The sequence below is a fragment of the Bos taurus genome, chromosome 23, assembly GCF_002263795.3.
Source record: "Bos taurus isolate L1 Dominette 01449 registration number 42190680 breed Hereford chromosome 23, ARS-UCD2.0, whole genome shotgun sequence".
Taxonomy (NCBI): Eukaryota; Metazoa; Chordata; class Mammalia; order Artiodactyla; family Bovidae; genus Bos; species Bos taurus.
Genome location: NC_037350.1, coordinates 19,909,133 through 20,053,311, shown reverse-complemented (window position 1 = coordinate 20,053,311; position 144,179 = coordinate 19,909,133). Strand labels below are relative to the sequence as shown.

The 144,179-nt window shown below is 42.7% G+C and overlaps 4 protein-coding genes and 1 non-coding gene across 10 annotated transcripts; 1 reads left to right on the top strand and 4 right to left on the bottom strand.

Annotated features, from left to right (window-relative positions):
• Positions 1-2,811: 2,811 nt before the first annotated feature.
• MEP1A (meprin A subunit alpha) lies at positions 2,812-29,940 on the bottom strand. The gene is made up of 14 exons (XM_010818278.4): positions 29,837-29,940; positions 29,726-29,750; positions 29,587-29,637; positions 28,517-28,557; positions 27,391-27,466; positions 24,461-24,578; positions 20,907-21,082; positions 15,292-15,513; positions 14,380-14,529; positions 10,515-10,730; positions 8,242-8,715; positions 6,610-6,783; positions 5,386-5,686; positions 2,812-4,047 (listed from the first exon to the last, which is right to left on the bottom strand). Exons 1-14 carry the CDS (start codon positions 29,903-29,905, stop codon positions 3,891-3,893), a joined length of 2,250 nt encoding a protein of 749 aa, XP_010816580.2. The 5' UTR covers positions 29,906-29,940; the 3' UTR covers positions 2,812-3,890.
• Positions 23,651-23,722, bottom strand: TRNAC-ACA (transfer RNA cysteine (anticodon ACA)). The gene has a single exon. It is a non-coding gene; the product is annotated as a tRNA-Cys (tRNA).
• Positions 29,941-68,430: 38,490 nt separating the features above from the next.
• Positions 68,431-83,062, bottom strand: ANKRD66 (ankyrin repeat domain 66). The gene is made up of 4 exons (XM_002697268.5): positions 82,231-83,062; positions 78,612-78,789; positions 76,646-76,874; positions 68,431-69,578 (listed from the first exon to the last, which is right to left on the bottom strand). The coding sequence occupies exons 2-4, from the start codon at positions 78,772-78,774 to the stop codon at positions 69,377-69,379; spliced, it is 594 nt and encodes a 197-aa protein (XP_002697314.1). The 5' UTR covers positions 78,775-78,789; positions 82,231-83,062; the 3' UTR covers positions 68,431-69,376.
• Positions 83,063-90,023: 6,961 nt separating this feature from the next.
• On the top strand, positions 90,024-128,285 carry PLA2G7 (phospholipase A2 group VII). 6 transcript variants are annotated; one of them, XM_005223377.4, is made up of 13 exons: positions 90,434-90,622; positions 101,458-101,613; positions 106,708-106,850; positions 112,564-112,685; positions 113,136-113,280; positions 115,272-115,365; positions 117,857-117,925; positions 118,612-118,738; positions 119,754-119,867; positions 121,128-121,219; positions 122,560-122,730; positions 127,196-127,344; positions 128,033-128,285. In XM_005223377.4, exons 3-13 carry the CDS (start codon positions 106,742-106,744, stop codon positions 128,173-128,175), a joined length of 1,335 nt encoding a protein of 444 aa, XP_005223434.1. In that variant the 5' UTR covers positions 90,434-90,622; positions 101,458-101,613; positions 106,708-106,741; the 3' UTR covers positions 128,176-128,285. The 6 variants fall into 6 exon arrangements, with proteins under 6 accessions (XP_005223433.1, XP_005223436.1, NP_777003.2 ...); XM_005223376.4 differs by lacking the exons at positions 90,434-90,622; positions 101,458-101,613 and adding an exon at positions 90,024-90,244; NM_174578.4 differs by lacking the exon at positions 101,458-101,613 and having other exon boundaries at positions 90,312-90,622; positions 128,033-128,205.
• Positions 128,286-131,258: 2,973 nt separating this feature from the next.
• TDRD6 (tudor domain containing 6) lies at positions 131,259-142,648 on the bottom strand. Its single transcript, NM_001192330.1, has 4 exons — positions 136,615-142,648; positions 135,436-135,560; positions 134,334-134,423; positions 131,259-131,817 (listed from the first exon to the last, which is right to left on the bottom strand). Exons 1-4 carry the CDS (start codon positions 142,646-142,648, stop codon positions 131,788-131,790), a joined length of 6,279 nt encoding a protein of 2,092 aa, NP_001179259.1. The 3' UTR covers positions 131,259-131,787.
• Between the last annotated feature and the right edge of the window lie 1,531 nt (positions 142,649-144,179).

Here is a 144,179-nt window from a genome sequence, read left to right as displayed (position 1 = left end):
AAGAAACAGGAACTGATCGGGCAAGTCCTGAGCAGATGGCTGCCACTTCCCACTTCCCATGTTCAAAGGTTGACTTAGGACCCCGCCTTTTTGGGAACCACTTTTGATGGGTATCATCCCAGGTCCTCCATCCTGCCAAACAGCCCACCCCGACCCCCTACCTCACCAAATGCAAGAGGCGTTTGATTTTGATTAATCGAGGAAATTCGTACATCCCTTTACTGCTTTTCTGGAACTGTGAGTGTTTCCCATGCCCAGAGGCGCTCAGTTCACAGCAGTCCTGGTCAGGGCAATTCTGATGGACGGCGGGTTGGGCTGATGAGTGACAGTTGTCCTCCACGCTGGGGCTCCTTCCACAACAGCCCGCCGGCTTTCCCTGAGGCTTGATCGCCACCTGCTGGCTATTAGAGGAAGCGCCTCCTCTGAGCCCCTTGGCAGGACCTCGAAGGTGTGCAGCTTACTCTTGGCAGGGGGGTGAGAGCCCGGAGGGCGGCGGGCAGAGGACAAGTAACTTGGGACGTATGAAAAGAATGACAGAAACCAGGCACGAAGAATGACTCTCGATGCCCTCCTCCTAACACGTTCATATTATCATCCTCGCAAGGAGAAAAAGAAATGATGCAGAAAGGGATGTCAGAGTATAGGCACGCAATCGCACTGGGTGTGATGGGTTTGCGGGCAGGTGTGCATTTCTGAGAGATACTAGCCGGGATCACTCCCTCCTTCTGTCTTTTATCCTCCTTCATGGACAGAGTCTTATTTATGGATCTAAAAGCAAAGCTAAAAGCAGCCCCGGAAATCACCTGGTCCCCTCATTTCAGACAGGAGTGTAGAAGGCAACTTGAGGGAGTAAAACCGGTGCCTTCCGCGCTTCTAGGGACCTTCCCACTTTCCCCTCTACGCGCCTTCTAGAGGATGAACCAGGACGGTCTTATTCCCCCCTCCCTTTTATTTTTCATTCACCCACAGAAACCTACTCTAGGGCTGGGCTTTCGTCTTCAGTCTGTTGAATCTGCAGCTGTCCCAGGGCTAGTGACACATCAGCCAGCAGCCACGGCCGGCTGGTAAGGTTTTAGTCTAGTCTCTGGGACACACAATGAAGAGCGGGCCGCTGACTCTGCAGCCAAAGTGTGATCCAAGAAGATTTAGAAGTAAACAGTACAGCTGCCGAAAGGGCCGGCCCTTGGGGCAGGGGGACAAGCTGACCTGGCCTTGCATGAGAGGCAGATGACTTCTGACTGCAGGGGACTGTCATATGCCTGGGGTATTACTCATAGCCCTCAGGATAGCTCTTCTCCCTTGTGCGGGACATCCCTTTAACAAAAAAAATCACAAGGAGAGATGAGGCTTAACACGGACCAACCTCCAGGAGAGGGACACAACAAATCACAGGAAATGTACCCTCCATGGAAACGGCTGGTAACTCTCTATGTTAACCAACATTTATTGAGTTCTTACTATTTATTTGGTGCTGTCCTAGAATCTAATTTAAGCCTGAGAACAACCCCTGACAGGGTGGAGGAAGTATTCTTTTTCTCTTCATTTTACAGATGAATGAACTAAGCACAGAGAGGTTAATCACTTTCCCAGAGTCACACAGCTCAAGAATGATACCGAATGCAGTGTCTGACCTAGAACATGAGCACATCACCACCTCGCTTGTTGCTTTTCTGTGATGCAGGCAGACGCCCATGGCGGGGAGTGTTCTGAACACAGGAAACGAGAGAGGGAGAACTAGGTGACACAAAGGGTGGAGAAGTTAAGACATCTCCAACCTTAATTCCACTTTATAATTTCATCTTGGGGCAGCCCATGCTAGTGTTCTGTGCAAACATGGAACCACTTCCTTTTCCAGTCTCTGATAGAGCCTGAAAGGATGACAGCTTTACTGAAGGAGATCTCTCCAATCTGAAAGTTCGACAGTACTCTGCACATATTCTAACTCTACGTTCTTCTCTATCATCCCATTTTAATACTCTGTAACCCTGTAGATGTTAAAATGGGCTTAGAGACATCACTGGTGGTCCAGTGGCTAAGATTCTATGCTCCCGATGCAGCAGGCTGGGGTTTGATCCCTGGTCAGGGAAGCTGATCTCACATGCCACAGCTAAAGATGCTGCAACAAGGATCCCATATGGTACAGCTAAGACCCAGTACAACCAAATAAATAAATAGTTTTTAAATAAAAAAGTGAGCTGGGAGGAGGTAGACAGCTATTACTTCCATTTGAAAGATTAGTAAAGGAAGACCAAGTGTATGAGTGATTTTATGACAATTGCAGAGCAAGTTATTAATAGATGGCCCATTCAAGCCTGTAGCCAGGGACCCTAAAGTTCAGGCCTCTTTTCTGTCCACTAAAGCAGCAGTTCTCGCATCAGCATCACCTGGGAATCTGCTAGATGTGCAAATTCTTAGACTCTATCCCAGAGCTACTGAATGAGAAATTCTGGGGGCAGTGCCTGTGATCTGTGTTTTAACCAATCGTCCTGGGGATGCTGACTCACCTCTGGCTGGAGAGTCGGTGTTGGGTGCGGAGGTTGCACCTGCTACAGACTCTTCTCACACCTTTGCATGAAAGGGACTCTTCTTAACCCCTTATGTTTATTTCCAGAATGGCCATGAGGTATATACTTAGAAGGCTGATAATGTAATGCCTTCCCAGGTGGCGCAGTATGGTGCACTACTGAAGAATCCACCTGCCAATGTAGGAGATGCAGAAGACTCAGGTTTGATCCCTGGGTCAGGAAGATCCCCTGGAGGAGGAAATGGCAACCCACTCCAGTATTCTTGCCTGGAGAATCCCATGATCAGAGGAGCCTGGCGGGCTACAGTCCATGGGGTCACAAAGAGTTGGACACTACTGAGCAGCTGAGCAAACACACACACAAGAGATAGCCTGGACTACTCAGGCTCCGTTAAGTACTGATATTTTCTTTTAGGAAACTTCTGGAGCCAGCTTTTTCTGGGGCTTGTGTTGACTGAGGACGGGAACCTCCGCTCTCCTTATTTGATCTCTCTTGCAGCTTTCTCCCCCCGGGAAGTTTTGTCTCCTTAGGAACTGTGGAAAGAAAGTATGTCTACAAATACCTTCTTCACCTGATACTTTTAATTTGTTAATAAGATAATTTTATACAGGAATATAGATCAAATATACTTTAAAACTTACAAAGAACTGAGGAATACCTTTTGAATGATTATCCCCCCCACCTCCACATGGACACACACACAAATTCACATACAATTCTGGACGTTTTGAAGGTACTGACAAAATAGCTATTTGAATTTATTAAAGATTTCCCCCTAGAATCGGAGGAGGAAAGCAAATGCTGTTGCTAGGAGAAATCTTTATTTAAAATTCTTTAACACACAAGATCCTCAAAGAATAATAACACTATTGTGTCCAATGGAAAAACGGGTATTTGAGAATTGGATTCTGGTACAAAAAGAAGTGTGCATTTCATTGTCCATGTCTTACCTGCAGTAGAAAGCAGAGAGTTTCTACAGCTTAGTTATTCATTCAGTTATTGGCCCATTCATTTGTTTTGTTAAGTGATCCCCTGAGCTGGGCCGGGCAGGCTCCCAGCATTGGGCTAACATGGTAAAGGAGGGTCTGCTCACATGGAGCTTACTGTCTATGAGAAAGACAGTCTATTAAAGAAAGAATTTACAATCAAGGGATATGAGTGCTGTCACAGGACACCCTGGGTACATTGGGAGCACAGAGCAGGGTAACAGAACCATGTGGGGGCAGGGGTATAGAAGACAGAAGGGTCACACAGGAGGCTGGAGGCAAAGCAAGGCTGAAAGAAAACAGCCCCAAACTACACTGAGCAGCGGAAGCAAAGGGAGGGTCCAAGGGCATTTCTGCTTCTGGCTGACATCCTTGGGCATCACTGCCTTGACCTTTGGTAAAGGATGGAGATGACGGTGAAGGTCAAGAAGACCACGCCGGCCACGCCTCCGATCAGCAGGCCCAGGACGCTGCTGTGCACCTGCAGGGCCTGACATCGCTCCCCCGTGTAGAAGAAGGCGTGACCCGAGGTGCACCTGGGGAGATAGGACGGAGGGCACAGTGGGAACCACACAAGCCCCCAGGGCTTCCTGACCAAGAGACCGGCTCCGCAACTATGGCCTTGTTAAGAGCATTTGCATTCGTTAATGCTCATTTCTTCGCGTTGCTGATCGGAATTTGGTTACCGAAGATGTTGACTCTAGGTACTGGGAATTCTGTAGTATTGTGTCAGTGTATCTGCACATCTGGAATTATCTCAAAATAAAAGTTTAACAAAGAAGAAACAAAGTGGAGATCAAAAAATGCTGAGAAGGGAACTTCCCTGGTAATCCAGTGGTTAGGATTCTGCACTTTCACTGCAGAACGGGTTCTGCATTGGGTTGGATCCCTGGTCAGAGAATTAAGATCCCACATGCCACAGGGCGTGGCCAAGAAAAAAAATTCAATAATTAAAGAAAATTTCCTTTACTATTAAAAAAAAGAAAAAGGATATAAAAATCCATGATGAATAAAAAAGTAAAAGTTTAAAGAAAAAAAAAGAGGTGAGAAGAAATGTTGATATTTTGAACCAATCAGACCAGCTCCCACATCTGCTACTATTCTGTCAAATGAAAGTGATGCTTCTGTCATCCCACACATCCTTTTATGAAATATTTTATACAAGTAGCAAGCATTATAAAAAGAACTATTAAATGTAACAGACAGTCAGACCTGGATGCAGATCCCAGCTCCAACATTCACAGACAAATTACTTATGTCTCTAAGTTTCTTATGCCCTACTTATGTGTCTAAGTTTCAAATTTCTTATGCCATAAAGGAAGGGCCTTTATGTCACAGGAAGGCTGTGAGGAATAATTTAGATCATGCATACATACTGCTTGGGGAAGCAGATGACATACAGTAAGCAGCCCCCAAATATCAGATATTTTTATTACTAGTATTGAAAACATAACTGTGATTATAGGACAATGATCTAATGGACAATAGAAATAATCATAATGAATAACTCATACTAATATCTGTAGTCAGGGAAGATTTAAGCTTGGTCCTCAGTCTCACCATGATGGAGCATGGAAGCTAAAAGCTCTGAGTCACTTTCAAGCCCTGTAGTAGAGTTCAAAATTCCAACAACATTCAAGCTGTTATTGACGATGCCCCGGAGGAGATTCAGGACTCTTCTGCTCTGGCAGGACCCTTGCTCTGCCCGTCGATTCGGGGCACAGCCTCATGGAGTCAAGGACAGCCACAGTTGACCATCTGATGCTACGGATGCCTGACCTGAGACTGTGCTTTCTAGCAGGGTAAGAAGACCTGGGGCTCCTCTCTGCCACCCCTCACCTGTGCCCCACCCCCGCCCCGACCACAGAGCCTACCTGCAGCTCACCATCCCCTTCACGTTCACGCAGATGCCCTCATTTTGACAAGGGTTTGGGTCACACGGGTCTCTGAAGTACTGTGGCCAGTTGTGGTTCTCCAAGGGGCCCGTGTTGTCCACTGACCGCTTCTGTCGGCTGCTCTGCCCCCGGGCCAGGCTGCTCGGGAGGGCTGTCTCTAAGGGGGCCTTTCTCGAATCTTCTTCTGAGGTCTGCTGCTCCTGGCCATGGAGAACAAGGCCTTGGGGGGTCAGCCTGCTGTTTTGAACTTGAACTTCAGTCTGATTAAGATGGGTGATATCTTGAGGAAATAGACAAAGAGACATGAGGGCAACAATGCACTTCCGCTCCCGGAGAAAGTTCCCTGGGCCGCGTCGACCTCTCTTGGACATCACCTTTAGTGGCACAGGAAAGTGGCTTTGAATCCAGTAGATTTTTATAATATCAGCTATTTATTATTTTTTATTTTTATTGATGTATATAGCTGACTTAAATATTATATTAGTTTTAAGCTGTTTAACATGTAATTTGACATTTTTATAGATTACAGTCCCCATAAAGTTATTATAAATATTGACTATATTCCCTGGGTTGCACGTCACGCCCTTGTAATTTATTTCATTCTAGTAGTTTGTACCTCTTAATCCCCTCCCCCTAATTTGTCCCTCACTCTGCTACTCTGGTTCTTTATATCTGTGAGTTTGTTTTATTATATTCATTCATTTGTTTTGTTTATCAGATTTCACATATAGGTGAAAACACAGAATGTTTGGCTTTCTCTGTCTGACTGATTTCACTAAGCATAATACTCTCCACGTCCATCCACGTTATCACACATGGCAAGACTTCAGTCTTATTTTGCTGTGTTTATTTTTAAAAGTAGTCCAATTGTGGTTTTATTTATTCCAACTTAAAAAAAGAAGCATAACGTGAGCATGGATAGGCTGATTGAGACTACACTGAAGTCAGTCTGAAAACTGTCACATTGGATAAATTATGCAAAAAGATGGCACTAAAATTGTAGTTTCTCCCAAGGGCAGTTAAAATCAAGATAGAAGTCTTCGAGAAAGAGAGTAAAACGTTGTTCCCTTAGGGCACATCTATTTTTTAACCTTGTTGCCCCCCAGAATATCCCCACCTTTCATGAGATGCTTAAAAATCCATGTAAAATCAGTAGAACGCCCAGAACATAGGATTACATATTCAGGAAAGCCAGCAAAATACCTTCAAAGTCCACAAAAATTATAAGGTCATCATTTTTAAGGAAGCTTCTCCTCTTCAGCATTTGGTGGGAGATGACAGCACTCCAACCCCAGTCAATGCTTCTGAAACATTCACAACTGTTGTCATAAGATCCCACGACCGAGGGCCTGTCCCAGATGACAGAGCCATTTATAGCTGCAAAGTTACAGATAACAGAAAATCACATTATCGCTTTAGCTTTCACTTTCCATTTGTCTTTGATGAGTATAGAGAGTTTTGTGGGATTTTTTTTTAATTAAAGTATAATTGACTTACAAAGGTGTGTTAATTTCTACTGGACAGCCAAGTGATTCAGTTATACATGTATGCATATATACATTTTTTAAACAATCTTTTCTATCATGGTTTATCATAGGATACTGAATATAGTTCTCTGTACTATACAATAGAACCTTGTTTATCCATAAGGGCTTTGTTAATCAGAAAAAAAAATGTGTTGGAAAAAAATCAGGTTATTTACTTTTTCCAGGAGAATTAAAACTGAGAATTGGGAGAGGGAGAAGCAGAGAACCACTGCTCTGAGGGGTCACGGCCCCTTACTGAGTGACTTCCTCAACGAAGGGGAAGAGACAGCTATAGAATCTTCCTTTCAAGGCTTACGTCTCTTCTTTGAAAAAAAAAAAAAACAATAATAATAACTTGTCCATTCCTTTGTTATGCAAATTTGCTTCCTAGACATACTGACAATCAGTAATATTTTAAGAGTCAGTGCATCAGTTCAGCACAGAGCCTCACAAATTCTGAGTATTTAATAAATGACTAGCAGGATGCGTCTTCTCGGACTGAGCTCAGTGAAGCAGAATCTGCATGATTTGCTTGTATTCTAAGAAACTGGCACAGAATTTGGCACATTGCAAATCGTGACTAGATGCGCGATGGATGAATTTATGAACACGAGAGAAGATGACATTGAAAATTTTAATTTACATAGAAAAACAAAGTTGTTACTAAAGGGGAAAGGGAGTGGGGGGATAAATTGGGAGTTTGGGATCCGCAGCTACAAACTACTGTATATAAAATAGATAAACAGCAAAGTCCTACTGGATGGCACATGGAACTAAATTCAACAGCCTGTAATAAACCATCAGAGAAAAGAATATGAAAAAGAATATATATGTATGAGTGAATCACTCTGCTGTACACCGGAAACTAGCACAACATTGTAAATAAGCTATGCATCAATTAAAGAAAAAAGAAAAATTTAACTTAATGCTCCAACATGATGGTATTTTTAAAATTTATTTTAAATTGGAGGATAATTGCTTTACAATGTAAATTGCTTTACAATGTTGTGTTGGTTTCCGCTGTACAACATGAATCAGCTGTAAGTATACATATATCCCCTCTCTCCCAATCCCCAAACCCACCCCTCCAGGCCATCACAGAGCTCCTGGCTGAGCTCCCTGGGCTATACAGCAGCTTCCCACTAGCTATCTATTTTAGGCATGGTAGTCTTAGCAGCAGCAGCATCAGTGGATATACCAATATGTGCCCAAGGAGGAAGTGTGAGAAGAAAGTTAATTTCTCCTCCACAGATGGGAACTGTATCTGTTGGCCCTTCCAGGTGGAGGGGCAGTTCTTCCAACCACCTACCTGTAGATGTCTGGGTCTTGGAGGTAGTAAACACCATGCTGGAGGACATTCTCTCCCTGACATCAGCTTCTTGGTCGAGTATTGTCATGATCACCTGTCTGTTCTCCACTGGCCACTCGAGGACAGCATCGTTCTCTCCACTGCACAGGTGAAAGGTAAGTCCCAAGTACCCAGAACTCCCGGAGCTCGTTCTGCCCTGAGGGTACAAGGTCAACCCCAGACCATAGCCCTCTGAATTATAGAATCGAGGGCTATGGAGTTTGTCCCCTTTCACCGTGTTCTGCAGGACCTGGGAGAAATTCCGGACTGTCCAAACCCCTGCGGGGCATGGGGTTTCCGTCAGAGTGATGTCATCTAAGTAAATTCCCCCACTCGAGTTCTGGGGGTCACCTTTTGTGCCCTGGAAAAGGTAGCGAAACTTCTTTTCCTCTCTGAGTGTCACATGGGCAATTTTCCAATTGTGGTCAAAATCTCCTGAGGATAGAGAATAAAATTGGTGACAACTGTGGCCAACATTTTTGGAGCAGTCTTTTGAGCCTGGTACAGTGGCAAGTGCTTTACATGAATGATCTCATGTAATCTTCACAAACGAACACAGGAGAGATCTGCTATAAACTTCTTAAGGAATGTTTCCAAAGTCACATATCGGATATGGGAAAACAGCTAAACAAGAAAACAAGCAAAAAAAACACCCACTCTGTTTATCATAAAAATTTTAATTATGAATTTTTTTCTATTATTATTTCATTCTGCAGGTTCTGGGTTTTCCCTTGGTATAAACGCACCACATCCCTTAATATTAGCACTGCATGGTCCAAACAGACATTTGATAAGACAAAAGTCAAAAGATGGCAATTTCCGTATTTACAATTTATGTCCGTATTTACAATACTTGTAACACAGCAAATTCTCGCCTCTTAAAGGGCACCTAGCTGTCATCCCTCCATTTAATAAAGATGCTCTGTAAATTTCAGCCAGAAAAGTGAACTCCTCAAAACCATTATTTGTAGCATTTTCTACTCACAGAGTGGCCTGGGTAGAGACGATTTGGGCCCCTGTTCTTCTGAGTAGTCTTTTACAAAGGAAGCCTCCTCCCTTCAAGAGCAGCAGCTTATGGGGACTTTTATTGTGGTCCAGTGGTTAAAACTCCATGCTTCCACTACAGAGGACATGGGTTCAATCCCTGGTCGGGGAAGTAAGATCCCACATACTTGGAGGCATGGCCAAAATATTAAAAAATATATAAATAAAACCAACATTGACTGGCTTTTGGGACTTCCCTGGCAGTCCAACAGTTAAGATTCCACTCTTCTAATAAAGGAGGCATGAGTTTGATCTCTTTTCAGAGAAATAAGATCCCATAAGTCCCATGGCACAGCCAGAAAAAATTTTTTTAAAAAAAAGACCAGCCACTTCTTCTGGAAGTACAGAGAATGCTTCCTTTACCTGGAATCCTCATTTTAATTGAGAAATTCTTTGCTGAATGAAAAAATAGAAAAACACATTTTTCCCTCTCTATTTATGAATGAACCACCACCACAATAAAAAAAAAATGTAAGTACTTAGCTTTTATAACCCTGGATCCTGATTTTCGGTCAGATTGCTCTCACATGCCCCTAACTACCTTGGCATTTTATTAATGTGATTTTCATGATCTTCTCACAGAAATACACAAAATATCACTTAGGAATATATAAATGATTTTTAATGAAGTTAATGTATATGAATGGCTTACTTTCCACCAAATTCATAAGTAGGTTTCAAGGTACTTCAGTGTATTAAATAATGGTATCCTTCACTTTGCTGAAACAGATGCAGAAATGGTTGTGGTCCACTATCTCACCACATTCTTTCCCTCAGCATCAATTCCTGCTTCCTTTAACCTTCCAGTCTCCACCCTTGAATCACCAGTTCTCTCTGTCCTGGCTTTCTCCAAAGTTCCAGGAAAACTGGATTTTTATATTCCAATTATTTCCTTTATTCTTTCCCTGATTGGCCTCTTACAATCGTATATTTCAGCCTCACCTGAAACCGCAGCTTTTGAATGGTTAAAGCATCCATTGAGTGGTTAAAGCATGCCAGGCATTATGCATTTGGAAGACAAGAAGGGAGGCCAAGGAAAAGGAGGAGGAGGCAGAGGAGGGGAAGGTTGGGAGGATGTGGAGGAATGGAGACGGGCAGGAGGGTGAAAAGGGCGGGGGAGGGGGAGGAGGGCAAAGAGCACAGTCCTGGGTGTGAAGCCCAATCAGTCCCCGCAGGACGCCTCCACGTACCTTGAAAGGTCTTCAGCTTGACCAGCTTGCGCACGTTGCCAGTACTGTCGTCCCTCCTGATCCAGACGACCAGTCTATCTGAAGGGCTGCCTGACATTTTATAGAAAAACTGCAGGCATTGCTGCTTCCTCTTCGGGTAAAGAATCCGAGACTCCAACATGGCCGCGTCCTCCGCTGCCCCGAAGCTGGTGTTCAAGTACATGAAGTAGCCGGCGCCTACGGAGAGAGGACCCCGAAGTCCCATCTCTGCCCATCCACACCCCAGGCTTCCCTCAGCCCAAGTAAGGTGACAACAGTGAGCACCGGCCCTTATCCAGGCAGCAAAGGCTAGAGCTCTTCCGGGAAAATTGAAAGGTTGTTTGTCAGTAAACACTCTGTCTCCATAGACAGAGTTGCTGGTGGAAGCCATAGCACTCCACTGTCTCTTTTTGAGTACCTTTGTTCCCAAAGTTGGGAAATGTACACCTTTGACTTAAGGAAATACAGGGTTTAAGCAAAGTTTGATGGAATTTAGTGTCTATGAGATGAATTCCATCTTCTTCATTAACTTTGTTATTAAAGATTCATTCCAAGGAAAAGAGCTGGCCTCCTAGTTACGTCAGAAACTATGGGATTCAAAGTTTTAAGGGTTGGATTTTACATATTCACAATGATAAGGATTCAGTTTCAACCTTTTGTAGCCTAATAACTGGGTGTAGATCAGTAGTAAAGAATCACCTTTTCTATGTCCAAAGAAGAGGCATTCAAGGCATGTTAGGGACCAATTGAAGGTTTCTCCTGAATGAAAAGAAAGCCTTGGAAGGACACTTAAAATAGGAGGTAAAGGGTCTATATTTGTGCCAGAGGTTGGGTTCACCCAACTCAGGTATCTCAAAATTCTCTCCCTTCAAACAGGCAAGTGGCTAAACATATACATCACTTGGAAAACCAGCTCCCTTCTTCAAAGTCAAGGGCAATGAACAAGTCTCACATATAAAGAAGTCATTTAAACTTACTCCAGTAGTCATGTATGAATGTGAGAGTTGGACTATAAAGAAACGTGAGTGCCAAAGAATTGATGCTTTTGAACTGTGGCCTTGGAGAAGACTGTTGAGAGTCCATTGGACTGCAAGGAGATCCAACCAGTCCATCCTAAAGGAAATCAGTCCTGAATATTCATTGAAAGGACTGATGCTGAAGCTGAAACTCCAATACTTTGGCCACCTGATGCAAAGAACTGACTCACTGGAAAAGACCCTGATGCTGTGGGAAAGATTGAAGGCAGGAGAAGGGGACAACAGAGGATGAGATGATTGGATGGCATCAGCGACTTGATGGACATGAGTTTAAGTAAGCTCCGGGAATTGGTGATGGACAGGAAAGCCTGGAGTGCTGCAGTCCATGGGGTCACAAAGAGCTGGACATGACTGAGTGACTGAACTGAACTGAACTGAACTGAATACTCAACCTCTTACCAAATGCTCCACTCAAAACATTTCACCAGGTAAAAAGGAAGTGAACATCTGGTACAGTTCTGCGTTCTGTGACACTACAAATCCCTGCTTCATCCTGCCTCATACATGGGGCACATGCCTTCCTCATTGACTGCAAGCAATGATGTTTAAATAAGCTTTCCACAAAGCTGAAAAATACAGTAATGGCTTTACTATTTCATCAGGGAAAATTATATTTTCCTGTATGTTCTTCTCAATACTTGATCTTACAAGCCCGAGACTTAGGTGTTGTGAATTGCCAAGGGCTTGGGTTAAGGTAAATAAGAGCTCACAGGTCTAAGGAGGTCTCTAGGTGGTCCTTGATCAGGAATTCCACCAGATATCGTCAGAAGTGTGAAGTGCAAATTCAATAACTCAGATCGGGGAGTTAGCAGACCTGAATTCTTGCCCTCATGCTGCCACTGACTGGATGTGCACTCATCTCTCTGGGGTTCAAGTGGGAAGTGGCTTCTATCCTTCAAGCTCTTTGAGTCTATGCATCTACCCAAATAATGCAGTGCTCTCAGCAGAGGAAACCCGGTCTCATTAAGTGCCTCCTGTGGAAGAAGCATAGTGGCTGGTCAGGTTAACCTGATAAAGCTTTTCAAGATCCTTCCTCTGGGTCGTGGTCCATTCCTTTCCTACTAAAGTGCTAGAATTGTCAGTCAGCAGATTCTTCTCACACAGAGATCACATTTCTGTTTAGCTGGAACTTGCACGTTAACCTAGTAGCAAGCCTACAGGAGAGATTAGATTAGAGGCTACAATGGGGATTAAGAGAGAACCTCGGGTATAAACCACCCTTTGGACACTGGAGATTATACGTTTAATAATCTGATATGTGACAGAGACTTTCACCCTCTATCAAGGCGGAAGGAAGAGGAGCCATGGTTTACGACCTCTGACAATCCCCCTGGTGGCCTGGTATCTTGGTGATAAGCTAGGTCCCTTCTGTGAAGGAACTCTAACCAACAGTCACACGGGTATGGACTAAGGGACTTGATAACAGCCCAGAATTTAAAGGGCAATTATAATCTATGACCCCACCTGCTTGCAAATAGGGTTGACATGATTTCGATACCAAGCACATAATAAAAGGGTCTTAAGATAGAAATTTAAAAATAAATAGAACCTCCAGAGAAACGGGAAAGATGGGAGGAAAAAGTAATAGGGAGTGAAGTGGTTGGTCTGCCCTTTAAGGCTCTGTATGCTTTATCTCCTTCCATGCTCATGATGAAGTATCAATAGCTTGATGGCTTGTTATTGTTATTTAGTCGCTCAGTCGTGTCCAGCTCTTTGTGACCCCATGGACTGTAGCTGCCAGGCTCCTCTGTCCGTGGGATTCTCCAGGCAAGAATACTGGAGTGGGTTGCCACTTCCTTTTCCAAGCTTGATGGCTTACAAAAGCCAAAAGACTTAACAGCAGCAACAAAAACAACTTCTTGTGGTCACAATTAGCCAGATGGAGCCAGACTTTAAACCCAGGTCTCCCCAGACTTTGTGGCTTTTTTTTTCACTGCACAAATCAGGTGTAGGAACTATCTGAAGTTATGCTATTCATTATGGTGGCTACCAAACATGCATGCCGATCGATCATTTGAACTGTGGTCAGTCCAAAGTGAAATGTGCTTTAAGGATAAAACAATACCAGATTTCAAATACTCACTACAAAAAAGGGTGAAGTACCTCATTAATAGCTTCTATGTTGATTACACATTGAAATGCTAAGATTTTGGATATATTGGATTAAATAAAATATATTATTGAAGAGACTCCTTTGTTTCTTTTTTATGTGACTGTTAGAAAATTTTACATTGCATATGTGGTTTGCACTGTAGTTCTATTAGAGGGCACTGCTCTAGAGACATTACCCTAATTTACAAACTTTCATCCTTTTTTTTAATTAAAAATTTTTTATTGAACTATAGTTGATTTACAGTGTCATAATAGTTTTAGGTATGCAGCACAATGATTCAGTTTTATATATATAAGCTGAATTTAGTGATTCAATTTTATGTATATATATATATATATATGTATATTATATATATACTACAACTCTCCCTTATAAGTTATTACAAAATAATGAGTATAGTACCCTGCACTACACACTACTGTATATAAAATAGACAATCTATAAGTACAAAGTTGTATCTTATCAACCATCTGTCGGTATCAGTTTTGTTATTGCTTAAATTTATCTTTCTTTTGCATGTCCAGAACCTGGATGCTTTTTATTGCATTAATAATAAGGATATGAGAAATGTTTTTTGTCCTCATTTAGAGTGTCAGGTTTGATAACAAACATTCCTACTTAAGCAAAACCTGCGGCTGCCATCACCCCTCAAATCTGGTGGCCCACCCCAGTGTAGTTCCTCGCTGCCTTTACTGACCTGTGCATTGTCCCGCCAAGGTGTGATCCGCTTGTCCAGGCTGAGCATTGTTCTCATGGACCCAGTCAGTATCATCTCTGGTACCCTGAATCATCCCACAGATGTTTGCCTTCTCAAAATCACAGTGGTCCAAAAAGGTATGAGTTGTGGCTGCAAATATTTTTGTCAGCTGGTTAAAAACTTGAGGCATGTCATTTCAAATGCCTAAAGTCTTAGACTACTAAGGCCTCACTATTTAGCAGGATCATGAAACTTTTGTTGCCTGGATTTTTCTCAAATACAACTCTTACTGTCGCCCATTAGATCAAGGAACCTGCGAACATAGATGTGGCCCTGCCCACCTCAGAGTCAAAGGATAAAAAGGCTTACCATCGTGCTTTGCTGTAGATGCCAACCGTCAACTCCCTTCAATTAAGAAAGAGGTACAACTATGCTGAGCTTGCCCTTAGTAGATCTTCTCTATGTACATACTGAACAGAATTAAAGAATGTGTCTCAGAAGACTAGTGAAGCCATTTTAGACAACAACCCATCTCTGAGGATTAGATGACTCTAGGAGCCACTAAGCCCGACAAAGAATTTGCAAGATGCAAAATACTTTCAAGCCTGTAACTATCTTGAGCTTTACATGATGATACATCCTTCAGAAGGAAGCCAAAGAAGTAGGACAATTCCAGCTCCTTTCATTGGTCCAATACTCTCAATTTCATAAAATGCAACTACATAATTGATTTTCGTAACCATTCTGTGAGGTAGGTGTTGTATTTTTTTCTAAGGAGAGAGAAACTAAGTTTATGTAGTCTGTCCATTTCCCAATGGACAGGAAATCAGCAAAAATTAACACAAAGGAAAATGTACGGAAAACCTATAAGGTCAATGAGGGTACCCAGTCCTCAGACTCAGAGGTACTCACTGCAGTTGTACATTCGGTTCAGCCTCTCCAGATCAATGGCACTGAAATCCACACGCTGCCCAATGATGGAGTTAAACTCAGGGATCTTGGCCGTGATGGTAGGGATACTATCATTCTTGTTAAACGACAGAGGCCGGTAGTGCATCAGAGACTCGTAATCATAGGGTGTGTTGAGGTCTGTGATGAAGTTGTCATCATAGGTGTTAAAGTTGTGCTGGTAACCTGTCAGGAAGGGAGTCCACAGGTCCTGAGTAGTCATGCTATTTCCCTGTCCTTCCCTCTGACTAGATACTCAGGCAGAGACCAAAAAGGGGAGGGGGCAGAATAAAATTTCTTTAAGTACATATACACATTTAACATATTTTATAATTATATAATATATATAATTATTATGTATTTATTAATATGTACTAATAATATTGCAATGTACTGTTGTTGTTTAGCCGCTAAGTCACATCTGACTCTTTACAGCCTCATGGACTATAGCTCACCAGGCTCCTCTGTCCATGGGATTTCCAGGCAAGACTACTGAGGTAGGTAGCCATTTCCTTCTCCAGGGGATCTTCCTGACCCAGGGATCAAACCCACATCTCCTACATTGGCAGATGGATTCTTTACCAGTGAACCACCAGGGAAGCCCTATTATAATGTATTAGTATGCTATATAATAGTATATAAAATTATTATAATGAATATTAAAGTACATGTTATATTAATAACAAATATACACATAGAATTGATGCTGTTAAACTGTGGTGTTGGAGAAGACTCTTGAAAGTCCCTTGGACTGCAAAGAGATCCAACCAGTCCATCCTAAAGGAGATCAGTCCTGAGTGTTCATTGGAAGGACTGATGTTGAAGCTGAAACTCCAGTACTTTGGCCACCTGATGTGAAGAACTGACTCATTTGAAAAGACCCTGATGCTGGGAAAGATTGAAGGCAGGAGGAGAAGGGGAAGACAGAGGATGAGATGGTTGGATGGCATCACCGACTCAATGGACATGAGTTTGAGTAAACTTCAGGAGCTGGTGATGGACAGGGAGGCCTGGTGTGCTACGGTCCATGGGGTTGAAAAGACTTGGACACGACTGAGTGACTGAACTGACTGATACACATATATAATAGTATATAATACAAAATGCATGTTGTTAAATGTATATTTAAATCAAAGTTTCATTTTTATACATACAAATAAATAATGTGTGTGTATGCATAAGACTTTAAGAAAGAGAAGATAAACTATCAAAGTGGAGGCAGATATTCCTTATGGCAGAAGAAAGGAATTTTTTAATTCAGAAAAATATTCAGGATTGATTCATCTCACTAACAGCCTAGTATCTCATCCACCAAGAGTTATACCTGGACAACTCTCCAACAAGTTAGGGAAAAGAAACCTGAGGGGCAAAGGGAAAGGTTAGCAGCTAACAAGAACATCGCATCCTGTAAATCAAGGCTCACATTCTCCTTTTCCATAAAATTCCCCATGATGAAAAAAATAAAATAGGAAGAAAACGGACTTTCCTTTCAAAATAGAAGAGGAAAATATTTTTGATGAGATTAGGTCATGGAAGAGAACATGCACTGTAAAGTGAAATGCCAAAATGAGATACCACTCAGATGTCCTTTTAATCCAGCAGCCACGAGTAATTTACTGTTGAAGCTGTAGGAATGGCAAGTTTACAGATCTTTCACTGTCTTCGTAGGGAGTGATAGGAAAACTGAATGAGAATGCTCAACTCTCCCAATCATAGCTTTCCACTTCATCTCCTTCTGCCTTTTTAGCTTCCCATCCAACTGTATTTAGTAATTAGAAGAAAATGTGATCACCTTTTAAAGATATTAATGCAGGAACACTCAGGATTGGAGAACTCTGGCAGGTGGTCTCCAAATACTTTTGGAAAAGTCCGTGATCAAAAACTTGTTTTAACTATAAAACGAGAATACTGATGTTTCATCCTTCCAATTCACAAGGGTTTTGTGGGGACTGAACCCAAGAGGGATCAAAGGTAGGACTGATTGCAAGCAATAAATGACCCAAATAGGGAAGGAAGAAAGTCATTCCTTCTAGAGTAGGAAATGGCAACCCACTCCAGTATTCTTGCCTAGAAAATCCAATGGATAGAAAATCATTCCTTCGATGGCAGTTAAGAGGATAACATGATAAAAAGCATCAAAGTGGTGTGAGGACTAGGGTCTGGGATCTCCTGGTGACTCTCAGCAGCATCTTAGGCAAGGCACTTTCAATTCACCGGCTGCTTTCCTTAACTTTCAATAAAATCATTGGATTAGAACAGATGACTTTATTCTTCATTATTCAAGGAGACTTATCAGAATGCTTTACCCAATAAATGTTTTTAATACATTTTAAAATTTAATTCAACACAGTTTTGTCATGCCTACTATTTACTGGGAGCTGTGCTAGGTGGGTGGTGGCCCCTGGAAGTGATTACGACAGGCATGGTCCTGCCTTCAAGGAACTCATAACCGAGGGGTTGAAAAGGAGAGATCTTGTAAAGATCTTGTAAAAGAGACCTTGTAAAGCAGAGATCATGGGCAAGCCTTTTATGTAAAAGGTCAGGTAGAAAATACTTTTGGCTTTGCAAGCTGTATGGTATCTGTCACAACTACTAAACTCTGCTGATATAGCTGAAAACCAACCATAGGTAATACATAAATAAATGGGCGTGGCTGTGTTTCCATAAAGCTTTATTTACAAAAGCAGATATGGCCCATGGGCTGTATGTAGTTCTGTAGTTTGCAGATCCCTGCTAAACCTCAGAAGTGTTCTCCTTAATGGAAAAAAACATTCAGAAAACACACTTCTGACTTCAGAAACAGAGATGGATTTAGGGAGAGAATTGTATTGCCAATAGTCTCTAAGGTAAGGTAAGTTAAGGTGAAGTGGCTCAGTCGTGTCCAACTCTTTGCAACCCCACGGACTATAGCTTACCAGGCTCCTCCGTCCATGGGATTTTCCAGGCAAGAGTACTGGAGTGGGTTGCCATTTCCTTCTCCAGAGGATATTCCTGACCCAGGGATCGAACCCAGGTATCCCACATTGTAGGCAGAGGCTTTACCATCTGAGCCACCAGGGAAGTCTCTTCTTAGGTTAAATAATGAGACTGCTGTCAACTGAAGACAAGATGCAGCAAAAGTCATAAATTCCCCTGAGTGATAATACTGCCATTGCTTATGATCTTAATTGGACTGAATGTCTCGCTTGAGAAAATTTCTCCAGTGATTGTCGGCAATTTAGGTATAAAGAATTACACCTGATGAAAACATAGACCGGAGATGAGCAAACATGGTGAGTCATCCACGCTCAACCCAGAGCTGAGCACATCTGCAAATTCTCCTGGCAATCCCTCAAGAAAGGGGATTTCCTATAGCCTTTGTTGTTGTTGCTTACTCACTAAGTCATGTCTGACTTTTGCGACCCCATGGACTGTAGCCCACCAGGTGCTTCTATCCATTGGATTTTCTAGGCAAGAATACTGGAGTGGGTTACCATTTCCTACTCTAGGGGATCTTCCCAACCCAGGGATGAAACCAGTGTCTCCCACATTGCAGCCAGTTTCTTTACCACTGAGCCACCAGGGAAGATCCTTTATATAGCCTGCATGCATGCTAACTCGCTTCAGCTTTGTCCGACTCTTTGCAACCCTATGGACTGTAGCCTACCAGGCTCCTCTGTCCATGGGATTCTCCAGGCAAGAATACTGGAGTGGGTTGCCATGCCCTCCCCCCGGGGATCTTCCCATCCAGGGATCAAATCCACGACTCCTGCATTGCAGGTGGATTCTTTACCACTGAGCCACCAGGGAAGCCCTCATATAGCCTAAAACCATCTTAAAAGCTCTGAGCATCATGTTCTTGAAGACTTAAAAATGCACATATTTTCTGCTTCCTCATGTACTTTTCGGCAGAGTTAAATATACAGAGGAGAAAGTGAGAAATTCAGGCCTCTAGCAAACACAAAGTCTACAAACCCCCTGAGCCTCATAGTCAGAGATTTGTTTCTTTGACTTTTGACCTGCCCTCTCTGTCCCCTCTACACAGACCCAGATATAAAGCAATTAGGCCTGGGAGACAAGCATATGTTTTTGATCTATTATTTCCTACCTGGTAATGGATTAGGGTTTTTTGGTTAAGTTTTTATTGACATTGTTACAATATTGCTTATTTTTTATGTTTCAGTTTTTTGGCCACAGGCGTGTGGGATCTCAGCTCCCTAACCAGGGGTCAGGCCCACACTCCCTGTATTGGAGGGTGAAGTTCCAACCCCTGGACCGCCAGGGAAGTCCTTGGATTAGGATTTTACAAACCACATACTTTCTTCTCCTCCCACCAGCACTCCACATTCATAAAATATCAGAATAGGAGGTGTCCAGAGGGACACGTACTGTAAACCCCGTAGGTGCTTTTGATAGAATTAGCCAGCGGTACCCCCTCCTCCTGTGAGAACCAGTGATGCGGCTTCCTCCCAAGGAGCTAGTTCTGGCAGAAGTCTTTTGGGGATTCACACTTTATTTTAAAGTATGGCCAGTTCTTCCAAGTCCATAAAATTATTAGAGATGCACTACCATCCATGAACTCATACGTGAAACTGATATCTAAATGAAACAGATAATTACAAGGCCATGATTTGCCTCATGAAAACCATGTGTGGTCATCGCTAAGGCATTTCCAATCCATTAAGGTTTCACTAAGCTATCACTGCCAAAAATAATGCTTTTCCACCTCCTGGACTAATTCCTGTTTAAAAACTAGGTGTTTTCAGAAACACAGCATGGAATTTTCCCCCACCCATTGGGCAACTCTTTGATAATAATATTTTCATGTACTCAAAAGCATTCAGCTTAGTTGTCTCAAACAAAGAAGGTAGGTAGTGTTGAAGGAAACCCAACAAAACTAAAGAACATCAGAATTGTTAGAATAACTGCATAATAATATGTGAAATAAAACTGTGTTATCCTTTACAAAGTATGGGCTGGGGACACACACACAAAAAAGAGGCACTTAGAAAGGAGAAAGAAAAGATTTATATGTTTTGGTTAATCAAAACTCCAAACTATTAGCTACAGTTAACAAAATTGGGAGTATAATTTCAACTAAAAGAACTTTTTTTTTTCCTAATGTAGTTGTTGTTCTGTTTTTAAACATCTATCGTTGATTTGGTAAAGCACGAAAATCCTCAAGTGTCTCAAGGTTATTATACAGTTTCTACTTTCCTAAAGTTACATGAGATTTCACATCCAGAAAAAAAGGACCCTGACATCCTCAAGGATCTAGTTCATTTTACACACTAAGACAGGAAGTAGAATTTTAAATAGAGTTTCAACAATAACACTGAAGCAAAACAAAAGCATCTGATTAACTTTTCAACCCCGCATTGAGATGAGCAAGATTCCTCATTTCCTGAGACCCTTATCTGGGATCAATTATGGTCAGATCAACTCAGCCCAGAGGAGAGGTCATAGTCTGCGTTCCTCCTGGAGAAACTGAAGCTCCTGTTCACACATAGGTTTGGCCTGGTCATCCCAGGGTTGATCCCAGCAAGTGATAAAGGTAATAGCAAATCCCACCCAACCGGTTACCTTGGGTTCATACACACCTGGAAGAATTTCATCCCACCAGATATTCACATAATCATCTCGGTCTGTCCTTGACTGCTCATGGTAAAACCCCAGAGCGTGCAAAATCTCATGTTCCACGATGGCCTTATAGTCACATCCCTGACCAATGGAGAGGTTCTGTCCCACGTGTTGGTCACCAACCTCAGACCAGCACCTTTAGAAAGGAGAGAAATTTTCTTCTAGAGAATTTTCAAGTGGCTGTAATTCCTAAGTTTCCAGAATACAAATTTGAAGGTTAGGTTTGATTTTAAGAAGAAGTTATTATTAGCCTTTTCATAAGCTAATTGTTCAACCTACATGACTGGTTAAAAAAGCAACATTTCCTGGAGGGATTATTATGTAGGCTTTACAAGTGACAGACCATTATAAAAGTGGTATCTACTTAGAAGCAAATCAAACCTAATAATGCATTAGGTAAAAAGAAGGAAAAATTGGCTATTTTCTTCACCTTCACAAACCCATGGGGCATTCCAAAAAATAATGTTATTGCAGTTATACCACAACGGTGTCTCTGAGTGGTGACTGTGGTTGATTTATACTTTCTCCTTTACATTTTAATGACTTTTCAAATTTCCTTTAATGAGAAGGTATGTGTTTATGATTATGAAAAACACCCTTATTAAAACTGCAAGTTCATCAAGTTCATATTTTGGGATTTTTCCCAATCTGCAGCATTATGACAGCACACAGCAGGCTGCCTAACTTATGTCTAAAAGGCTGCAGGCAAAAAGGACCCATAAATTCCCTCAGAAAATAGCGGACTCAGGAACTGCTGGCAGATACTCTAAATTCCTCATACGCAGGCTCTTTCCCTCTTTTTCCCAATTATTTTTGTTTTTGTTCAGAAATCTGATTTTCCATCTCTATTAGCAAACCAGGAGCTGTATACAAATTGTCTCCTTGCCCCCTTTGAGTTGAGGAACAAGGCTCTATACACTGACCAGGGCTCAACAGAATGAGAGATTTACCAATTATTTTAAATGCTATCAATGAAGTGTGAGTTCCTTGGTGACAATCACATTAAATTACCTGCTATTGCTTTCCCCAAATTGCTAACATCATATATGTTCAAATGCTAATAGACTTGAATTCTACTCAAAAACGAATCTTAGTTATTTTCTAACAACTTATTAAGGTGTAATTTACATACCATAAAATTCACCAATTTTAGGGGTACAATTCAACGATCTTTAGTAAATGTATTGAGCTGTGCAAATATCACCATGTTCACCTTGCCTCTTAGATAGTAGCATTTCATTACCAAGTCAGAATTTACTCTGCAAAATATCCACAATCCAGAAGAAGCATATATTATTTATCATTTTTAACATCCCTCCCCCAAAGAAAGGTATACATTGTAAAATACCATAGCATTACCACTCTGAAATTTTGACCTTATCTTTCTGGAAGAGCCCCGTTAACCTCCAGCTTCAGAGCATCAGGATCTCCAAGGGTTTGGGGTGCTTTGGGCCAGTCATTTCTTGGAGTTACTTCCTCCCTTTTCCTCTCCCTCTAACTTAAATGTAAGAGACATCCCAACCACAGAGTCCCTAGATTGATTTTTTTTTTCTATGAATTTTATTTTCAAAAAACTTTAAAATTCACTATTTGCTTATCTTTTATTGAAGTATAATGTCTTTATAATGTTAATGTTCGTTTACATCATAATGTTGTTTCTGTTATAATGTCATAATGTTAGTTTCTGCTGTCCAACACCACAAATCAGCTATATGTATATATTTCCCTTCCCCCTTGGACCTCCCTCTCACCCTCCCCCGATTCCACCCATCTCGGTCACCACAGAGCACGGAGCTGAGCTTCCTGTGTTATACAGGATTTTACCTCTCTTCCCACTATTTGTTCTTCCATCTCCTCTGCCTCTCCAGTGTTCTCCCTCCTGCATCTCTCTTGACACTCTATGCTGCTCCCCTGACCCTTCGATTCTCACTGTGTTAGAGATCCTGCGTCTGCACTCACCCCAGCGTATTAGAGCTTTTCACTTGCTTTTACCCCACGGTCCCTCCTGCCAAGTGTGCACCTTGTGAGGTCTAAGACTCTTTTCTTTAGAAGCTAAAACGAATGCTAACTTCCTTCTTTACCTTTGTTAGTCATCCACGATAAACAAAATCCCCACCTTCACAACTAGACAACCAAGTCCAGGCAACACCTGGAGGCCGTGATGGGAACTGCAATATGAAGAGAAACCTCCAGGTAGGTCTTTTCGGAGAAGGCAATGGCACCCCACTCCACTACTCTTGCCTGGAAAATCCCATGGACGGAGGAGCCTGGTGGGCTGCAGTCCATGGGGTCGCTAGAGTAGGACACGACTGAGCAACTTCACTTTCACTCTTCACTTTTATGCATTGGAGAAGGAAATGGCAACCCACTCCAGTGTTCTTGCCTGGAGAATCCCAGGGACGGAGAAGCCTGGTGGGCTGCCGTCTATGGGGTCGCACAGAGTCGGACACGACTGAAGCGACTTAGCAGCAGTAGCAGCAGCAGGTCTTTTTGTTTTTAGTTTTTATTGGACTATAGTTGTTTTACAATGTTCTGTTAGTTTCTGCTGTACAGCAAAGTGAATCGGCTATAGTGAAAGTGAAGTTGCTCAGTCGTGTCCGACTCTTTGCGACCCCATGGACTGTAGCCTACCAGGTTCCACCATCCATGGGAGTTTCCAGGCAAGAATACTGGAGTGGGTTGCCATTTCCTTCTCCAGAAGATCTTCCCTACCCAGGGATTGAACCCGGGTCTCCTGCATTGTAGGCAGACGCTTTACCGTCTGAGCCACCAGGAAAGTCCATGAATCGGCTATATGTATACATATATCCCCTCCCCTTTTTTGATTTCCTTCCCATTTAGGTCACCATAGAGCACTGAGTAGAGCTTCCTGTGCTCTACAGTAGGTTCTCATTAGTTACGTATTTTATGCATAGTATCAATAGTGTATATATGTCAATCCCAATCTTCCCATTCATCCCATCCCCTTTTCCCCTCCTTGGTATCCCTATGTTTGTTCTCTACGCCTGAGGTACATATATAATGTATGAAATGTAATGAAATATTACTCCGCCATTAAAAAGAATGAAATTGTGCCATTTGCAGAGGTGTAGATGGACCTAGAGACTTTCAAACATAGTGAAGTAAATCAGAGAAAAGCAAATATATAATATCACTTACATTGATAGAACTTTTCAGAAAAGTCTAGCCAATGGAGTACTAATAATCGAAAACAGTACCATCAAGAGAATGCAGCTTTAATAAACTTGATTTTTTTTTTAAAGGCTGTAATTTAAAACATGACCTCAACCCAGAAAAGAACTGAGATGAGTCTCCCTGGTTCCTAGAGGTATCCAAACAATGCATTCTTTATAGAGCACAATAAAAATGTGATGCCACTTTAAAAAATTCACAGTGAAATATTTGATTTTGCTTTTAGTTTCTTTCCAATTTCTTTGTTTAGTCTTTGAAAGGGATGTGTCACTTTTTATAAATCAGAGGACGGATTTCACACTCTGTAACATTTCATGCTCACCCACTAAACTCCTGAAAGATGATGTATGAGCTCTCGCCTTCATAGGGCTTGAAATCCACACAGGACTTGAGGCGGAACATTTCAAAGGCATAGAGAATGGCTCCTTTGGCATTCAGTGCTGTAGAAATCAATAAAACTATCAATGAGCCTTAGCTAGATCTTGGATAATATATATAACCTAGAAACATAGAAACTCATGCTGCTGTATGAAATCCACTGAAGTCCATGATAAATTTTTTGATAGTAAATGTAGCCCTTGGAAACTAAAACTGACAAACCATTTGTGTATATAAACATGCTAAATGTTAAATACATAATGTGTGTATATATATATATATATTTATCTACAAAATAGGAATACACTTATGGTATGTGTGGCTGAACAAAATCATAAAATAATTTCCCCACTTTCTCCCTTTCGTTTTCCCTCATTTAAGCAAAAATTCTGAGTGCATTGCCTCAAGAGACCAATATGGCCGAGCAGAAGACAGAAGTGACGTCACTTCTGTCTTCTGGAAAAACAGATAAATTACCTTGGAGAGAAGCAGTGAGAGTGGGGTTCCTTCCCCCAATCTAAAGAGACTCTCCCTCTTGCAGGAGAAAGACAGCTGAGAGAGGTTTGAGGGTTCTAAAAGCATAAGAAGTTAAGTGTAATATTTATGCGGCTTCCCTATAGGATCCCCATGCAATGACAAGGCTAGACAGGGAGTTCTGCAGACAGCCTTAGAAAAGATTTCTGTAACCCAAGTTTGGAACCAAGGCAGCAAAAACCTATGTACCTGAGTCAGCAAGAATAATAGATGCCTGTTAGTAACTTTTGTGGCTTGACGACCAAAGATCAAATGTCACTCCTCTTGCTTAACCTGCGCGTGTGCCTACCTTGGTATTGCATGAGACAAGGACGAGGTGGAGGAGAAAGAGACACCAGAGGAAAGGCAGGTTTCCCACTTTGTGTGTGTGTGGATTTTAACCCCATCAACTCGTTGGTTGTAGGTCTCTAAGTTAAAAATTAAGCTAAGTTCTATAAAACTAAACTGTATTCTTGCATACTTGATTTTTGGGGATTCTCCCAAAGAGTTTATCATTCTTGGCGCTTTACCGTGTACTTATCTCACATTTTTATGGGCTTTATTTCAGGAACTCCTGAGTTGGAGACTCTACACTCAGATGTCATAAAATCATATTAAGGTCATTAAAGGAAGTCATTGGAATAACCAGTAAATAAATTATGGAAACATCACACACAGCAACAGCAAGAGCATGCATGCATTAAACCTGTTTGAAGGTTTTCATGAACTTTTATGTATTCTCACTGAGTAACATCTTTAAATTGAAGATATGTACCTCAGACAGCTTGGTTGCCACAAAAAATAAGAAAGAAGTTTGATTATAATTAAAGTCATGCTGTCGGTAAGATTGTGTTGCTTTTGTTATCTTCAACTCAAATGGTGGAAACACTGAGAGTGGTGGATTTAAAAATCCCATCTCATCTGTTTTCAGGGTAGGAATAGAGATGCAGATGTAGAGAGTGGACTTATGGACTCAGTGAGGAAAGGGTTGGACACATTGGGAGATTAGGACTGACATACATACACTACCATGTGTAAAATAGATAGCCAGTGAAAACCAACGGTATATAGCACAGGGAGCTCAGCTCGGTGCTCTGTGATGACCTGGAATGGTGGGATCGGGAGGGGAGGAGGAAGGGAAGTTTAAGAGGGAGGAGATATACGTAGTCACACAGCAGATTCACTTTGCTGTACAGCAGAAATTAACACAACATTGTAAAGCAATTATACTCCAATGAAGAACATAACTGAGAACAATAACATTTGTTTCTATGTAACTCTTCTCCAGAAAAGACGCTGGAAGCAACACTGATAAAAGTGATGGAAAATCTTGAAACACAATCTACGTCTCCTGAGAGCGGGAGCAGCCTAGCAGCTCATCAAGATTGAGCAACACTGTCCTAGCTTCCCCTCTGCTCTGGAGTCTTCCCATCCACAGAGGACGGGCCTCCCAGACAGGCATCGTGTCATCGTGGCTGTTGAGCTGTCAGTCAGCTGCTTGAGGTCAGCCAGTGTCCACACGTGGCTTCTAATATTTATTTTACTTCCACCAGCTATTATTTCTGACAATGAGCAAAATCTAACTTATATTGTCCTTTCTCTTGAGACAGAGAAGAATAGAAAATTTTCATACCAAGGAATGAGAATGATGAACATATGAAATATAGCCTTTTCTAGTTCTCAAAAGTGTGACATGTTTGTTTTGCAACAGAAAGGGAAGAAATCACTATGCTGAAATTGGTATCCTGGTACCATATTTGCTGCTGCTGCTGCTGCTAAGTCGCTTCAGTCATGTCTGACTCTGTGTGACCCCATAGACGGCAGCCCACCAGGCTCCCCCATCCCTGGGATTCTCCAGGCAAGAACACTGGAGTGGGTTGCCATTTCCTTCTCCAGTGCATGAAAGTGAAAAGTGAAAGTGAAGTCGCTCAGTCGTGTCCGACTCTGTGTGACCCCATGGACTGTAGCCCACCAGGCTCCTCCATCCATGGGTTTTCCAGGCAAGAGTACTGGAGTTGGGTGCCATTGCCTTCTCCATATTTAGAGTCACTTAAACAAACTCTTATTTCAGGTGTGCATTTTTCATTGCTATGATGTCAAACTGTATTTCATTTTGTCCTTCGTGTTGCTCTCTTGGTCTAATTAACATGTTAGTGTGTTCTGCATTTCAAAAAGTACTATTTGACATTCTGTATCTTAGACTGGTTAAGCAGCATGGGTTTCAACGAGATAAAGAATCCTCAGAGCTTAGAGACTCCCTTAGATGTTGGCAGTTACTCAACTTTGAAGCTGATGACCAGGAAGAGAGGGGAGAGAGAAGAGTTCAACTCAAGGCTTCTAATGAAAAACAATTAATGTTACCCAGATTGTCGGCCAGGATGTAAGGAATGGGGAACTTCCACCGGGAGCTCGGGTCTCTCAGGCCATTTCTGGAATTCTGCAGAAACAAAAGGCAAAGCTGACTGGATGGCTGGTCTCTTTGGCTTCTTTTCCCCTTCTGTAAACTCTCACATCACAAACAATCTGTCACACTATTCAAATAGTCAAGTTGTCTTCCAATTATAAAAACAATAAATGTTCATTATAGACAATATAGAAATTTCCAGAGAAATTTTTAAGACCAAATAAAGGATGCTTGCTCCTTGAAAGAAAAGCTATGACTAACCTAGACAGCATATTAAAAAGCAGAGATATTACTTTGCTGACAAAGATCCATATAGTCAAAGTTATGTTTTTTCCAGTAGTCATGTATGGATGTGAGAGTTGGACCATGAAGAAGACTGAGGGCCAAAGAATTGATGCTTCCTAACTGGTGGTGAAGATTCCTGAGAGTCCCTTGGACTGCAAGTGGGTCAAACCAGTCAATCCTAATGAAAACCAACCCTGAATAGTCATTGGAAGGACTGATGCTGAAGCTGAAGCTCCAATACTTTGGTCACCTGAAGAAGAGCCTACTCATTGGAAAAGACCCTGATACAGGGAAAGATTGAAGGCAAGAGGAGAAGGGGGTGAGAGAGGATGAGATGGTTGGATGGCATCACCGACTCAATGGACATGAGTTTGAGCACACTCTGGGAGTTGGTGAAGGACAGGGAAGCCTGGCGTGCTGCAGTCCATGGGACTGCAAAGAGTCGGACGTGACTCAGCGATTGAACAACAACGAGAAAGACCTACATTTCTTCAAAACTGAAATAGTCACTTTCAGTATGGTGGTGGATTTCCTTCTCTCTCATTCTTCACTTCTTAGGAAAATTGGGTGGACAAGAAATTTAATAATTATAGACTCTTTTTCTGGTCGCTAATGTTTTCGTCTTTTTTTTTTTTTTTTAACCAGCAACCACAGCGGAAGTCTTTGTGCATACAAATTATGGCTGAGATTCTTTCATCTTCATAACGGTCATCTCAGGGCTGGACACAGAGCAGAGGCCCACTGTACTGTCACAGCCAGTCCTGTGGGAATGCTCTGGTGTCACTGGAAGGTACTCACCTGCAGGAGGATGTCCCCTTCAAAGAGGTCCAAGCCTGCAGCTAGATGTGGATTTAAAAAGAGAAATATTTGAACAAGAAGTGCTAAAATGCATCTCTGATAAAATGAGTCTTTTCCATTGTTGTCTTTAGTTGTTCTTCTTTATGTGGTTAAATTCTTTTTAAAATGATACAAAAATTCATTATAATTGAACAAATGTAAATAGCTAATAAATATCATATATTGTCACATCCACTGTTGCCATTTTTTGGAACAAGAAAACTTAGAGGGTATTCTGCTTAGTAAAATAAGTCAGACAGAGAAAGACATCTGAAAGATGTCTTTTAAAAAGACATTTATCACTTACATGTGAAATCTAAAAAATAAAACCAACTAGTGAATAATAAAAGACAAACATAGACACCGAGAACAAACTGTTTACTAGTGAAGATTGAAAAGGAGGTTGGGAAGGGCAAGCGAGGGTAGGGGATAAAGAAGTACAGACTACTGTTTATAAAATAAATGTCACAAAGACACGGTGTACAGCACAGGAAATAGATCCAATATCTCATAGTAACTATGAATGGAGTATTACCTATAAAAATATTTGATCATGATGTTGTACATCTGAAAGGAATATAATAGGGTAAATCAACTACACTTCAATGAAAAAAAAGAAACCTTGTCCAAGAATCTTAAAAAGTGAGAGGTGAATTAGAAGGAAACTTTTTGGTTATTGGAATCAAAACTCTTGCACTCGAGGGATCGAAATGGGACTTCTGAAATAGGAAGTGAGGTACTAGGTGATCATGTCAAACTGCAAACTGGAAAAATGAATTTTTTTATAAACAAAAATCTTGTTATTTATTTCTAGAGCCACTGAATACTCACTAGAAAATTCAATCTAACCATTATTCTCTTCTCATGTTTCCATTTTTCAGAAATGCTGCAAATTCTAATGAGGCACCAATGAATAGTTCTCTCCTAAAGTTACTCAGTATCATACTCTGAAAATTAAGAGATTTACAGCAATTCTATCGCAGGGTTTTAAATTATTTGAAGACATTAATAATGGCAGAAATTATACCCACCTAAGTTGATTTCTGAAATATCCTTCTGTTCGTCAAAGTCTCCATCATATACTGTTAAAAGTGGGGAGAAAATTGTTATCAGTCTTGCTGAGCAAATGAAAGTTCAGAAAACTCTCTGTGTATTTCAATTAGTTCTTACCATTTCCTTTAGAAAGATGGTTAATCTGAAAAGAAATAAATATACAGAAAAAGGATAACATATACTAGAATTAATATTTCTATATACCCTGAAGAGCAGAACTCTACTTACCGATACAGCTGCTATGTGGGCAAAAAACAAGATGAAAGGAATAATGCAAGCCAATCTCGTCCAAATCATTGTGGCAAGTGAACAGATTTTAGCAAAGACACCTTGTAATAAGCAAAGACACCTTGGACCTTGCTCTGGCTGTCAGATTAGAAACTTTGACCCTTACATATGTTCTGTAGCGTTGAAGTCACAAGAGAAAATATCTTTGCTGATTTGAGGACAGATACAAAGTTTCACAGAAAAGCTCAAGTTCCAGAGACTAGAGAAGTTTGAAAAAGTTAATACTGAGATGAGCATATAAAAATAGGTAACATTCCTACATACCAGCAATAACCATTCATATACATAGCATAATATAACAGGTAAAAGGTCCATTTCATAATAGAAATAAAAGCTATCTATAAAATGATAGCAAATTACTTAAATAAAAATGAATTAGAGTTGTATGTAAATATAAAGTAATTATTGAAGAACATAAAGAGCTATCTATACACACTGCTGCTAAGTCACTTCAGTCATGTCTGACTCTGTGCTACCCCATGGATGGCAGCCCACCAGGCTCCTCCATCCATGGGGTTTTCCAGGCAAGAGTACTGGAGTGGGGTGCCATCGCCTTCTCCCATACACACACATATATATTTATTTAATATATAAAATATTCATGGACAGGAGGACTCAGTATAATAAAGATGGCCATTAATTTGATATTAGTCTATAAACTCAATGTTATTTCAATAAAAATCTTTTTTTAATTTTTAATTGAAGTATAGTTGATTTGCAATGTTGTATTAGTTTTGGGTGTACAGAACAGTGATTCAGTTATACATATGTATATATGCATATAGTTTAGATTCTTTTCCTATATAGTGTATTACAAAATATTGAGTCGAGTTTCCTGTGCTATACCGTAGGTCCTTGTTGGTTATCCATTTTATATATTTTATATATAGTAACGTGGATATGTTAGTCTCAACCTCCTAATTTTCCCTCCTTGCCCCTTTCCCCTTTGGTAGCCATAGTTTGTTTCCTATGTCTGTGAGCCTCTTTCTGCTTTGTAAATAAGCTAAATATGTCTTTTTTTTTTAATTCCACACATAAGTGATATCATATGATATTTGTCTTTCTCTGTTTGCTTTATTTCACTTAGTATGGTAATATCTGTGTCCATCCATGTGGCCCTAAACAGTATTATTTCATTCTTTGTTATTGCTGAGTGATATTCCATTGTATATTTGTACCACATCTTCTTTGTCTGTTCCTCTGTTGATGGATATTTACGTTGCTATCAGCCGAATGAGATTTTATCTTTCCCTGTCTTCTTAGACTTATTTGCACAACTTACTCTAGTGGTGAACTTGGAATCAGATGAATAGAAAAATTAAATCCTATATCTGCCACTGGGCAGGTGTGGCATTTTGAGCATTTGCTTTCCATGTGTCAAAAAAAAGAGGGGCACCTATTTCGTGGGTCTAATGTTGAGATTCAGAGACAACCTATGTAAACCCCAAGTACCAGGAACATAGGGCGCACTCAGCAAACTATAACACTTTTATCCATGTACACACCTCCTGGCAAAGGACAGGCGTCCTCTTTGCTCAGCAGAACCTCTGGGTAGGAACTTATGTCTTCAGCAGATACAGCTTCTCCCTGGTGAGTTTCTTTTTATGATCTCGATTGCAGGTGTTAATTAGTTACCAGTTATTTGTAGTCCCAGGCACTTCTGGCCCCAGGGTGTCAAGTGAGCAAGACTAGAGCCTCAAGCCTTAGGTTTGAAGGGGCCTATACCTTTGCAGTTAAAAGGCAGATTATGCAATCCTTGGGGCAAGGTCCGTGTTTTATTTTCTGTACCTGCCCTGATGTTTGGCACACAGTAGGTTGTTGGTGATCATGTTGAATGAAATACAGTAAAAATACCATTTTTTAAAATGTTTTAGATGTAGTGATATGCTCTGGGTTCAGTGAGGGCATTTTACGAATCAACCAGTTGAGAAAGCAGTGGAAGAAGGCCATCGGCAGGTGGAAAGAGGGACAACTCTCCCTTAAGTGTTTCAGACATGCTCTAGCTTCACGAAAGCCCAGGCCAGACCTGCTCAGGACTAAGGTTGGAGGCTGCCAACATCCTCTCACCCTGTCTCCCTCTCAGGAGGTCCTCTACCCACTGCTTCCTCCACTTTCTGCTCTCTTCTGAGACACCTTCTCCTTCACCCGCAGAGTTCTGCCCTTGGCTTAATCTCCAACACAGCTGCCTTTGCTGTACCTCCAGAGAATCAGCCTGTTCCCTGGGGATCAGGGGCTTTTAGAGGAAGAGTTGGCAAATCTTTTTCTGCAAAGGTCAAAGAGTAAATATTTCAGGCTGTGCAGATCATGTAGTCTCTGTGGCAACTATTCAAGTCTGCTTTTGCAGCTGGAAGGCAGCAAAGACCTGAGCATAAAGGCGTGAGTGTGGCCACATCCCTAAAAAACTTTGTTGACAAAAAATATGTAAAGGGGCATAACTTACTGACCGCTGAGTTTTAGAGAATTGACTCCTCAAGATGGTGGTGATCAGTTCAGTTCAGTCGCTCAGTCATGTCCGATTTTTTGCGACCCATGGACTGCAGCATGCCAGGCCCCCCTGTCCATCAGCAACTCCCGAAGTTCACTCAAACTTGAGTCCACTGAGTCGGTGGTACCATCTAACCATCTCATCCTCTGTCATCCCCTTCTCCTGCCTTCAATCTTTCCTAGCATCAGGGTCTTTTCAAATGAGTCAGTTCTTCGCATCAGGTGGCCAAAGTATTGGAGTTTCAGCTTCAACATCAGTCCTTCCAATGAATATCAGGACTGATCTCCTTTAGGATGGACTGGTTGGATCTCCTTGCAGTCCAAGGGACTCTCAAGAGTCTTCTCCAACACTGCAGTTCAAAAGCATCATTTCTTTGGTGTTCAGCTTTCTTTATAGTCCAACTCTCATATCCATACATCACTACTGGAAAAACCATAGCTTTGACTAGATGGACCTTTGTTGGCAAAGTAATGTCTCTGCTTTTTAAGATGCTGTCTAGGTTGGTCGTGATTTTCCTCCCAAGGAGCAAGCATCTTTTAATTTCATGGCTGCAATCACCATCTGCAATGATTTGAAGCCCAAGAAAATAAAGTCTGTCACTGTTTCCACTGTTTCCCCATCTATTTGCCATGAAGTCATGGGACTGGAGGCCATGATCTTAGTTTTCTGAATGTTGAGCTTTAAGCCAACTTTTTCACTCTCCTCTTTCACTTTCATCAAGAGGCTCTTTAGTTCCTCTTCACTTTCTGCCATAAGGGTGGTATCATCTGTATATCTAAGGTTATTGATATTTCTTGCAGCAATCTTGATTCTAGCCTGTGCTTCATCCAGCCCAGCATTTCTCATGATGTACTCTGCATATAAGTTAAATAAGCAGGGTGACAATATACAGCCTTGAGGTACTCCAAGGTGGAGATGGAGATAGTTATAACAGAAGCAACAGCAGCAGCAACTGACAAGTATTGACATGTATCAATACATAGTTTTTACTGTGGCCTGGGCCACTATTCATTTAATCTTGAGAATAATTCTATGAAGTAGACACTATCTATCCCCATTTTATAGACTGAGAAACTGTATACATATACAATGGAATGTTACTCAGCCATAAATAGGATTAAATAATGCCATTTGCAGAAACAAGGATGAACCCAGAAAGAGTCATATTAGGTACAGTAAGACAGACAGAGAAAGACAAATATCACATGAGATTGCTTATATGGGGAAACGAAAACAATAAAGATACATGTGAGCTCATTTACAAGACAGAAATAGACTCCCAGACATAGAAAGCAAACTTGATGGTTACCAAAGGGAAAAGGGAAGGAGGGATAAATTAGCAGTTTGGGATTAACAGATACACACTGCTCTCCACATCCAAGCAGGCTTTCCATAGGCTTTCATCTTGATTTCAGCTTCTCCTCCTCTATAGGATCTAAAGAAGATATTGTCACCCACATTTTATAGTGTGAAGAAGACAGACAAGAAGCTTACTTCATTTTTTCCCAATTCTCTTCCTATTTATTGAATCCTCATACAGTACTTGAAATTGAAGCACACTCAGCTGAGAGCTCTAAGATTGCCTGCTGATTTTAGGAAAAGTCTCTAACTCCTGCTGATTACAAGGGTTATCACTCTCCAAGAGGTCAAGCTGGACCATGACATCTGGGAGGAGAGACTAAATACATGAGAATTGTTGATTAAAGGGAAGATACAAAGAGGGGGAGAAATAAACTGGGAGATTGGGATTGACAGTTACACGCTATTATATATAAAATAAATAGCTATTAAGGACCCACTGAACAGCACAGGGAACTCTATTCAGTACTCTGGAATGACCTACAGGCGAAAGGAACCTAAAAAAGAATGAATATATGTTTAACTGATTCACTTTGCTATGCAGCTGAAAGTAATAAAACATTGTAAATCAACTATACTCCAATAAATAATTTTTAAAAAATAAAGGGAGGGTACAATTGGGATGGGCTTTTCTCTGAAAGGAAATATGACTCTAAAGAGGAAGAGGTCTACCTATTTCCTACTGTCAAAGGACAAAGCTAAAACAATGTAATGAACTTGATGTTCTTTTAGGGGAAACAATTCATGGGCCGGGGGAGTAGAGGGTCTCACAGGCCTCCCGTGGGATTTGGGGCAAGCATTTCATAGAGCATTTGAAGAAGTGATCAGAAAACAAGGCATAAGTGGCTGGGGTTGCAGATCTGACCTGATTTAGAAAGGTCAAGAAGCAAGGAAACAAGTATTGACCCCAGAGTCGGCTTGGCATTTGGGGACTGACCTGAATAGATTTTCTGTTTATCATCAAGCAGAGCATTCACGAGAAAATGAAAGCTTATTTGGCTGATGTGTTGCCCTGGGCAGCAGTGGGTCCGTCCTGAGCCTAGAAATATATTTCAACACTACTGTCCCTGAAGTCAGGAGACAAAGAAACAGGCTAAAATTTCAGAAAAGACACTTAGTTGGTGGAGGCAAAGCCCTTCCTGATCATCTGAGGATTCCTGGATCCTGCTATGTTTCAAGGAGGCAGACAGCATTAGCCACAGAGAATAATGCCAGAGACGCCAGCTGGAGGGGAAGGCAAGTGTGAACAGATGAAATTCTTCAGAAAGAGATGATGATGGGGAAGGAATGGGTGGGGACTTGCTTGGGGATTTTTCTTTGTCCTGGGAAATCATTCAGTTTTGAGGTCATCTAATGGAAGCAAGATGATGGTAAGTCGGACGTTTCACTTGATCCAGAGAACAAGAGTCTCAGCCCTCTTAGAAAACAAATGAGAACTGCCATCTCATTTCCCTTTGAAAACCACAACATTGTTTTTGGTACAGTGAATTCTATGCAAGTGGCCAGCAGGTCCATTCAGACCAATTACATTATCTGCCACTTGAACCGGAATCTGAGTTAGCACGAGGGGAAGGTAAAGGGAAGGTGTCTATGGGAGCATTATGGGAGGTTTCAGGGATAATTGGTCAAAGTCAATCAGGAGGTTTCCTAAACTAGCAACAGGTCTGTTTATGTTCCTAGGTTGGATCAAAATTTTCAAAATAAGTTGATCTCATTATCAGTGGGGAAGATGGCAGTGGAAGCCACTTTTCAAAGCAATGTTCACTAATGAGAACAGCTTTGCACAGACAGGCAAGCAGGAACATCAGTCACTGATGCCCTGTGAATAGATGGGCTAAATCAGGGGTTCCCAACCTCTGGGGCCACAGATTGGTTCAGAACTGGGCTGCAGAGCAGGAGGTGAGCAAAGGGCAAGCGAGCTAAGCTTCAACCTATATTTACAGCCACTCCTCATCTTGTTCTCCCATAACCCTCAGATGAGACTGTCTAGTTGCAGGAAAACAAGCTCAGGGCTCCCACTGAGTCTGCATTATGGTGAGTTGTGTAATTATCTCATTAGATACCACAATGTAATAATAATAGAAACAGAGTGCACAAAAAAATGTAATGCACTCCAATCATCCCCAAACCATCCCCTCCCTAGTCTGGAAAAACTGTCTTCCGTGAAATGGGTCCCTGGTGCCAAAAACATTAGGGACTGCTGGGCTACGTGATGGCACACCAGGAAAGGAAGAAAACTGGCTACCCCTTCATTTTCCAGTTGAATTTCTGGGAAGAGCAGTTTGTAACCCCCTACAAATTTTCCTACTTTGAATAGCATTTCTTGTTATTCAAATAATAGCAATGATTATGATAACAACCAGATGACATTTTAGGCAGTTATTACCTGGCAGGCATGGTGACAACAAACTGTGGAAAATTCTTAGAGAGATGGGAATACCAGACCACCTGACCTGCCTCTTGAGAAACCTGTATGCAGGTCAGGAAACAACAATTAGAACTGGACATGGAACGACAGACTGGTTCCAATTAGGGAAAGGAGTACGTCAAGGCTGTATATTGTAACCCTACTTATTTAACTTATATGCAGAGTACATCATGAGAAACGCTGGACTGGATGAAGCACAAGCTGGAGTCAAGATTTCTGGGAGAATATCCATAACTTCAGATATGCAGATGACACCACCCTTATGGCAGAAAGTGAAGAAGAACTAAAGAGCCTCTTGATGAAAGTGAAAGAGGAGAGTGAAAAAGTTGGCTTAAAGCTCAACATTCAGAAAACTAAGATCATGGTCTCCAGTCCCATCACTTCATGGCAAATAGATGGGGAAACAGTGGAAACAGTGTCAGACTTTATTTTGGGGGGCTCCAAAATCACTGTGTATGGTGACTGTGGCCATGAAATTAAAAGATGCTTACTACTTGGAAGGAAAGTCATGACCAACCTAGACAGCATCTTAAAAAGCAGAGATATTACTTTGCCAACAAAGCTTTGTCTAGCCAAAGCTCTGGTTTTTCTAGTAGTCATGTATGGATGTGAGAGTTGAATTATAAAGAAAGCTGAGCACTGAAGAACTGATGCTTTTGAAATGTGGTGTTGGAGAAGACTCTTGAGAGTCCCTTGGACTGCAAGGAGATCCAACCAGTCCATCCTAAAGGAAATCAGTCCTGAACATTCATTGGAAGGACTGATGCTGAAGCTGAAACTCCAATACTTTGGCCACTTGATGTGAAGAACTGACTCATTTGAAAAGACCCTGATGCTGGGAAAGATTAAAGACAGGAGGAGAAGGGGATGACAGAGAATGAAACAGTTGGATGGCATCACTGACTCAGTGGACATGAGTTTGAGTAAACTCCGGGAGTTGGTGATGGACAGGGAAGCCTGGCATGCTGCAGTCCATGGGGTCGCAAAAAGTTGGACACGACTGAGCCACTGAACAGAACTGACTGAGGCATGGTGTAAAATGCTTTCCATAGGCTATTTCATGTCATTCTTGCAATAGACTCATATGGTAAGAATTGTTGCCCTCATTTATAAAAGATCGAGCTCAGAAAGGTTATATATAGTACCCAGAACCTGAAAAACATCAAAAGAGAGAAATTGGCTTAATGATGTGTTTCCCTTTCTAGAGCAGTCTCCATTCGCAGTTGCTTAGTTACCAGTGGATTGTGTTCATTCATTCATTTTTTCATCTGTGCATTCAGCCATAGAGTTATTATCAGGTGCATCCTCTGTGCTGGGCATTGTGTTAGGCACTGAGGACAGAGCTGTGAACCAGACAGGCACTGTCCTTGCCTTCATAGAGCTTAGACAGAGGTGAACATCATGGGGAGGAAAACATTTACCACCATTTCACTAGATCCCCAAGTAAGGATGGATCAACAGGTAAGTAGATAAACAAATGGTGATGTATTCACGGATCACAAGAGGATACTGTCACAAGGGATGCTACTGCACAATTGAAAAGGGTTATGTTTCACTGCTATATTTAAAATGAATAAACAACAAAGACCTAGTGTACAGCATAGGGATCTCTGCTCAATGTTTTGTGGCAGCCTGAATGGGAGGAGAGTTTGGGGGAGAATGGATACCCATGTACTTATGGCCAAGTCCCTTTGCTATCCACATGAGACTATCACAACATTGTCAGTTGGCTATACTCCAGTATAAAAATTTTAAAAATAAATAAAATAAAAATTAACTAATTAAAAGTAAAAATGATTGTACTGCTAGTACACAGAGAAACACGAATAAACCTCCAAAGCATTATGCTAATAGAAAGAAGACAGATAAGAACCATATGTTGTGGAATTCACTTATATAAAATACTGGAAAAGGCAAAACTATAGTCAGAATCCAAATCAACAGTTGCCAGGGACCAGAGATTGGGAGTAGAGAGAGACTGGAGGGCAAAAGAAAAGGTTTGGGGTAAAAGAAATGTTCTATATCTTGATTTTGTTGGTGGCTATGCAACTGTGTACATTTGTCAACACTCAAAAGAATTATTTGCTAAAACTGGTGAGTTTAATGGCAGGCAAGTTACATCTCAGTAAAGTTGGCTTAAAACAATCAGAAACGTGGGGTCCACTTCCCACCCCTTTCACTAACATACTAGGTGACATTGGGTGAAATACCAAATCTATGTTTTCATTTATTCTTTTGTAACATGGGACTCCTGAGACCTGTTCTGCCTCTTCTGTTACTAAAGTGAATGTGTTAGTCACTCAATCGTGTCCAACTCTTTGCAACCCCATGGACTGTAGCCTGCCAGGCTCCTCTGTCCATGGAATTCTCCAGGCAAGAATACTGGAGTGGATTGCATGCCTTCCTCGAGGGGATCTCCATTCCAGGGATCGAACCTGAGTCTTCTGCATTGCAGGCAGATTTTTTACGATCTGAGGCACCAGGGAAGCCCCTTCTATTACTAAGTAAATTTCAAATGTGCAGGATAAAAGCTTTACAGGGTATTGAATGTCGTGTGAATATGGAGCTTCATTGTTATTTTTCCCTCACTGAGGACTATTCAATTCTAGATGCTCAGAGATCTAGAGTGAATTTAATTTGGTAGGCTTCGTAACATTTGGGGTCTTGATCTTCTGATAAGAGGGGCAGCCCCAGAGTCTGTGACAGGGCTTCAGAGTCCCAGGTCAGCATGTTCCAGAGAAGACCCAGCCATCTGTTTTGAATTTGGACCATCAGGCGACTGAGCCAAAGTGACATCTTCTGAAGGTCTTTGCTGATGGCCACACATGCCTACATTATGAACAAATCATGTCCTCTGTCCAGCTGGATAAGAGACACATTCCGAGGGTGGATCCATGGAGCCTGGTCACAGAACAAAGCAAGGAATAGATGGTTGGCTGTGTGTTCAGAAAAGCTCCTTGATCCTCATCCAGGGATTTATCTCTTTCATGTGAACTGTTTTTCTGAAGAAGCAGAAACTCTTTCCAACTCTGAATGCAATTCTCACACCACCAATTTTTATTTTATTTAGTTTACAGTTTCATAAATCACCAGTATTTACACTATTCACACTGAGAAGGAATATGAGTAGCACAGAAAATCCAGCTTGGCATATGACCCACCAGCTGGTATTCGATCCAGTTACCAAAATTCTCTTGGTCCCATGCTGGATGCTGAGGAGAAAACAGGAATAATATTGCATGTTCCTTGTTCTCAAGGGCTTTAAATGTAACTTTTTTGAGAGTTCATCTTCCACATTTAGTGGGTAAAGAAAACAAAAACAGTTAAAACATGTTAAGATGTTCATTTTGAAACATTTAATAAACTATTAAAAAATATGAAAAAGAAAAAATCACCACCAATCATACTCTTGACATATAGTCTGTTTCTTCAAGTTTCTTATTATTTATACATGCATATTTATAATAATATAAAATTTTATCCACTTAAATGTTGGCCACCAGAGCTCTCAAGGAGTCATGGACACCTATTTTGGCTATATTATCCTTCTTTAGGATGTTCATTTGTGCTCAATCCTTCCCCAACAGATATTCACCAATGCAGAGTTTTGCCAAAAACACAGTGGATACTTAGATGCTTCAGCTTTTTAAAGTGTTAGCCACTCAGTTATGTCCAGCTCTTTGTGACCCCATGGACTGTAGCCCACCAGGCTCCTCTGTCCATGGAATTCTCCAGGCAAGAATACTGAAGTGGGTAGCCATTCCCTTCTCCAGGGGATCTTCCTGACCCAGGGATTGAACCCAAGTCTCCTTCATTGCAGGCAAATTCTTCACCATCTGAGCCACCAGGGAAGCCTCGAACTTTTTAAAGGATCATGTCTATTAAGTTTTCCTGTATTCATCATTACTACTTATTCAATGCAAAAAGTTGGAAGACACGATACAAAAACACTAACTTCAATCCCACCACCAAAAATAACCACTGCTAGCAGAAAAGGCAATGGCACCCACTCCAGTACTCTCGCCTGGAAAATCCCATGGATGGAGGAGCCTGGTGGGCTGCAGTCCATGGGGTCGCTAAGAGTCAGACATGACTGAGCAACTTCACTTTCACTTTTCACTTTCATGCATTGGAGAAGGAAATGGCAACCCACTCCAGTGTTCTTGTCTGGAGAACCCCAAGGATGGGGGAGCCTGGTGGGCTGCCGTCTATGGGGTCACACAGAGTCAGTACGACTGAAGTGACTTAGCAGCAGCAGCATCTTGGTATATGTTCCAGATTTTCCACCATGCTTGTTTTTCTTTATAAGAATGTTAGTTACATGAGGTTTATAGACTGGGCTATAAGTGTTTCCTCATGTCAGTAGCTATCCCTCAGCACCATACTTCTCAGTGGCTCCATGTAATTCCATTGAATGGATGGGCCGGATGTAACTAGCCAAGCCTGTGCTATGTGAGGAGGTTATTTTCAGTTGATTCCTCTTATCACAGGCTCTGCTGTAGTAAATATCCCTGCACTTGCAATTGTACACACTTTCAGTTTATTGCCCTAGAACAAATTCCAATAAGTAGAATTGCTGAGTCAAAATGTACCTAGTCATTTCATGTTTTTAAAGGAATATAATGAAAAAGACCTCCAATTTTTCCAAGCTCTGAAAGCATGTCACAGAAAGATGAAGGTGGTTTGAACTCCTTTAGCCAAAGACCCTGAGAATGCAGGAGTTAACTCTTTAAGAGGGAAGGAAAGTAATTGTACTATCGTTTGGAGACTTACAAAAGGTAACACAAAAGTGAGGAATATTAGGATCAATAATATGGACAAAGCAATGTCCATTCTTATTCTTTGTTGAATGCTGTGATACATGTACTAATAGATTTACCAAGACAGAGAATATGTTTCCAGTAGTAGGCCTTTCCCATGGGACAATGGCTATGCGCGCAATAGACATGACGGTATCTTAAGGGGCAAAGAAAGTCACCTGTGTTACCTGTATGCTGCAGCCAGAACAGACGGTTTTTAGCATCATTAAATCACTTAGTCTTCACTCAAGCCCTCTGATGTATGTAAGTGACCCAATGGGCCTGGCTTCCTGTCAAATTCACATGCTGAAGCTCTAACTTCCAGTGTGGCAGTATTTGAGGATGGAGTCTCTAAAGAAGTCATTAAGGTTAATGACTTAGGGGTAGCGGGAGGGCCCTGATCTTACTAAAAGAGCACCACAGAGCTCACTTTCTCCTCTCCATATGCATGCATTAAGGAAAGGCCAGATGAGGAGACAGCAAGAAGGCAGTCATCTACAAGCCAGGAAGAGAGGACTCACCAGAACCCAAATTTGCTAAAACCATGATCTTAGACTTGCCAGCCTCAATGACTGTGAGCAAATGAATTTCTGTTCTTTAAGCCACCTAGTCTGTGGTACTTTGCTATAGCAGCCCAAGCAGGCTAGTACCCCCATGAAGACTATCATCATCACCTATGCTATAGATGAGAAAACTTTGAGAAAAATTAATAATGCATACAAGGTCACACAGTAAGCAGTAACCACCTTTTAAATGCATCTCTCTCTGAGGCCCGTGTTCCATTTGCTTTATCCCTTTGATTCTCCAGTAGGAAAAAATGGTGACTATCCTCCAAGTGTGACTTGAGACACTCAATTCAGTCATTTTAGAATCACGAAAGTGTGCATAGTCGTCTGTCTCTTCCTCTAAAAAGCCAGAGGGAGCAGAAGGTGGCAGGGAGACTCAAGAGGGAGGGGCCATATGTATAACTGTGGCTAATTCATATTTTGATGTATGGCAGAAATTAACACAATATTATAAAGCAATTATCCTCCAATTAAAAATTTTAAAAATAAAACAAACCAAAAAGAACCCAGTGTCCTCTCTCCCAGAGGAGAACCCAAAGTCTCCTCTCTATTTTGTCCCCTTCTTGTAAAAGTCTGAAATCCTAAGAATAATATTTTTAAGCCAAGGAATCTGACATGCAGCCCCCTCTCCAAAGGTACAACCCACATGTAACTTGAGAACTTGTGTCCAATTATCTAAACTCAATAAGAAGACCAACTGGGCTTGACTAGTTTACCCACAAATGCAATTATATGGGCAAACAAATGGTAAACAGGAGGCTTGACTCAATAAGTGGTCATCATTGATGCTAAATGTAGTTATTACATCATTGAGATCTACTTAGTTCTTGTAATGATGTCTTAAAATTCTTTTGAAATTACAGGCATAATGAAAGTTTACTAACAAAAATAATACAAAGAACAAAGTCTGCATTATGTTCTCAGCTTTTTCCTTTTTGAGCCTCATTAACACTTGGAGAAGGCAATGGCACCCCACTCCAGTACTCTCGCCTGGAAAATCCCATGGACGGAGGAGCCTGGTAGGCTGCAGTCCATGGGGTCGTTAAGAGTCGGACACGACTGAGCGACTTCACTTTCACTTTTCACTTGCATGCATTGGAGAAGGAAATGGCAACCCACTCCAGTGTTCTTGCCTGGAGAATCCCAGGGACGGGGGAGCCTGGTGGGCTGCCGTCTATGGGGTCACACAGAGTCGGACACGACTGAAGTGACTTAGCATAGCAACACTTGCAAGCCAAGCACGGACTTTCTCAAATGCCTTTGTTGTCAGTTAAATATCCATGTGGATGTACACACTCACAAAAGATTTCAGACTGTGTGTCCTGATCCTAAAAAAACATGTAGACAGCTCACCTACTCACTTTTGCAGCCATCTTTCCTCAAAAAAGCCCCTATCAGGACTTCACTGGTGGTCCAGTCGTTAAGACTCCACACTTCCACTGCAGGGGGAGTGGGTTCCACCCCTGGTCCAGAAACTAGCATCCTGCATGCTGTGCAGCCAAAAAGTTTTAAAAAAGAAGAAGTCTCTACCTCAGTTACCATCCACCTAACTACTCCAAAACAGAAACTCAGGAACTATCCTTGCCTCTTCCCCTTGTAGCAATCAATTTCAGTAAGTTCTGTGGATTCAGCTTCATAACCAGCTCTCAAAACCATCTGCTTCACACTCTTCCTAATAATCCGCACTCCATCACAGGTCAGCATCACCCATCCCTTCGAAACTGGATCAGCTTTCTAAGTAGATCCCCCTCCCCCCACCAATTAATTCACTCAGTCTATGGTGAAAATCTTCAAGAATGTTTAAAGAATGCAGAACAGTAAGACATTACTATAAGTTGTTTTTTTTTTTAAATGCCATTCTACAAGTATGCATTCCTCTTGACATATATCTCTATGTGGTCTTCTATATTAATGCTGTTTTCATAAAGGGTCTTAAATTCTTAGCACAACCTCAGATTTGTGATGCTTTATGATTTGAGGGCAAGTTGCTAACTTTTTGGAGCTTTGATTTTCTTATCTGTAATATGATGTCACACATTCATGATTAACACCTCAAATTCTAAGGTTCTGTGATGTCTTGACTGGAACGGGTGAATTTAACTCAGATGACCATTATATCTACTACCACAGGCAGGAATCCTTTAGAAGAAATGGAGTAGCCATCATGGTCAACAAAGAGCCCGAAATGCAGTATTTGGATCCAATCTCAAAAACGACAGAATGATCTCTGTTCGTTTCCAATGCAAACCATTCAATATCACGGTAATCCAAGCCTATGCCCCAACCAGTAATGCTGAAGAAGCTGAAGTTGAACGGTTCTATGAAGACCTACAAGACCTTTTAGAACTAACACCCAAAAAAGATGTCCTTTTCATTATAGGGGACTGGAATGCAAAAGTAGGAAGTCAAAAACACCCAGAGTAACAGGCAAATTTGGCCTTGGAGTACAGAACGAAGCAGGGCAAAGGCTAATAGAATTTTGTCAAGAGAACACACTGGTCATAGCAAACACACTCTTCCAACAACACAAGAGAAGACTCTACACATGGACATCACCAGATGGTCAACACTGAAATCAGATTGATTATATTCTTTGCAGCCAAAGATGGAGAAGCTCTATACAGTCAGCAAAAACAAGACTGGGAGCTGACTGTGACTCAGATCATGAACTCCTTATTGCCAAATTCAGACTTAAATTGAAGAAAGTGGGGAAAACCGCTAGACTATTCAGGTATGACCTAAATCAAATCCCTTATGATTATACAGTGGAAGTGAGAAATAGATTTAAGGGACTAGATCTGATAGACAGAGTGCCTGATGAACTATGGACAGAGGTTCATGACATTGTATAGGAGACAGGGATCAAGACCATCCCCATGGAAAAGAAATGCAAAAAAGCAAAATGGCTGTCTGAGGAGGCCTTACAAATAGCTGTGAAAAGAAGAGAAGTGAAAAGCAAAGCATAAAAGGAAAGATATAAGCATCTAAATGCAGAGTTCCAAAGAATTAAGAAATAGAGGAAAACAACAGAATGGGAAAGACTAGAGATCTCTTCAAGAAAATTAGAGATACCAAGGGAACATTTCATGCAAAGATGGGCTCGAAAAAGGACAGAAATGGTATGGACCTAACAGAAGCAGAAGATATTAAGAAGAGGTGGCAAGAATACACAGAAGAACTGTTCAAAAAAGAGCTTCAAGATAATCATGATAGTGTGATCACTCACCTAGAGCCAGACATCCTGGAATGTGAAGTCAAGTGGGCCTTAGAAAGCATCACTACGAACAAAGCTAGTGGAGGTGATGGAACTCCAGTTGAGCTATTTCAAATCCTGAAAGATGCTGCTGTTAAAGTGCTACACTCAATATGCCAGCAAATTTGGAAAACTCAGCAGTAGCCACAGGACTGGAAAAGGTCAGTTTTCATTCCAATCTCAAAGTAAGGCAATGCCAAAGAATACTCAAACTACCACACAGTTACACTCATTTCACATGCTAGTAAAGTAATGCTCAAAATTCTCTAAGCCAGGCTTCAGCAGTATGTGAACCGTGAACTTCCAGATGTTCAAGCTGGTTTTAGAAAAGGCAGAGGAACCAAAGATCAAATTGCCAACACCTGCTGGATCATCAAAAAAGCAAGAGAGTTCCAGAAAAACATCTATTTCTGCTTTATTGACTATGCCAAAGCCTTTGACTGTGTGGATCACAATAAACTGTGGAAAATTCTGAAAGCGATGGGAATTCCAGACCACCTGACCTGCCTCTTGAGAAACCTATATGCAGGTCAGGAAGCAACAGTTAGAACTGGACATGGAACAGACTGGCTCCAAATAGGAAAAGGAGTACGTCAAGGCTGTATATTGTCACCCTGCTTATTTAACTTCTATGCAGAGTACATCATGAGAAACGCTGGGCTGGAAGAAGCACAAGCTGGAATCAAGATTGCTGGGAGAAATATCAATAACCTCAGCTATGCAGATGACACCACCCTTATGGCAGAAAGTGAAGAGGAACTAAAAAGCCTCTTGATGAAAGTGAAAGAGGAGAGTGAAAAAGTTGGCTTAAAGCTCAACATTCAGAAAACAAAGATCATGGCATCTGGTCCCATCACTTCATGGGAAATAGATGGGGAAACAGTGGAAACAGTGTCAGACTTTATTTTGGGGGGCTCCGAAATCACTGCAGATGGCTATTGCAGCCATGAAATTAAAAGACGCTTACTCCTTGGAAGGAAAGTTATGACCAATCTAGACAGCGTATTGAAAAGCAGAGATATTACCTTGCCAACAAAGGTCCATCTAGTTAAGGCTATGGTTTTTCCAGTGTTCATGTATGGATGTGAGAATTGGACTGTGAAGAAAGCTGAGTGCTGAAGAATTGATGCTTTTGAACTGTGGTGTTGGAGAAGACTCTTGAGAGTCCCTTGGACTGCAAGGAGATCCAACCAGTCCATTCTAAAGGAGATCAGTCCTGGGTGTTCATTGGAAGGAGTGATGCTGAAGCTGAAACTCCAGTATTTTGGCCACCTCATGCAAAGAGTTGACTTATTGGAAAAGACTCTGATACTGGGAGGGATTGGGGGCAGGAGGAGAAGGGGATGACAGAGGATGAGATGGCTGGATGGCATCACCGACTCGATGGACATGAGTTTGTGTGAACTCTGGGAGGTGATGATGGACAGGGAGGCCTGGTGTGCTGTGATTCATGGGGTTGCAAAGAGTCGGAGACGACTGAGCTGCTGAACTGAACTGAGGTGAACTGAACTGTGATGTCTTGAAAAAACTTACCATTCATTTCTAAGATTTTATTTGTTTCTATAATTCAAAGCTAAGAATTCAGTGTGTACATTGGTGGGGCTATTGCATTTAGATAATTTAATACTTTGTGACTTAAATCTGTCTCTTTGGTATTACATGGTCCACAAGAGGGCGCCCATTTTCCAGCAAATTGGAGGTCAGCTGTAGCCTTGGTTTCACAGAAATCATTCTCTTAAATTTCAGAGAAATTTCAGCAAGCACAAGATGTTAGTCAATTTAAAATGCACTTGTAATTTATTCAGATATTTCAAACCATAACTGTTAGTATAAATAAATTTCAATTAAAAAAGCAAATGTCCTCACAAATGGAATGAATCTGTGTCTTTATCCATGATTTTAGAGTGATAAAATACATAAAATTTGTGTGAAGCTAGACTTGATGTTCTAGTAAACACTACAGAGAATCCCCAATTCCTTAACTTACCAGGTCATGCTTTCCAGTTACTTTGGCTCATTCTACCTCAGAGGATTATTATGGAGATTAACTCAAAGAATATGAAAACACTGGTCATAGCAAACACCCTCTTCCAACAACACAAGAGAAGACTCTACACATGGACATCAGAAGATGGTCAATACAGAAATCAGATTGATTATATTCTTTGCAGACAAAGATGGAGAAGCTCTATACAGTCAGCAAGAAACAAGACTGGGAGCTAACTGTGGCTCATATCATGAACTCCTTTTTGCCAAATTCAGACTTAAATTGAAGAAAGTAGGGAAAACCACTAGACTATTCAGGTATGACCTAAATCAAATCCCTTACAATTATACAGTGGAAGTGAGAAATAGATTCAAGGGATTAGATCTGATAGACAGAGTGCCTGAAGAACTATGGATGGAGGTTCATGACATTGTACAGGAGGCAGTGATCAAGGCCATCCTCAAGGAAAACAAATGAAAAAAGGCAAAATGGTTATCTGAGGAGACCTTACAAATAGCTGTGAAGAGAAGAGAAGCGAAAGGAGAAGGAAAGATATACCCATTTGAATGCAGAGTTCCAAAGAATAGCAAGGAGAGATAAGAAAGGCTTCCTCGGTGATCAATGCAAAGAAATAGAGGAAAACAAAAGAATGGGAAAGACTAGAGATCTCTTCAAGAAAATCAGAGATACCAAAGGAACATTTCATGCAAAGTTGGGCTCAATAAAGGACAGAAATGGTATGGACCTACAGTGGCTCAGACGGTAAAGCGTTTGTCTGCAATGCAGGAGACCCGGGTTCAATCCCTGGGTTGGGAAGATCCCCTGGAGAAGGAAATGGCAGCCCACTCCAGTATTCTTGCCTGGAATATCCCATGGACCACGGAGCCTGGTAGGCTACTGTCCATGGGGTTGCAAAGAGTCGGACACGACTGAGCGACTTCACTTTCACTTTTACAGAAACAGAAGATATTAAGAAGAGGTGGCAAGAATACACAGAAGAACTGTACAAAAAAGAACTCCACGACCCAGATAATCATGATTGTATGATCACTCACCTAGAGCCAGACATCTTGGAATGAGAAGTCAAGTGGGCCTTAAGAAGCATCACTATGAACAAAGCTAGTGGAGGTGACAGAATTCCAGTTTAGTTATTTCAAATCCTAAAAGATGCTGCTTTTAAAGTTGCACTCAATATGTCAGCACATTTGGAAAACTCAGCAGTGGCCACAGGACTGGAAAAGGTCAGTTTTCATTCCAATCCCAAAGAAAGGCAATGCCAAAGAATGCTCAAACTACTGCACAATTGCACTCATCTTACAGGCTAGCAAAGTAATGCTCAAAATTCTCCAAGCCAGGCTTCAACAGTACGTGAACCATGAACTTCCAAATGTTCAAAAGGCAGAGGAACCAGAGATCAAATTACCAACATCCACTGGATCACAGACAAAGCAAGAGAGTTCCAGAAAAACATCTATTTCTGCTTTATTGACTATGCCAAAGCCTTTGACTTTGTGGATCACAATAAACTGTGGAAAATTTTGAGAGATGGGCATACCAGACCACCTGACCTGCCTCCTGAGAAATCTGTATGCAGGTCAAGAAGCAACAGTTAGAACTGGACATGGAACAACAGACTGGTTCCAAATCAGGAAAGGAGTACGTCAAGGTTGTATATTGTCACCCTGTGTATTTAACTTATATGCAGGGTACATCATGAGAAATGCTGGACTGGAAGAAGCACAGTCGGGAATTGAGACTGGCAGGAGAAATATCAATAATCTCAGATATGCAGATGATACCACACTTATGGCAGAAAGCGAAGAAGAACTAAAAAGCCTCCTGATGATAGTGAAAGAGGAGAGTGAAAAAGTTGGGTTAAAGCTCAACATTCGGAAAACTAAGATCATGGCATCTGGTCCCATCACTTCATGGGAAATAGATGGGGAAACAGTGGAAACAGTGACAGACTTTATTTTGGGGGGCTGCAAAATCACTGCAGATGGTGACTGCAACCATGAAATTAAAAGATGCTTGCTCCTTGGAAGAAAAGTTATGACCAAACTAGACAACATATTAAAAAGCAGTGATATTACTTTGTCAACAAAGGTCCGTCTAGCCAAAGCTCTGGTTTTTCCAGTAGTCATGTACAGATGTGAGAGTTGGACTATAAAGAAAGCTGAGAACTGAAGAATTGATGCTTTTGAACTGTGGTGTTGGAGAAGACTCTTGAGAGTCCCTTGGACAGCAAGAAGATCCAACCAGTCCATCCTAAAGGAAATCAGTCCTGAATATTCATTGGAAGGACTGATGCTGATACTGATACTGAAACTCTAATACTTTGGCCACCTGATGTGAAGAGCTGACTCATTTGAAAAGACCCTGATGCTGGGAAAGATTGAAGAGGGAAGGAGAAGGGGATGACAGAGGATGAGATGGTTGGATGTCAATGGACATGAGTGTGAGTAAGCTCCGGGAGTTGGTGATGGACAGGGAGGCCTGGCATGCTTCAGTCCATGGGGTCGCAGAGTAGGACGTGACTGAGCAACTGAATGGAACTGGTATGGTTCTGAAATATAGGCTACTGCTTTTAGACAGGAGTTTATTGCTGAATAATCAGAACTCAGCATGTGTGTAAATTATCTTAAATATAATTAGAAATTCAAAGAGTTGGACACAACTGACCAACTAACACTTTCACTTCTTGCAAGGGAAAAAAAAGGTTCAATGAAATCATAAAAGATCCAGTTTTTCTTCTTGAAATGTATTTATTTGGAATTTTCATAAAATGAAAGAAAGGTGCTCACATAAGTAGCATGTTTGCAGTCAACAGCATCATCTATTTTATTCTTTTTATGGTGATTATCAAAATAAAGCCATTGAGCCAAACACTCTCCTTAAAAAAGTTATCTGAGGCAAAATTCTTTACAAAAGCAGCAAAATATTTTGGAGAATGATGAAGCAGTTTTTAAGGAAGACTCTTCCAACCGTTTAGAGAAATTGATTCAAAGATGCTCATTTATGGGGTTTAGGTAAATTGTAATGGGATTTGGTGATGGAGAGTGGTAATTATGAAGTGGGTAGGGGAAAATTGATAGGGAAAAGGCCGGGGAAAAGAAAGGAGTAGAGGACTTAGTGGAGGGGGCTGGGCAGAGAATGGAGAAATTAATAGTCAAAGGGACCCTGTGGACAGGCAGACATTAGGACCTCATGTGTCAGGACCTCAGACACCAGAGAGAAGCTGCCAAGCAAACCAGACATCCAAAGGACTTAAAATGTCTCATCAAAGGCAAAACAGACACCCAGGAGGCTGATCAGGGCATTACGAGATGTGAGAGATGACATTTAAAGGGGCTTTAAAAAAATAATTTTATTTATTTACTTATTTTTTGCTGTTCTGGTCTTCATTGCTGTGTGGGTTTTCCTCTAGTTGCCGCTAGTGGGAGCTACTCTCTAGCTGTAGTGCGCAGGCTTCTCATTGCAGTGGCTTCTCCTGTTATGGGGCACAGGCTCTAGGGCACTGATTTCAGTAGTTGCAGCGCCAGAGCTCAGTAGTTGCAGCTCCAGATCCTAGAGCACAGGCTCAGTAGTTGTGGCACACAGCCTTAGTTGCTCCTTGGCAGGTGGGATCTTCCCGCATAAGGGATCCAACCCGTGTCTCCTGCGTTGGCAGGCTGATTCTTTACCGCTGAGCCACCAGGGAAGCCCACAAGGACTTCTTATATGAGGTTATAGAAGTAGTAGAAAAAACATGGAATTCTTCTCCATGGGTTTCAGTGGCTTTGAAAACATGCATTAACATCCCTGAGGCTGAGTTTCTTCAATTAAAAAATGAGGCTAATGATACCTGCCTCTCAGTGTTGCTGTAAGGATTCAGTAAAGTCATACAGAGAAACCCATGTGTGGTAACTTCTGCAAAAGCGTCATTAGGATCCTCCTTCCTCCCCTTCATCGTCATCATGATCATCATTGTTTTTCTTCTAAGGCTTAAAGACGGAAGTCTTGAAGTAGATGTACCTAGTTAAGGCTTGTACGCCTTCCCGTGCATGAAAACCAAATCAAAACAAACTCTGATAAGGTACAACTCTAGGGCCAAGAAATTCCACTCCTAGGTGTTCACCAAAAAGAAATGAAACTACGTGTAAATAAAATGTTCATTGCAGTTTTATCTTTTTGCAATAAGAACATTTAACATAAGGTCTATCCTTTCGTACCCAAAGCAGTACTGTTAACCAAGTGTAATGTTATACAGTTAGATCTCTAGCACTTAATCATCTTGCATAAATGAAATTTAATTTCCACCAAATAGCAACTTCTCATCTCCCAGATCCTGACAACTGCCAATCCACTTTCCACTTTTATGAGTCTGGCTGTTTAATATACCACTTCATGTGAGTGGAATCATGAAGTGTTTGTCCTTCTTTGACTAATTTGTTTCACACCAGGTAATATCCTTCATTTTCATCATGTCGTTGTATATTACAGTATTTCCTTCCTTTCTAAGGCTGGTTAATATGCCCCTGTGTGTATCCACTACATTTTCTTTATCTGTTCAACTGTTTCCATATCTTTGTTTACTATGAATAAAACTTCTCTGCAGTTTTAACCATGATGACCTCAAACTGGAAGCATCACAAACGTCCGCCAAGTGGTGAATTACTTTAAAAACTTGTGCTATATTTATCTAGGGTACATGTTACATGCATTTCAAACACATACATGCATCTCAAACACGCTGTATTGAGTGAAAGAAGCCAGACACTAAGGAATGAACAGTAACTATTTTCTTAGATAAAGTTAAAGAATAGGTCAAAGTAATTCATGGCAAGCAGAAATCATAACAGAGGTTAGGCGGGGAAGGAGATGGTAGAGATTGATTGGAAAGGGGTCTAAGGGGACTATCTTGGGCTCTAGGAGTATTCTAATCCTGTTTGGAGTGGACATTTCACAGGTATACACATTAAACTGCTCTTGTAAGCTTTGTGATTCTGCTGTCTGTAAATTTACTTCGATCGGCTTCCCAGGCGGCACAGTGGTAAAGATCCACCTGCCAATGCAAGAGACACAAGAGACACGAGTTCAGTGCCTGGTCGGAAGATCCCCTGGAGGAGGAAATGGCAACCCACTCCAGGATTCTTGCCTGGAAAATTTCACGGACAGAGGAGTCTGGCAGGCTATAGCCATGGGGTCACAAAGAGCATGACATGACTGAGCACACACACAATATTTTCGTACTTTGGGGAAAAAAGACAAAACAAATCGAAACAAACAAGACCAATATTTGACTAGCCCAAAAAAGCTCACAAAACAAAGCAGGACTACCAAGATATAATGGAGGTCACACACATAGAGATAACTTTTCTGGCAAAGAGACAGAAGCAGATAGTGATGAATAAAGCAAGAGCAACTTTCCAGAAGGGCAGGGACATGCATAGCCATTCAGAAAATAATCAGCTGACGGGGGCCATCTAGCAGAGGCTTCCCTCTGTGACAGCTGAATTGTCAGCAGGCATAATCGAGGTCTCTGAAAGGGTTGATGGTGCTCATCCTGAGAATGTGTGTATTTTTCTATGAAAGTGTCTATTAATTTGTCTGTTCATCCAATAACTGGGCCCTCTGCTGGGCTGGATGACGTCACTGACTCGATGGACGTGAGTTTGAGTGAACTCTGGGAGTTGGTGATGGACAGGGAGGCCTGGCGTGCTGCAATTCAAGGGATCGCAAAGAGTAAGACACGACTGAGCGACTGAACTGAACTACTGGCCCTCTAAAGTAGGTCCATAATCTGGCTGCCTCTCATGGCCTTTGCAGCATCCATTGTTGCCAAAGCCACCATCCTCTGTAGTCTGATTATGACAACAAGCTCAGTGATGGTGTGCCCCAGCTTCCACCCTGCCCCCTCTGCAGTCTGTTCTCAGCACAGTAGCCAGATACATGTGGCTCACACTCACCAGTGGCTTTCCATGATCCTTTAAGAATGCCTGAGTCTCAGCTTGATCCCAAGGTTTCATGAACCAGGTGCTGTCCACCTCTCAAACCACAGCTCCTTCCCTGGGACTCCTCCCCTCCCTGAGCCCTCCTCCTGCTCCCCATCTATGCTCCAGCCATAGTGGCTCATTACTGTAGCTTCGACATTCTGAGCTTGCCCCAAGCACAGAGTTTTATATTTGCCATTCCCTCAACTCAAAATTCACTTTCACTTTTCCACTCAAAATGATCCTTCTCGACAGCTTTATTCTGGGTCCTTCTGTGAGGGTGTTTGGAGATGAAATTGACATTTAAGCCCCCTTCTTGAGTAAAGCAGGTTGCTCTCCCTAATGTGGGTTGCTGCTGCTGCTGCTAAGTCACTTCAGTCGTGTCTGACTCTGTGCAACCCCATAAACGGCAGCCTACCAGGCTCCCCCGTCCCTGGGATTCTCCAGGCAAGAACACTGGAGTGGGTTGCTGCCAGGAGCCGGCATATTGCATATTGAGTGCAGCACTTTCCACGGCATCATCTTTCAGGATCTGGAATAGCTCAACTAGAATTCTATCACTGCTGGGAGCCAGTGTGAGGAGCTCCACCCATGACAAAGGTCATGAGGAAAGAGGCTCGGCATACGCAAAGGCGGGATCAAGCCTCAGGAGTCCCCCTGGAAATTCTCGAGCATCTACCCCCAAAACCAGAGTCTGCCTACTTTCTGCTTTGTGCTTTCACCTACACCTCTGACTTTACGGGGGGCTGTCCCCCACTACCTCTCTCTGAAAAAAGAGTTAGCTTACAGCTCCAGTTAATAATTCCTGGGTGTGACAGTGTTTCAACCTACAAACTCCCTTGCAAGTCCTCTAGCCTGCCTGAATAGGTTTTTCCGGCCTCATGTGATTGTTCGGAGCCTCCCAACTGTGAGAGGCAGGAGATGTCCTAAACTGTCTAAACACAGATTCTTTTGAGTAGTTAAAAGATTGATTAGAAATTGTATTGGTGAAGGGATTTTCACTTGTTGGGCCAATGTTTGCTGCTAAGTTTCCATATCCCTTACCTGCTGTGTCCCTGGCAGTGTATTGATTAATATAATTGGTGTAAGTAGTAGCTTTAATGTTGTAACCTGGGACCCTTGAGTTAATTCTTTTTCTTGTTATAGCCCACCACACCTTTGCTCTGTAGGAATGCAACTTTATCTAATGCTTTTGGAGGGTGGCTCCTGACCAATCACCTTTAGAGAAAAATAAGTTTTCTGAAGAAAGGGTCTTAAAATGTTAACAGGCCTCCAGGCCAGAAGATGATGCAAATCACCTAGGCTTTTGCATATGATAAGTTTGCAGGAAGAAAGCCTGGCTTGCTGCCTGACTCTACCCCTTCCCCCATTATCCTCTATGCATAACTTAACGTATAAAAACTACTTTGGAAAATAAAGTGCGGGCCTTGTTCACCCAAACTTGGTCTCCCCGTGTCGTTCTTTCTCTTACCTTCTGGCTGAATTATTCAGCCTCTTTTCTTCACTGAATTTTCCTACTGAGCTATCCTTATTTCAGCCTTTTTTCTCCACTGAATTTCTTCACTGAGCTATCCTTATTCTATTACTCTTTATATCCTTAATTAAAGTTTAATTAAGCAGTAGTTTCCTGATCCTCACTGACGCCGTCCTCGCTTCGAATTCCCTGGATCCACCGGGGCTGGACCCCGGCAGGTTACCATTTCCTTCTCCAATGCACAAAAGTGAAAAGTGAAAGTGAAGTCGCTTAGTCGTGTCCGACCCTCAGTGACGCCATGGACTGCAGCCTTCCAGGCTCCTCTGTCCATGGAATTTTCCAGGCAAGAGTACTGGAGTGGGGTGCCATTGCCTTCTCTGCTAATGTGGGTTGGCCGCATCCAATCAGTGGAAGGTCTGAATAGAACAAGAAGCTGATGCTCTTCCAGGTAAGAGAGGATTCTCATGTCTGGGGACAGACAGAGAGAGAGAGAAAGAGAGAGAGATCTTCTAGAGGCTCAGTTTCTGTGAGTTTTATTTTTGTAAATACTTAATTTTTCCCACAGCACCTATCACCAGCTGATATGCTGTATGATTCTGAGTTTATTTGTTTATTGCCAACCCCCCTTGTGTAAGTTCATGACAGCTGCTGCTGCTGCTGCTTAAGTCGCTTCAGTCATGTCCAACTCTGTGCGACCCCATAGACGGCAGCCCACCAGGCTCCCCCGTCCCTGGGATTCTCCAGGCAAGAACACTGGAGTGGGTTGCCATTTCCTTCTCCAATGCATGAAAGTGAAAAGTGAAAGTGAAGTTGCTCAGTCGTGTCCGACTCTCTGCCACCCCATGGACTACAGCCTACCAGGCTCCTCCGTCCATGGGATTTTCCAGGCGAGAGTACTGGAGTAGGGTGCCATTGCCTTCTCCGTCATGACAGCAGGAATGTCATTTTTATTCTCTGCTGTCAGGAACGTCATTTTATTCTCTGCTGTATTTCTACTGCCCAGTGCACAGTAGGTGCTCAGTAAATGCCTAAAAAATTGTTCTATTCCAAAGGCTATCCAAGAATACAAAAAGGCTTTCTCTCATAATACCAGACCTCTAGAGTGGTGGTCCTCCCACTTCCGTCATTCATGAGAATCCACGGGGCCCTTTTATAGATTGATTTTGTGCTTTTAAAATACAATTTTGAGAAGAGGTCTGTAAGCTTCACCAGACAACCAAAGGGGTCCAGGGTATGAAACGGTCAAGAACTTACCCTGCTCAAGGAAAATGGCTTGAAGGCAGGAATGAGGCGTTCCTCCTCGGTCACAGAGCTTAACACAGTGCGGAAGCTCAGCACGCATTTTCTGAGCAGAGGGAGGCTGGGCGGCCCCTCAGCGGGCCCCCCAGCTCACAGTGGCTGAGCATAGCCTTCGTGCCCGGTCCTGTGTGACATACAGCACATGCCTCTGTCCACTGAATTATCATAGGGACAGTCTTTCTAAGACAGTCCATTAGTCTCCTCAGCTCACAGACGAGAAGTTTAGAGATGTGAAGTATCCAAAGTTAAACTCCTCTGTTAAACAGATACATCTGGCAGGGAATCCAAGTTTCATTCCCTGGGCTACACTGCCTCCGGCGGCTCCTCTCCCCTGGGCTACCCCAGCACTTCCCCAGGTGGTCTTCATCCCTGTTTCTGGCCCTGCTCCAATCTGTTTGCACGGCCACTATGTCACTCCCCTCCTCCACCAGGAAGTCCCTCCTAGGCTGCTTGACACCATCTAAGTGCCATCCTAACGCCAACTCTGAGTTGCCTCGTTTTACCCTCCTGGGACCCCCACCCATCCCCACCCCATGGCCACCCTTTTCACGGCCCATCTTCATCTGTTATTGTTTTGGGTTAACTTTTTGCCTTTCTAGCTGGATGGGATCTAGCCTGTTTCACTCATTTAAGACAAGCAGCACGCGCAGTGCCTGGGCCATGATTGTCAGTAAGTGATGGATCCAATTTGTGAGTCGTAAAGATATGGCTATCTACTGTGACACATCCATCTATTTTTTTATGAAATGCCTAGAAAAGATAAATCTATAGAGAAATGGAATCATGTTTGCTGGGAGGGAGAGTGGGGAGTACAGCCTATGAAGCAGAAGGGATCTCTTTGGTGTAATGAAAATGGTCTATGAGGTTATAAAATTCTTAAAATCATTGAATTTTACACTTACAATGAGAACACTTTTGACATGTTATTATCCATGTCAAACACATGTATAATACTGAGGTATCATGTACATAATACCTCAATAAAACTGTTAAAAAAAAAAACAAACTAATGCCTGTCAGCTCTTTGCAAGTCAGTTCCAGAGATTTCTCTGATGGCCGGAAAGATACTCCCAAGTGGCATGTAGCTTGACACTTTTGTAAAAGCAATAATATTCAGACATCAAAGTTCACTGTTTCATAGGGAACCTTAACTTCTCAGGGAAGATATTTCACTACTTTGGATTCTTCAGGGTCTGTGATCAAGTTTCATGGCAACCGATAAAGAATTTCAGAGTCATGTGGTCATGAGAATTAAATTTTTAGACAGAAATCTTTGTGGCTTAGTTCGGCTGAAAACTAGAATGATGTATAGAAATGGGATGATGAGGTAGCAATCAGAAGCTGTTATCTCCAATTTCTGAGCCCTTGGGGCAATATTGCTAAACAGTCCTTTGGTTCCTAGTGGGAAGAGGGTCACTCCTTTCTCTTCTACAGATTTAGCAAGAGTTTGAAGTTTCCTAGGCTAACATGGAGGGACATAGGTGAAAACGGGCGGGCCTGGGACCCCAGTCATATTCTAGGAGGGAGCTGCTTCTTTGCCCTGTTCTGGTTGAATGAGAGGCGGCAAGATATACCTGCAAGGGGCTGAAGCTGGACCTAATGGACCTATGAAGTTGCTATACACCATGCTCTGGTTCTCAAACGAAAACCATGGCACTTCTCAGGCCAAAGGTCCTTGGAAAGCTCAAGGCCAGCTGCCCCAAAGCCCCTTCATCTTACGGAATTTAAGACTGCTGGAGTGTGGCAGAGAGAAAGTTCCACTGCTCCAACCTGGGTTGCCTCCTGCTGGGTTATTGCTCTCTTGCACTAGAAAGATTGGTGTAACTGATAGCCATATACTTTGTCTGATGCATTTTACAAGATGGAAGGAAGCTTCAGCAAGAAGAGTGATCTAATGGACAGAAGATGGACTGGAACACAGAAGACCTGAATTCAAAGGCCAGTGTTATAACTAAGCAGCTGTATGACACTGGGAAAATCACTTCTCTCTGAGCATCTGATTGTCCATCTGTAAAACGGAGAAGTCTGAGTTAAACGAATTTGAAGGTCCTTTTGACTCTAATACTAAGAATATTGATAACTCTAATTTCCTAACCTTGGTGTCTGGAATATTCACATTTATTCCTATGAGGCAGGCACAGTTTTCACTGCTTATAAACAAGGAAACTAAGGATAAGGCAGGCTAACCGAATGGCTCAAGTTCAAGTGAAAATGTTAATCACCCACTTGAACTTGTGTCTGACTCTGCAACCCCGTGGGCTGTAGCCTGCTAAGCTCCTGTGTCCAAGCCTGCCAAGTTCCTCTGTTCAAGAGATACTCCAAGCAAGAATACTGGAATAGGTTGCCATTTCCTTCTCCAGAGAATCTTCCCAACCCAGGGATCGCACCCAAGTCTCCTGCATTGCAGACAGATTCTTTACCATCTGAGCCATTCAAAGTGCTTAGAAATGGAATTGCTTGAACTTACCCAGATCGTCTACACTGGGTCCTCAACTCCAGCTACACAGCTAAGTGTGAGAGGATGTTCTTCGTTCCCTGGCTTGGGAGCACCATAAACATTTTCAAAGGCCACTCACTGCTATAGAAAAGCTTTAGATTTTTTTCCTCCAACAGTATGAAACTTTTAACAGTTATAACTTTTAACATACAGAAAATTAAAAGAACTTTACAGAGACTCTGTCATAACTATTTGTTACTAGCTCTGTTTGCTTTGAAACCTACCCAGCCATCTAGCCATCCCTCTGTTCCCCTATCAATTCATCTTATTTTTGGTAGAATCCTTTGTTTTTAATTAACTTTGAGAAGGGTTGCTCCCATCAGTTTTTCTCAGTTCTTTCTCCCTGGTCACATATCATTTAATCATTTCAAGAGCAAATGGAACCGAAATTGGAGAAAACAATGTCTACCCTCTAGATCATCTTCCTATTTCTTACTTCTTTAAAAAAACTTTTTTTGGCCCTGTGACACTCAGTATTTAATCCCAACCAGGGATTGAACCTCCACCCTTGATGCAGTGGAAGCGTGGAATCTTAACTACTGGACCATCAGAGAAGTCCCATCTTCTTATTTCCACACACCATGCTAGTCTTCAAGCAAGATTTCTCTTATTAAACATTCAGTACTAGAACTCCCATGACAATGTGACCCTGAGCTCCTTTATCTTGCCTTAGTGTGAGTTGCTCAGTCATGTCTACTCTTTGCAACCCCGTGGACTGTAGCCCACCAGGCTCCTCTGTCCATGGGATTCTCCAGGCAAGAATACTGGAGTGGGTTGCCATTGCCTTCTCCAGGGGATCTTCCCAACCCAGGGATCAAAACCAGGTCTCCTTCATCCTGCCTTACAGATGAAGAAACAGGCTCATAAAAGTTAACAGCTGTCTGACTGTCACTTAGCTGGGGAGCGCTGGAGCTCAAGCCTCTGTAGGGCTAAAGCTTTGACTTGTAGCCCTATGCCCTCATGCCTTTTGACATGGCAATTTCCCCATCATAGGCATTATGCTTTATCTTGAACCAATCTTTGTTAATTTCCGTTAGGAATTTTCTCCACAGGCAATTAACATCTTTTATAGCCAAACAAGGGAGAAGGCGATGGCACCCCACTCCAGTACTCTTGCCTGGAAAATCCCATGGATGGAGGAGCCTGGAAGGCTGCAGTCCATGGGGTTGCGAAGAGTCAGACACAACTGAGCGACTTCACTTTCGATTTTCACTTTTATGCATTGGAGAAGGAAATGGCAACCCACTCCAGTGTTCTTGCCTGGAGAATCCCAGGGACGGGGGAGCCTGGTGGGCTGCCGTCTATGGGGTCGCACAGAGTCGGACATGACTGAAGCGGCTTAACAACAACAACAATAGCCAAACAAAACAAAAACAACTGAGGGTTTATTCACTCTGTTATGACTAGAAATTCAGATACAGTATCTTAGAATAGTAAATTACATGGCCTTCTCTCATAAAGCTTAACATTTACAGTTTGTGTGTGTGAGTGTGTGTGTGTCCTGTGGATTCTGTAATAGTTGTAGCTTTTACAAACCAATGCCTTTGAACTCAGTTCACAAGCTTGACTGTTTCTTTTAAATTTCTTTTTCTTTTGCTTGTCCTGCTCTTGAAATAGAAGAGGTTTCATCAGGGGGCACCAGGGTAAGAGTTGGCACTGGTGTGACATGGGATTGCTCAGATTACTCAGCATGGCTCTCAAGACCCAAGCTTATCATCCTCGATCTATCAGCTTGGCTCAAGAAGAAGAAGAAAAAGTCGCTCAGTCATGTCTGACTCTTTGCAACCCTATGAAATGTAGTCTGCCAGGGTCCTTTGTCCATGGGATTCTCCAGGCAAGAATACTGGAGTGGGTTGCCATGTCCTCCTCCAGGGGATCTTCCTGATCCAGGGAGCAAATCTGGGTCTCCTGCATTGCAGGCAGATTCTTTACCATCTGAGCCAAATTCCCTGGCCAACCTGCTTGAGTGATATTATCCTCTGTGAAATAAACAGGTCATAGAAGGACAAATATGGCACAATTCCATTTATATGAGGTATACAATATAGCCAATCTGTAGATGTGTAGGGAGTCTACCAGAGGCAGCAGGAACCAGGGCCAGTGTGCAGAGACCCAGTAGTACCATCGACACGTGGCCAGGCTGTGGAGCTGGTTAAGTCCAAGTTCCAGTTCTGTCCTTTGCCAGTTGTACGGCCTAGGAAAGTTACCTAACTTCCCTCGACCCCTATGTCCTCTCTTATAACATCTGCCTCACAGAATTATTGACTGGGACACAGTAACATGCCCAGCACGCTTGGTAAATATTACCAGGTGTTAGGGAAATTAAATGGAAGTAGTCTTATTCGGGCTTCAGAGAAAAGAAAGCAGGGCAGGCCTCTGACCTTGTTTCCAACCTCCCTGGACACTGCCCTGACTACGTGCCTGCTGTGAGTGCAAGCCCAGGGCACCATAGATAAAATAGGAGGCAGATCTTGGAATTGTTGAGCCCCTGGAGGGGGTCTGACCAACCGAGCCCCAGGCTTAGCAACATTCCAAGATTTGCAAGAAAAAACAAACAACATTGTAAAAAAAAAAAAAAAAAAGATTAACATAAAACCAGAGCTACAGTTTGCTCCAGTCAACTACCCACTCCAGTACTCTTGCCTGGAAAATCCCATGGATGGAGGAGCTTGGGAGGCTGCAGTCCATGGGGTCTCAAAGAGTTGGACACGACGGAGTGACTTCACGTGAAAGCATTGTCAATGACTGAACAGCAAAGGTGTTTGCCATCTGCCTCTAGGAGACTGAACCCAGTGCTGCCATAGCTGTTGACCTTCAACACCCTCTGAGGGAGTTCAGGGTGGCGTGAGGCACTCTGTGCTCCAGGGAATCTGGCGGGACAGGTCTGTAGATAGTTGGATGTTTTTAGGAATAGATTTTATGATCTCAATGCTTGCATCTCCTCATATTTCATTCAGTTCAGTCGCTCAGTTGTGTCCGACTCTTTGCGACCCCATGAATCGCAGCACGCCAGGCCTCCCTGTCCATCACCAACTCCCGGAGTTCACTCAGACTCACATCCATCGAGTCAGTGATGCCATCCAGCCATCTCATCCTCTGTCGTCCCCTTCTCCTCCTGCCCCCAATCCCTCCCAGCATCAGAGTCTTTTCCAGTGAGTCAACTCTTTGCATGAGGTGGCCAAAGTACTGGAGTTTCAGCTTCAGCATCATTCCTTCCAAAGAAATCCCAGGGCTGATCTCCTTCAGAATGGACTGGTTGGATCTCCTTGCAGTCCAAGGGACTCTCAAGAGTCTTCTCCAACACCACAGTTCAAAAGCATCAATTCTTCAGCACTCAGCTTTCTTCACAGTCCAACTCTCACATCCATACATGACCACAGGAAAAACCATAGCCTTGACTAGACGGGCCTTTGTTGGCAAAGTAACGTCTCTGCTTTTGAATATGCTATCTAGGTTGGTCATAACTTTCCTTCCAAGGAGTAAGCGTCTTTTAATTTCATAGCTGCAGTCACCACCTGCAGTGATTTTGGAGCCCCCCAAAATAAAGTCTGACACTGTCTCCACTGTTTCTCCATCTATTTCCCATGAAGTGATGGGACCAGATGCCATGATCTTCGTTTTCTGAATGTTGAGCTTTAAGCCAACTTTTTCACTCTCCTCTTTCACTTTCATCAAGAGGCTCTTTAGTTCTTCTTCACTTTCTGCCATAAGGGTGGTGTCATCTGCATAGCTGAGGTTATTAATATTTCTCCCGGCAATCTTGATTCCAGCTTGTGTTTCTTCCAGTCCAGCGTTTCTCATGATGTATTCTGCATATAAGTTAAATAAGCAGGGTGACAATATACAGCCTTGACGTACTCCTTTTCCTATTTGGAACCAGTCTGTTGTTCCATGTCCAGTTCTAACTGTTGCTTCCTGACCTGCACACAAATTTTCTCATATTTAGAGAAGCACTAAATCCCTTCATGGTGACATCAAATCCTCTTGACTAACAAAAACCTTTTGTAAAATGAGTGCTTCATGGCACTGAACTCCCCCTTCACCAAAATCTTTATATATTGACTTTCCCCCACTGCCGCTTTGGAGCAGTCTCTCAGAACTATCGGAGATGCTGCCTCCTGGGCTGTGGTCCTCATTTTGCCCCAAATAAAACTTAAGTCACAACTCTCAAGTTGTACATCTTTTTTTAGTCGACACTCCCAAACTGATGATGGTATTAGTTTGCAGCCTGGGATTATTAGTGAGAACACCCACACGGCAATTTTGAAGTCTCACCTGTGGAGTGATTATGCTGCCTGGGACCTATTCCCACTGGGGACTCCAGACTGCTGTTACAGGGGATTTCCTAGTGCTGTTTGACTTGACCCCGGATGCTGTCAACCCAGTTAGGAGATGTATATGGGTTATGATTGTATATTGAAAGTAAATTAGAAAATTCTCTATTAACTATTGAAAGTGTTTATTTGAGCTTAACTAGTGGTTTCTTTGGGCTTCCCTGGTGGCTCAGATGGTAAAGCATCTGCCTGCAATGTGGGAGACTTGGGTTCGATCCCTGGGTCGGGAAGATCCCCTGGAGAAGGATATGGCAACCCACTCCAGTACTCTTGCCTGGAAAATTCCATGGACAGAGGAGCTTCATAGGCTACAGTCCTTATTAATGAATCCTTCAAACCTGAAACCAAAGTTAAAACTTTTGGCAAAACACCAGGCAGTGAGCAGCCCAGCTTGACAGGCAGTGGCAGTCTCGAAGGAAAAGAATTCAGATGTGAGATGAGATTATACACTTCAGTTCTAGAGTGGGTTGCCATTCCCTCCTCCAGAGGATCTTCCTGACCCAGGGATTGAAACCAGGTCTCCTGCTTTGCAGGCGGATTCTTTACCATCTGAGCCACCAGGGAAGCCTGTGTGAGACATGGGATTTGGTTAACATTTTTTGGTAGGGTGTTTTTGTCTTCACCCATGAAGTTTCTCTTTTCAGGGCTTTTAAGTGAACACTGCCTGCCAACAGAGTTTACAGGACAGAAACAGAAAAAGTGTTGGCCTGAATTCATAAGGTCAAAGATGAAAGTCAGAATGCTGGTAAGAAAAAACCTTAATAATGTTTTTGGCTGAACTCAAGCTGTTTGGGACTCTTTCTCAAGCAATGCCAAATAATTCATGCTGTAAAAAATAAATCCCACAAACTCCTTTGATATCATAAATACCAAACAATAGAAATGTTGACTGCATTTTCCCTGGCATTTTCAGGAAGACACACCCTGAGTGCTCTGTTCCATGGTACAGTTCTTAGAATCTGTTTATAAATAATGGCTTTTTAAAATAAGATATAAAAATTTTCCATGGCCAAGAAAAGATGTCCAGGTAATTTAAAGACCCTTAAATGTGGAAAGCATTGTACCAAGTGCTTAACATGAGTTATCTCATTTAATTCTCCCCACAACGCTATGGTATAGACATTCTGTCCTCCCCAAGTTACAATGAAGAAGACTATAGATGTTAAGCAACCTGCCTGAGGTTTCAGCTTGCAGGGTTAGAGTTCCTTCCAGTCCAGGCAGGCTTTCAAGATGTTATGAGCCATCAGCCAGATGGCCTCGAGGCAGGAGGCAGATGGGCACCCCCAGGGTAAAGCATCGGGGTTTCATTCCCTGTGGACTGAAACTCCAAGACAAGATAACAGGACAATAAAGAGAGGAGGCTGGGCCCTGTTTGGACCACATATTTCTTTTCTTGAAGTTAGGAGACCTCCACTACCACACAGGCACAGAAAAGCTCCTCGGAGGGAGGAATTATGTCAAGAGATATTCTACCCAGACACCTTTTCGGTAGAATCCATTTGGCTAAGGGATGCGTGTGCACACATGGGAAGACCCTGAGATAAACCAAATATGGACTGTGAACCCAGGCAAATTAAAATGGCTGACCAAAGGAGATCTGGAAGAAATGCCACATAAAAGTAATTCAAACTGCCACAAGGGTGCGACTAAGCGACTCTCTCTCTCTCTCTCTCTCTCTCTCTCTCTCTCTCTCTCTCGCTGAGTCTGCCCACGTGTCTATCCACACATATTGTATTTTCTCTCTTAAAAAATATTTTACTTGTTTTACTACTTTCCGTCTTTGTGGGAATTCTTTTCTGCAAAGCCTAAGGGCCAGGGCCCTTGTCAGTGACCACTGATCTAGTGGCTAGGGTCTGGTGCTTTCAACCACTCTGACCCAACCCGATCTCTGACTGGGAACCCAAGCCATTGCAAGCGAGGCCACGGAGATCAGCCTAGGGCAAGTCACTCAGCCTCTCAGAATTTTAGTTTGTGATGTCAACTGGGGATGATACCTGCCTTGCAGGTGTGTCATGCAGAGTAGATATAATATATGTAAAGTGCTTAGTACAGAATCTGAATGGCAAAAAAAAAAAAAAGGAATCTGCATGGCAATAGCTTCTTCATTGATGCTTTTGAATTGTGGTGTTGGAGAAGACTCTTGAGAGTCCCTTGGACTGCAAGGAGATCCAACCAGTCCATTCTGAAGGAGATCAGCCCTGGGATTTCTTTGGAAAAATGATGCTGAAGCTGAAACTCCAGTACTTTGGCCACCTCATGCGAGGAGTTGACTCATTGGAAAAAACTCTGATGCTGGGAGGGGTTGGGGGCAGGAGGAGAAGGGGACGACAGAGGATGAGATGGCTGGATGGCATCACTGACTCGATGGACGTGAGTCTGAGTGAACTCCGGGAGTTGGTGATGGACAGGGAGGCCTGGCGTGCTGCGATTCATGGGATTGCAAAGAGTTGGACACGACTGAGCAACTGAACTGAACTGAACTGACAAGGAAGCTATTTTTGTGTCCTCTTTCTGTTGTTCTTATAAAGTATACAAACTCGAGTGGGACCAGAAATATATTCCTTCTCCTAATGCCTCGATGAGGATAACAATGAAAGGAGGACTCAGTAAGGACACTGGGAGGCCATGGGTTATGGACCCAGTGAAGGACCCGAAGAACACACACCACAGTTTGGTCCAAGTTGGTCCAACCAATGGAAGAAGGGCTATTATCTGTGCCACGAAACTAGGCAGGGGGTATTTATGCACTGAACAATGGAGAGCCTCACTCAACCCATAAAAGGCATTCTTTCTGGATCTCTTTGGGGTTCTCAGGGAAAAACTGAGCTCACTCCTATAAGTAATACAATTAGCCATTACATGTACCAGGTACAGAGTGCCAGTGCCAGCATCTTACACATTGTCTCATCTGCACAGCAACCCCAGGATGTAAGGATTATTTTGCCTGCTTCCTAGGGGAGGTTACAAACCTAAGCCTGCTTGACTCATATGCCCATGATCTTAAAATACTGTGCTTATAAAGAAAGATTGGTTGTGAGGGAGAAAGCAATCAAGTCAATGTCCTGTAAGCAAAAGAGGAAATCTCATTATGAAAGTGGTATTTCACAGATTTCCTGAGTAAGGAGCCAGAACTGGAAACTAGAAAGGTTGTGAGCGTGCTCACTCACTGTCTTGCTGTCTGTCTGGGTCCATCTTTTCTTTCTTTTTCTAGAACACTCCTCTACCCTTCCTCAGCCCCATCATAGTATTAGCCACTTCACTCTTCTGAGGTTATATGTTATTGGTCCACATTCTCATGAAGACTTCACATTCCCAGGGGAAGACTCTTTAGTAAAAATTCTTTTTCTTTCTTTCTTCTTTTTTTGTTAAAGAAGTGAATACATCACTGATAGTAAAGTATTTAGGATGCATTCCTTTAAAAAAATATTTATTTATTTTAGCTGTACCAAGTTTTAGTTGCAGCTCTTGGATTTTTGATCTTTGTTGTGGTATGCAGGATGTTTAGTTGGGCATGCGGGATCTAGCTTCCTGATGGAAATCGAACCTGAGCCCCCTGCATCGGGAGTGTAGAGTCTCAGCCACTGAAAGACAGGGAAGTCCCCTTTTTCTTATTTTATTACCCAGGTAGAATGTGAAAGTTGAAGAGGGGGCCACAGAAATTTCTGAGTCCGGCCTAGTCTTAAGCAGGAATCTATAAAACCCCTGGAGAGTGCTTACCCATCTGTTTAGACACTTCAGGGGGGCCAATTGTACTGTAGGAGTCCTGGCTCTTAAAATGTGCGTGCTCAGTGGCTCAGTTGTGTCCAACTCTTTGCCACCCCATGGACAGTAGCCCGCAGACTCCTCTGTCCATGGAATTTACCAGGCAAGAACACTGGAGTGGGTTGCCATTTCTTTCTCCAAGGGACCTTCCTGACCCAGGGATTGAACCACACAGGTCTTGTGTCTCCTGCATTGCAGGCAGATACTTCACCACTGTGCACCTGGGAGGGACGGGTCTTAAAATACCTTCCCTTTCACTATTCCTGCCTCTATTAATTCTCCTCCACGGAACCCACCTGGGCTGAGGGAGCAGGCCTGGTAGATGGCCCTAGCCCTTACGGTTGCAGGAAAGGGGACACTTTCCAAGGCCTGAAACTGGGCTCTTGTCTAACACTTGGAAATGAATTGTCCGAGGAGACACATGTGCTGACAAAGCAAAAGATTTTATTGGGAAAGGACCCCCAGGGGAGAGCAGTAGGGTAAGGGAACCCAGGAGAACAGCTCTGTCACATGGCTTGCAGTCTCGGGTTTTATGGTGACAGGATTCGTTTCCAGGTTGTCTTTAGCCAATCACTCTGACTCAGAGTACTTCCTGGTGGTGCACGCCTCGTTCAGCCAAGATGGATGCCAGAGAGAAGAATTCTGGGAGGTGGTCGGACATGCGGTGTCTTCATTTGACCTTTCCCAAACTCTTCCGGTTGGTGGAGGCTTATTAGTTCCGTATCCCTTACCAAAACATCCTGTCGTAAAACAACTCATGCAAATAGTTACTATGGTGCCTGGCCAGGGTGGGTGGTTTCAATCAGTGTGCTTCCCCTAACATTACCTCCCAGCTTCTTGTCCACAAGCTCCCATTATTAATATTCCTCTGAAAATGAACACCCATACCAGAGCCAGACTGAATCTGCCACCCTCCAGGTCTGACCTCTGGGCAAGATTTCCATGCCATTTGGCCAGCGCAGCACCTGGTGGCCAGCGCCCAGAAGGACAAATTGCCCTAGAGGAAGAGCCATTAGGGAGTCACTCAGGGGCCAAAGCCAATGATGAGGGGAGAGGGTGGACATGAAGACCACCCTGTTCCTGAGGATGCTTAGGGAGTAAGGACCCCAGGAAGGTCCTGGCTGGGATAGGAAGGCCAGAACCCACAGCTTCCTCCCCTCTGGGCCCAGCCTGGTGTCCCAGGTCCTGAGTGGGGTCTTTCTGAGAGTGTGACCAGGGCCAAGGGTAGGGGGAAAGTTATGACAAGGGGGCTGTTGAGAAGACTGAGGTTTCTAAATCAGCAGGGGACTCAGGGAGGGCAATTAGTGCCCAGTGAGGGAGGGGGCTTACCAGTGGGGGGGTCCATCAGTGAGGGGCCCTATGAAAAGATGGGGCTCAATTTAAGTGATGAGGGGGAAAACTATAGGACTTTGTTTTTGTCAACTTTGGGGTCTCAGTGTTGCAGCCTGGGCCCTTTTCCACCCACTTCCACCCCTCACCCCTCTCCCTCCCTCCCTTCCCTCTTCCCTTCTCCCTTGGACAGAGTCTAGGGCAAGTATGCTGTTCATTAACATAGCTTAAGATAAACATTTCCATAAGATTTGAGAAAAGTTAAGTTCAGGTGGAACCAGGTGTCCTCATGGCAACAGAGAATTTTAAAAGAAACCTCTTTTTTAATTTGTATAGAGAAGTGGAAAAAATATAACGCTAGTAATTTGCTTCCTCCTGCTGCTTAAGAGAGAGATAAAAAATGTCTGACACTTGCAGCCTATATCCTCCATTTGGAGACTCCTGTCCTTCCTGCCTGTTACCCTCTCAAAACCAGCAAGCAGGGTATCCCCATTCACAATCCCAGAAGAAGATGCATTGGTCCAGCTGGAGCTGCTGCTTGTTGAGGACCAATACAAGGATGGCAAGCAGGAACCACATCTATAAACTGCAGGGATAAGAGAAAGAAAATTGATGCTCCAGAGGGATGAACACTAGACAGGGTGTCCTCCACAGCTACACTGCTTTCCTGTAAGATGCTCAAGCGTTCATTTATTTTAGAAAATTCAACCTACATTTGTATAAGCATTGAGGAGCGTGTAATTAACACAATGTCAGGTGCCTCAAGATATTGATTTAGGCAGAAAAATTAATCAACTTAGAATGTGGGGTAGTCAATTCAAGGGCACCAGATCAGCTACTTAGTGGAGACTCTAAATATTGTCTGTTTCTATTATAGTACTAGTTAATAAGGAAAAAAATCAAGCCACCTATGCATTTTTTTTTTCACCTATGCAATTTTAAACACTCTACTAGCCACATTTTAAAAAAACGGAAAGGAGAAAGGCAAAATTCATGTTAGTAATATGTTTTATTTAATCCCAATATTCAAAATATTATATTTCAACCTGCAATTAATATTATTGATGAGCTATTTTACATTTTTTATTCTGTCTTAAAATTACCATCTGTACTTCACATTTATAGCATATCTCAATTTGAATGCAGCATTTTCATTGGAAATACCTGATCTATATTTAGATATCCTAAAATATACAGTTGATCAAGTAAAGTTATAGTTACAAGTTCCATGATTTTACGCCAGCTCTCATTATTAAGCAGAATAAAATTAATTTAAGGTTTTTAATTTTTCACTGAGCCAATCTTATGGCCAAATTGTTTCTCCTGTGTAGAAGGGATCTTTGCCCTGCTAGATTGTGGGCTTGTACGCCACCTACACACACACACACACACACATCTGGAAATTCAAAGCTACATCTCTTCACTTCTTTTCTTGGTCTATATGACAACAAGTAATTTTTTTTTCATAGATTAACTGACCTGAGAATGTTGGAGATTTCTGAGATTTTGTTGTTGCTTTTTTTTTTTTTCCCATTGAAACAACTAAGTTTCCTTAGCAGAAGTTTTCTTTGCCCCTGAAACTCTGTAATTGCATATGGAGGCTCAGGAGATGCTGACAGCGTAAATCATTGATGACAAAATGCAATGACAGCGTAAATCATTGATGACAAAATGCAAGCAGCTGATATTTGTCTTCTCTTGGTAGCTCTTGGAGACAATAGGTACTGGAATGGACGAACAGCCCATGTATAGAGTGCCCAGGCCAGACTTGAGGATTGAATGACAGATCAGGAGCTACCAGTCAAAGCCATGTGGGTAATTAAGGATCTAGGAGTAAAATCATGCCAGGACAACACATACCTTACAACATCTAGTCCGGCACCATGGAAAGTGTCCCGCCAGGTAACACACCTACAGTCCCTGGGAGACAGGCCTCTCATGCTCCCCTCTCCTTGGTATTGCTGAGCCTGCTGGGGCCTCCAGTTTTCTTACTCTTTTTCTTATTAGTGTTTTTATTCCAGGAAGGAAGAGACAGCTCCAGCTCCCTCTTCTTGGCGTCCCAGTCTTCATCTCGCTGATCGAGTTGCAGCCCCATCCGCCTGGCGACCTGGCGATATTCCCGGCACTGGGGTTCAGCCCTAGGAGAGGGAAGCCAGCTCTCAATCCCAACCCCTGCATCAGACAGCGTGTCCAGCCTGTGGAGTGGCCTCTCCTCTGCCCTCTGCATGTGGCCTGGGCACCTAGGCCATTCACTTCAAGGAGAAATGGGGCCAAGTTCGAGCATTTCCAAGTGTACACTTAGAGAGGTCTCAGACACTAAAGAAACTAGCAATCCTTTGAGGTGGAGAAGACTGGGGTGCCTGGGTCAAATGTTCATAGAATCAAAGACAACCACTTAGCTTGAAGGCCCTGCTCATTTTTTAAATGCTCACATCAATAGAGGTCAAGGAAGACTGCCCTGTTTGTACGTACGCAGGAAGGCTTCTTGAGAGTCGAAAAGGGAGGGGACCCCATCCCATAGTAAATGTGGACATGCACCGACAGGTCTGTATGATGGGATCCATCTTAGAAAAAAGTTGCTCGTGCTTCTTGGGAAGGGTTCATGGACCATCAGGGTGAAAAAAGAAACAAGATAATTGGCCAAAGGTAAACAAAGACCCAGAAGGACTAGCCTGTGTAAGTGATTTACATCACCTCCATACTGTGCTCTGCCTTGCTCAGAGCACCTCACTGCTCTCTGGGTGTGTATCTCCGCCTAGGGTCTGACTTACTGAGCTCCTCCTCAGTAGAGAGGATACCCATACCGTTTCTCTCTGAGTGTGTATCTCTGCCCTGCTTCTGAGTTAGATAAACTGTTTTCCTGTGTGCTCTCCCATACACTGTGAAAGTGAAAGTCACTCAGTTGTGTCCAACTCTTTGTGACCCCATGGACTATACAATCCATGGAGTTCTCCAGGCCAGAATACTGGAGTGGGTAGCCATTCCCTTCTCCAGGGATCTTCCCAACCCAGGGATCAAATCCAGGTCTCCCGCTTTGCAGGCGGATTCTTTACCAGCTGAGTCACCAGGGAAGCCCCCCATGCACTGTGCTGTGTGTCTCTAATAGTAAACTTCGTACCTTTTTGTACAGCTTTTGCCTCCTTGAAACATTCTTGTTTTCAAACAGGGGCAAGAGCCCAGGGCCACTTTGCTTCTAGCCTCTAGCCCCTGGTGAGTAGTGGCTAGGGCTCTTGGTTTTTATTCAGGTTACCCAGGTTTAATTCCTGGGCAAGGAACTAAGATTTCGCTTCAGGACAGCTCACTGCTCTCCCTCTGAGATCAGAAGACTGTTTTCCTTCATTTATCTATTTTATTTAAAGATTTTTTTTTTTAATGTGGACCAGGACCATTTTTAAAGTCTTTATTGAATTTGCTATTGTCCATGGGGTCACTAAGAGTGACTCACGACTGAAGCTACTTAGCACACATGCACAGTATTGCTCCTGTTTTAGGTTTTGGTTTTGTGGCTGTGAGGCATGTGGGATCTTAGCTTGAACCGCCTGCAATGGAAGGTGAAGTCTTAACCACTGGATCACCAGAGAAGTCCTATCGTTTATTTTTTAATGGCATATTTCACTGATTATAAAAGCTGTGTCTGTTCATTGTAGAAAATTGTAAAGTACAGAAACATGTAGAGAAGAAAATAAAAATTACAGTCACATATATTGTATGTATAGATAGATTTATGTAAAGCATAGTTAGATGATATTATATAAATGAGAGATATATATGTATATATAAATCATAGAATAGGTTATAGAAAAATAGATGAACTGATCATCAGACATGCACAGGCAATGGGAAGCATACAAAAAATATTGTTTTGTATATGAGGCCAAAGGTTAGCATGTGACTTCTTTAAGGACACTGGTGAAAGCCAGTTCACAGAGATAGTATTTGAGTCAGTATGAGGACAAATGCAATTTGAGAGGATAGATGATCGTATAGCCAGAGCAAACAGTATTTTAAGTGCAAAGCATGATGAAATGCACCATTCACTCAGTGGATAGAAAACCAGCTTGTCCCCCAGCCCCTGTGCCCCCAACAAGATGGAAGTGACCTCTCCGTATTCAGACCACACAGTGTCCCTCCTCCAGCCTGCTCTTTTGACCTCTGTCACTGTCTATCTTGCGTTAGTGTTATTTATATAAACAAGTTATCTCTTCTCTGAGACAAAGAGCTTCTTATTGCCCAGCACTGTATTTGCTGCATCGTTACATCCTTTTTAGTATTTAGTTTGATGCCATGCATGTGAAAGTGAAAGTGTTAGTCCTCCAGTCGTGTCTGACTCTTTGAAACCCTATGGATCGTAGCTCGCCAGGCTCCTCTGTCCATGGGATTCTTCAGGCAAGAATACTGGAACGGGTTGCCATTTCCTTCTCTAGGGGATCTTTCTGACCCAGCGATAAAACCTGCGTCTGCTACACTGCAGGCAGATTTCTAACTGTTTAAACCACCAGGGACCCGCTGCCATGCATATAGTAGGGCTCAAAAATAATTGTTTTCTTAAATTTTACTGAAGTAGAGTTGATTTACAATGTATTAATTTCTCCTGAAAGAAATATTTGTTGAATGAGAGATTTACAACTTAAGAGAAGCTGAATCAAGGATTTCCCTGGTGGCCCAGTGGCTGAGACTGGCCTTCCTGCTTGTGGGGGACATGGATTCCATCCTTGATAGGGGAACCAAATCCTGCCTGCTGTGTGGCCAGAAAAAAAAAATATCGAATTGAATAAAAACAAAAATACAACATATCAACTTAAAATAACTATATGGGGAAACTAACACTTTTAAAAAGAAGTGAAAAACTGAATTGAATGTTGATTGTTCCACTAGGATACCTAGAATATTCTGAAAACCGTCAAATCCTGTCTAAGCTTCTTTTGATATTCTTTTATATTTTTTCCCTTCATCATCCTAGCCCATGCCCTCACCTACTTGCAAAATGAAGCATTAAAAAATTCCTTACGTGATCTCCTTGCCTGTAGGGTAAGTACATTCAGTCCAGGCTGCACAGCATCATTTCCACCTCTTCCCCTATAGGAGTAACTTAGCTAGAGCCTCTGTTTCATCTTGCCAGTCCTCTGATGAGTTCACATCCACTTGCTTGCTCACCCATCCAGCCTTATTCTCCATTCCTCTCCACTGTGAAGGCTCTATTCTGCCAGGGCCACTCATCCCTTCTTTGTCTTTCCACTTCCTCACATCCACACACAACCTACTCGCATTTCCAACTTGGTACCTTCACTCCAAATCAGGAATCTTTCTCCCTCCTCCATTAAGCAAGTTTTAGCTAGCTTTTAGGATCCAGATTAATTTCTCCTTAACCAGAATTCCTTCCCTCTAAGCCCCAGCTGTCACAAGCGAAGTTCCTCATAGGAGATGATAAGTAAAAATGACTTACACGTGATGTGGTTGATTGACCTTTGTTGTATTTGTCTGCTCAGCGCTGCCTGCCCACTTTTCCTGGTAATAGCACACACTCCCCATTATATGGAAGAATCACTCCTCCTCCACTTCAGTTACTCTGCGATCGGGTATCCTAGTCATTCACCCACCGGTTACTACAGAAGGGCTGAGATTATTCAGAGAAATTCAGTAGAGGAGAACCAAGGACAGGCCCCTGAGGAATTCCAGCATCTAAAAGGCATGCAAGAATAGGAACTTAGAAAAATCATGAGAAGAAATGGCCCTCGAGTAGGAGAACCAGAAGAGAGCAGCAGCAGATAAAACAAGAAAGAGCAACCAAATACCAGATTAAGTGGAGGTAAGATGTGCACTGAAAAGACGCCATTAATCTAGCAGCGAGATCTCCGTGAATGAGAGCTGATTCAGTATGATGGGGGAACAAGTCAGAAGAGTGGGTGAAGAAGTAGAGACAATTGCATAGATGACCTTTCAAGTAGCTTAGAAATGTAGGGAAGAAGAAAGGCATAGCAGACACTGGAAGGACCTCTAACTCTTCGTGTGTTTGTTTAATAAAAGCTATCTGAGCATGTTCAGAAGACAAAGAGAAGGGCAGAGGAGGAATAGAGAAAACTTAAAAATACAAAAGATGCAACAAAGAATAAGGAAATGATGATCTTGTAGGAGACATAAAGGTTTGGATAAAGGATCTATATGGAGGGATAACACTTGCTACACAAGGATGGATGGGAAAGCACGAAGGAACAGATATATATAATATATTGGTTTGAGAGGTTTGAAAATGTATGCCCATGACTTTAACATTCTCTATGAAGTGGAAGGCATACATTCTGAAGGACAGGCTGAGATGTGATGGGGACTTGCAATTGTCAACACTGGAGAAGGACAGGAAGCGAAGGCCAGAGTAACTAAAGGTTCAGCTGGAGACAGAAGTCTTAGAACTTCTGGTGGTACTGGTCGATTTATTTGTGGTCTTTTCCCTAGAAGAACAAGAACAGGCATGGAGAAGACAGAGACCAACCCAAGGTTAGGAATTCTGGGTTATATACTACAGAAGGACCAAGGGGTGGGAAGTTAAAAATAGTGGAAAGAGAGTGAAAGAAGCAGTGTATCATGGCACAGCAAACCAAAGGAAAGGGCGTTTTGCTCACCATCCAATTCTACAAAGATCAGCCTGCTGCAGGCACTGACGCACAGTGCACTCTGTGCTTCAGACAGAAGAGATTGAGGTGATAAGGTACTTCGTTTAGTACTCTGTGCTTCTGCCAGGAAATGAAAGATGATAACAGGATGCTCTGTGCTTTGGATAAGCAGGTTCTTTAGTTAGATGTGTCTCAGGAAGACTTGTAATGAATCCAAAGATTCTTGTATCTTCCCGTACATAGAAAAGCACTATAATCATGACACCTGTTCTTAGTGATGAGCAGTAATCTTTTACCAAAATGTATCCTTGACTGCGACTGAAGTGACTTAGCAGCAGTAGCAGCAGCATCCTTGACTGCATGTATTCCTTTAACCAAAAAAATCATATATAGACTAGCCTTGCCCCCACCTCTTGAGATCAATTTCTCAGAGCTACTGAAAGGCTTTCTCCTGAGCTAAAGTCCTCAGTAAGACCTCAAATAAAACTGAACTCACAGGTCTCATGTTGTGCTTTTTGTCTTTTAGCCCACAGTGTCCAGCTGGCAGACAGAAGGAAGATAGTGAAACCTGCAGGGAGGTGAGAGGATGGAAGGGAAAGAATTTGAATAAGATGAGGTCTAGGACTCAAATATCTACATGAGGATTCAAAAACTGGGAAAATGAAGACAGGGAGTCATGGTCACAGGGTGGTATGTCACAGTCTTAGAGAGTCCAGGAAACAATGCCGCTGATGTTGAGGTCTACGACAGATGGAGATTACTGAATGCAGGCGATGGCTGCAGGGTCAGGGAGAAGAGAGAATCTTAAAGTTAGGACTCAGGGTTCTGCCTCTATTTCCCAAATCACCTTAATGATTATTTTGAGTATTTTTAAGGTGGGACACCACTTTTCATCATAAGCAAAGATTTTACTGGTTTAACTTTCGGAAGATAACTGTATTTCTGAGAAGGGCATTTCATTATCACCCTCGTTCCCCAATGAATCTACGGTTAGATTTACTCTTGATTTCATTTTGGTTTTCAAGCAATGTTGTCCTCACTCTGCTGCTTTACTGTCTCAACTATGAATTACTTATTAACCTAACCAGATTATGTTGTTGCTGTTGTTTAGTCGCTAAGTCGTGTCTCACTCTTTGTGACCCCATGGACTGTACCCTGCCAGGCTCTTCTGTCCATGGGATTTCCCAGGCAAGAACACTGGAGTGGCTTGCTATTTCCTTCTCCAGGAGATCTTCCCAGCCCAGGGATCGAACCCACATCTCCTGCATTGCAGGTGGATTCTTGACTACTGAGCCACCAGAGAAGCAGCCAGATTATACATTCTTCAACTTTACCAACATCCCTCTCAGAGCTATAATCTTCATGTACATGAAAGTGAAGTTTCTCAGTCATGTCCAACTTTTCGCAACCCCATGGGCTGTAGTCCACCAGGCTCCTCTGTCTATGGGGATTCTTCAGACAAGAACACTGGAGTGGGTTGCCATTCCCATCTCCAGGGAACTGAACCTGGGTTTCCTGCATTGCAGGCAGACTCTTTACCCTCTGAGCCACCAGGGAAGCCCAATCATGTACATAATTGATACTTAATTCTATTTGAATATTTGGCTGAGAGAAAAAAATTAATGGGTGCTAGAAAAGTTCTTAACTTTCCTGAGTGTGTAAGTAGGAGAGTCACAGATAAGTAGGCATTTTAAAAAGTATAAGGACCCTTATGGATGACAGCAGCCTAATTCACCTGCTTCATTTTAAATATGAGGAAACTGAGGGCCAGGAAGGAGACATTTTGTCTAAGGTGACACAGCTGGTTTGAAGACTTTTCAAGAATCTGAAGGGGGTCCAAGAATCTTGTACTATCTCCCATTTTCAAATTTGTGTCCCACCTCTCTTATCTCAGATAGTTTATGTATAGTCTAAGATAACAATTATAATTATTATATATTATTAAAATTATTATAATAATCATGTAAAGTTATAATAATTATAATGTTGCATAATTTTAAAACAATAGATTTTTCCATAAAAATATAATTTTTAAATTAATTAACTGCCTGACATGCCTCTCTAATTTTTATTTTCTGTAAGGTAACAATAAATTTTTAAAAAATGGAAGTATAGTTGATTTACAAAGTTGTGTTAGTACCTGATATACAGCAAGGTGATTCTGTTTTACATATACATATATGAATATATATATTCTTTTTTCAGATATTTTTCTCATAGGTTATTACAAGATACATTGAATATAGTTTCCTGTGCCATACAATAGGACTTTGTTGTTTATCTAGTTTATATATAGTAATGTCTGCTAATCTCAAACAATAGATTTTGATATTATATTTAATTATAATCTAAATAGTCTAAAACAATATAATTTCCACCCCAAACTAGTCATTTCAATGAAATATTAATAAAAACTCAAACAACGATTGGTTGGATTGTGTCACTTCATTTTCATCAACCTGAGACCACTGAATTGGTAAAGATCTTGGTCACTGGTGTTCCTGTTTCTCTGCCCTTTTTAACTGGGAATACAGTCCGTGGGGTCACAAAGAGGCAGACACGACTAAGCATGGAGCACAGCACCAAAGGAAACTTACTTCTCCAGGAACGCCACACAGGCTTTCTGCCCATAGATCTGCGCGAGCCTCTTTGGTGTGTCTCCAAAGAAGTCGGGGGCGTCGATGGCGGCATGCAAGGCATGGAGGGCTTTGAGCACGTTCAGATGGCCTGACTCAGCTGCAAAATGAGCGGGGGTCCAGCCCACGTCAGTTACCAGGCACGGCCGGGCTCCATGTTCTATCAGGAGCTGTAGCACCTCCATGTGTCCTTAGATGAAGCCAGAAGAAGAAACAGGAGGTTAAGGTGAAAGTGTCTCTGCCAGGCTGACGCCAGAGCTAGCCTAGGTGGCACAGAAGAGGGGGAGACATTTGCCCTGGAGGCCCCTCCAGTTTCTTAGCATCACCCCCTCCTCTGTTCTCCCTCTTCTTACCAGGGACTCAGGGTCCCACCCTAACCCCTTTGCTCCTGCTCCGGGTCTGAGCCCTCGAAGGATTCCCTCTTCTCCTTTCAGGATGCTCCCCTCTCTTGTCCATTCTTACAGATGCCACCCAGGAATTTGCTTTTTCTCCTAAGGTACTCTATCCACTCCCCAACTCCCCATCTGAGCTGGCACCCATAAGTTTCCCTCTGCTTTCAGCAGTACCGGTGCTGATTGCAAAACCAAATATTTTGCAACAACATGGATGGACCTTGAGGGGCATGATCCTAAATGAAATAAGTCAGACAGAGGAAGACAAGTATCATATGATCGCACTATAGGCAGAAGCTAAAAACAAAAACTGAGCTCATAGGCACAGAGAACAGAGCGCTGGGGTGTGGGTGGGTGTGAGATGGGTGAAGATGGTCAAAAGGTACAAACTTCCGGTTATAAATGTCAATAGGATGTAATATATACCATGGTGACTATCATCAATAATACTCCATTGCATACTTGAAAGTTGTTAAGAGGGTAGATCTTAAAAGTTATCACAAGGAAAAAAATATATATGGTGACAGAAGTTAACCAACCTTATCGTGGTATTGGACAATTTATACAAAAATGGAATCATTATGTTAGACACTAATACTGATATAATAATGTATGTTAATTACATCTCAATAAAAAAATAGTTTAAGTCCCAGTTACATGAAAACTAGCACAGATTAAGAGCTCATGCTTTCTAGTCATATGGATGTGGGTTTATACCTGAGAATAAATACTGCGTGCTAACCATAACAACCCAGATGAGAAACAAACGGCTGAAGTTTAGTTTCCTTATTTGTATAAAATATCACTTATCTCACTGAGCTCTTGAGAAGTACAAATGAAATCACAGGCAAAAAGTACAGGGCACAGAGACCGGCATTCAGCAAATGTTCCACTGACAGGTGCTGTAGTGTAACTCCCATCACTGTGCTTAAATTTCTGCAAAATTCTCCCAACTGATTTCTCTGGCTTGCTTCCTGGCAGCCCAGTCTCCATACAGGAGTCAAAGCAAAATTTTAAAAAGCAAAGTTGACTATCACACTTTCCAAACATTCTTTAATGGTATTCTATGGCTGAAGGTCTTCACAGGCCCCTTGGCGGTGTTTCTGCCATGATCCTTCTCCAGTTCTATAACCGAGACTAGTTTAGCATGCCCCCCGGCCACGAACAAGACAAAGTTCCTATCCTATGAGCAGGAACGATGCTCCATTTCTGCTAGAGGTTAAGAGGGCTAGTATTAATTAGGAGTCCCTACGTGCTAGGCAATGCACACTCACTATCTTCCTGAATTTTCACCGCAAAACAGCATTACTGCTCTCATTATACAGATAAATAGACTAAGACTCAGAGATGTTACATAACTTGCCTAAGGTGCTACAGCTAGTTTAAGTGGTGGTGCCAGGACTGAAATGGTTGTCATTCATGTGTCTGATTTCCAAGAAATGTTCTTTCTACTACCCCACAACGACTGCCTACTGGGAACCTCATGAACAGTGGTCTTGAAAGGAGAGACCTATATATAGGCATTGCCCTCTCACCCTTGATCGCAGCCCAGTGAAGTGGGGTTCGGTCATTCCAGTCCATGTCCTTGTAGTTTGGGTCACAGAGACCTTTCTTCAAAATCTTTTTCACTGAACTGTAGTCCCCTGCAGCCACAGCTTGGTGGAGCTTTGTCATGTCGGACAGTTTGGTCAATTCCATGATCAAGAAAAGCAACTGTGGGAAAAGCATGCCACTTAGGAAATTCTCTACAACACTTGATTTCTAGTGAGTGATTCCATAGGGTTCCCACTGTTTACTTTCTGTTTTACTTCGTACATTTGCATCCAGGGTTACTTCATGTGTGTGCCCTATTGAGGGTGTATTTGGATCTTAGCTACTACGTGGTTAGTGCCTGCCAATGCCCCATCCAAAAACTTTCAATGGTTCCTTTCTACTTATAGGATTATAGGCTAAACTCAAGGGCTGACATTTGCTAATTGGCCTCAAACCACTTCCCAGTACTACTTCCCACTCCTACTCTGAAGTGATAGCAGTGTGACCCTGAGTTAGTTGTGTAACTCTGTACCTCATCTTTCTCATCTAAAGAGTGAATATTATTAGCCAGGGTCTTGTGAGGATACAAGGGCAATTCATGTGAACAGTTTATACTGGATACAGACCAGGTAATTAACTATTGTTAATTCAAGAGATGGTATGTGTGCCGGATTGCTCAGTTGTGTCTGACTCTATGCAGCCCTTTGGACAAGAGCCCACCAGGCTTCTCCATCTCAGGGATTTTTCAGCAAGAATTCTGGAGTGGGTAGCCATTTCCTCCTCCAGGGGATCTTCCTGACCCAGGGATCAAACACGCATCTCCTGTGTCTCCTGCACTGCAGGCAGATTCTTTACCTCTAGCCACCGGGAAGGTAAACAAACAAATAAAATGGCTAAATTGTTTACAACATTAAGAGATAAACCCACAGTTCTCAAATTACAGTCTGTAGACAGGACTCAGGGAACTTTTCTGGAGATCCATGGGGTCAAAATTCTTTTTTATTATAATATTAAAATGTCATTGGTCTTGTTCACTGTGCTGATGTTTGGCCTGATGATTCAAAAGTAATGATGTAGAAAACCGCTGATGCCTTAGCGTGAAGCAAAGCTGTGTCACCAAATTGAACTTAGCAGTCAAGGTTTTCTTCACAGGGTACACACAGAGTGTAAAAAACAAAAAACAAACAAAAAAAACAACTAAGTTTTGGAAAGAAATTAAGGCAGTAAAAATTATTTATATCAGGACTTCCTTGGTAGTCCAGTGGTTAAGAATCTGCCTGCCAATGCAGGGGCAGGGGTTCCCTCCCTGGTCCAGGAAGATGTCACAGGGTAAATAAGCCTGCAAACTGCAACTAGAGAAAAGCCCACGTACTACAATGTGCTGCCACTAAGACCCAACACAGCCAAAAGTAAATAAATTTAAAAAAAAGAATAGATACTTGGGTGTCAGCCCACAGTGGTTCTAAATCTCTGAGCATGCAGGACAAAGATACATCTTTTGCAGGAAGTGCATATACTGAGTAATCAAAGATGACACAGGTTATGTTTTATCTTTTTGGCTTGCATGTTTTAGTAGAAAACCTTGACACTGGAGCATTTGCTCAATGATAAAATGAAATGGCAAACGGAAGTACTAGAGGATTTCCAACTTGCAGGTGTCACAAAAAGTCATATCATTGTGTCTGGGAGCCTCTTTGCCCTTCTCACAAACCTTTAAGCAGGTTTATGCAAAAATCAGCCCCATTTGGTTTGCAACTGATTTCATCCCAAGGATATTCCACAACTTCTCATGGGAAAGTTGCAATTCAAGTGTAAGTTTTCAGTGGAATATAAGCAGAAGATTTTAAAAAATAAATGTACAGAGCCAATAAGCACATGAAAAGATGCTCAATATCATTAGTTACTGCGTGTGTGCATGCTAAGTCACTTCAGTCATGTTCAACTCTTTGCTATCCTATGGAATGTAGCCCACAAGATTCCTCTATCCATGGGATTCTCCAGGCAAGAATACTGGAGTGGCTTGCCATGCCCTCCTCCTGGGGATATTCCAACCCAGGGACTGAACCTGTGTCTCAGGCAAGTCCTGCGTTGCAGGTAGATTTTTTACTGCTGAGCTAATGGGGAAGCCCCATTAGTCATTAGGTAAATGCAAATCAAAAGCACAATGAGACACCACTTCACAGCCATTAGGATAACAAATAATTTAAAAGACAAATAATAACAAGTGTGAGGATGTGGAGAAACTGGGATCGTCATACCCTGTGATGGGAATATAAAATGATGCAGTCACTTTGGAAAGCAGTTGGTAATTCTTCATAAGATTAAAATGAAACATGGAGTTCTCATATGACCAGAACTCCACTTCTAGGAGTAAACCTAAAAGAAATGAAACCGTATGACCACACATACACTTGTACACAAATGTTTATAGCAGTATTATTCAATACAGAATACTTCAAAAAGTGGGAAAATATGTCTAACAGATGAAGGCAGAAATAAAATATGGGATACTCATATTTTATTGGAATAGTACTTGACAATTTAAAAATGAGGACCTGATACATGCTATAATTTGCATGAACCTTGAAACCATGCTAAGAGAAAGAAGCCAGTCACAAAAGACCACATGCTGTAAGATTCCACGTGTGTCAAATATCCAGAGTAGGCAAATCTATAGACATGGAACGTAGATTATTGGTGACCTAGGACTAGGATGATTTTGGGGTGGAAAGTGAGCTAAGGAGCACAGGATTTCTTTCTGGGGTGATAAAATGCCTTAAAATTAGGTAGTGGAGGGTGATACTTTCACAACTTTAAATATATTAAAAACCACTGAACTGTATACTTGAAAGAGATGAATTTTATGGTGGTGATGGTGGTGGTTTAATCGCTAAGTCCGACTCTTGAAACCACATGGACTGTAGCTTGTCCGGCTCCTCTGTCCATGGGATTCTCCAGGAAAGAATACTGGAGTGGGTTGCCATTCCCTTCTCCAGGGGATCTTCCCGACCCAGGAAACCTGAGTCTCCTGCATTGCAGGCAGATTTTTATGGTATGTGAATTATATCTCAAAAAAGCTGTTTAAAAATAAATGATACTATTAATTAGTGCCTTTCTTACAAAAAGCCAAAAATGTATTTTAGAAAACAGAAACAATTCACTAAGCTTACCATAACTGAAAATTTAACAAAATTTCCAGCACTAGAATCCTTGTAAATTTGATTGTGCACTTGAATTCCATCTTTCTCATGACAGGTGTCTCAATGTCAAAAAGTTGTCAGTAAATATAAGTTCTAATAAATATGAATGATCTAAAATAATTTCCAGTACTTTGGCCACCAAAAGAGTTTGACAAATTGGAAAAGACTCTGATGCTGGGAGGGATTGGGGGCAGGAAGAAAAGGGGACGACAGAGGATGAGCTGGCTGGATGGCATCCCCGACTCGATGGACGTGAGTCTGAGTGAACTCCAGGAGTTGGTGATGGACAGGGAGGCCTGGCATGCTGCGATCCACGGGGTCGCAAAGAGTCAGACATGACTGAGCGACTGAACTGAACTGAACTGAACTGAAAATAATTTCAGTAAAGATCTGAAGACAGAAGCAATATAAAAATACTCACTGTCTTGTTTGCAATCTGCAATGCTCAGGCTTGGCAGGAAGTCCTAGCTGCTTGTCTTGTTGTGTTCATACCATGGAAACTGACTCCGCCTGCTTCATTAAAGCCCGCCAATCAAGGTCAGCCTCACTTGGGCCCCTCTATGGTGGGCGGAGACTGTCCCTCTACTGGCACTGATGCTATTCAGCCATTCGTGTCTGCTTCTGTAGTTCAACTGACGTCTTTAACAGGCTGTTTGGAACTCTATTTGATTAGAAACCATGAAAATTAAAAAACAAACAAAAAGATCACCCGTTCTCAAGATACCATGGAGGAGGTAAGCTGTTGGTAGCCAGCTTGGAGTTATGAAAGCAATGTGTGCCCCTCATATTCAGCACACTACTACTGTGCTTTTTTAAAAAATAGTATTTACTTAAATTTAATTATTATTTATTTGGCTGCCCTGGGTCTTAGTTGTGGCATGTGGGATCTAGTTCCTTGACCAAGGATTGAACCCAGGCCCCCTGCATTGTACCACCAGGGAAGTCCTTGCTATTGGTTTGTTTGTTTGTTTAATTGTCGGATAATTGCTTTACAATTTTGTGCTGGTTTCTGCCATACAACAATGTGAATCAGCTGTAAGTATACATATATCCCCTCCCTCTTGAGCCACCCTTATCCCACCCTTCTAGGCCATCACAGAGCACCAAACTGAGTTCACAGAATTCCCTGTGGTATACAGCTGCTGCTATTGTGTTTTAATTCATCTCTTCCTAGTTCTCCCACCCCAGTTAAGCTCAACATACAGAGTAGGTGCACAGTAACTTCAAGTTTGAGCTGGCCAGTTTGCCACTCTCTTGCATATATACTGCTTACGGGCGACCCCCAGTTCAGAATGCTGTGATTTGATCCTTTTCTACCTCCCTCCAATTTGAAAGAAGATAATAACAAACCTATATAAGTTTTGTTCTTAGTGCTTTAGGGTATATTTACAAGTTTAATCATGTGGAGCAGGTACAATTATGATTCCTACTTTACAGAAGAGCAAACTAAGGCACACAGTAATCAAGTAACTCTCCTAAGGTTATAAACCCAGTCCTTGGACAACTCAGTAGTTTGGCTGCAGGAGCCATGTTCTTATCTATTCTGCCAATGAATATTCAGGACTAATTTCCTTTAGGATTGACTGATTTGATCTCCTTGCTGTCCAAGGGACTCTCCAACACTGCATTTCAAAAGCATCAAAGTCACTTGCCAAGATAAATTAAAGTCACATGCAAAAGCAATTAAGTTTAAGCTTTCCCCACCTGGGAAACAATGCAGTTCCAGTCTCAAATCAATATTGTGAAAGAGACAACACAATGAGGCAGATAGAATGGTGATATGGGAGCTGGGTGTGGCAGGAAGGAAATTAACTCTTTGTTAAACGTCTTTGTGCATCAGACCTTGTTCTAGGAGTTTTATGGATATTATCTCATCAATCCTAATGCCAAGTCTGAAATATAGGTAGTTTCCAAGCAAGGAAACTGAGTCTTAGAGGGCTTAAGCCTACTTAGACCAGGTCTGTCTACTTCCTGTTGGGAGCTGAGTGTGAGAACATTAATCAGACTTAGTACCTAATGGTGTTATTGTCAGAATCTAGATCTCTGGGAAGTTCTGGCGTTCCTTGCACTTAGGCCTGGGAGGGTGAGAGTCAGGCAGGGTTCACTTGTGAATTCTGGATCACACATTCCCTTCCTCCTATAACCAGCTTGTAGGAGCTTTCATGGCTGTCCCTAGTGGTGCAGTGGTTAAATAATCTGCTGCCAATGTAGGAGACTTGGGTTTGATCCCTAGGTTAGGAGGATACCCTGGAGGAGGGGATGGCAACCTACTCCAGGATTCTTGCCTGGGGAATTCCATGGACAGAGGACTGGCAAGCTACAGTCCATGGGATCACAAGAGAGTCAGCACAACTGAGTGATTAAGCACACACATGTATTCTAGGAGCTTGCATGGGGTCGCTTTGTTAGGGAGCAGGAACTTGGTTGACATCTGGGACCATCCCTAGGATCAAGAGGAGAAGGATGTGCTGGGTCTAGGATTCCAGCTTTTCTGCTGATCAGCACAAGCTGGAAATGTGTGCCAATCCGGGGTGAGATTTATGAAAGCTTGTTCTGGGGAGAGAGGATTTGCAGATTGGTCTTTTCTTTAAGGTGCTATTTTGCCATCGGGTGTCCTTCAGAGACCACCTTCAAAGACACAGCTGCAGGTCTGCTCTCAGCCTCTCCTGTTTCTGCACAACTTGAATGTGGGTCTTTGTAGCTTCATCATATGCTGACTTTTGCATGGACTTCTATAAGGGATTTGTATTACTGTCTTGGTACCAGGTACCCCTTCCACTGAGTAGCCCTTGTCCAGACACTTCATCTTCCCTATCACCTCCCGTAGGCCTGCCTCAGGCTCAGTTCCCTCGAGGAAGTCTCTCCCATTTGCTCCTTCAGGCCCAGGGTGTCTAAAGAGGCATTGCATGCTGCCTTGTGGGGTTCCCTAAACCCTGCTCTCACTTTTAGAAACAGTCACTTTATCAAACACTCATCAAATAAACCAGTTTGAGGATAATACATGCTTCTCGTCAGGATCCAGATCAGAAGGACAAGATTCTACAAGCAACAGCAATGCCCCAGCATGGAGGCCAGAATGACTGTGTATAAAGTGAAAGACCTAAATGAAAAGGAGTTTGAGGCCAGATCCTAGAAGGCCGCAAGCGCCAGTCAGGACATCTGTACCTTATTTCTCCCTGTGCACAACAGAAACCATTGACAGTTTCTGAATGGGGAAGTAAGAGGATTACAAGTCCAGCATTTTTAGAGAAGTAATTTTGTCACAAGGTGGTATAATGTCTTCTGGGGTGAGGGCACCCATAGAAGAGGGAGAGAGAGTTAGAAGCCTTTAAAAATGCATATACTTTGAGAAAACGTATTTCTAGGGATTTATCACAAAGAAATCAATAAAAACATATACAAAAATTTAACTTTAAGAATATGCACAGAGTGCTATTTCAAAAATTATGAATTACAAATAACCTAGTTTTCTAATAAAAAGGTATTAAACCCAGCTTTCCAGATTTTCATTATACGGCAAAATAATATACAGCCTTTTTAAATGATACTATATATGTGTATTTATTAGCTTGCTAAAAAGTTAGTGTTATACTGTTGCTGTTTAGTTGCTAAGTCATGTCTGATTCTTTTGTGACCCCATGGACTGTAGCCCACCAGGTTCCTCTGTCCATGGGATTTCCCAGGTAAGAGTATTGGAGTGGGTTGTCTTTTCCTCCGTCAGGGGATCTTCCAACCCATGGAACCCACATCTCCTGCATTGAAAGGCAGATTCTTTACCACTGAGCTACCAGGGAAGACCTAGTATTATACTACTAAGTTAAAATAGAATATTACAAAAATGACCAATAACATAGTTTACATATATTATTTGTTTTATGACAAAAAGCTTAAAAGAATATACATTGAATTTAGATTAGTTGAATGAGCACCTATAACTCATGCAAACAAAAGGGACATTTTGTAATTGTCAAGGATAGAGCTTTTAAGGACTTGATTAGGATGGTAGCTGTGGAAATGGGAAGGAGAAATTGATGACACTGTAGGTGCAAAATCAGATAACTTGGCAGCTGGATAAGAGAGTCAAGTGACTATGAATCATAGTGTCACTGAGAGAAACCAGGTATCTTAGACTTAGTACAAAGCCTCCTACATCTTGACTGAGTTTAGTAGGGGTGTTATCAATGACTGGAGCAAGCAAAAATGTCCTGGAAACCGGTTTGGCAAGCCAGATCTTAGAGTCCACTTACTGAATGGATACAAACAAGTCAGTTGTAACATCCATAGTTCCAAGAGTCCATAAATCAATCAAGTCTACAGAAGGTATTAAGAAAGTGAAAGTGAAGTCGCTCAGTTATGTCGGACTCTTTGCGACCCCATGGATGGCAGGCTCCGCAATCCATGGGATTTTCCAGGCAAGAATACTGGAGTGGGCTGCCATTGCCTTCGCCAGGGGATCTTCCCAACCCAGGGATCGAACCCAGGTCTCTGGCATTGCAGGCGGATTCTTTACCAGCTGAGCCACAAAGGAAAATATCGAATATGAGGGTTCCCTCATAACCCCAACCTCATTAGGTAATTATTTAACAATTATTTAACCCCTCAGTTAGAGGGGTTAAAAGTCTGTAAATTGCCCTAGGCCTTAGAGCTAGTAAAGGTAGAACTCGATTGGAGCCCAGGTCTGTCTGACACAGCCCTCTTAATTACTATATTTACCTCTGAAAAGATATCTGAAAGATATGCACCACAATGTTAAATAATTACCTAATGAGGTTGGGGTTATGAGGGAACCCTCATATTCGATATTTTCTCCTTTGTTTTGTTTAGATCTCTATCTAAAAATTCCATATTTCTACATTAACATCAATTCCTTCCTTTTTTCACTGCCTCTGGCTAATTTGCTCTCCCAGGTCCAGGCCCATGTAATTCTCCTCTCCGGCCTAGTTTCTAGTCTGGCAAACTTCCCTGGGGAAAGTTCACCACCAGACAGACTGACTCCATGACTAAGAAGTGGATTCCAGTCACCTCAGGGCTCAGAAAACTTCCAACATCCTTGGGCAGATCTCCTGACCATCCCCCAGATTTTCACTCTCCTCATTTTTTCTTTCACTCACACTGTTGCCATATGTCTTTTCTTTTGTTTTCTATTAACTGTCTTAAAAGTCTACACACATTGTCTTGTATCCTCACCTCTTTACCTTACTGACCCCCTGCCTTCACTGCTGTATTATACTCAAGTTGATTAAGGGGTTAACAAGACCTTCCTAAATGAGAAATCCCACAGCCCTTGCTTTAGTCCGTTCTGTTTAATCAACCATGTCAAACATACTTTTAAAACTCCTTTCTCTCTTGACTTCTGTACAGCTTCTCTCTCCCATTTTCTATCCTCACTTTGACCAACCTCTCATTTTCATTCACCACCTTCTTTTCTTCCTACCTTCTTCCATGAATGTGATGTTACTGAGAATTTTATCTTCTGCCTCTGCTCTGTTTAAACCCTCCGTGCCAGTTCCGTGCATATTCTCAGTACTTTTATCTCCTAATAAACAACTTCTGTCCGGGTCTCTATACTGAGCTTCAGACCAGTTATAGCTAACCACTCAGAGGTGTGCTGTCTCTCTAGAGGGGACAAAGATCACATTTTGTAGTGTTTGCTAATTCCTATAACATGAGGTTCTCACTGGGATGATTTCAAGCCATCCATGTGAAATCATTGCAGACAGAATTGAAAAATGTGCACTCTCTCCAGCAGGGATAAGTTTTAATTTTAAATTTAAGTAATTTAACTTTTTTTTTCTTCTACATTTTGTTATCTTCTACAGGACTCAAAGATTTCCAAGTTTCCAATTATACACTTTCAGTTTTATTGAATCCCATTGTTCCCTCCAGTTTCATTGCTTTAATCAGGATGGGTTAGTTTCCAGGCCAAGGCACAGCCATCACCCAGGGACTTCCCTCCTTGGCTTATCTGTATCATAGTCTCTTTTCCGTGGACCCTGTGCAGTAAGGATGCCTTTCACTTCCACCCCTTCCAAGGAGAATTAATAACTCACTTCTCAGAAACCCCACAGTCCTGGACGTGCCTACATAGGGAAGGCTCACTGTGGTGTCATTTCCTTAGCCTCCAGGGCTAGTCATCCTTGAAATGGTACCTAATATACAGTTTGCCCTCAATAACACTATTTGAAAACACTACTGAGTACATTATTACTATCTATTCCAATATCTTGATTGAAGACACAGTCATCAGAGTTAAGAAGCACTGCTATGTTAATGAGAAAGAGAAGTAAGAATGAAGAGGTAAGAAACGGTAAAACAGCTCAAAACAGAATCAATTTATAAACAGAAGTGAATTTTTTTCACCAGATCAAAACAAAAATAAGGGACTTCCCTGGGGGTCTAGCAACCCACTCTAGTATTCTTGCCTGGAGAATCCCAAGGACAAGGATCCTGGAAGGCTATAGTCCATAGGGTTGCACAGAGTTGGATACTACTGACTTAGCATGGCACGGCATGGCTAGGGGGTGGTTAAGACTTTGCACTTGCACTGCAGGGGGTGAGGTTCAATCCTGGGTTGGGGAACTAAGGTCTTGCATGCTTCATAGCATGGCCAAAAAATTTTTTTTTTAATTCTTTGAGCTCTTATATTAAAAACAAAAACAAAACCCTTATCAAACCCACCTTATAATCTGTATGTCTATGTTGACTTGTCATCCTTTTGGAATCTGAGGCTTATGCATTCATTTCACTGGACTAGGGTTGCCAGAAAAAGTATAGGAAGCCTAGTTAAATTTGAATTTCAAACGAACAACACATAATTTTGAGTATAAGTAGGTTTCAAATATTGCATGCAGTCGACTTACACTAAAACCTTTTTGTGGTTTGTCTGGAATTCAAATTTAATGGGGTGTTCTGTGTTTCATTTACTGAATCTGGCACCCCTACACTGGAAACCTTCTCAGGATGTTAACCTGCTAAATGCTAGCCACTCTAACATCCTCAGAGAGTGTGATCTGATTACAATGAGAGAGGGCATAGAGTTGGCATTGAACAAAGAAACTATTTCATACTAGCCTTCAAGACCTGCTTTCAAAGCCCACCACCTTTTTAGGTGGGATGATGAATCTTCTGATTTTGTCTTCTAAATCTTTACCCAGTCTTAAGGGCAAAGGGAGGAGGTCCTGAGTGACTTCTTGAGTAGGGTATCATGTTCCCTTTTAGATTAATATTCTGGGACAATTTGTATCATAGGAGGTTATTCCAGGAAGTACAGGAAATTGTCACTAGGCTGAGATAGGTTAATTTAAATTTGCATCTATTGTTAGATTTAAATATCACAACTTCCTTAAAGATAATACTGTTAAATACCTGTGTGACTGCTTCTCCCATGCCAGGTTCCGTCCTAAGTATTTCATGTATATTTCCATTTCATTTTCACAAGGCGTCTCTGACTAATGTATTTTGATTAGCCCCACTTTACGGATGAGGAAGAAAGTGAAAGTGAAGTCTCTCCGTCGTGTCCCCCTCTTTGGAACCCGTAGACTGTAGCCCACCAAGCTCCTCCGTCCATGGGATTCTCCAGGCAAGAATACTGGAGTGGGTTGCCATTTCCTTCTCCAACTGATGAGGAAACTGAGAAGCAGAAAGGATAAAGAACATGCTCAAGTTCATGGCCACTAATAAGTGACAGAAAGGAACTATAATCCATGCCTTCTTATCCAGTATGCGTGTTCCACATCAATTTAGTCGTGTCCGACTCTTCCACACTATGGATGGTAGCCTGCCAGGCTCCTCTGTCCATGGGATTTTTCAGACAAGAATACTGGAGTGGGTTGCCGTTTCTTTCTCCAGGGGATCTTCCCAATCCAGGGACCGAACCCGTCTTATTCAGAGTCCTCCTTAAATAAAAAAATAAAATAAATTTCATCTACAGACCTGTCAACCTTGCCAAAAATAAAAAATACAAAGAATTAACTGCTCATGAATTTCAAATTATTTTCTCTGCGTCTCTCACTGAAGCTTTAAATGAATAGGATTAAATTAGAAAGTGGATTGAGGAGAAAGCATTGGAAAATAAAGGAAGGGATTTCAGTTAAACCCCAAAGAACTGGGATGGCTCCTTTTTACACCGTTTCCCCTAATAAAAGCTCTTACTGATTGCCCTTCACTGTATTTATACGGAGAAATGAAACTAACTCAGGGGCAGGTCTTCCAAGCCGAAGCATCTTCCATATAATTTCTGAGTTGGCGTCCAATGCGGTAATACTACCGAGCGGAAAGCGGGATACGTGGGGCGCTGCGGATCGCAGATGGAAAAAGTAGCCAGGGATTCAGTGAAATAAACAAAGAAGAGAGTTAATGAAACTGGGGAAGGTCTTATCAGAATCGAGGCTGAGAACAGGAAGTGGAGACGCAACACCTGCCCTCTACACTTGTGGGTAGGTCCTCGCGGGGGCGGGTGGGTAGAGGGATAAGTTAATCCGGGGGTCCAGCTTGCGGACTCCAAGCCCTGCGGGTGTGCCATGTGCGCGGAGCTCGCCCGTCCCAGCGCCCGGATCAGTGGGAGGCCGGCGGTCACACAGCTCCTCCCCCTCCCTCCTCCTGCGGCGCCCGGGCAGGCCAGGGTCGGGGCTACCAGACCGCCCGGAGCTGAACGTGCGCAAAACCGGCGCGCAGCCCCCCGCCCCAGCGCCCCGCGGCCAGGGTGACGCGGTGACTGCGGGCGACAGAGCCCGCGGTGCTGGCAGTGAGCAGGCAGCAGGCGGGATCGTAAAGCCTTGTCCCGGTTCCCGCGAGCAGTTCACCGCGGCGTCCGGGTGAGGAGGGACCCCCAGGCGGGCTGGAGCCCCGTGCGGCCGCGGGCTGGGGGTGGGGTGAGGGTGGGTGGCTGGGATGTTGGGGGATGGGAGGATGGGGTGAATGGAAAAATGGAGGTGCTGGGGAGGCTGGTGCGCTGGGAAGATAGGGATGGGACGATGTGGGTGCTGGAGGTTGGGGGACTGGGACTCAACCCGCACCCACCCCCAAGCCAGAGTTGGACTCGCGGTCCCCGCCGCCCTCCTAGCAGCGCTGGGATCCTTGCGGGGAGAGTGATGGAATTTGAATTCAGTTCTCCCAGACCTTTTTCCCCCGGGAAGTAACCTCTAAGAATTTGGTACTGAGAGGGAATCCGGCCGGCCGCGGGATCCCGGAGCACTGAAAGCGTTCTTATCCGTGGGTCACCCGCGTGCTCAAAAGAAACACACAGACACACACACAGACACACACACACACACACCTCCCTCTGGGGAGTAGAAGCTTTCTTATCCGTGGGTTACCCGCGTGCTCAAAAGAAACACACACACACACACACACACACACACACACACACACACCTCCCTCTGAGGAGTGTTGCTCCATACCCTGAATGAGGGAGAGGCTTATTTTGTTTTGTTTTGTTTTAAGTCAACGGAACCAGAAAGCAGGGAATATTCTCTTCCCCTTCACCCTCTGGAGCCTCTCGTAGACCTTTCTATCTCTGAAAACGACAAGGTCAGGCTTTCATTTAGACCTGTGGTTCCCGGGAAGGTTGCGGAGGTGAGAGGAGGGAGGAGGGAGAGGTGCGTGGCCGCCCTTGAAAGACTTGGCTGATCAGGTTCTAGACGGATTTGTGTTAACAGATCAGTCTTGCAAAAATTACCTTTGACCCCAGTAAGAATGCTGAGCCGGGAGGTTGGTCTCTTTGAGTAGGAGCTGGAAATGCTTCAGAATGTTGATAGTTACGGAAGCCACAGTACGTGGTCTTGGGCTAACACCGAACTCGGGGATCTGGGCTTTAAGTATTGGCCTGGACCTTACGAAGGGGAAGGAGAAGGGGTCGAGGAAGGGAAAGGGGAAGGGATGGCTTTCTGGCCACCAGGAGGCACTGGCAAGCTGCCAGCATTCTCCGATTTCCTCGCAAAGGGCTTTCTGGTGGACCTGCTGAAGCTGGTGAGAGGGCCCCGGACTTGGCCTTTTCTCGCCCTCTCTGCTACTCGTCGCATACCGGCACTGAATGTCACCCCCACCCTCGGCCATTTGTGCGAGAACTCTGTCACGGCTGAGGTGATGATGCTTTTCGTGGAAATGGACCCTTCTTACTCAAGCCATTGAGGGTGAAGGACTAGCAGAGTTGAGGGGGGCAGTGATTACTTTGGTTCAGCCACTCCTTTTACGTGGGCTTCCCTGGTGACTCCCTTGGTAAAGAATTCGCGGGCAATGCGGGAGACCTGGATTGGAACCCTGGGTTGGGAAGATCCCCTGGAGAAGGGAAAGGCTATCCACTCCAGTATTCTGGCCTGGAGAGTTCCATGGAGTGTATAGTCCATGGGATCTCTAAGAGTTGACTGAGTGACTTTCACTTCACTCCTTTTACAGCTGAGAAATTCTCACTGAGGTGTGAGTTTGCCCAGCATCTGGAGGAGTTTCCAGCACGCAGAACCCTGGGCAACTGGTTGCTCATTTCTCCTCCACTGTGTATTGTACCTTTTAAACTTCAGTGGTGACGAACACGTGTTCCATCACCCAGCTAGCTTTGTGATCCGATACAGTTTACCACCCTCTTTGAGGCTCTCTGTGTAGAGCATCAAGGAAAGAGCTAACTAGGTACCTGGGCAACTGGAGTGAGCCCTGAGAATGCCAGCTGGTGTTAGGAATCTGTATTCCTTACCCTGACATCTTAGAAAATGGGTATTTCCTGAAAACAAAGATCATCCTGAGGTTATTTAGGATCATCCTGAGGATCAGCCTGAAATGTTTTTCAAGACCCTTTTGATAACTGAGGTCAGACTTTTTGAGACATTGAGAAATTTCCATAAACGTGATGCATTGAAGACAAAGTAATGAGTGAAGAGAAGCTGAAGGGGAACATTTAGCTCTAAAATCATACTGTTCCAGAATTTCTAGTTTTTTTTTTTTTTTTTTTTGCTTTCACTAAGAAAGCAACTCTTTTTCTTATTTAGAAAGGCTAATCATATCCATTTGTCGGTATTTTCAGCAGTAAGGAAACTAGTTTAAAAACATAAAAGTGTAAGTACAGTCAGCAGTAACTGCTATGAAACGGTTGTGAAGAGGCAGAAAATGTAGGCTTTCCTTTTACCAGAATTTCCAGAATTTCGAGGAAGCTTTGTAGTTTGAAGGGACAGGCTGTGGGTTCTTGCTGCCTTTCTCTATGAAGCCAAGCACCTGTTCAGAGTCCTGTCCTTTGCTCCACGTTACTGGAATGACTCATAACACACTAATAGACACAGTCTAACAGTCTAGTATATATAAGCTTGTAGTTTAAAAAAATAAACATAGCAGTTGAGGAGAAAGAAAAACTCTGCTATCTAAATAGGTATCAACTGAGTTATGTGGGCTAGTTGATTCCTCGTACAAACTTCATTCATTCCTTCACTGACCTCAAGAAATCTTTATTGAGCACCAACAACATGTCAGGTGCAGTGAGTATAGCAGTGCTGTCTCTTTACTCATGGAGTTCACTTTCTAGAACCAAGGGATGAGCAAGGTCAATTTGGAAAGGACTAGATGTTTTAAAGCAAATGGAAAAAAAGATGCTGTAATAGAGTACTGGGGTGTGTGTGTGTGTGTATGTGATGAGCTTCTTGATTGCGTTTTAAAAAAGACTTTCTTGAGAGATGGCTTTAGGATGAGGCTCCAGAAGATGGACAGGCAGTTCTGGTGGAGAGAACCACAGGCAAGCAGGGCTGGAAACTAGCTTGATTTGGTCCAGGCATAGCTGAGGGCAGTGAGTCTGCAGAAGGGAAGGAGGAGGGTGGCAGAGGCATGAGGCTAAATCCAGGCTGGGCAGAGACTGGGAGGCTGAGGTAAGCAGTTTGGACTTTGTTTCAAGTGCAGTGGGTAGCCTTGAGCGGAGGCAAGACTTGGTAGATTTACATTTTTCTTGAGGGTTCCTCTGGGTGCTCTGTGGAGGATGGGTAATAGGAGGAGAAGAGGAGAGGTGATGAAACTGTCTCCAGGTATATTTATTATGGAGATTTACCAGGGTGTGGGAGCAGTCTGTGTTTTGGGGCAGAATGGGAAGTCACTTCATGTTTCTGTCTCAAATTTCCCATCTGCATAGTGAGATGACATTGCTATGTCTGGTCCACTCGTCTTGCAAAAACGAATAAGCTAATGAATATGTTCTTTAAAGTAAAGCAGTCCTATTTGCAAAGCAGAAATAGAGACACAGACACAGAGAACAGCTGTATGGATACCAAGCAGGTAGGGGGGTGAGTGCGAGGAATTGGGAGATTGGAGTTGACACTATACACTATTGATACTGTATATAAAATAGATAACTAATGAGCACCTACTGTATAGCACAGGGAGCTCTACTCAATCCACTGTGGCGACCTGAATGGTGAGGAAGTCCAAAAGGGAGACGATGGATGTATAAGTGGGCTTCCCTGGTGGCTCAGCAGGTAAAAAATCTGCCTGCAGTGCAGGAGACACAGGAGATGTGGATTCGATCCCTGGGTCAGGAAGATCACCTGAAGGAGAAGGTGGCAACCCACTCCAGTATTCTTCCCATGGATAGGAGCCTGGTGGGCTTTAGCCTGGTGGGTTACCCAGACGGTTGCAAAGAGTTGGATGTGACTAAGAATAAACACCTGTGTATAAGTATGGCTGATTCATTTTGCTGTATAGGAGGAACTAACACAACATTATAAAGCAGTTGTACTCCAATAAAAATTTAAAAATGAAGTAATGTAAGATTTTGTTACTATTCTAATATGCTAATATTATGCTACTTTGAATTCCTTGTGCTTCATTTGCCAACATTTTATACCAGTTTCAATGTCTTTTTATTTATTCTTTTCCATAAATATAATTTACTAAACATAAAAAAATATTTTGCTCTGCTCAGGGTGTTGAAAAACCTAAATCAAGAATTACTAATGAAACATACCATCATAGAAGGCAGGGAAATTAATGCTAACATAATAGCCAGTTTGCTTTTTAAACATACTCCATCAAAAATTTTAATGTGGATAAAAGGTAGTTTATTAAACTGATATTCAGTATAAACTAAAATTCAGAAATGAGCAATGATGGTCAAAAGGCTCAAACATCCAGTTATAAAATATATAAGCCCTGGGGATATCATACATAGCGTGATGACTATAGTTAAAAATACTGTATTGTATAGCCAGCTTACTTTTTTATTTAATTATTTTGTATTGGAGTATTGTTGCCTTATTTATTTATTTTAGCCAGCTTACTTTTAAAATTTTAATGTAATCAGATAAAATTCAGAATAGAAGCTAGACTTGGAAACTATTTTTTTTTTTTAATTTGGCAGATTTGTCTTTGTGCTGGATATGGCTGGGTACAGATATGTGTGTGTGCAAAGATCTGTTGACAACTGAAAACCTATACATGACAGCAGAATTTCTGGAGTGGGCTGGGAACCAGGGCTGAATAGGATTATTTCCCTTAGCGAAGCGTCCTCTCTCAGAGGAAACTCTTGAATTTTCCCTAGTTGATCACAGTTTCTGGGGGCCAGGCAAGAGTTTCAAAGTTGTTTACCAGCTACGGTAGGCCTGACCTTCTCAGCAGCCAGACAGCTGAGAAAATCTGTTTCTCTTCCCTGCCTCATTTTGACATGCAGCATACTAGAAGAAAAGGTGTCTGTTAGAGGGAAATAGAAGCCTTTCCTCATTTACATCTTGTGCAATGCAGTTCTCAGTGACTTAGTGGTTCCCCAGTTAGCTTCCCCTTGCCAGACCTTATTAATTATTGATTGGTCGGCTCATCTGACCTTGAAGTGGTCAGACTGGTGATTCAAATTGCAGACAAGATGTGACCGTAATTCTAGAATCTGTACGCTTTCTCTCTTGCCTTATTTACTATCAGAGTCCCTTAGGGTTGAGGGTGGTTAGGGCATCTTTAAGGAAGACATTACAGTTTCTCCCAGAGGCCACAGCATTTTCTGTTTAACTTATATAATGCTTTGAAATATTGGATTAGGTGCTCTTCTTTAAAAATCAATAGGTTTTACATACAATGACACCCCACTCCAGTACTCCTGCCTGGAAAATCCCATGGACAGAGGAACCTGGAAGGCTGCAGTCCATGGGGTCGCTGAGGGTCGGACACGACTGAGCAACTTCACTTTCACTTTTCACTTTCATGCATTGGAGAAGGAAATGACAACCCACTCCAGTGTTCTTGCCTGGAGAATCCCAGGGGTGGGGGAGCCTGGTGGGCTGCCATCTATGGAGTCTCACAGAGTCGGACACGACTGAAGTGACTTAGCAGTAGCATGGTTTTCTGGCTTTAATTGAAAAAAAAAAATGAAGATCTGGTAACTTGAAGAGCTCATTCCCACATGACAGCAACCAACTGCGATATACCTGGGCCCTTTCAGATGGCCCCATCTACCGCAGCCCCCACCATAGTTTTTCTATTACACAGGGTCTGTTGAGCTCACTTAAGTTACCTAACTGGGAGCCCTAGGGTTAGGGTTATCTAGCCTGGCCTGTCCAGTTCACATTCACCCTTATCCAAATGCAGGAATTCCTTCTCTAGTTTGCTTGATGGTGTTCCGCAGATGTGCGCTTCAACTGCTCCTGTGATAGAGAGAATGTGGTACTTGTCCAAGAGCTCCAGCTAACAGAGTTCTACAGTCTGGGTCCACGTAGGACTCATCCCTTTTCCATGGAACTGTGGCTGTCATGTGCCATCTGGGTTTCCCCCAGTGTAAACATCCCTGTTTCCTTCAACAGCTCCTCATGTGACTTGTTGCCTTGTTCCCTCATCTGTTTGGTTATTGCTGGGTTATTGTCCCTTTAAGTAAACTGTCATTTGTCGAAGCCTTTAAAGCTCTGCTAGTTCAATGAGATGTGGTTTAACTGGCACGGAAAGTACCAGAATGCTTCCAATATGGCTGCAAACGGCCCAGAGATCTTAGATAACTTAACCGTTTGTGATTTGAAAACCACAGACGGCAGCAAACATATGGATATTTGCAAAGTGGAGGCAAATGAGCTCCAGTGTTCTAAATATGAGTAGAATCACAAAATTGGTTCCACAATAGGGAACTGCTGCTTCTTTTTTTTTTGGCCATATCTCTTTTCTTAGGTTGTGAAATGATTGCACAAGAACTGTATCAGCTTGTGCCCAGGATAAGAGGCTTTAGACTTTTCTGCAGAAGTCACTTGCATATTGCACATTTGGGATAATGTCCATATTAAGTTTTGATCCTATTAGCTAATATGGTAGAAATAAAACAAATTAGTAGAGCAGGTATTGTGTTTTCTCTTTCCTAGTTTCAATAATAATAAGTACTCTTGCTTGGAAAATCCCATGGATGGAGGAGCCTGGTAGGCTGCAGTCCATGGGGTCGAGAAGAGGTGGACACGACTGAGCGACTTCACTTTCACCTTTCCCTTTCATGCATTGGAGAAGGAAATGGCAACCCACTTGGGTGTTCTTGCCTGGAGAATCCCAGGGATGGTGGAGCCTGGCAGGCTGCCGTCTATGGGGTCGCACAGAGTCGGACACGACTGAAGCAACTTAGCAGCAGCAGGAAATGTTTGCTGACACTTTTAAATGGAATCATATATCTTTACTAGGAGAAGGCAATGGCACCCCACTCCAGTACTCTTGCCTGGAAAATCCCATGGACGGAGGAGCCTGGTAGGCTGCAGTCCATGGAGTCTCTAAGAGTCAGACATGACTGAGCGACTTCACTTTGGCTTTTCACTTTCATTCATTGGAGGAGGAAATGGCAACCCATTCCAGTGTTCTTGCCTGGAGAATCCCAGGGACGGCGGGGCCTGGTGGGCTGCCGTCTATGGGTTCGAAAAGAGTCGGACACGACTGAAGCAACTTAGCTGCAGCAGCAGCATATCTTTACTAAAGGTGAAAACTCAGAGTCCAACTACACCCAAGGACCTCTACCTTTTTCAGCATCTCGGTATAGGACCAGTCAGCTCCGTTAGAATCCTTTATATGATAGTGAGCTCTCTCTACATTGTAAGGAATACATCATAAATTACCTGATTATGTTAAAAGTTCTTCCTTGTATTTACCAGGCATCTACCTTCCTATAGCCTGTTTCAGAATAGAATAAATATTCTTTATTATTAAAGAATATGGTTTATTATTAAAGGATACGGTTTCACCCGTATCCTTTTATACCAAGGTCTCTCCATCTCAGCATTGTTTGCATTTTGAGCTATAAATGTCTGTGTTGTGGGTCTGTCCTGTGTATTGTAAGATGTTTAGCATCATTCATGGTCTCTGCCCTCTAGATGCCAGTAATAGTCACCTCTCAGTTGTGACAACCAAAAATGTTTCCAGCGGAGAAGGCAATGGCACCCCACTCCAGTACTCTTGCCTGGAAAATCCCATGGACAGAGGAGCCTGGTAGGCTGCAGTCCATGGGGTCTCTAAGAGTCGGACATGACTGAGCAACTTCGCTTTCACTTTTCACTTTCATGCAATGGAGAAGGAAATGGCAAGCCACTCCAGTGTTCTTGCCTGGAGAATCCCAGGGACGGGGGAGCCTAGTGGCTGCCGTCTATGGGGTCACACAGAGTCGGACACGACTGAAGTGACTTAGCATAGCATTAGCATAGGTTCAGTTCAGTTCAGTCGATCAGTCGTGTCCAACTCTTTGCCACCCCATGAATCACAGCACGCCAGGCCTCCCTGTCCGTCACCAACTCCCGGAGTTCACTCAGACTCACGTCCATCGAGTCAGTGATGCCATCCAGCCGTCTCATCCTCTGTCATCCCCTTCTCCTCCTGCCCCCAATCCCTCCCAGCATCAGAGTCTTTTCCAATGAGTCAACTCTTCGCATGAGGTGGCCAAAGTGCTGGAGTTTCAGCTTTAGGATCATTCCTTCCAAAGAAATCCCAGGGCTGATCTCCTTCAGAATGGACTGGTTGGATCTCCTTGCAGTCCAAGGGACTCTCAAGAGTCTTTTCCAGCACCGCAGTTCGAAAGCATCAATTCTTTGGCGCTCAGCTTTCTTCACAGTCCAACTCTCACATCCATACATGACCACTGGAAAAACCATAGCCTTGACTAAATGGACCTTTGTTGGCAAAGTAATGTCTCTGCTTTTGAATATGCTATCTAGGTTGGTCATAACTTTCCTTCCAAGGAGTAAGCGTCTTTTAATTTCCTGGCTGCAGTCACCATCTGCAGTGATTTTGGAGCCCAAAAAAATAAAGTCTGACGCTGTTTCCACTGTTTCCCCATCTATTTCCCATGAAGTGATGGGACCAGATGCCATGATCTTCATTTTCTGAATGTGAGCTTTAAGCCAACTTTTTCACTCTCCTCTTTCACTTTCATCAAGAGGCTCTTTAGTTCCTCTTCACTTTTTGCCATAAGGGTGGTGTCATCTGCATATCTGAGGTTATTAGTATTTCTCCCGGCAATCTTGATTCCAGCTTGTGCATCTTCAAGCCCAGCGTTTCTCATGATGTACTCTGCATAGAAGTTAAATAAGCAGGGTGACAATATACAGCCTTGACGTACTCCTTTTCCTATTTGGAACCAGTCTGTTGTTCCGTGTCCAGTTCTAACTGTTGCTTCCTGACCTGCATATAGGTTTCTCAAGAGGCAGGTCAGGTGGTCTGATATTCCCATCTCTTTCAGAATTTTCCACAGTTTACTGTGATCCACACAGTCAAAGGCTTTGGCATAGTCAATAAAGCAGAAATAGATGTTTTTCTGGAACTCTCTTGCTTTTTTGATGATCCAGAGGATGTTGGCAATTTAATCTCTGGTTCCTCTGCCTTTTCTAAAACCAGCTTGAACATCTCCAGACATTGCCAGATGTCCCCTGGGGAATAAAGTTGCCCTGGTTGAGAATTGCTGCTGTAGTCTGATGTTCAAGCTGCCTTTAGCCTGTTTCAGAATGGAGTAAATATTTTTCTTCATTAAACAAGGATATAGTTGCTTAAAATGTCACTTATAGAAAAATAACTGAATATAATCCTATTTATGGCATTCCTTTACTGTTTGACATCTGTAGGGTTTCCATGTGTTGATTCTTCTAGAGTTAGAATAAATGAAGGGGTATACCATTTTTAGGATTTTACTTCCCTGTGTATAAGATTTGTGTGCTGTGCCTATCTCAGAAAAGTAGTGAAAAGATCAAAGGATATGGATAGTTGGAAGTCTTGCCAGATTACCATCCAATAATCAGGATGGCTTTTATACCCCCATTAGAATCGCTGGTTTTGCTGCGGTAAATTTGGCACTGTTAGGGAATAAATAAGTCCTGTGTTCCCAGCTTTTTGTTTACTAGTTATTGCTGTCTGTCCAGTTACATCTTTCTCAAAGAAAAGATTATTTTGGCTGGTGGTGGTGGTGGATTTTCATACATTGTGATTGGGAAGATTGTGTGTCACTTTGGATTCCCTGTTGTAAATGTCCAAAGTCAATATTAGACTTTTCAGGGTCCTAGTTGGTCCATGTAAATACATTTCCAGCTAAGCTGTATCCCACAGTTGAGAAAAAGGCACTTTTCTGTGAAAAGAGGACTGGGAGAAATGAAAGACTTCTTATGAATTATTCCTCTGTGTTCAGATACGAGAGCCTTACGGTCATCCTCCCAAAGGTCTCAGAAGATAAAAGAAGCCAGTGTCCCAGCAAACCAGTGACTTAGAGAATTACAGTAGTTCTTTGTTTGGAAAAGCAAGAAGCGCTGTTTTCCTTTTAGCAACATGGGAAGCGTTGGGTTGTATTTACCTAAATTGTGTGATACCTCCACAGAAGATGGGTGGCTTCTTATAATAAAATCACATACAAGAATAAAACAGCTTACTTTAAGCAATAAAGCTAGAGAAGTGAATTCGAAACCAGAGGAACATTGTTAAGGACCTCCCCCACCAAGTACGTAGAACTATGAGAAATTTAAAAAGATGAAGGGTACTGGATCTTTAGTGGGAGCAGCTGCATTCCATTTGGGGGGAAATGGACAAGAACCCCTACATGGGGTTTCATGTGCTTATGGTTGCTTAGTACTCAGCATGTGGTGCTCTGTAGATGTTTGAATGGGTGGATGGTTGAATGGGTGGTCTGGTGGATAGGCTGTTGTGGTTAAGTCAGCACTGTCAGAGGTGAACACACAGCCCTGTGGGCATTGTGGGAAGGGGTGGGGCTTCTGGGCAAGGGCATCATGGGAAGATCCCCAACTAGATTAATTGGAGAATAAGATGAAAAGCAAATGCAGTGATGCATACATATCACATATGGAATTCACTGATGAAGAATTCACGTATCTTTGTAAATCTAAACCAGCACATACACGGAATACTTAGATACACCTGCCTGCTTTGCAAGAGGGCTCAGAGTTATAGTTATTTGTCTTAAAGTAGATGGCTTCCCTGGTAGCTCAGACGGTAAAGAATCTGCCTGCAGTGCTGGAGAGCCGGGTTCAATTTCTGGGTCAGAAAGATCCTCTGGAGAAGGGAACAGCTACCCACTCCAGTATTCTTGCCTATAGAATTCCATGGACAGAGGAGCCTGGTGGGCTACAGTCCACGGGGTCACAAAGAGTCAGACATGACTGAGCACATGCACACACACACACACACAAACACACACATACGAAGATGGTTTTCCACACTGTTTCTAAGTGTATGGTTTTGTCTCATCTCCTAGGTAAGACAGACCCATGCCTGTGCTCGCTTGCCCATTATGTAGCCCAGGGTTCTCAACTGGAGGCAGTTCCTCCCTGCCGCAGAAGTCACTTGGCAATGTTTGGAGACATTTTTGCTTGTCACAAGTAAAGGGAGGGGGCGCTACCACTGGCATCTGGTGAGTAGAGGTCAGGGATGCTGCTAAACATCCTACGATACACAGAACAGACCCCATTCCCAGGAATTACCTGGTCCCAAGTGTCAATGATGGGCTTCCCGGTGGCTCAGCAATAAAGAATCTGCCTGCAATTCAGGAAACATGAGTTCGATCCCTGGGTCCGGAAGATCCCCTGGAGGAGGGCATGGCAACCCACTCCAGTATTCTTGCCTGGAGAATCCCATGTACTGAAGAGCCTGGCCGGCTATAGTCTATAGGGTTGCAAAGAGTTGGACACGACTGAAGTGACTGAGCATGCACACATGCACACACAAGTGTCAGTGATGCAGAGGGTGAGAAACCCGATGGAGCCAGAGCCTGCAGCACTGATGCTGTGTTGACAGCTTGGCAGGACACAGTTACTGGCTTTCGGATCACTGGGGTCTTTCTTAGAAGGTAATCTCGAGAATCTAACCTACTTTGCTTCCAGTGGAGCTAATCTTGTTTCTGGGGAAGAAGGGAAAAGGGCACTCTGCTGGCTTGATGGTTGGCATTTTCTCACCTCATCAACTCTACAAGATAAGGTTGTTTCTTTCATTTCAATGATTAGGCGATTTAGGTTCCAGATACCCAATGATTGGCCTGGAGTTGATCCTTCTGACTGCAAACTCAGGCCCTTCCCATTGCCCAGGGGAATTTCCTGTCCAGATCTCCACAGGATCCACATTCTTCACTCCTCACCTACTGGGGAGGGCTCACTGCTGCTGCGAATCTGATGACTGGGTGATCAGGGAATGAGATCTTCTGATCTTAAAGTGGCCACTAACTTACTGTGTTGTTCCTGCAAGTTGCTTCCCCTCTCTGGGCCTCAGTTTCTTTGTTTATAAAACAACAGAATTGGACTAATTAGTGTCTCCTAACTTCACCTGAACCAGAGTAGATTACCTCCATCTTCATCTAGATCACAAAATTGGGCACACTTTTTAAAATTTTTAGACGTTTTACATTTTTGTCTGTTCAGTGAGGCATGTGGGATGGGATCTTAGTTCCCTGACCAGGGATTGTACCTACTGCATCCCCTGCAGGGGAGGCCCGGAGTCTTAATCACCGAACCACTGGGGAAATCCAAAACTGGGCACGCTTTTGTTTTTTTGGCTCTTTGTTGCAATGTGTGGTCTCCCTACTTGTGGCGTGCAGGCTTAGTTGCTCCGCAACATGTGGGATCTTAGTCCTGTGACCAGGGATTGAACCCGAATCCCCTGCAATGGAAGATGGATTCTTAACCGCTGGGCCACCAGGGAAGTCCCTATTTTTTTTTAACAGGGCACTCTTTGAAGCATGTTTCTCTTTTGTTTGTCATCCTACACTTCATCCCCACTCCGTACCCATGCAGGAAAACACGCTCGTATTCCACACACTGGGACTCCCTTAAAAGCCTAGTACAATGACTAGCTCATGGGTCCTATTTGAAATTTTGAAAAACCTATTCCAGTTTTTGAAACTGAAACTAAAGCATATCTTTCTCCTAAAATTAGTGCTCTAAAGCAAAGTCTCCAATCTAACGTTATCCCTAAATTGGACCTAAAATATCTAAGTGCAAGTGTTAGTTGCTCAGTCATGTCTGAATCTTTGCGACCCCATGGACTGTAAGCCTGCCAGGCTCCTCTGTCCATGGAATTCTCCAGGCAAGAATACTGGAATGGGTTGCCATTTCTTCTCCAGGGGATCTTCCCAACTCAGAGATTGAACCCGGATTCTTTACTGTCTGAGCCACCGGGAAGCCCAGCATATCTAAGAGTATAGCTTATTTCTGGCAGGAAGCCATCGATTTAGATTTAGTTGCTCAAGGAAAGAGCTAGGGTTTTGTTTCCTTTTTTTTTCCTACCCAAGTGATGCTTGTTCACTGTTGAAAGATTAGAAAAGCACATGTGAAAAAGGAAAACAAAAATCACCTGTAATCTTGCCCCTTAAATGTAACCATTGAGAATATTCTGGCTTTATATTCATCCAGATTTTATTTTTTATATTTATGTATAAATGTGCATGTTCAAGTAAAAAGTAGAGCCTATATACTGATTATTTTTTTCTCACATGCCTCAGAGGGCGGGACTTGATAGTGAAGTCACTGAAACCCACCAGTCAATACAAGAGTAAGCCAATCTCTCCAAGCCTCAGTGGGTTTTGTTTGTTTTTATTTTTAAATTTTATTGAAATATAGCTCATTGACAATGTTGTGTTAATTCCTGTTATACAGCAAAGTGATTCAATTATATATTCTTTTTCGTATTCTTTTCCCTTATGGGTTATCACAGGCTATTGGATATAGTTCCCTGGGCTATACAGTAGGATCTTGTTTATCCATCCTATATATGGAAGTTTGCAGCTGCTAAGCCCAGACTCCTCATCCTTCCCTCTCCCACCCTGCTGGGCAACCACATGTCTATTCTGTATGTTTGTGAGCCTGTTTCTCTTTCATGGATAAGTTCATTTGCGTCGTATTCTGGATTCCACATATAAGTGATAGCGTATGATATTTCTCTTTCTCTTTATGATTTACGTTGCTTAGTATGATCATCTCTAGTTCCATCCATGTTGCTGCAAATGCAAGCCTCTGTGTTTTATCTGTAAAATGGAGGTAACAATACCCACCTAACCCTACTCCTTATTGTGAGGACTAGACGTTACGTAAATTACCCAGCTATCTAGTGTTGGCCTACAGTAGATGCTAAGTAAAAGATAATTAGTTATGCTCATATCACCTTCTTTTTATTTCTTAACCAAACCAATCATCAAGATTTGGATTCAGAAGGCCTGAGCTGCAATCAAAACATTTCTTTATCTTTAAGAGTTCCTGCCTAATATTAAAGCCAATCAAAACCAAAATTAACAAGGGGAGATGCAAGAAAACCAACCCCAAGTCTCTTCTCAGACACCTAGGACACTTTAATCAGGAGTGTGTGTTCACTGTTCGAGAATCTAATCCTCATCAAGTCCCCTCCTGGTCTAAGTAGCTCTGATTCAGCTTTTTATAAAATGTAAAACTGATGCAAAATACATATCACAATATTTTTATTACTTAGTTGGCCTTGGCCACAGCATCAGTGATTCAGTTTCAGAAGGACTTCTCATCCAGAATTGCCTGTTAAACCTCCTGAGAGAGGACTGACTTCTGCTTCCTTGCAGTTAGAGAAAAAAATGTTTTACAAGAGAATAGTTGTCCCATTTTTATTTTAAATTCTAAGAAGAAGTAGCATTCCTAGAACAGAGAGGGTTCTAACTGAATGGTTTGCGATGTAACTTCTGTTTTTAAGGGAGGAGATGGCTAATAATAATACTTAAGGGTGGGGAGGGGGTGAAACCTCAGAGCAAATAACAGAGAAGTTACATCGAAAACCATACTTGATTCAGACCCAGGCAGTTGGGATGCAGGCACTAAAGTCCAAGAGGCCAGGCTCCACCCACTTTGTATTGGGAACCTAGTGCTGAAGCGTTGGTGAATGGGTTTCTCAGTTTTCTGATGGCCCAAACCAAAAGGAAGACAGTATCTTTCATCCTCCTTCAGGAAGCATTTAGGAGTGCTTACTATAGCCTGGGCCCTTCGTTAAGAACCAATAATAGAAAGACAAATGGGACCAATTCCTGCTTTGGAGAAGCTCACAGGTTACTGGGGTAAGCAATTCTGCACATTGTACAACAGAGCATTGCAGTAGAGGGCAGATATAGTACCCCGATGGAGGCATGGCCCGAATGTGCTGGGCAAAGAGGATCCAGCCTTCTGTGCTGCCAGTGGCTCCGCCTCCTGACTGTGCCCAGATGGGTGAGCTCTGCTCGCTGAGCTGGGAGGTGTCTTCTCATTTTGTACCCTGGAGGAACCAGGTCAGAGATCACATCCTTTCCTGGCCCAGGGAAACTTTGGTGATGGTTGGTAATGGCTTTGTGTAGTCAACTGGGAAGATCTCATTGAGAGGGTAACATGGAAGCCAAAACCTAGGAGTGAGGGAGCCAGTTATTTGGGTATCAGAGCAAAGAGCCTTCCTGGAAGAGGGACACAGGTTCAGATCCCAAGGAGGAGTAGGGGTTCCTGGATGCCTGGAATGTTTGCTTGGTGGCAAAGGAGGTGTGTGGCTGCAGCGGGTATGTGGGTGAGTGTACAGGAGGGGCTGGGGGCGGGGGTCAGATCTGGAGTCTGTTGGGTACATGCTGTAGAGCCTTTAATGTTACTTTAAGGCCTGTGGCTTGTGCTCTGTGTGATATGAAGTCATCTGGGGGCTTTGAGCAAGAGGAATGGCATTGTCACTCCAGCTGCTATATTGGGAATTGACCATAGGCTTTGCGGGAAACCAGTTAGAAGTTACTGCAAAATTCAAGGAGATAGATGGTGGTGGCTTGGACCATTTCCATCACCCTGAAAAGCTGAGGGGGAAAGTGTGCAAGGGGACAGATGAGGCACAGATCCAAGATAGTTTTTTGCTGATAAGATGTTAGCAAAGAGTCTCACTGTAATATAATTTATTATTACCATGAGTCAGACTTTATTTACCGGTTCCACTGACATTTGTTCCACCCTGGCTGCCTGCTAGGTCCCCTGTTAGACACTTGGAACAGCAAGTACAATCTACCCCTTGAGACTCTCAGTGGAGCAGAATTATAGAGATTCTACCCAAATATAACATCATCAGCACCACAAAAAACCCCAGCTGCTGTTTTTACAAATATAGGGAAACATTAGCCAAAACATTGAGGATTTACTGTGTGCTTGACAAGCCCATGTGTATGATTATGATATGTGATTGTTATAATTATTACAGTTGAATGCTCTTCTTTATAACCCAACTAGACCGCTACAAATTAGGAAACTAGTGGCCAACAACCTAATATTCCAGCCTAAAAATGTTATTTCTGGGCTCTGCAATCCAGCATGACCAAGACCCCTAACACCCTAGTGCCTCCCCAAAACTTATCATAGAAAATGCATGTGCCATTTTTTTCCAAACATCTTCTCCCTTCATAACCCATGGAATCATGTTACTAGTCCCTTAATCTCACTGATTGGTCAGCCTATTTAAGTACTATTTATTGCATGTCTGTTTTTCCATGTCATTCTTTGCCTTAAAGAAGGTTAAGCTGAAACGGCAGCTCAGCTTCGGAGATGTTACCGTCCAAATTGCATGCGCTTTTCTGCCTCTGCACCTGCCTTGCACTGGTTTATCCTTTTGACTGGCAAGACCTGAATCCAGTTGCCTATATTGAATCACCAGGTAAGAGGTATATTTGTTCAAGGGCTTGAACTATCCACCTGTTGCCAGACTCGAAGTGGCCCCAGGGAAGTTATGTGTGGGATCATCTAAGAAGATGCTGATGGAGATCCTTAATTCTCCTGAGGGAATGGAGGGGCCTCATTCTTTCTTCTTCCTACTAACCGAGAGAAAGAAGTGCCTTCTTCTTCAACATCAGGATTGCAAGACAGGGACTTCCCTGGCAGTCCTGTGGTTAAGACTCTGCACTTCCAGTGCAGGGTATGTGGGTTCAGTCCCTGGTCAGGGAAGTAAGATCCCACATGCGGCATGGCCAAAAGAAAAAAGACTGCAGGACTGCTCAGATGAGGCCTTTTCAGACAAGCTGGAAGCTCAGTTTGCAATCACCGGGGAGAAGGTCCACGCTGCCTTTTTTCTACATCACTGCCCTGACCCATGCCCTCTGGGTACAGTAACACATCTCTCCTGGAGTACCCTCTGAGGCAACCCCAAACCTGCCCCCAAGATGGTGAAGAAGAGGCAGGTGTCTCGATCAACAGATGTAGTCCTGGTTGATGGTGGGAAGGTGTTAGAAGATGGTGATTTAGAGTTTGGATCCAGAGGGAGACAACCTTTTCTATCTAATGACAGGGGAAAGCAGGGACCAGCAGGTACTTGGAGTCCCAGATAAGCATGGATGTGCATCCCTGCTCTTTCTTACCTTTTGTGGGGAGGGAAGGAGAGGAGGCGACAGAGGATGAGATGATTGGATGGCATCACCAACTCAATGGACATGAGTTTGAGCAAACTCTGGGAGATAGTGAAGGACAGGGAAGCCTGGAGTACTGCCGTCCTTGGGGTCGCAAAGAGTCGGACGCGACCGAGCAACTGAGCAACATTGACAAAAGAAAGGAGGCGGCGGCTTGGTCAAGCCCAGGAGTGGTGGCCAGACTGGGACAGCCATCTCTAGACAGGGACATCTATGACCCCTAAAAGGACCTTGATTGCAAAGTGATTCCTTCTGGAGTCTTGAGAATTCTTGCTAATTCCAGAGAGTTGGGCTCAGGAATTTTCTCCTCTGCTCGGGTGAGCAGTGTTGGTGACCTCTGAAAGGTACTATACTGTCTGAACCTACCGACCTGTGCAACTAGGGAGGCATGACTTCTCTGGATCTAGGTGTGCAGGGTTGATGGGTGACTCCTGACTGTGACATTTACCAAGGATCTTTCATAACCCACTGCCTTACTAATCTGGCCCTACTTCATAGCTGGGGAAATGAACACAACAGCAGAAGAGAGACTAGGTCTTCTATGTTTGCATAGAAATGGCCTCTTATCTCACAGGTCCATACATGCAACAATACTTACCAGAAAGGTGGGGCATGAGTCATACCCCATTGGTGACTAACACAGAGGGCTCATAATCGAGTTCAGGGGCCTGCAGCCTGATTATATTAATTCTCTTATTGTCTTATCTGTAGGTTGAAAACAGGTAGCATCTGATGTGATGAGCAGATTCTTTTACATAATGTGCTTTATATTGGTACAGGGTGGGAATTTCAAAACATGTTCCCTATTCCCCCATGTTTGAAAATAACTTGAAAGCTGTTATTGAGCCAGCAGAAATTTGAGGACACTGCTTGATTCATCTGTCATCCCAGCCCATTCATTCTAAATACTCAAAAAAGAATGCATGAATATGTTTTAAATTATTAGAAATAGTTTATTCAATAAAAGATGAAAGTAATGTATGATTATTTGTATCATTCGTACTAAATGAATACATAGAAAATATGGTCATATAGCTAAAAGGTTTATCAGCATGGCTAGAGATGTCCCATTTATTAATGGAGGACATAAAACCATAAAGAGACGGTCATTTTCCTCACATTTGTACAATCCATCTCCAACCCCAGAAATAGACATTGGGACTATTTGATAAATGAACATCACCAAAAATGTATACTAAGATTAATAGCATACCATAGATTCTAATGCGCCTATTAAAATGAAGTTGAAGAAAAATAGGAAGTGACATCTATAAGTTCTGAACCATGAAACAGTATCATCTAGAGAGTGGCCATGCAACCTGGCAAGTCTCCTACCTATCTCTTTTTTTTCATGAGGTGTGCTGATCGATGGCTAGAGAATGGGAAATCCAGAATCCTATCCATTAGCTATGGGCTGCTGAACCTTTTCTTTTTTTAAAACTTTACTGAAATATAGTTGATTTACATGTTGTATTTAATTTCTCCTATACAGAAAAGTGAATCAGTTACACACACACACACACACACACACACACACACACACATGAGGCCCTCCAGCCACAGGGCCCCGGAGACCTATACTCAAACCCCAGCTTAAAGTTTTCTGAGACCTTCTCAGGGGTCAGGCGTCCTGGAACTGGCAGCCTTGCAGTCTCACCTTGACCTGGGCTCCTGAACGCTGGATGAGGCTTTTTGGTAGGGCAGGTTTTAGAGGACCAGGTTACTCTGAGGTGAGTGGAAAGATTCCCAGAGCCTGGGTGGAACTGACATCTCATAAGAGGAACCTTGTGCAACATGGAATCTCCCCATGGCCCTAGAACTGAACACTCAATTCCAGAGGTTGTACCTCCCAGGCAGCTGTGGGTTCTCTGGGGCTCCTCACCAAACTGTGGTTTGAGTCCCTGTGGCCACACCATGGTTCCTGTGGGTAGGGGATACAGGAGAACCCAGGCTGCTCGTCACAGGCCTGCCCTTCTGTCCTCCGGACTTGAAGTCTTGCTATTACATTATGAAAGACCACTCAGCCGACAGTCTTAAATGGGAGAGAAAAAGCCTTTTGTAATTCTAAATAGACCCTAAAATGTTAGCCTTTAGGGAAAGCATTTTAAAGAATTGTTTCAGAGGAAATGCCTTGGATTTCATATCTATACAGAGAAAAATGGTATGATCTAGCATGCGTGCCTGCTAAGTTGCTTCAGTCATGTCTGACTCTGTGTGACCCCATGGACTGCAGCCCACCAGGCTTCTTTGTCCGTGGGATTCTCCAGGCAAGAATACTGGAGTGGGTTGTCTGCCTCCTTCAAGGGATCTTCCTGACCCAGGGATTGACCCCACATCTCTTATGTCTTCTGCATTGGCAGGCAGGTTCTTTACCACTCACACCACCTGGGAAGCCCATGATCTAGTGTAGATCTGCTAAAACTCCTCTTTGGGCTTGAATTTGGGTAAACCAGAGTTAGCTAACTCTAGGGAAGGGGCAAATAACCTCAGTTGTCTGCCTTTTATAGGTGGTGGTCATAACGCACCTGTAAGTCAAGTCAGGACATGAATTTGAGTGAGTTCTGGGAGTTGGTGTTGGACAGGGAAGCCTGGCACACTGCAGTCCACGGGGTTGCAAAGAGTTAGACATGACTGAGTGACTGAACTGAACTGGCCAAGTCAAGCTACCTTGATTTATATGATCACTGATCCTTACAGCTGTCCTGAGGGCTGGCCAAGTGATTGTATCCCCACTTTACAAATGAGGATCAGAGAAGGGGGTAAAATGCCTAGGGCAGAGCAGCATAGCTTGTAAGATGTACAACTGGAACCCAAGATAGCATCACTTGGCTCCAGCACCAGGGTCCATTCATTGCAACCACTGCCTCCCTTGGAGCTACCTCCTACAATTCGAACATGAATTGCTGACTGTGTGTCAGGCCAGGTGGTCTGGTACCTTAGCCCAGTGCTTCTGACAAACGGTACAACTTTTCAGATTCAGTAGAATTGAGGTGAGGCCTAAGAGCCTCATCCCCAATCTTCCGTTTGATGCCGTGATGCTGGTCCATGGACCAACTTGAAGTAGCAAGGCCTCATGAACTGAAAGGCTCCTCACTGGCAGGTGTTTCACACCCAAGTGTGGAGGATGTAAATGACTTCTTCTCATGACTCAACACCTTTCTGAGAGATGCCCTATGAAGTCACATGCCATACATAACATAGTTCGCAGTGTCTACGTGGCAGAGGCAGAGTGTGATAGAAAGCATGAAAAGACTGTCCAGCAAAGTAATCAGCTCACACAGTCCAGAAGAAGGAATGGAGCAGGCTAGCTGAATCTAGAAAAGTGAGTCAGATGCATTGATATGTGGTCTCACCATGCTGAAATTAAATGTGGACTTGATTGTGGGTTAGAAAGGAGAACAGGTGAGACTTCAGGTGTGTTGAAGGGTTTTGGCACCAGAGAGAGAAAATATTTCAAGAATGGGTGGATAAAAGAATATATGTCATAAAGCATTTAACAGAGACAGAAGAGACCCAGTGATAGTGTAAAGTTTAGTTCTGGTCATTTTCACAAATATTTGTTGCGCTCCAATCATTGTGCCAGACTTTGTGTTAAAGATCCGAGGATACAAAGATATGGATGCAGCTTATGAGATACTCTTAGGAGACAGAGTAGTAAAACATAAGTTTAGTCTAATGTGATAGGAAGGAAGATAAAAATATATACAGGGAATTTATTTAATACTGAGGGTGAGTCTGAGGAATCAGAGAAGGTTTCAGAGAAGACCTGACATCCAATCAAGATGTTAAAGGTTGAATAGGAGTTTGCCACGGGGATTTCAAATGCAGGGAACAGCATTTACTCAGGCGCAGATACAAGGAACAGCCCACTGTTGCTCAGAAGTGCCAGAGCACACAGAAGGAAGGTAACTTACAGGGGAAAAGAAGAAGAGTAGGAAGCAATGGACCTTTAGATCACCGAGGGTTTTTCTCACAGTGCCCAGGAACTTGGGGTTTAACTTGTACACCTATGAATCTCTCTGAGTTTCAATCCCCCAGTAGAGAAAAGAAGCCACCCCACACTGGAAGGCATTGTGGATTTAAATATAACCTACAAACTGCCTTCCAGAAAGATTCCAATACATGCTCTCTTCAAGGAAAAACAACTGGTGGAAGGAAGGCATTGAAGGATTTGAAGACTTGCCTGGTGAGGTTCATACTTTAAATCCTTCCAGAAACTGTGTGAAGGATACAGTTGAAGGGGTCAGGATCCAAGGTGAACAGGATGTTCAGGAGAGATGGTAACTGTCTGGTCAAAAGCACTGAAGGTGTAAGTGAGACAGGTGAGCTAGCAGAGCAGAGACATACTGGAGAGAGAATATGAAGCTAAAAACAAATGTTAGAAGTTGGAACTTGGTTGGATGTAGATGGCAAGGAAGAAACAGTTAGGAGAGTAGCATGATTCCTAGATTTCTGCCCTGGGATCCCCAGGCTATGGAACTCTGGAGTTGCAGGCTGTGTTGTTGGAGGGTGAAGTAGGGGAGTTGGGAGACAGTCATGTACTTTCACTCTGGACCATGGGCTTTGCTGTTCCTGTGGGAAGGTTGTCAGATGCAGATATCCAGTGGGAAGATGTGAGCCCAAATCTGAAATATCAGGTAAAGTTCATGTTTAGGAAAAACAGATTTAGGGAGTGGTCTTTAATATGCTCTGGATAGGAGTAGCAGGTAAGGGCAAAGCTACAAGGATTAGGAAGTGATGATGGTCTTAAACATCTGAGGAGAAGGGGGATGTCGACTGCCATCTTTTTCCTTACCCAGTTCTTCACATGCAGAGGGTCTTCAATAACTATTTGTGTATTTTACTAGTTAGTGAAGAAATGAAGGCCAGAAACTATGGGTGGTCATTTGATTCCCTCCAAGTTTCTTGGCATAATCAAGTCTGGGGAGTCATGGATAACAAGCGAAATAATATTGACCTGTTTTCCAGCATGGGTCAGTAAGATACAAGCTCTGATGGCTGCTGCAAACATTGGTCAATCTAAAATCCCCAGAGGAAATGGATCTTATTCCGTCGGTTGTACAGACTTGATGTTTGATTACACTAATAAGGTAATGTTTTAATACCATTTATCCTTATATCCTAATATTGACTGTGGCTATGGTCCATAAGAAGGTTTTGAAAACTGACCCTGCTCTCACCTGAGAATGACTTATTTTGTCATTGGTATGATTTCATGGCAAGCCTTTGGCTGGTGAAGCCATTCCTCAGGTCACTGCTGTCTTCAGATTAACTTATCCATAAACTCAGTTTTCCTCCCTTCTCTAATGTCTGAAACCAGGCTGCTCATACTTTCTTTTCATTCAAAGAGCATATTTTTCTCTTTCTATTCCTTTTGACTATATTCAGTCACCATGGCAACTTATCAAAAAAAGCTCTCTGGACCTCTTTAGGCACAATAGAGGTATTTGGGTCCCCACTAACTAAATATGCAAAACAGCTGTTGGAATAGGTTTGAGAAGCAACTTGACTAAAAGCACATTCATGTCCTTCCTCTACAGGGCACCTTCTTGCGTTTGTATTATCCATCTCAAGATGATGATCACTCCGACACCCTTTGGATCCCAAACAAAGAATATTTTTTGGGTCTTAGTAAATTTCTTGGAACACACTGGCTTGTGGGCAAAATTATGGGCTTATTCTTCGGTAAGATTTCTGTTGATCCTGCTTTGTAAGCTCTAGACTATAAGGAAAGCTTGAAAACAGCAAGAGTTTCAGGCAGTTAAAGATCAAAGTAGATTGTCTCCAGTCTAAACATCTCCTAAGATGACAAAGTATTACTTAAAAGACCAGGTGACTATCAGAGAATCAAGGGTTCTTGTTTTGTCTGTTCTGAATATGACAGGGTGGGTGGAGGGAATGAAGGTATCAGACTTTCAGACAGGCTCCAACATCTTTCTATGGGTAGTCAGATTTTGCCTTCTTCCATTCTCTGTGGGGTCAATAATGTGATGAGAACAGCAATCGGGCTGGTGTGACCTCTCCCTTCTATGCTATGTGCTGAAGTGTATTTTACAGTTGGGCAAAGAGAGAAAGAAGGCAGAAGCCACCTTACCTCTCCATATCCTAAACCAAGGAGTGAAAGCTAATTTCTTATTTATCATAAATGAGGAACTCCACTCTCATTCCCATAACCACCCCCAAGGGGCCAGCCTCTCTCACTAAGACAATTGATGTGCATTCATCACTTAGTATGTCTACATTTCATTAATATTGGCTTTTGTCCTTTATCTGTTTCACCAGATACTACTCTTGACCTGGTGTTAACTACATCTTCAAATTTCCCCCTCAAAACTACCTACACCTTTTGGCATTAGTTTGAAACGTCTCCTTGGAGTTTTCTTAATAGCCCACTTTATATGAGAAATGATGAACATAATTACACATCTTTATGATGCTGAATCGGAGAAGGCAATGGCACCCCACTCCAATACTCTTGCCTGGAAAATCCCATGGACAGAGGAGCCTAGAAGGCTAAAGCCCATGTGGTCACTGAGGTCAGACACCACTGAGCGACTTCACTTTCACTATTCAGTTTCATGCATTGGAGAAGGAAATGGCAACCCACTCCAGTGTTCTTGCCTGGAGAATCCCAGGGACGGGGGAGCCTGGCAGGCTGCCATCTATGGGGTCTCACAGAGTCGGACACGACTGAAGTGACTTAGCAGCAGCAGCAGCATGATGCTGAATAGTTTATAGGTCACTGCTATAGCAATCTTTACATTCGGTTTCTGTGGGCACATCTCCACTGTGTTGATGAGAAAGTGGAACACAAATAATTGATGATAATGATGACCATAATAAGTGAGAAGTGAAGGAAAAGACCACGGCCTCCATTCTGAGCCCTTAACTATGTGACTGGATAGGTGTGCTTTACATATTGTTGTTGTTCAGTTGCTAAGTCGTGTCTGACTCTTCGAGACCCCGTGGCCTGCAGCACGCCAGGCTTCCCTGTCCTCCACTGTTCCCGGAATTTGCCCAAGTTCATGTCAGTTGAGTCAGTGATGCTATCTACATATATTCCCACTTAAATATGATTCTCACCAACCCCCCATGAGAGAGCTATATTTTCCGTCACTTTACTGAAGAAGACTCTGAGGCTCAGAGAGTTCTCTTGACCTGCACAAGGTCAGCAGCAACTCAGTGGCAGAACTTCATCCAAAGCCACATCTGAGGGTGAAGGCTAAGGTCTCCCCATCTTTCTCTTGACCTTGATCAAATTAGAGTGGGAGGAGTTTCCCATTTGAAGATTCTGAATCTCAGTTTAATGCTCCTGAGGTTTACTTGTTTGGTTTCAGAACATTCCCTTTGAAGTTTTGCCAAGATCTGTGATTGATGATAAGGAGCAGCCTTCCTGAATACACCTCTCAGTAGGAAATGTCTCACCTCAAGTTCAGAGCTGACAGTGAGAACTGATAATTCATGATCCTATGGTCTTAAGAAAAAAAACAAGTGGTTCATGCCCATGCTTGGTGGTATTTAGTAGGAGACTTTTTTTTTTACATGAATTTACTATTGATGCATAAAAGAATAAATTCCATGGGTCAGGTTTTTATACTCAGGAGATGTAGGTTAAATTAACCAGCGATATTCAAGTCAGAAAAAGACACTAATTATCACCTCCCACTGCTCTCTAGGTTCAATGACAACTCCTGCAGCCTGGAATGCACATCTGAGGACTGGGGAAAAATACCCACTAATTATTTTTTCTCATGGTCTTGGAGCATTCAGGTAAAGTGTCAAGAGGCTGAACAATTTTAGCCTCCAGGGATCAATGACTGAATGCATTCCCCCTAAAAAAAGATAGGGGGACAGCAGATTTTGGAGTGTCAGGCTGGTCCGAGTCCTGGGAGGACTTGGAGTTCCTTCAGAATTAGCTGTGATCTACGTACTAATCAGTCCTTAGCCTTGTCTTTTCCTGCCGCCAGCCCATGGAGACCAGCCTCACAACAGAGGAGAGGGGCGGTTGCAATTTGGGTGGTTGTCTTTCTATATAACAGTATTTACACTCTCAAAATCATTCACTGTATTAGTTCAGGTTCTCCAAGAAATAGACACCATGATTAGATTAGCTGTGAAAGGCATGTATTGGGAAATGCCCATGAAGGATAGAAGGGAAGGAGCAGAGAAGATGGGGAGAGATTTCAGCCTATGATGCAGGCTGGACAGTTGAGAAGGAGATGGGAAACAGAAGGACTGGGTATGAAGGGTATGAATGTGGTACAGTTCTAAGAAAAACTGGGCCAGGCTGATGGAGGTAGAGCTTGACCAAGACTTGCTCACCAGAGTCCTGCATCTCATAGGAAGGGACCTATGGTAAACACACGCCATGTCCTGTCACTGGAACCAACCTACAGGAAGTCTTGCTTTACTTGGATCCACTGGGGCAGGAGCTGGGTGGGCTCTTTAGTCAACTATGGTCTCTGGATCATGACAGGTAGCATGTTTTCATGGCTACCACCCCATCTACTTTTTTTCGACATTTTCTCAACTCCCTTCCCATCTTCTGCCTCAGGTTTGTAAGAATTTTAGAAAAGGAAAAGTGGCTTGTAGCTGGTAAAAAAAATCAGGTAGCATCTGCAATGAGAAATTTTCACTTGTTTAATTGTAGCCCAACTGGTTATTTGATTCCTATGAGACCAACGATTGGCATCTTAGACTCCGAGGACCACATTCAGCCTGCATCTGTGTATACGGTTCTATTGAAACACCAGCCACACTCATTTACTTTCCCCATTGTCTCTTCTAGTCTTGTGCTACAGCGGCAGAACTGAGTCTGATACAAATAACGTAAGGCCCACAGAGCTGGAAGCAATTACTCTCTGGCTTTTTACAGAAAAGGTTTTGCTGATCCCTGTACTAGACGATTTTCCCTTCCTGAGTTGGCCTTCCATCATCAGGAGTGGAAAACATGATACTCGCCGACCTCCTTTTTGTTCTTTAAGGCCATTTACTCTGGAATACATAAAAGGCAGGAGTTCCCTTTTGATCCAGTGGTTAAGACTTTGCCATCAAATCCTGGGGGTGCAAGTTCAATCCCTGGTCAGGGAGTTAGGATCCCACACGCCTCGCGAACCAAACCAAACCAAACAAAAAACAGAGGCAATATTATAATGAATTCAACAAAGACTTTAAAAATGGTTCACATTAAAAAAAAAAAAAAAAGAATACATGATAGGAGAAGAAGATTGTGCAGAACCAAGATGTGGAAGGGATTCTAAATGTAGTTGCTTATTAGCATATGACTCTTCAACCATCTCACCCTGTCTAGTCATTTACCTAACAGCTGACTTGTGTTTGGTATTTCCACTGTTTTAGACATGGTTATAAGCACTGAACATGTGTTAACTTACTAAATCCTTATAATAATCCCACCAGGTCCCAGATGTTATAACATCACCCTTCTGCAGGTAAAGAACCAAGGCAGAGAGAAGATAATGTGATTTATCCCAGGTAGACAGCTAATAAGTGAAGGAGCCAGGATCCAATAACCTGCGGTGGTCAGAGTGTAGGAACTGTTGTCTTAAGCATCACATTGTACAACCTGCCTATGTTAGTATTTTCTTATCATGATCTAGTAACTGGGACTTCCCTGGTGGTACAGTGGTTAAGGCTCTGTGCTTCCAACAGGGACGTGAGTTCAATCCCTGGCCAGGGAACTAAAGTCCCCATGCCACTTGGTGTAGCCAAAAAATGAAAAAAAAAATAAATAAATAACAACAACCAAAAAACCTTATAATTATTCTAAAGCCAAGACTTTATTATTTATCCCCACCGATGAGGACAGGAATGGAGTAATGTAAGTATTTAAAGTCATGTAACTGGAAACAGGCAGAGCCAAGATTTAAACTCAGAACTCTCAAAGGCAATATTTATAATCACTGCACCAGTGTTTCTCAGCCTTGGTACCCTGGATGCTTTGGACTGGATCATTTCCTGTTGTGGAGGTAGTCCTGTACATCAGAGAATGGTTTTAGCAGTATCTCTACCCACTGGACAGCAGTAATATACCCCCCACTACTCCTGATAATGAAAATACCTCCAGACATTGTCAAATATCCCCAGAGGACTAAAATCAGCCCCCTTTGAGAACCACAGCCCTATGCTTTACCCCAGGGCACTCCTACAGGGGGATAATTACCATCCAATTCCCAGGTTTTATTTGTGGATCCCTTGTAATTGTGACTGGTAGTTGAATGCTTCTCTCATTTTTGTTTTGAAGGACGATTTATTCTGCTATTGGCATTGATCTGGCATCCCACGGGTTTATAGTTGCTGCTGTAGAACACAGGTACGTCACTTGGTATGTGGCTGAGCTCTACCTTTCTTAAAGGTTTATACAAAGTACTGTTAGAGGGAATTCCTTGGTGGTGCAGTGGTTGGGACCCATTCTCACTGTTGAGGACCTGTGTTCAATGCCTGGTGGGGAACTAAAATCCTGTAAGCTGTGCCACTCAGCAGGAAAAAAAAAATACTGATACAGTTGTCAACTATGGTTACCCATGACTGAGAAGAAAAGGAGACTGAATTAGATTGTCGTGTATATAAAAAACAGCTAACATTTCTAGAGTTCGTGTTCATATACCATTATTGAGCTCATCATTGTGTTCATTGAGTGCTGTGTTCATATACCATCTCATTTAATCTTCTTAACAATCCTTTAAGATGTTACTATCACTGTTTCAAGGGAGGCAGAATATGAAGCCGAGGAAGGGTAATTTGCCCCAAACTACACAGCTAGTAAGTGGTGGTGCTGGGATCTGATTCGGGAGAGAATGTTCCACTCCAGGGTCTCCCAGAATTGTGAAGACAGAGTGCCTTCTTTACAGGCAACAATGTCTTTTTCTTAGAACTCCCTTGGGGGCCTCTTTGATTTAAAAAAAAAATGTAGAGTTGGAAGAAGGGAAGTCAGAAAGAGTCAAGGATGGGAGTGAGGAACATGCGTGATACAAGTCATTGATTCTGTTTGTATTGTAGGGATGGCTCTGCATCCTCGACATACTATTTCAAGGACCAGTCTGCTGTAGAAATAGGCAACAAGTCTTGGCTCTATCTCAGAACCCTGAAGCGAGGAGAGGAGGAGTTTCCTTTACGAAATGAGCAGGTATGTTGAGGAAGAGAAGAGGTGGCATGCCTACACCAAAAGGTGTAGGCAAAATGATGACATTTGTTCATTTAATTATCTTACATTGGGCAGACTGCGCCCCTAGGTCTCCTTACTTCCCATTCCCAAAAGATATGTCAAAAGATTCCCTGAGTGATCAAATTCCCTTAATGAAATATCTGGATCGCAGTAAAAACAAAGACCAACATGAAAATCCTAGGAAATGACTGAATACTCAGAATTCTTTTGTGTTAGAACTAAAGTCTACTTTTCACTGAGGTGATAGAGAATATTATTAAGAGTTCAGGCCTTAGAATGCAACTTTCTTTGTTTGAATCCTGATACCATTACTCTGCAGGTGCAGTGGGCTTATCTTGGACAAGTTACTTATTCTTTTTGTTTTGTTTCCATGCTTTATCTGTTATGAAATAATGAACTTAACAGTATGTCATATGAGGCTTTGAGGAAGACCAAGTGAATTAAAGCATGTGGTTTTCTACCCCTGTGCCAAGCTTTATGGCTTCCCAGGTGGCTCAATGGTAAAGAATCCACCTGCAATGCAGGAGACCCGGGTTTGATCCCTGGGTTGGAACCCACTCCAGTATTCTTGCCTGGGACATCCCATGGACGGAGGAGCCTGGTGGGCTACAGTCCTTGGAGTCACAAAAGAGTTGGACACGACTGAGCGACTGAACAACAAGCCAGACTTTATAGTGGGTGCTTTTACATGGATTATTGCACTTAATCCCACCTGCATTTCACTGAGGTGGACATTATTAGACAATAAATGGAAGCCCAGAGAGGTTAAGCAAATCCTCTGAGGTCACACAGTGGGTAAGCAACAGAGCCAGGATTTAGACTAAGCGATAACCACCTTCAAAGCTGGTGCCTGGGTCATTATGTAGGTTGTGTTCTATAGGCAACCAAATTCTTTCCCTGTGTTTCACCCTCTACACAAACTTTAAGTGTTACAGCTTTTTACTTTGTCATGTCCTTCTTACAATCATCCTATTAGTTACGGCAACGAGCAAAGGAATGTTCTCAAGCTCTCAGTTTGATTCTGGACATTGATCACGGGAGGCCAGTGATGAATGTACTAGATTTAGAGTTTGATGTGGAACAGCTGAAGGTGAGCTTAAAAAAAATTCATTTTCCCTTGGCCTGGATGTCTTTGTTGCTCTTATTATTGTCTGTTTTACTGCTGTAATACAAGGTACAACATGATAAAGGGCTGCAAAAAAAAAAAAAATACAGTACTGGGAAAGTATTCCAACAATGAGAAATGCATTAGGTTGAACTACGTGTACATTTGCCACCAGCCACCTTTGATCTACAAAAAAAAAAAAAAATGGTAATTTCGTATGTTCAATATAATATAAACAGTGGAAGTATTGTAATTTCTTGGGCAGCTCCTGCATCTTTTTGAACTTGATCCTGAAACACTGGTCAAAAGTTTTAGACAAAATGTTGGGGTAGGGTGGAAGAACATCACAGTGGATAGTGTGCTTGAAGACTCAGAAGTGTGTGGGGGTGTGGAATACAAGGAAGGGAACAAACTAAGATGATGGTCTGTCCTCTGGAGTATGAGTCATTTGTGTCATTCAACTAGCCACTCCTATCTCCATGGCTTTGGACGTGTGGTCCCCTTGGCCTGACTCCCCGTCCTCCTGACTTAGACCTGCTAAATCATCAACCTAAGTCAGGCATCTCCTTATCCATGAAGCTTGCCTGGACCCCACTGCCCATCTGGACTGGGCTAGCCATCTATCACACATGCTCCTTGGCACCTCCTTACCTCATCTGCATTGTGTATCTGTAACTCCTTCCCCAGTAGACTAGGAACTCATGGGAAATGAACTGCAGTGCCTGGCGCAGAGCAGGTGTTCAATAAATACTCAGAGAATGGACAAAGTCATGAATGTGGAGTGCGGGAGAGGGAGCCATCAGCAATGACATTGATGTTCCAAGTGTGGGTGATGAAGAAAGCCGTGAAGTTCACTTCTTTATTTGAGGTTTTTGTTTGTTTTTCTTTTGGTGCTGAAACCAAAGAAGTTTTTGTATATATATGTATATATATATATAAAACTTATATATATGTTTTATAAGTATTATATATATAACATGTTTTTAAATAGAAGTGTTCGTGTGTGTGTATATATATATATATATAGAGAGAGAGAGAGAGGGAGAGAGAGAGAGAGGCAAGTATGTATATGTACATATGTGTGGGTGTGTGGGTGCATGTGAGTGTGTATATATTTCTTTTCTAAGAATCAAGGTACTTAACCGTGCCTGTGAAATAATAATCTTGTGATTTACAAAATCTCTGCCTATCCTCTGAACAGCCTGTGAGATACTTATGCATTTATATCATGCTTTTTTCACATAGGACTCTATTGATAGGGATAAAATAGCCATTATTGGACATTCTTTTGGTGGAGCCACAGTTATTCAGACTCTTAGTGAAGACCAGAGATTCAGGTAAGAGAATAAGGCTGAGAGAGAGAATGCTAAGTTATTGGAACAGGGGGAAGTGATAACACATGTGATATTGAATGTATCCAGTTCTTAGTGAGGAAGAGATCTTTTGGAGTTCACAAGTCCATTCTTCTTCCTCCATAAAATCCTTCACATGAATTTTCCTAAACAGAAACATTGACTTTGGCTATTGAAAATTCTCCCCATCTCTGTTTTTCCTCATTATTATTTATCTGTTCAAGGGCTTATCATTTTCATTTGGAAATTTATCTTTATATATACATATTATCTGTGACATAATGATAATAATGTTGTCATCTTATACTATTTTCTAGATTCCCCAATTGGCAGGGCATTAAAAAAAAAAACTGTTTTACATTTAATTTATTGACAGTAATTCACATTTACACTATCTAGCTCCAGGTTTTCATACATGAAATTTTTACTGAGAACATACCACCCACCTCCAAACTTTTATTCTTTGTATCTCAGCTTTGACATCCTTTTTTCTCAGAAGTTGACTCCAATTCTATGTTAGATGGGTAGGGCATTTTTAAATTATTATTTTTTCCATCTTTAAGGTTGAGCATGGGATAAAATTGCATAGCTACTGGAGTGGAAGTCAGGACCCCAGTCTTCTAACTTGAAGGAACATTTTCTTTCTTGAAGCGTTTCATCCCAAGCTGATGAGATCATGTAGAATCGACCATGTAGAAAGTAGACAGGATCACGCGTGAAACTTTAGCTCACATTTCTTAAAAGCTATTTCAACATAAGAAGATCCTCTTCTTTCATCCATTTAGCACATAAAATAGAGTCTCCAAAAGGCCAAGAAACATTGGATAACTTAACTTTAAAAAAAGAAAATGAATTACATTTTCAAATGATATACTCCATATGCTTTTCTTCAACTCTCCCAGGGGAAACATCTTTACACACAAAGGAAAGAGTCTAACTGTTACTCAGAAAGATATAATGATGAGTACATGACAGGGTCCAGAAGAACTAGAAAGACAGGGGCAATAGTGCACAGACTGTATTTTTTCAGACACTCCACAATTTTATAGAATTACTTATTTTAAAATTTATCTTGAAGGATGACAAAAAAATTTTTAACATTTTTAAGGGTTGTAATTCTCAAATGCCTCCTAAAGAAAATAGTGATTTTATTACAAGTTTGCTGCCTTGCAGAGCTAATGATATCCCCTTCCCACACTGAAGGGTAATACCTCTTCTGCCCAGTGAGATCACCCATAACGAACCAGTGAGGTGTTTGTCTCCGAATCCCTGTGATATTAGAAATCCCTGTATGCGGGCAGCATGTAACCAGCCTTCTTCCATAGGTGTGGCATTGCTCTGGATGCATGGATGTTTCCCGTGGGTGATGAAGTATATTCCAGAATTCCTCAACCCCTCTTTTTTATCAACTCGGAACGATTCCAATACCCTTCTAATATCATAAGAATGAAAAAATGCTTCTTACCTGATAGAGAACGAAAAATGATTACAATCAGGTGAGTATCAGTAAGTGACATTACATCATCTGAAACGGAAACCTGAAACTGGGATACACAATCCGTTAATATCACTGAGTAGCTAGTCTAGAATTGTTCAGTTTGTCGTTTAGACTTGGAATAAGGGAGACTATTAGGTAATCTCAGTTTCCAAGTGCATTTAGACTTCCTCTTTTTAAAATGTACTTTTTTTGAGTAGTGTTTGTATATATCGTGCATATACTGATAATTAAAATTTGCATCAGGATGCATGCTACTGCTATCTGAATATAAGAGCAGCCTACACATTTTTAGGACTGGGGTAGAACTGTACAAAAAAGATCTTCACGACCCAGATAATCACGATGGTGTGATCACTCATCTAGAGCCAGACATCCTGGAATGTGAAGTCAAGTGGGCCTTAGGAAGCATAAGGAACAAAGCTAGTGGATGTGATGGAATTCCAGCTGAGCTATTTCAAATCCTGAAAGATGATGCTGTGAAAGTGCTGCACTCAATATGCCAGCAAATTTGGAAAACTCAGCAGTGGCCACAGGACTGGAAAAGGTCAGTTTTCATTCCAATCCCAAAGAAAGGCAATGCAAAAGAATGCTCAAACTATCGCACAATTGCACTCATCTCACATGCTAGTAAAGTAATGCTCAAAATTCTCCAAGCCAGGCTTCAGCAATACGTGAACCATGAACTTCCTGATATACAAGCTGGTTTTAGAAAAGGCAGAGGAACCAGAGATCAAATTGCCAACATCTGCTGGATCATCGAAAAAGCAAGAGAGTTCCAGAAAAACATCTATTTCTGCTTTATTGACTATGCCAAAGCCTTTGACTGTGTGGATCACAATAAACTGTGGAAAATTCTGAAAGAGATGGGAATACCAGACCACCTGACCTGCTTCTTGAGACATCTGTATGCAGGTCAGGAAGCAACAGTTAGAACTGGACATGGAACAACAGACTGGTTCCAAACAGGAAAAGGAGTACGTCAAGGCTGTATATTGTCACCCTGCTTATTTAACTTCTATGCAGAGTACATCATGAGAAATGCTGGGCTGGAAGAAGCACAAGCTGGAATCAAGATTGCCGGGAGAAATATCAATAACCTCAGCTATGCAGATGACACCACCCTTATGGCAGAAAGTGAAGAGGAACTAAAAAGCCTCTTGATGAAAGTAAAAGTGGAGAGTGAAAAATTTGGCTTAAAGCTCAACATTCAGAAAATGAAGATCATGGCATCTGGTCCCATCACTTCATGGGAAATAGATGGGGAAACAGTAGAAACAGTGTCAGACTTTATCTTTTTGGGCTCCAAAATCACTGCAGATGGTGACTGCAGCCAGGAAATTAAGACGCTTATTTCTTGGAAGGAAAGTTATGACCAACCTAGAGAGCGTATTCAAAAGCAGAGACATTACTTTGCCAACAAAGGTCCATCTAGTCAAGGCTATGGTTTTTCCTGTGGTCATGTATGGATGTGAGAGTTGGACTGTGAAGAAGGCTGAGCGCCGAAGAATTGCTGCTTTTGAACTGTGGTGTTGGAGAAGACTCTTGAGAGTCCCTTGGACTGCAAGGAGATCCAACCAGTCCATTCTGAAGGAGATCAGCCCTGGGATTTCTTTGGAAGGAATGATGCTAAAGCTGAAACTCCAGTACTTTGGCCACCTTATGTGAAGAATTGACTCATTGGAAAAGACTCTGATGCTGGGAGGGATTGAGGGCAGGAGGAGAAGGGGACGACAGAGGATGAGATGGCTGGATGGCATCACTGACTCAATGGACATGAGTCTGAGTGAACTCTGGGAGTTGGTGATGGACAGGGAGGCCTGGCGTGCTGCGATTCATGGGGTCACAAAGAGTCGGACATGACTGAGTGACTGAACTGAACTGAACTGAGGGGGAAGTATTCCATCATTAGGCTTGGCTTAGAACATTTTTTTTTTTTAAGTAAGATGATCTGCTGAGACCTGCTGTGTGTTTACTCGTTTGGTAAGTATATGAATTTATTAATTTCCAAAGCTATAATGGGATCCCTTTGAGAGTTGACAATATACTTATATCATGGATAAAAAAGAATTCCCATAGGGTTTTGAACTCATAGTGAGATGTTACAAAAACTGGGCTTCTACTTCTGTCTGAAACCTGATTTACTTAGAAGGGCAGAGAAGAGGCGCCAGGAAGTAAACACACACCGTAAAGGCAATAAACACTCTGGAGACAGAACGGAGGGATCTTTTCTAAGTGAAAGTGAAAGTGTTAGTTGCTCAATAGTGTCTGACTCTTGTGACCGCAAGGACTGTAGATCACCAGGCTCCTCTCTCCATGGAATTCTCCAGGCTAGAATACTGGAGTGGGTAGCCGTTCCCTTCTCCAGAGGATCTTCTCAACCCAGGAATCAAACCTGGATCTGCCCTTTGCAGGCAGATTCTTTACAGTCTTTGAGCCACCAAGTAAGGTGCTCATAAAAGGCTGCTTAGAAGAAATGGTGGTACAGTTGGGTCTTAAAGAATCAAAAGACTTTAGATAGATGGTGAGAAAGGACCCAGATATTTAAGGTAAGGAGGTCAATTTAGCTTATTGGTATATGCAAGTCTATTTAATTCTAAAACAGAAATAGTAGAAAATACTCAACCTTCCTTATTAGGCTATCACTCTCTCTGTTTTTTCCCTTCTCTGCTTCCCTGTCCTGACTTCTGTTTACTCTGACTTCTGCAATCTGTCTTCCTGACCTTGGCAGTGAGCTGAAGCTGGCCCCACTAAGGATACAGATGGCCCCGTTGCTATTGGCAGTGTCAGCCCTTCTCTCTGCATCCCTCCCACCTGTGGACTACCCCTATTTCTCCTCCCTTGGGCACCACAACTCCATTCTCTTGCGCTTCTCACATCCTGTAGATGGCTCCCTTCTTTTCTCCTCTACATGCTCCTTCTCTTCAGGCCCTCTCTCCACTGCGGGTGGCATTCAGGGTTCTGCTTTCAGCTGTCTCGTGGCCCTGACTCTGTTTACCTCCTACTTTTGACTCAAAGTTTGGATTGGGATGTGGGAAACACTGAGCAGAGTTCTGGGCTCTAGTTTGAGTAGAGATAAATAATAGGGGTTTGCTTAAAAGTAGCAAAGAAAAGAGGAAGAATGACATTGGGTGGGGCTGGAAAGGTATTTTTTGTTCTGTTTTTTACATTTTCTTGGCTGCACCACATAACATGTGGGATCTTAGTTCCCAGATCAAACTCACGCCCCTTGCATTGGAAGCAGGGTGCCTTAACCACTGGACCACCAGGGGAGTCCCTGGAACGGGTGTGTTTTAACCTTTAGATATATGTGTCTGGTCACAAATTGGAAAAGTACAGAATTTGTATTCAACGTATTATCAGTGAAATCTATGGAGGAGCTGAGACTGCAAAGTGAGAAAAGAATTGGTCTGAAAATAGAATCTTGAGGATTTAGGGGATGAACCAGTGAAGAACAGAATAGTTCAGGCAGAGGAGGAAAAGATGTGATGTCAAGGAAATAAAGCGGGGGAAAAAATGCAAGAAAATCAAATGTCAAATGCCCAGAGATGGTAAAAACTATGCATTAAAAGTGGCTGTTCTATTTGATGTTTGAAAGTCGCTAAGTTGTGTCTGACTCTTTGCAACCCCACGGACTATGCAGTCCATGGAATTCTCCAGGCTGGAATACTGGAGAGGGTATCCTTTCCTTCTCTAGGGGATCTTCCCAGCCCAGGGATTGAACCCAGGTCTCCCGCATTGCAGGCAGATTCTTTACCAGCTGAGCCTCAAGTTCATCGATTAGCAATATTTATGAAGTGTTTTGCAGTTTAAATAATACAAGTCAAATTTTTGCTTGTCTTTTAATCTACTTAATCCAAAGCTGAAATACAAAGTGTTTTGCTCAACAGCAAATAGAGATCCAGTTAAGTGTGGTGGTAAGGGGGCAGGATTCTGGCTCTGGGTTTAAAGACCGTCAACATAAAAAGCATTCCATCTACTCAAATCAGAAGTGACCTACAAAGCAGAAATCAACTGTTCTAAAACCAAGATGCCAAGCAAGACAGGAATCTTTGTCTTATTTGTCTGGAGGGAAGGATGCTTACATACTCGTGTGTGCATACTAAGTCGCTGAGTCATGTCTGACTCTTTGCAACCTCATGGACTGTAGCCCACCAGGCTCCTCTCCCCATGGGATTCTCCAGGCAAGAATACTGGAGTGGGTTACCAAGCCCTCCTCCAGGGGATCTTCCAGACCCAGGGACCAAACCCCCGTCTGTCTCCTGCATTGGCAGGCGGGTTCTTTACCACTAGAACCACCTCTCATACCCCTAAATGAACAGTCTTGTGACCCTTGAGTACATATAGGGAGATCAGATTTACAAGTTTTGTTTCCTTGGTTTTTGGCCAGCATCTTTCCTGCACCTTAACTACAAAAATAATATTGTCTAACAAAGTGATTTGCGGATAACTCCTTTCTCTTTCAGGGGTTCGGTCCATCAGAATTTTGTTGACTTCACTTTTGCCACTAGCAAAATAATTGGCTACCTATTCACACTGAAAGGAGACATCGATTCCAATGTAGCCATCAGCCTTAGCAACAAAGCTTCCTTAGCGTTCTTACAAAAACATTTAGGTAAGATACGGCATCTTCTTTCCCGACATAGACCAGATGATTCTCAGGACAAAACTATCTATCCTAATTCATGTGCATGTGGCTCAGTCATGTCTGACTTTTTGTGACCCTGTGCAGCCTGCCAGGCCCCTCTGTCCATGGCATTCTCCAGGTAAGAATACTGGAGTGGGTTGCCATGCCCTCCTCCAGGGGATCTTCCCAACCCAGAAGACCAAACTTGGGTCTCTTGCATTAGCAGGCGGGTTTTGTTTTTTTTTTTTACCACTGAGGCACCTGGGAAGCCCTACCTTAGCGTAAGTCCTATTTTAACGGTTCCCAGTTGGTTTACAACGTAACACTGCAGTCAATCAGTTGGAAAACAATTTGCTGTTTTGCGTACTGTGTCATAGGAAGCAAGCCTGCCTGTTAGAGCTAACAGTATTTCAGTGAAGCGGGGGCGGGGACGGGGTCGGGGGGGGGCGGGGGGGGGGGCGGCGAGGTAGCGGGCAGGGATTTCCATGCTCAGACAGCACGGGGCCTCAATCCTCGCATTCAGATGTTGCAGCTATCTCGTTCTCACAGAGGGCTTGTCCACGCCTTAATCCTGACGTGGTGTGTGTGGTTTGTGAGGCTAGGATGCCCCCTAGAGGCACTGAGCTGTTTAGTGCTCTCAAAAGTTGAATATGTTTATGACGTTTCTATCTTACAGGACTTCAGAAAGATTTTGATCAGTGGGATTCTTTAGTTGAAGGCGAAGATCACAATCTTATTCCAGGGACCAACATTAACACAACCAACCACCAAGCCACTCTGCAGAACTCCACAGGAATAGAGAGACCAAATTTAGATTAAAAGAGCTTTTTAAAAAGTTTTGTTTACGAACTTGTCTAAAAGTGTGTGTGTGTATGATTTAAATGTATTTTCTCAAATAGCTCATATTAAAAAATGTAGGCTATAGCACAGTAGTGACTGAAGCTTGTATTATTTTTTTCCCTTTAAATTTAGAAAAAGACAGCTACATATGAAAATCATAGCAGCCTAAATTTTAATTTTACTAAGGTGATCCTTTTTCACAGTAAAAAAACTGATTTTACATTAGTTCAACAGGCACATATAATGAAACTGGCACAAGGCCACTGGAAATGTGTTACAGTGACCTAACACTCCTAAAAATATAATAAAAACATTTTCTTGCCTCTTTTTTTTTCTGTTATAGGCTACAGAATTGAGTTTTAGCATTATGGTCTGCTATGTAGGATTTGGCAGTGGTTCCATTTGACTCCGGGTCACAGTAAGAAAAAGTAGACCAAGTGGATAATAAAGCCATTGCTTTAACTGTGGAATGAGTGCTAGAGCGCAATTTCAATAAGATGACCACACAGGGATGGACACTGGTGACGAAACAAAGGCAGCAGATTAAAGAAAGCTGGTAATTTGCTTGCATTCACTTTGTTTACCTCAGAGATACTGTTTACTAAAGAAAGGTGCAAATGAGTGGCCCTCGATTCCAGCCATCACACATAAAGTTACCGATTCACCCATAGGCTGTGAAGGATATAAAGGGAGAGAATATAGGTGTGTGTATGGCTGATACGTTTTGCTGTCCAGTAGAAATTAACACAGCACTGTACTCCAATAATAATTGATTAAAAACAGGAAAACAGGAAAAGTGAAAAAAAAAAAAAGATCAAGATTCAACTTTGAAGAAATTCCAGTTTTGCTAACTTAAAAAGAAAAGGCCATAATTTTCACTGCTTCATGTTCCATAAGTGTTATTTAATGGATCTTTTTTATTTTATATGGAGTAATAAAAGGAGAAAAACACAATAAATGGAGGTAAAAAGATCACTGAAAGATTTGCACACTTCCGCCTCTGGGAGTCATGGAAAATGTGTTTTGTTTCCCAAGCAGTGTAAACACTTCTGCCACTCACCAGTCAAGTATATTTGGGTCTAAGAATGGTCTTGTTCCTATGAATGCTGCATAATGGACTTTCACGAAAGCCGGTGAGAACAAGGATAATCAGTACTTAGTAAGCAAGCCTGGTTAACTATTCTATGCCTATTCCTTTTGCCTTGTTAATAAGTAACTGCATTTTCTGATTTGGCACTCAGGCCTACCTTAATGTTTTAATGTGCAAAATCACTCATTTTGAGAAATATAATTTCTCCTATAACTGTTCAAAGTAAATATTTTTAAATGAAGAGTTAAAATTTTTTATCATGAAACTGATGGCTTTCTATAATCTGGCCTTCATACATCTTCTCTGACCTTTGCTCCCAGGAATTAATTCACAACTACAACTCCTACATGAATGAGCCAAATTTGTCTGTTCATTATCCTAGGAACAAGCAATATATTCATCTACTTCAATTACGCTTAATGTAAAATCCTCTTCTTTTTTACTTATTGAAATTTTACCCAACTTTTAAGGTTTTTAATTCTCACTCTTCTCATCAGGCTGTAGAGTTCTCATAACGTTTCATATACATGTTTTTAGAAATGGACAACCATTTCAATAGACCTGATGTTCCATTCAATAGCACCTCTTTAAAATCCTGTTTGTGGCACATGCTGATGCGAAAGGATCCAATGAAGTTTAAAAAATATAACCTACCATAGTGCATACTGAGCCTCTTTAAGGGAAAAGAAGGAAATATTTATCAAATGCCTACTCCTTTTCTGGCACATTCAGTTCAGTCCAGTCGCTCAGTCGTGTCCGACTCTTTGCGACCCCATGAATCGCAGCACGCCAGGCCTCCCTGTCCATCACCAACTCCCGGAGTTCACTCAGACTCACGTCCATCGAGTCGGTGATGCCATCCAGCCATCTCATCCTCTGTCGTCCCCTTCTCCTCCTGCCCCCAATCCCTCCCAGCATCAGAGTCTTTTCCAATGAGTCAACTCTTCACATGAGGTGGCCAAAGTACTGGAGTTTCAGCTTTAGCATCATTCCTTCCAAAGAAATCCCAGGGCTGATCTCTTTTGGAATGGACTGGTTCGATCTCCTTGCAGTCCAAGGGACTCTCAAGAGTCTTCTCCAACACCACAGTTCAAAAGCATCAATTCTAAGGTGCTCAGCCCTCTTCACAGTCCAACTCTCACATCCATACATGACCACAGGAAAAGCCATAGCCTTGACTAGACGAACCTTTGTTGGCAAAGTAATGTCTCTGCTTTTGAATATGCTACCTAGGTTGGTCATAACTTTCCTTCCAAGGAGTAAGCGTCTTCTAATTTCCTGGCTGCAGTCACCATCTGCAGTGATTTTGGAGCCCCCAAAAATAAAGTCTGACATTGTTTCCCCATCTATTTCCCATGGCACATTAAGTTATTTCTTATCTTAAAAACACTGCAAGAAAAGTTTTATTATCCCCATTTTACAGCTAAGGAAGATCAAGGCTGAACAATAATATAATAACCTGCCCAGGTCACATATCTAGTAAGCCGCGTACAGGTAAGATCGATTTCCTAATGTTAGGGTCTGTTTGTGTGCTGCCACCTATGCAAAGCCTTGTTTTAAAAGCATGGGCTTTGAAGTTAGATGGGTCTAGGTTTGCTCAAGCCTCTGAGATTTGCTAGCTCTTTGACAGGCAAATTATTTATCTTCTCTGAAAAGCTTCAACTTTCTCACCTATAAAATATGGGTAATATTAATATGCACCTCAGAATCCAGGATTACATGAAAAAAAGTGCATTGGAAGGACAATGAGGGACTAACAGGAAAGCTACCATTTACTATTACTATGTATCCCCAGTTGTAGAATTGTGGTTTGTTCCATGACCACAGACTTCCTCTTTTTTTTCCTTCTTTGTACCTTAGGTCCTCAGGAATTGAACCCCTGCCCCCTGCAGTGGAAACTCAGAGTCGTAACCACTGAACTGCCAAGGAAGTCCCAGATGTTTTCTTTTTAATGAAATGAAATTATACTTTTAAGGACAAACTTTATTCAAATTTTGTGTCATATTAGTATACTTCTAAATTCAAACAGAGTATTAGTCAAAACTAGAACAGCAAAGCTTCAGAAACAAAACAAAAATTTTGAAGGAGTTACTGCTAACAAAGCCATCCCCCCCAAGCAGCATCATATATTATGCTTGTCAGAAACCTATAATTTTCTATCTTAAACTATTATTCAGAAGAAACCAAAATATTCCTTTTTTTGCAATGTGAGTAATGTGTTAGCAAACTGTTTAGCCAAATAAATCCTCCCAACTGATTAGAAAGATGACACATTTAAACGGAGAGGAAACATCTCAACTCAATATATACAGAAACAGCACTATAAATACACCACACAGGGAGTCTGAGATCTGTTTTGTTTTCAACACAAAGTTTTCAAAAATGACAGTATCTTGTATTTACACGCTCTCAATTTTCTCAAATATTTTTGTTGGTCTGGTTGAGATGGCACTTATTTCAGAGCAGCTTTGAACTGACTGACCACACTTACAGATCCACAGTTAAATCTGTATCATCTCCAGGCCTCTTTTCTGAAACAAAAAGAGAAAAACCTCAGGTTGAGGAAGAAATGTATAAATAAGAAAAAAAATGGGGAGGGGGGGCGCGGTGTAGGGGGGACTGTGTTGTGGCTTACAGCATCTTAGTTCCCTGACCAAAGACTGAACCCATGTCCCCTGCAGTGGACACATGGAGTCCTAACCTCTGAACCACCAGGGAGTGCCCAAGAAGATTATTTATGTGGGTGCTACCATGACAAAATTCATGTCCTGTAAAAATGGGGAGAGGGAAAAGATGTGTATTCTAATTACTACAGGGAATTATTCCTACAGATATGATTTTTAAAAAAATATTTTAGTCCTCACACTATATCTATTATCATACAAAGCTTCTCCTAAAGATTATGAAATTGGCATATTTTATATTTTACTAGGATGATGTTCGGAGAAGGCAATGGCAACCCACTCCAGTACTCTTGCCTGGAAAATCCCATGGATGGAGGACCCTGGTGGGCTGCAGTCCATGGGTAGCTAAGAGTCGGACACGACCAAGCAACTTCAGTTTCACTTTTCACTTTCATGCACTGGAGAAGGAAATGGCAACCCACTCCAGTGTTCTTGCCTGGAGAATCCCAAGGACAGCAGAGCCTGGTGGGCTGCCATCTATGGGGTCGCACAGAGTTGGATATGACTGAAGCAACTTAGCAGCAGCAGCAGGATGATGTTGGCAAATAGTTCTTTGTTCTCTTTCATTGGTGCATACTTTCACATAACACTAAAGTCATCAAGAGCTGATTTCATTCTCCACATGCCTCAATATTGAGAGTCCCTTGGACTGCAAGGAGATCCAACCAGTCCATCCTAAAGGAGATCAGTCCTGGGTGTTCATTGGAAGGACTGATGCTGAAGCTGAAACTCCAATACTTTGGCCACCTGATGCGAAGAGCTGACTCATTTGAAAAGACCCTGATGCTGGGAAAGATTGAGGGCAGGAGGAGAAGGGGACGACAGAGGATGAGATGGTTGGATGGCATCACCGACTCGATGGACATGGGTTTGGGTGAACTCCGGGAGCTGATGATGGACAGGGAGGCCTGGCGTGCTGCAGTTCATGGGGTTGCAAAGAGTCGGACACAACTGAGCGACTAAACTGAACTGAACTGATGCCTCAATTCTAAGAACCAGTGTGCCTCTTATGAAAAAGACCATGCATTAACCAGGAACATCCAACAAACTGAATCACCATATAAACTAAAAAATCTCCAAAGAAATTCCAAGAGATTATTTAACAAAGATCACTTGAATGTCTGTATCTGATTAAGTAGATGCAAACCCTGACATGACTAGTATTGGAACTATCCAATACAGATTTTGAAGCAAGAAGTTCAACAAACTCCAAACAGGATAAACTCAAGTATCTAGACATAGCCCGGGAAATCACCTATCATATAATCTTAACTGAAAAACACAATTTATGTGTGTATGTACGATGAAATCAACCATGTTCAAAATATATTGCTGATATGTTTATATCCCATATAAACAAAAATTATTAAAATCAAACTGATTAATCTGTCTTTGGATGGATGTATTATAGGTGATTGCTACTTTCTCCTTTTTAACTTTACCATTTTCTCAGATTTTCTGCATCAAATGTATTTTATCAAGGTCAGAAACAACAAACAATTTCCTTTTTTTAATCCCAAAATGAAAATCAAGGAGGAAAACATTAATAAATAGTTTTCCCAAAAAGATACAGGGCATAAAATCCAGAAGCATTGATTGTGTTGTTGCTGTTTTCCATTGCTGTTATTACAAGTGTTTTCTCTTCCATTATTCCTAAACACAAATGCTTAGAAAACAGTTCAAGTTGAAACAGAGCAGGACTCTATGGTCCATGCCCCACTGTGTCCTCAGCCTGCCTTTTGTCTGAAAATCAATTTAATCAGAAAAGTGAGAAAATTCAGAAACAAGGGAAAATAGTCAAAGGAGACCAAATAATAACAATGTAGTCATTAAGCATAGTCAAGGACCTTCTCAAGGGCTATAGATAATATGCTGAGCCATATCCTGTGAGCTGTCTTGCAGATATTAAAATACCAGATAGAGAAATTAACTACATGATGATCAGACTTTAGCCATGACATAACCTGACATAATTGGCCTCAAAGAAATGGAAACAAACTGGCCCTGGAACTGAAGATCAACTGTACCTAAAACAACCAAGATGACTCTGGTCAGACCACTGATGACCAGTTTCAGGATGACTGCCAGAGATGACTGTGTTGTTTCTACAGGTAGTGCCCTCCTTCTGTCTATAAAAGCTCTTGCCTACTGACAGTGGAGGGAGCCTTTGGACAGACGTCCGCCCTGCCCTCATCCCAACCCAGATGCCAGCATCTGAAATAAAGCAAACTTTCCTTTCCACTAACCTGGCCTCTTTAATGGTTTCTAAGCGGTGAGCCACGGGACCTGCACCTTTCAGTAACAAGGTTACCTTTCAAAATGAACAACAGCCTTACTAAATTACTGCTTAAATATACTCATACCTCAGATGGACTCCTATCCAATTTGGGTATACCATTCCAGACATTCTCAGGGTTTACTACCTCCTCTATGCCGTTTGAAAGGTCCAAAACCTGCAAGAGAGAAAGAGTAATAAAAACTGGTAATTCCAAACACTGTCACTGATTTATGTTAGTTACACAGTGTCCTTTATCAAATGAAATACTTTAAAAGGCAGTCACAATGATTTTGTTAAACTTTAACATTGCATTTCAACTCAATGGTACATCAGTCCCAAAAAACATATTGAGTATCTATGCCTAGACATCAAAGATGGATGTTCTCAAATTCTCATGGTATAAGTCTGCACATTGCTAATCCTTCCCCCTAGAAATTCTTCATCAGCCAGCCAGTGAGGGAAAAGTCCAGGGATCAATATTTAGGAAATGTGGCAAAGGATTCTGACACAGGTGGTTTTTCAAACCACAGGAGAAACACCATTTACTGAAGGTTTCAAGGAGATTTTACACAAGGGAATAATAGAATCAGATTCTCATTTGACAAACACCACACTGGCAATGTGGAGAAGCAACGGATGGAAGACAAGAGGTAAACCAATAGAAGGTTATTAGAGGAAGCTAGTCGGGGTTGGTTCCCTGGTAGCTCAGACGGTTAAGACTCTGCCTGCAGTGCAGGAGACCCGGGTTTGATCCTTGAGTTGGGAAGATCCCCTGGAGAAGGGAATGGCTATCCACTCCAGTTTCTTGTCTGGAGAATTCCATGGACAGAAGAGCCTGGCAGGCTACATGGGATTGCAAAGAATTGGACAAGACTAAGTAACTAACACCAACAGTTGTGAAATGAGAAACTTAACCAAAATAGTGGCATTAATAAAAACAGTTTTAACTGAGATAAGTGGAAAGTATGGAACTCAGTGACTGATAGGATTCCAGGGAGACGAAAGAGCCCTGAATGCTTAAATATAAACTTTTAAAATGGTTTTTGCATTGGATCAATTATCAGGGAGAATGAGCAGGTAACTAATCTGTTCAATGGGATTTTCTAATCTGGTAAAGTTTGGTAAAATTTCCTTAACAATCTGCAAGTATATTTTGAGACAAAGTACTTCACTGCAACTTTACATACCTTTGTGCCCTCTTCAGCTATTTCCAAAATCTCACATTTAGACCACGTGTTTCTGAGACTTGACCACACAACACATTTGGATCCAACAGTAAATCCTTTCAGAGTGTACGTGTTCTCTGGTTGAGCTGCCAGATTGAATACAGCAAGAGTCAAAGCATGTCTCTTAATTTCTTAATGTTAGACATGCAAGCAAAGCATTTCCCTACGATGCATTTACTACTCCCATATCATTGGTATCATGGCACAGTACAACGTGTTCTGTCTCCCTAAACAACATGATCTCTATTTAGTTTTTAAAACTGTGTGTATGTGGACACAGGGAAAGGGTGAGACACAGATGAAGGAAGTATACGCACCATCACAGCACTCACAGTGGCCATTTCTTGGTGGTGGAATTATGATGATTTTCATTCTCCTTAGCCTACTGTTTTCTCTATTTCGTACAGTGTAATAATATTGTAATTATGCAACAATCGAGTAAATAAAATTGACATTTAAAAGTCTAACATTGATTTTTTTTAAAAACCTAAAAGATAAGCCATTTTGTGTAACTTTCAAATCTTATTACGTAGGCAAGAAAAGAGCAGCAAAAATAATTTATAAAAAACGTATAAAAAAGGTAATGGTAATAAGTGTTCTCCAATATTTACTTGTGGCTGTTAACTTTCTTGATTAATATAGGCTCCCTAACTCTATTGTTTTAAGTGTTTCAAAATGAACAGCAAAGTATATGTACGAAGAAAACCAGTTGTTTTAAAACTCTGCTAAAATGATCCCCAATGTAAATTCATGCCTACAATAAGCTTGGCAAAGGAGCACTACATATTTTTAAAAACTGACCAAAAAACGTAATGTCTTGATCTAGAGATGATTTGTTTACATTTGAAATGGGACTACTTTTTAGAGACATAGATTTTAAGCATTCTATTTTTAAAAGCAAAAATAATTCAGCATTTTACACAGCATATAAAGTATTATTTCACATTAATTTCATCCCTTAATTTCTTCATGTTTAAAATACCCTTCATAAAAATCCAAATCTAATTCTCTTTTCAGGTTTTCAACTCCCCTCAAATTATTTTTTTAATTCAGTAAGAATTATTCTCTTCTTTTTAAGATAAATAACTGTTTTTCCCTAAGCTAAATAAAAGTGAATGGGGGGTCAAAAACTGCACATACCTGGGATATGATCTGGTAAGGTGTAATTGTGTTTCCTTGCATCTTTGTATTCTTCTTCAGAAAACAGAGAGGTCAGTGATGACACGGCATCTCTACTTGTACATTCTGTAAATTCTTCTTTAAAGATACTCATTTCAATCTGCATCTTGGCATCGCAAGTCTGTCTGCGCAGGCGCAGCCTCCGCTCCTCATCAAAGCTTTCCGCACAACTGGATCCTCTCATGTCTTCAGTGCACAGGGCTTCTTGGGCTTTCTGACTAGCTGTTAAAGACAAAGGGTTTATTCTGTCCTCCAGACACAGCTGGGCTGTAGGCAGTTCTAGTTCAGGCTGTTTCTCGTCTTCACAGTTGAGGGGCAGCTGCCCTGGCAATGGTGGCAGGGTGACCTCTGGGTCACAGCCTTGGGGAAGAGTCATGGTTGGAGGCACCAGGTCCAGATCTTCTTTCTCCTCATCCCCGACCAGGGAATGCTGCAACTCAATGGATTCCAGCTCCAGGAATTCTTTGGACTCATCGTCAGGAGAAAGTGGTACCTCGAGAGAATTCAGTTCCAGGACCTCCTTTGCCTCGGTGGCATGTGGTAAGAATGTGTTAAATCCTGGCATTGGGTACTTATCATCAAACTTTGTTTTGTCACCCAATAGGCCCTTGACTTTTTCTTCCAGCAACTCAGTGCCAATCTTATTTTTGCCTGGGTTTTCAAAAGCTTCAAAAATGTTATCAGTTTTGGGGTCATAGAATTTACCTGGTTGTGTTTCAAGGATGTTTAAGTCTTTGTTGAGTCTTTCCAAGAGCTCAGCTGTCTGGGATTCAACATGGAGTATTCTCTCTCGTCCAGTTTTACTGCTTGATTTCTTAAGTCCAACATCGGGACTGGGGACCCCGAGAGCTCCCTTTACTTCTGCATCATTTTTTTCATACCTCAGATCACTGCTACGCATATCAATCTTAGAATATTTCTTCATTTTCTCACTAATGCTTTCACCTTTGCTTTTCAAGTCAACGATGGCTAAAGGGATATCACCAACGTCCCTTTTGATGTCTAATATTGTTATCTCCAACACATCTTCTGTGACTATTTCGTAAAAGTAGTCACATCCCTCACGAGGGCATGCGCCCTGTGAAATAGTAAATCCTGAGAGGCAACATGGAAAGGCTTGCATGGGCACAGCCAAAAGCTCAGAAGGGATGTTCCAGAGTGCTTTCGGGTCCACGGAGTCTACAATGTTTCCAAAGTCCACAAGCCTGATGGACACAAGATAATCTTCACAAATACTGGTGACAAGGGCCCTATAATAATGCCCATCTTCTCTGTATCTCACTATGCAAGGATCTCCAATACGAGGGCAGTGGATACGACTTCTCCGATCTGTCACCTGCTCTCCCACAGTCTGTACTTCCACTTCTAAATGCTGAAGTTTCTTGGTATCCGCAAACTGACACCAAAAATATTCAGGTCCGTCGATCACTGTGGCATAAGCTCTTATAGTCTTCATCTTTGGATTATACCAGTTAAGAAACATAGAAGTATCTACGTCTGTTTTGCTGACCAATGTGGAACAGGCCCCTTGAACTATTTGCGTAGAAAATCCTAGTTGAGATTTTTCACTGAATGTATATCGGCTCACCATATCTTCGGCTATGATCCCATGTTCATCAGCAAGAGTAACTTCCCATTTGTCTTGAAACTGAACAAATTCGCATCTTATTTGAGTCTCATTTGTCCTTTGGGAAAAGTAATGCATCACTTCCTTATGGTTTAAAATCCCAGGAACCCCACATCCCTTTAAGGAACAGGGAATGCACAGTCCTGGTAACAGCACGTTAACACGGTCAAGTTTGCCTATTTTGTTTGTGTGAACCACAGAGACATTGCCATAATCTATAAACTGCACAGAGAGAAGGTCATTGAGTTGTGGTTCCTTGACCACAGCACGATACCATAAGTTGTCTTCTGGAAAAACAGCACATATTACATCTCCTCTTTGCAAAGGTGGACCTGCATAATATTCAGGCCTTGTTCTAGTATCATTTAACCTCTCTGAAAGATGATCAATTTCAGCCTCATCTTCTGTTAGTTGAACATAAAAGTCTGAAAGGTCATTTATATGAGAAACATACACAGTTGTTTTAAATCCAGGCATTATGGCCTTCTTAGGGAACTCAGAAATTTTTAGAGGCAAACCTTTGTCACATGAATCTCTTAGTTTTCTCTCTGAAAGAGAGGCTTCTAGTTTTGTGGCTTTCAAAGAGGGCTCTGCTGAACTTTCTAATTTCTTGTCTGTTGTTAATGGAGACACTTGATTATTTTTATTTCCCACAGAGTCCTGGTGCAGAGTGACTAAGTTTGTCTTTGTTGAACTCTGTAAAAATTTGAGTTCCCTACATGCTGAGCTGATCTTAGGTTTGTATGATTCTCCTAAGAGTGCCTTACCATCTGGTTTGTTCTCTGATTTACTTAAATACTCTGTAGGTGACAACTTCACATCTTCCTTTTTCACTTCAAGAGTTTCAGTTGTAGAGAGGAGTGCTTTGCTTTTTTTTCTCCTTGTCCCACCTTTGTAACCCCGGAGCCCTAACTTCTCGTTAATATTAGCATTAATTTGAATGCTATCATTGTATAGTTCAATAATCAGTCTTCCATCTGGATCTTTTGCTACAACCAGAGCCTTCAATGACTTATCTAAAACAGTCTCCCGAAACCACGCTGTAACTTCTTCCGGTATATGATCAGGAATATCAGATAACGAACATTTAATGGCTTGCATGGGCCAAAGTAAGACATCATGTGCATCGCTAGGCACTGGGCACAGATCATCACTTGTTACCACACAAATGTTCCCAAAATCAACAAAGAATACTTTATTTGGTTCTTTTTCTATGATTACCCCTCTACACCAGTTCCCGTCAGTATACTTGGCAAGGCACAATGTGCCGGGGACCAAGTGAGATGTTCTTAAATGCAGCAAAACTTGACTTAATTGTGTAATATGATGGGACAGCTGTTCTAAAATACTTGCATTTCTTCCCAGTTGGCAATAAAATGCCCAAGGGTCATCAACATGTGTTATGTACACTGATTCTTCACTTCCAATTTTCATGTCATGTGTAGAATAGAAGTAAGAATGGAGCTTAACAGAGAACTCTAGAGGTTTCTGAAATTTTACTGGTCTCGCAAGTCTCTTTTGTACCAAAAAATGGCACACACTCTGGAAAGGTGTTAGCAGATCCACCACATTAAACAGTTCATCATGAATGGAAGCCAGAGCAAATATTGTGCACTTTAATTCAAGACTGTTTTCCTGTGCATTATCTATAAATTCAATAAAAGCTTGGATTGCCTTTTCATCCCAAAGAAAAGGATTTTGTCCCATTGGCTGAATTAAATTATAAAGGCTGCACCTAAAAGCCTGAACCTTAGCCATCAGAAACTCTTCAGTAATTGAATAAATATTCTTCACAGATACCATTTCTTTGTCCCCATAATCTACAAATATGATGTTGACATACTCTGAAGATTGTGCCCCGGTAATTAGAGCTCTGGACCATTTTCCATCTGCTGTTCGTTTTGCCAAACAAGCAGGAGTAGTTCCCTGGTGGGGAGGAGCTGTGTTGTTGCAATAGTCCTGAATACTACACATGAGTGCTTTAAATCTTTGTGTGTTCCTGGTCAGCTGACACCAAAAATAGCCGGGATTTTCAACGCAAGATACGCTGACTTCCACTGTAGTTCCAACTTGTAGCTCTCCTTTACAAGAAGAGCCTGGCTCAATTCCCAAGAAATTCTGTACCAGAGGAGAATAAACAGACACTCTTTTCTCATTGTCCTGCACAAGTCCAGCTGAAACGTTTGTCGTAACTGTTGTGTCAGTCACTACTTCTGGAACAGCTGTAGTTTTACCATCTCTCATGGCTTTTTGTTCTTCCTTCTTGGCAGAAGATATTCTGTTACCGTCTATGGTAAAATGGTTTGAAACATGCCCTGGAGAGTGGACACTTACGGAAAGACTGTCCTGTGTTTCAAATTCCTGGTACTTGGCAAATCCAGCTTGAGCCATCACCTTACTAATGTTTTCCTCCCCCGTTCTTGATTCATCAAGAATCTCAATAATATACTGATTATCCTGCTTATCAAGGACATGGATAACTAACTCTTTGTGGAGCACAGTCTTTTTAAAAAAGGAAATTGCCTCTTGGCTCCAGTTTTCTTCCAAAGGCCAAATATCAGCCAGGGTGCACTGCAGGGCCAATATTGGTAGCCGCCTGAACTGAGGGAGTAGCATCCTCACGTCATACCGGTCCACGTTTTCCGAATTGCCCCGATCAACTAAGAACACATCCACATTCTGGTCCTCTAATCGGGTGACCATAGCCCGGAAATAGCCATTTTCTTTCCATTTGACACAGCAAAGATCATCGGCTTCAGGTTTCAAGATGACACCATCCAGCTTACTGGCGGAGGCATAGAAACTGCACATTTTCTTCATCAGTTTGCTGAAGGTGCCATTGTGTTTCCTCAACCTAATCCAAAACTCAGAAGGATTTTTCACAAACTCCACCTGGGCATCATAGAAGGTGTTCATCTTTAACTTGATAGATGGTAAGGTGGGGAGTGAAATCTCTTCATCCATTTCTTCCGCAGAAGATTGACACTGAAAAGCTGTTTCCGGTTCTTCCTCCTCTTCCTCTTCTTCTCTGCCCTGGCTCTGAAGGAACTGGTCAGCCAAGCAACAGGACTGTACTCCGAACACACAGTTAAGATTAATCCCATCTTCGCCATATAAGGTGACGTAATACACATGCTCGAAGGAACAATAAAATTCAATCTTTGCGTTCACTGCCTGGCCCAGAATCAGTGCCTTCAGGTCACCGACCTGTGACCGAGACCAACCTCTCCCACCATCCCAGAGTCCGTACAGTGCGCAAGGGTAGGTCACCACGGGCATCCGAAAATATTCAGGCAGCAAGTAGCGGAGGCTACTACAACTCACTAACTCCTTCCTTCCATAGTCGACGTGAAGCACCTGGGCACAGCGCTGGGGCCGGAAAGTCTCAAGCAAGAGCGCCCTGTACCAAAGTCCATCCAACCCGCAGGATGCGCAAGGAGAGCCCGGCTTGTCTGGGCTCTCCTCTCTCTCCTCCCAGGGGGCACTAGTAGAGTGCTCGTCCCCAGTCCCCGGGGAACCCCGGTATACCTGAGCCATGCTCTCGGAGAGGCGGTGGATCTCCTGAGAGAGGCTGCGGAGCTGGCAGTGAATGCGGTGGGGATGGCACACCTGGGTAACCACCATGGGCTCCGTCACGCCCAGCTGCAGCTGAGGGTAGAAGTAATCCAGGCCAGGCTGCTCCTGCTTAGGGGGAACTCGCGGGACCACGACAGGCGTGGAGGCCGAGAGGTAGCGCTTTAGCAGGGAGCGGAAGACACTGTCGGGCACCTGCCGGGCCAGGCCGAGCTCCTGCATCTGCTGGGACAGCTCGGGCACCTCCAGGAGGACCAGGCGGTGGAGCAGCAGCACGTCCAGGACGCGCCCGTGCACTTCCTTGCCCTGCAAGTGGCTAAGGAAGTCCACGGCCCTGGGCGCCCAGTGCTGGGGCTCTCCCCCGCCCGCGCCGCCGCCGCCCGCCGGCACCAGGCCGGCCAGCACGCAGCCCAGCACCTCCGACGGCAGGTGGAAGAACTCGCTGCGCCCGGGAGCCAGCGAGCCCGCCCCGGCCGCGATGGTGCAGCCCTCGTCCAGCAGGAAGACGCGGCTCTCCTGCGCCTGCCTGCTGACCACGCGGCCGCGGTGCCACAGCCTCCCCACCTGCACCAGGCACAACTCGCCAGGGAAGGCCGAGGCACCGCCCAGCATCCAAGGGCCGCGCGCAGCCGCCGCCGCTTCCTGGATCTCCCTGCTCAGCCGCACGTACTCGTCCCGCCGCTCTCCCAGCAGTCCCCACAGCTGCACGGGAATCACCTCGGGCTGCACGTCCACGAAGGACACCCGCAGCACCAGCGAGGCCCCCGGCGTCGGCAGCCCGGGCGTCGAACACATCTCCGCCGCGCAGCCCGGCCCGGCCAGCGAAACCCCGGGGCTGCTAGGAGGAGAGCCCAGCAGACGCGGGCTCGCCCGACACACGGACAGGGAAGGATACCCGGCCTGGCGCCCACGCCGCAACGCCGCCGCCGTAGCCGCCGGGCCTCACCTGCTCGCGCCGACTGGTAAGACCCGACGGCCGGCCCAACCGCTCAGGGTCGCGCCGCCACGCAGGCATTTGCAGCGCGAGGCCCCTTGGCTTCCGGCCGCGGGCCGCCGGCGGGTCTGCGTGGGCGGGCGGGGCGGAGCCGGGCCCCCCGGGGGGCGGCGGGGACGCAGGCTCGGGGTGCAGAAGGGGCCTCGGGGAGCCCAGATGCCCGTCGCTGCTCCGAGCCCCTTCGAGTTGCTTCGGCCCGGTCGGGGGCCTGGCGAGGCCCAGACCACGCAGGGACCTCCTTCTGGGCCATCTGACCGAAACAGACGGAGCCCGGCGAGCCCTGCACGGTGCGAGCCATTGAAGAACCGCGAAGGAGAAAGGGAGGCGCGAATGGTACGTTCGGGGCGTTGGGCCAGAACTCTCAGAGACCCGGAGCGGACCGTGCGGTGGCGCTGGCGTCCCCGGGGCGGACATTGGCTGTGCGCTCTCAACGACGTAGCCGCGGAGCCTGTCGCTGATAATCTCGTCTATGAACTTGTTGGATCACCTGGATAGAGTTATGATGAGGGTTACATAGATTGTTAAATGCTTCTTTCCCCACGATTACCCCGTGTATTTCTTTGCTGTTTTGTCTGCCCACTTTGCAGGCGTTTGGTCTCCATTTACGCACGGAGCTACTGTAGAACCAGACATCCATACACACTTGTAAAACTGGTAAAAATCTGAATTTGTGGGTTATTCCAATGTCATTTTGCTGGTTTTGATTGTGTACTACAGTTGTTCAAGATTTGGGTAGGACTGGGTGAAAAGTGAATGGAAATTTCCTGGACATTTTTTGCAGCTTTGAAATTAGGTAGTGCTACCCTTTCAACTTTATTCTTTTTCTTCAAAATGGTTTTGGCTATCTAAGGTCTTTGCTTTTTCCAATGTATTTGATTAGGTTGGCCAAAAAATTCATTCAGGTTTTTCCATATATTACAGAAAAGCTGTAACAAACTTTTTGGCTAAATCAATGGAATACACTTGTCATTTCTGGGGGAAAATAATCTTGAGATTTTTTTTTATTAGGATTGCATTGAAGATAGTGATCAGTATGAGAAATTACATCTGAGCAATATTGAGTTTTCCAGTCCATGGACATGGTTTCTTTCTCTGTTAATTGAAGTATTCTTTACTTTGTCTCAGCACTGTTTTATAATTTTCAGTGAACAAGTCTTGCATGTAATCTGTTAGATTTATACCTAAGTTTTACATTTTTTTTATGTTATTGTAAATGATACTGACAAAAAAAAATTTAGCTTCCAATTTTTCACTGTTAGTAAATAGCACTATATTTATAGTTTTGTGACTCCCAGGTAAAGAATCCACCTGCCAATGTAGGAGATTCAAGTT

Coding starts and splice junctions, on each gene's coding strand:
- ANKRD66 (XM_002697268.5), bottom strand. CDS start 78,774: ATGGAATTGACCAAACTGTCCGACATGACAAAGCTCCACCAAGCTGTG. Junction 76,875..78,611: donor TCACTGGGCTGCGATCAAGG/GTGAGAGGGCAA, acceptor GCTTCATCTAAG/GACACATGGAGGTGCTACAG. Junction 69,579..76,645: donor TGTGTGGCGTTCCTGGAGAA/GTAAGTTTCCTT, acceptor TCCCTCTCCTAG/GGCTGAACCCCAGTGCCGGG.
- PLA2G7 (XM_005223376.4), top strand. CDS start 106,742: ATGTTACCGTCCAAATTGCATGCGCTTTTCTGCCTCTGCACCTGCCTT. Junction 117,926..118,611: donor GTTGCTGCTGTAGAACACAG/GTACGTCACTTG, acceptor TTTGTATTGTAG/GGATGGCTCTGCATCCTCGA. Junction 118,739..119,753: donor TTCCTTTACGAAATGAGCAG/GTATGTTGAGGA, acceptor TCATCCTATTAG/TTACGGCAACGAGCAAAGGA.
- MEP1A (XM_010818278.4), bottom strand. CDS start 29,905: ATGATTTGGACGAGATTGGCTTGCATTATTCCTTTCATCTTGTTTTTT. Junction 29,751..29,836: donor CCCACATAGCAGCTGTATCG/GTAAGTAGAGTT, acceptor ATTTCTTTTCAG/ATTAACCATCTTTCTAAAGG. Junction 14,530..15,291: donor GAACCGAATGTACAACTGCA/GTGAGTACCTCT, acceptor AAATATTTGCAG/CCACAACTCATACCTTTTTG.
- TDRD6 (NM_001192330.1), bottom strand. CDS start 142,648: ATGTGTTCGACGCCCGGGCTGCCGACGCCGGGGGCCTCGCTGGTGCTG. Junction 135,561..136,614: donor CTTACCAGATCATATCCCAG/GTATGTGCAGTT, acceptor TCAATCTGGCAG/CTCAACCAGAGAACACGTAC. Junction 131,818..134,333: donor TGGATAGGAGTCCATCTGAG/GTATGAGTATAT, acceptor TTTTTGTTTCAG/AAAAGAGGCCTGGAGATGAT.